Source organism: Abramis brama, assembly GCF_963993115.1.
Source record: "Abramis brama genome assembly, chromosome: 8".
Classification (NCBI taxonomy): domain Eukaryota; kingdom Metazoa; phylum Chordata; class Actinopteri; order Cypriniformes; family Leuciscidae; genus Abramis; species Abramis brama.
Genome location: NC_139970.1, coordinates 41,461,669 through 41,605,847, shown reverse-complemented (window position 1 = coordinate 41,605,847; position 144,179 = coordinate 41,461,669). Strand labels below are relative to the sequence as shown.

The following is a 144,179-nucleotide window of genomic DNA, read 5'->3' as shown; positions in this document are numbered from 1 at the left end:
ACTTTTTAATGGACTTTTTAAAGTATTTTCCACTGGGTGAATCATACGAACCCCTTTAGATTCAGACATGATTTTCACAACAATTAAGCACATTTTCACGCCAGTTCTCATTACCGTAATGCAAAAATTATTATTTCTTTTTAAATTTTTTGTTACAAATTTGTTGTGCTGTCTTTTATTTGTGCTTGTTTAAAAAAAAAAATATAATAATATATATATATAATCAAGTAATATTTTTTTTTACTTGATTGCATATATATATATATATATATATATATATATATATATATATATATATATGCAATAAAGTAAAATATTAATGGAAACGGAAAGTGCAAGAAAATCTGAAGAAAAAATGCATTATAATAATAATTAGAATTTGAGCATGTTGGAGAGAATGTGTGATGAAGCTGTAATGAAATTAATGTCACAATAGAAAAGTCTTAATGATCTTAAAAATATTATTTCTATTATTATTATTTTTTTTTTTATTCATCCAGCTGAGGTCTATAGTTTTCAGTATAGCTTGTTCATGCATTTAGAGAAAAAATTGTGAAATATGTTTGTGATATTTTTGAATGCGCAAATACTTTACACACTGTAGCCATGACTTTCACAACAATTAAGCACATTTTCACGGCAGTTCTCATTACCGTAATGCAAAAAATATATATATATATTTTTTTTTTATTGTTACAAATTCGTTGTGCAGCCTTTTATTTGTGCTTGTTAAAAAAAAAAAATAATAAAAAAAAAAAAAAAAAAAAATATATATATATATATATATATATATATATTATGCAATAAAGTAAAATATTAATGGAAACGGAAAGTGCAAGAAAATCAGAAGAAAAATGCATTATTATAATAATGAGAATTTGAGCATGTTGGAGAGAATGTGTGATGAAGCGGTAATTAAATTAATGTCACAATAGAAAAGTCTTAATGATCTTAAAAATATTATTTCTATATAGTTTTCAGTACAGCTTGTTCATGCATTTAGAGAAGAAAATGTGAAATATGTTTGATTGTGCAAATACTGTACATAATGTAGCCATATTTTATATCTTCTGTTTGTTTTTGTGCAGATAAGCGAACCCACAGAGTATTCTGGGATGCTTCCCCATCCAATATCTCCTCCCGGCGAAATGAAGAGGTAGATGAATCATATCACTTTACAAAATATTTAAATTTTAATGAAGGATTTTGCACTTCAGTCCCTTAGGCACCCAGTCTAAAGGTTCAAACTTGAACTAAAACAACTGATTAACAACTCTGTTAAGTTTGTTTATTGGAGTTATCAGGTCAGTATTGTTCTTGCAGAATATATCTTGTGTAATATCTGAATAACATTCAAACTGATCCAAAAACAACACCCCTGATACACAGTGCTCATGAAATACTAATGCCGTTCAGTTGATGTGGCTTCAGTTTGGAACAAGGGGAGGTGAACATGTCTGTATATTCTTAAATATCATGTTGAATGACATTCAGAAGTGGGGCGGTTATACTTCATGGGTTAAGGCTTGTTTGGGTTAACTTAAAGTTAAGTCATATGTCTTATGCTTATGTCACCAAAAGTGAAAAGTGTGTCCCAGAAACTTAAAATATGGTGGTAAAACGCCTCCGTTATGAAAGTTTTAATACGTTTAATGTGGTCTCCAACATTGCAGTCATGTAGAAAATGCACTGAATTGCACGCAATATGCACATTATACACATAATGCACACATTATAAATCTAATGTTTCTTGTCTTGGATGCTGTTTGGTCAATACAGTGTTCCAGCTTTACACCACATAGAAATGGCTGCAATGTATAGAAACCAACAGTTAACTTTAAATTACATGTCAGGACTTGATATTCTAGCAGAAAGATGGCACTTTATGCTAAATAAAATGACTTTTTAATGATAAATTATTACAGTTTATGAGGAACTGCTATGTTGAAAGCAATAAGGCATATATTGCATGAATTTATATTATATTTTTTATATTTATATTATATTACAATATATTATATTGTATGAATTTTTTATATAGTTAGTTATTGAAGTTATTTACTTAGCTAGTTACTTAGTTTGGTTGTTTATTTACTTAGTTTAGTTATTTACATAGTTTGGTTATTTACTTAGTTTATTTATTTACTTAGTTTGGTTATTTACTTAGTTTAGTTATTTACATAGTTTGGTTATTTTCTTAATTTAGTTATTTACTTAGTTTGGTTATTTACTTAGTTTAGTTATTTACATAGTTTGGTTATTTTCTTAGTTTGGTTATTTACTTAGTTTGGTTGTTTATTTACTTAGTTTGGATTTTTATTTACTTAGTTTAGTTATTTATTTAGTTTAGTTATTTACATAGTTTGGTTGTTTATTTACTTAGTTTGGTTATTTACTTAGTTTGGTTGTTTATTTACTTAGTTTAGTTATTTATTTAGTTTGGTTATTTACTTAGTTTGGTTGTTTATTTACTTAGTATAGTTATTTATTTAGTTTGGTTATTTACTTAGTTTAGTTATTTACTTAGTTTGGATATTTACTTAGTTTAGTTATTTACATAGTTTGGTTATTTTCTTAGTTTAGTTATTTACTTAGTTTGGTTATTTACTTAGTTTGGTTGTTTATTTACTTAGTTTGGATTTTTATTTACTTAGTTTAGTTATTTATTTAGTTTAGTTATTTACATAGTTTGGTTGTTTATTTACTTAGTTTGGTTATTTACTTAGTTTGGTTGTTTATTTACTTAGTTTAGTTATTTATTTAGTTTGGTTATTTACTTAGTTTGGTTGTTTATTTACTTAGTATAGTTATTTATTTAGTTTGGTTATTTACATAGTTTAGTTATTTACATAGTTGAGTTAGTTAGGTTATTTACTTAGTTTTCTTATTTGCTTAATTAGTTATTTACTTAAATTAGTTATTTTGTTTAGTTATTTACATAGTTTGGATGTGTACTTAGTTTGGTTATTTATTTATTTAATTACTTAGTTTGGTTATTTACATTAGTTTGGTTATTTACTTAATTTAGTTAGGTTATTTACTTAGTTTACTTATTTAATTAGTTTAGTTATTAATTTAGTTATTTACTTAGTCCAGTTATTTACTTAGTTTAGTTATGTACTTAGTTATTTATTTATATTAAGTTTTATGCCATTCATATTTTAATATATTTAAATGAAGTAAAACAGTTTCCAAAAAGTTCCTTTTAAAGTTCCTTCCCAGTGAAGTGTGAGAAACTAGATATTCTGGCTAAAGTTATTTGTTTTTCGAATCTTAACACTGGTTTTGTTTTTTTATTAGCATTATTATTTTGAAAGAGCCCAGCCAGACATTTGACTTTTCTCTTTCTCTTTCGATTAGTGCGAATGTTCTGGACACTTGGCAGGAAATCCAGGGGACTTTCCAGAGGATTCAGACTCTAACCAGAAGGCAGAAAGATCACCTGAAGAGAATACACAAAGGAAATGACACCACTAATGGTAAAATAATGTTTTAGAACCTAATTTGAAATTTCTGGACTAATATCCTTTATTAAATTATAGCTGTTATACCACCTCACCCAAGTGCGTTTCTTCCCATTCTAATTAAATTAGGTCAAATGAAAATGGTGGAGTTACAATTACTTTAGAAATGTCACAACAAATTAGTAATTACATAGCTAGTAGTGTAATGCAGCATACTAGTAATTACACATTTCATTGTTTGTTCTTTCACACAATTAAAAGCAGAAATACTCCACTCAAAGCCATGGTGTAAGGGCTTTTTGCTCCGATGACCTCTGACCTCCATGCAGATGAGCGTGTTGAATTATCACTTTGATAAATGTTGTTTTGAAGCAGCACACTGTTACACAATTACTTGTCCTCTGTGAAATCACTTGGAAAACAATACGCCAGTGAGATGTATTTTTGGACGTGTTTGCATGACGGAAAGCATGCAGAAAGGACGGTGTGTTTTTGCCCCATGGAACGCCCATACGTATATTAAACGCAATTAGGAGTGTTTGCTAAGGCAAGCGTTACTAATAGCTAATACTATTGCTCATACTCATGGTTAGGGCTTCTGGAAAACCATACTGTAAATATATCAGTAAAAAAACAAACATTTAAGGACCAAATTAAATCTTGGCAACCATCTGCATTTTTAAAACCAGAATTATGCAACACCAAAGTCCGCTTGGTCACATCACAGACCAGAACAGTAGAAATTTATTGGCATCACTGTGGATATGTTGCCATGTTAATTGTTGAGGGATTATGGAAAACTTTTGAGGTCAAATAAACATTCTACTCAACTAGATCCTATTTAAAAATTAATAAATGCTTTTATTTCAAGATTATATAGTTCACCCAGAATTGAAATGTTATTATGATTTATTCACCCTAGTGTTGTTGACCTTTGCATTTTATTTGAAATCAAATGAGATGTTATGCTGAATGTATTGCTGCTGTTTTCTATTCAGTGATAGTGGGTGATTTACAAATTCAAGCTCCGTATGTATAGTCATTTTTAGACTTTGAATATATTGCTATATTTTATGTCTTCTGAAACCATATGATCTTTTCCTCTTTTATAGCTCTCAAATTAATTTGCGGTTGTGCACGTTTAAAATTAATGCATTCCCATGCGAGAATTCATTCTGTTTGTAGTCCAATCCAATCCAACTTTATTTAAGCACTTTAAAACAACCAAAGTGCTGTACAGGAAAATAAATAAGAAATCATAAAAAAACAAAAAACAAACATAACAGCTCACATGAGGCGCAAGATTACATATAAAATACAACAATAAAATGAAACGACATAAACATGAGTACAAATAATAGCCACGCAATAAAAGCAATCCAAATAAGAAATTAAATCAAGTAAATAAAGTCGACATCTTACTAGGTGACAAAGGCCACAGAGAAAAGATGGGTTTTAAAAACAGACAGAGAAGAGTCAATGATGTCAAATGATGCTTTTGAATTGAACACAAATGTGAGAGTTCAGCATGTCAGAGTTCATTAACTTTGGGTCTGTTCCTCACATAAAACTATCATATGACTTTAGAAGACATTGGGCCCTATTTTAACGAAAATAATCTTAATTTGAAGAGACATTATTAACATAAACATTATTATTTTTCTGACCCCATTGGCAGACATTTGTTCTTGTTTTGACACTTGAAAATGACACTTGATACGCAAGTATCAAGCGCGAAACGCAAGTAACTTTGTGGGCGGATATCGGGCGCTGTTGCTATTATACCGGCGGGATAAATGACTCTTGCGCCCGACGCAAATCTAAAATGGGTTGGTCTGAAGTAGCTTCATTATTCATAGGTGTGGTTTGGGCGTAACGTGAAATAAACCAATCAGAGCGACATCTCACATTCCCTTTAAGAGCAGGCGCGCTTGTTCCATGGCGGATTGCTATTATAACGGCGGATTTGCCAGGAGCGGTTCACAGCCGAGGAGACCGACGTTCTCGTCAGGGCCGTAAAACACAGAGAAGTGACATTGGGGATGGAGAAACACACCCAAATTAGCTTCGGTTAAACAGGCGTATAATAATTTGGGTAAATGTGTAAGCTAGATTTATGCCTATTTTTTCACATCTTCATGGACACCACAATGATTTCCCTCATGTGTTAATATTTTTCCTTGTAATAATGTATGGTTTTCTAAAAATGTGAACTGCTGCGTCTGTGTAGATGAGAGAAGCAAAGTGTATGGCGTTGTGCACACGCTACATTATGGCCAAGCATGCGCCCTTAAAATAGCATATGAGTAACATGCGCAAACGCTTGACTTTAGACTAGGTTTCTCCCGGTCTGTGGCGGAATTGTTTTCTGAAACTGCAAAATAGCACCAGGGAACGTTTGCGCCGGAACACGCCTCCTCTTTTCGCTGAACCGCCCCCGGGAGCGCAAGTTCATTCCCTAGTTTACCGACGTGCGTCTGTGGAGGGAAAAGTCCGCTGTGCGCGGGGGCACAATAGGAATGATACATGCGTCGGTGTACAAAGTCAATTGCGCTGGGTGCAAGATAGGGCCCTTAGAATATTGTGCACAAATCATATAATATACTGTTTTGATGCTTTAATGGTGCCCTTTTTGGGGCTTTACAGTGTAAATCTGCACTTTTGTTTATGGAAAAGAGCAGCTCAAACATTCTGCCTAACATCTTTAGTGTTTCACTGAAGAACGGAAAACAAAATTTCTAAATAGTAATCATAAATAATAATAATACTTTTTCTCACAATGATCTCAGACTTGCTGCCTTTTTAATAAAATGCCTCCATCGGTTTACGAGGAGGTTGAAAGCCATGCTTTGATGATCGTGATTTCATAATATGTCACATTACTATCTCCACGTGCCTTCTCAGTGTGATCACACGCTTTGATCAGGACGCATTGGAGGTGAATTTCGAGCTCTGAGTCTGTAGTTGATTTTAATTGCTCTTGCAGTGGCAGCGGCTGACGCAGTTGTTATGGTAGAGCAATTCTCACTGCATTGTTTGGTGCTAAAATTGACAGAGTTCCTCATTAATAGTCAGCGTTGCATGGTGTACATATCACTGCTGTGCTTTCTCTGCATCTGCATACTAATGCACTCGTATCTATATGAGCGAGAGAGAGATTGATGAGAGAAAAATGCTGTTCCTTGATGCTAAAGCACAATCAGTTTAATGTAATTACATGAGGCTTGTCCGTTTCCATTTGTGTTCCTCTTAATGCTTGATTAATAGATGTTTATGTTGTTCATTTAGCAAACACTTCTATACAAAGTGAGCTTAAAGCAATCATTTTTAATTGTAATTTGGACCAGAAACTTGTTTCTGATGCTGGAAATACATGATAACACATGTACCACAAGTACTGATTATTTCACAAGACTCTTTCAAAGATTTGATGCCACTCTCCTGGAAAACCTTTTCCTCTCAAGACATTTACATAATTGCATTTAGGAAACTATTTCATCCAGAGTGACTTTATGATGTGTAAATGTGGTAAATAGTCCCACTGTACATTTGATAATATTAATGCATTAGCTAACATGAACTAACAACAAGCAATATATATATTTTTACAGTGTTTTTTGAATCTTTGATAATGTTTGTTAAAGAGGACCTATTATGCCCTTTTTGATTTTGTTTCTGGGCTCTACTAGAATAGGTTTTCATGCTTGAATGTTCGAATGCCAACTATGGTCGCAAGTTCCATCGTTATTAGCGCAGTTCAACGAGTCAGTGTTTCCAGAACCCATAGTTCCAACAAACGTTCGCAAACAGCATCGCAAAATTGTGTGTTTGGAGCGACAGCTCTCGATCTGTGGTTAGAAGCAGAGTTTCTTGTTTGCATGACATGTGGACTCAATAAATCCTTATCTTGAGCCAAATAAGCAAGCTGACATCCAATACAATCTATATGTTTTTATTTTGAATATATATAAATGTCATTTATGTGTTTTAGTTTGTCAAGAGATTTAAAGCACCGTTTTTGAAGAGTGTGCCTGTGTGAACATGCTCTAGTACGTAAGAACGAGCCTATGAATGAATGAGGAAATAAAGCAAAATAACTGAGAAAAATGAGAATTGGTCATCAGATGTCATGTTCATGTCCATTATTGCAAATAATCTGGCATTAATTCGATCTCAAACAGATTCATTAAAAGAAGTTATAATTACTCCACCACCTGCGTGACATCATTAACCAACGTGGTTGAACGACAAATTTGCAACAATGCGGTTTCAGGAAAGAGTCGTGACTAGCTAGTTGATTTCTTCCACAATGCATCGTACTATGATAGTTAGGAAGCGAGTTACATTGTTGTACGGGATGAAACACACCCCTGTTTAGTTCCTGTCTCTATGAAGCCCCTCCTTCTGAAAAGCACACTGTGCTCTGATTGGTCAGCTGGATCAGTGTGTTGTGATTGGTCAACAGCTTCGAGTGTGTTTGGGAAATGTCCCGCCTCTTACCATAACCGCCAGTTTCAACACACTGCCAGAGCCCGTCTCGTACGGAGAGCCTGGCCACTCCCTATTAAGTCCTATTGTACCGAATTTTGGTTGTAGTTCCACCAGAGTTCCACTGGGGGCGATCGCCCATGAGTGCAAAGTGAATGGGAGTCTATGGAGCTAGACGGCTCCATAAATTTGTCTCTTTCACCCAATTGCCGTTGAGAAATCTCAGATTTGATTGTAGGTTTTGCAAGTTCAACATGGGTTATAGGTCGAAAGTTGAATGAACGAGTACTTATGTCCTTTCGATTTCTTACAGGTTGAGTTGTTGTTGCCCATAACACGCTAGCATTCTGCTAATGAACGCTGATTGGTCAGTGAAGGACTGATTATGACCAGAGATACTGCTTGATGGTCTTTTAAAACAACTAAACAAAAACTCTTCTAGCACGTGTGTTTACCTGTGTCAGCTGTGTTGTCGATGTCTCGAAAGAAAAGAAAGTGCAGAGCGCGAAAGCACCAAAGTGACTGAAGGATTGCCTTAAAGCAGTATCTCTGGTCGTACGATGTGTATGACGTCATTGACATTTTAAAAGACTTTTTAAAGCAAATAAGTGACTCTAAAAAATCTAACACCCAGCAATGTGTAATTTCTTTGCATCTCCTTTCGAATACAACATTCAAATTACTAGCCAAAAAATTACATCCTGAGAAAAGTGGATTTTGAGGGGTATAGCTCCATAGACCTCCATTCATTCTGCACTCGTCCTGTGAGCGCCCTCATGTGGAGCCAGAGTGGAACTGCAACCAGTTCAGAAGCCGGAAGTTTACTGAGAGTGAAACTTCTCCCCTTATTAGACATTCTCTGACACTACTAACTAACTCAACCAGGCCCCGCCCCTTTATTCTGCATGAATTATTGAAATGAGGGATATTTTGACGTGTTCGTTCCCGGAAGAAACTCATGACTACAATGGAGGTGTTTCAGGGAGTTCAGAAACACTGATATAGAGAATAACTCACGCTGGAGGGACTTTCAGAGCTTTTTCATGCTCAAAATGCAACATTACACACTGAAGAAAGATGAACAAAAAAAAAAGAAAAAAAAAAGCATCATAGGACCCCTTAAATAAAAATACAATTGTTCATGTTAGTTACTAATTTTAACAGATAGAACTTTTTTATTTTAATAATGCTAATGTTATTTTCAACATTTACTAATAATAATGAATACTGTAGAAGTATTGTTATTTGCTAGTTAACTAATGTTAAAAATGTTACCGTGTTTTTCATGATATGAGCATAACATAAATGTTTTGTTGATTTTGTTGATCTGATTCCAGTGCAGTTTTCCATGCCCATCCAGTGCACGGACGACACGGCAGAACAAGCCGAGGTGTCGTTTTCCTCACCGCTGAGGTCAGAGGTCGACGAACCCTCGAACTCCGCGTCCCTTGCGTCACGTGGCGCAGTTCCAGTCAACTCCTCTTTTGACCACCTTTCCCTAAGCGGCCTGAGTGTGAAGTTTCCCCCAAACACAGACGACGAGTACGACTTTCTCAACAGTACTCCGGATAAACGGGTGGACCTGCCTCTGCACAGACTGGACCTGGGAGACCAATTGCACACAATGAGGGAGGAGTCTTGTTCATCATACTCCGCCCCCTCTTCGTCAGCTCACACCTCTGCATCCGCATCTTCTGCCTCGCATGAAAATGTACGAGGACCCCAACAGGTAAGATGGACATTCACACCCAGGATGCCTTGAAAGTTTGCCGATATCGTTATTAAGAATTGCAACGTAGGACAGGTCGAATTGTACGAACAAAAAATCTTAAGGTGCGTCCCATTTCGCTTACTATGACGTTTTGCAGTATAAATAGAGCGAGGAGTGTTCACACTGTGAATTGTTAGTTCATGTTAGTAAATACATTAAATATAGTTAACTAATGAACCTTATTGTAAAGTGTTACCAAATAACCTTATAAAATTCGGTCGTGTACGTATTGCATAAGTACATCATGCAATACGACATAAGTATTGTACATTAGTACATAGGTATTGCATAGTGTTGTTTTAAGTATGTAGTGTATAGTGCGACATTTAGGACACATCTTAAGTGATGTGAGAGACATACTTAAGAAAACAACTATAACAGCAGTCGTTTTTTAATTTTATTCACAACCCTGTCAGGTTAAATTTGGAAACATTGCATTGTATTTGGCTAATATCACTCAAAAAATATGATTTTTATGTCATTATAGTGTTCTGTTCCAAAACCTAGTCATGTATACTGACCACAAAGGGAGAAACCAAACTGCAGTGCAGAGAAGTGATTCATTCAGAATCTCTTGATCTAAGAATTTGTTTCATTAGCATAGAAATACACAGCATTCTGAAACTGTAAGTTTGTCCATTTTTATTTAAAATGCATTTCATTCAATAGGTATTGTTTTTTACGACCTTTCTCTCGACTTAGAACCCTTGAAAAGGTTTTTAATCAAGTTAATCCAAATTAAGTTTTAGAATTCTTAGGAAAAAAATGGATCTAATAATAACTCAAGTATGGTTTTCACTATTAAAATAAGCAAAGAAGCAAAACAGGGTTATTATCATTAACTAAAACTAAAACCATACTTTTTTTTTTTTTTCTTGAAACAAAATAAATGTTAACTGAAATAAAATATTAAAAAGTTAACACTTTATTTTCGATGGTCAACTTTAGACATTCTACTAACTATAAGTGGACCATCGAAATAAAGTGTAACCTAACCTAACCTTTTTTTTGTTGCTTTTTACTTGTACTGAGCTCATCACAATGCATTTTGGGATTGCCTGCAAAGAATGCATGCAATGCTGCCACTAAATAGGATATTGTAGAAGGGATTAGATTCAAAATGTTTTTCATTTTGGTTCTCTCTGAGCAGAAATGCTAATTTTACATTTCTGGTCTTTCTAAATGGTAGAATGAAATAAAAGAGAGGTAAATAATGTTCTTTTTAAAATGCATGTACACTGTACATAGGTCAGCGACATCATTACACATGTTTTGCATGAATAAAGACGACTGATGTTTGATAGAGAACACATTTTACCACAGCATAGTCTTTGCGCGGCAGAATCACAGAAACCACTGCAGTCGGCACTGGACATGTGAAATCATTCCCTCATAACAGTGCGCGGGAAATTAACAGATTCATGCAACAGGAAGTGGTGTAAATCGGAAAGTTTACTTGGACAAAATTCTTTAGTCATTGGTTTTTAGGGAAAATTCCAGCTTTCCGTTACGTTCTGCAAAAACAAACAAAAAACTATTTGCTTTTAGTTTTTGTTCCTTGAATCATTTCTAATCTTTGCATAAAAAGTAGTATAATATGTCACCAATTATTCTGAGCAGCATTCATGTCAGTGGTGTGTCTATGATGCCTTTAAATGCCGCCTAGCTATGTCTATTAACATAAAGCATAATGTCTTTGCTTTGCATGTGCTAAACGCTTATTCTAAAGCCTGATGTCAAAAACATAATGTAAGCATGAGGTTGTTTTTTTATATTTTTGACATCTAGTGAATGATACCCATTCTTTTTGATACATTAACATTATGCTACACTTAATCTAAATAGGCAGCATTTTAAGGCATCATTTAAGGTGCTCTAAAAGCAAAGATTAAGGTACAGGTAAACAGCATGATTATGATGCCTGTTAGCATAAACCTATTTTCCAGCAATGCATGTATTCTTTGTAGAATGGGCATATCCCATAATGCATTGTGATGATGAGCATTGTGTTAATGCATTAAATGCATTTCAGTCCTGAAGTGTTCAGACTTCAGTCTACTTCTATTTTACCCAATATTTTTGTATGCTACTGTATTTATTTTTATGCTTATTCTGTGGCTAATAATATTGTGCTGTTAGCTTAGCAACATGCTAACAACAAACTATTGAAGTGAATTGAATTAAGTCTTCTGTGCTCTTCGTGTGAAATGCCTATATAGGCAGATACAACTCAGCAATACAACTCACTAGGTTTTATAACAACGTGTATATTATGTAAACTAGACAAATCTACACATTATATTTTAAAAAGCACGTTATACTACACAAAATTCATAAGCTAAATATTATATAGTTCTTCTCATAGGTTTACAAGGTTTACAGGTTTACATAATTTTTTTAGATTATAAAAATCTTAAGTATTTTAACATATGATATAATATGTAAACCAAATGATCATGTTCAAATTAAGTTTTTTTGTCTTGTGGAATATATGTAAATATCTGTTATACAGCTTGTGCAAAACGCTAAACATCTTACAGATTCTGGAAGGGCTGTGTAAAGTTGCATATTTACAACTGTATATATTTGCAGCTTGTGAAATTGCCAAGGAAATCTAATTAAACGCATATAAAGAAGAACCCTATTGCTTTTACCTGTCCATATGGAGAGCCGCGAAACTCGCACCTATTATGTAAGGCTCACATCTGCACAGGAATTGGGTGCTATTCCATTTAGGATGTCAATTAGGATGTGCTAAGACCACAGAGAGCTGTGAATCACATATTACCTCGTCTTCTGTGCTGTCGTACTATTACACTTGTTTCCGGACTGTTCTTTTTGCTCTCTTTGAGCTCAAAAGCATTGCAGATACCTGGACTCATCTGTTTTAAGAGCATGAAAAAAAAAATTGTGTTGTTGGCAAAACAGACATTTTGAACGGAATGGCTAAATTATGAAGTGTAAATCTGGTGTCATCCAAAAAAGAGCATATTTTTTCCCATCATGGCATAAAAAAAAAAAAAAACAGTGCTGTTTGCAAATGGGCGGATCTTAATATACGTGATAACAGATTGATTATGAAGTCAGTTGTTTTGGTTATCTTCATATGACTGCGTCCAGAATGTGAGACAAGTTAAAAAAATGCTTTTCTCACTAGCAGAGAATCTAAATGAAATGCAAAAGCTGTATTTTTATATATATATATTAGGGCTGTCAATCGATTACATTTTTTAAATCTAATTAATTACACGATTTGGCTGAGAAAATTGCCCCCAAAAGATGATTTCACTTTTCTAACTTTAGTTAGTGTGTAATGTTGCTGTTTGAGCATAAACAACATCTGCAAAGTTACAACGCTCAAAGTTCAAAGCAAAGGGAGATATTTGCATTTAAAGAAATTGCTTTTTAAGAACTACAACAAACGGCTGGTAGAGACTACACAACATTCATCCTGGGTTGGTGACATCACCAACCCTAAAATTTACATAACCCCGCCCCCTGAACACGCAGTCCATGTTGAGAAGAGGAAGAGTTATTGTAGTCGCACATTTGTGAGTCTGCTCAAGTTGTCGCATGTCTTTTTTCACATGCAATGCAGTACGCTCTGCGTCACTCTGTAAGCATCTTACAATAGTTCCCACACAAGCGATTTTATAGATTATCATGACAGAATATGCTAATCAAAGACTTGAAGATAGTTAACTCCATATCAGCAACATAAATTCATCAACTAACCATTCAGAAATGTCCTGTTGCTTCTACATGTTGTCACTTCTTCTTGAGTCTCTCCATCATTCTTCGACTTCAGTTTAAACATAAAAGTTTCTGATATTTTAGTGCGTGTCTGTGTGAGTGCAAGCTGTTGAAGCTCCGCCCCCTGTGCTGGGAGCAGCAGCTCATTTGCATTTAAAGAAACAGACACAAAACGGTGCGTTTTTACTGACCCTCAAAAAGGGACAATTTTAACATGCTATATAAAATATCTGTGGGGTATTTTGAGCTAAAACTTCACATACACACTCTGGGGACATCAGAGACTTATTTTACATATTGTTAAAAGGGGCATTATACCACCCCTTTAAAGTCATTACTGTGTTACATGAGCATCAAATAAGCATCACAAAAAGTAGCTTTAGAAGGAAATATAATATTTGATTCAACATCAGATTTATTACACAAACTTTTATGGTTCAACGGCCATGAGGGTGAATAAATAATGACGGAATAAAAATTTTTTGGGTGAACTATATCTTTAATGGGTTTTTTATTAATATTTAAATTTTTTATTTAAATTTGAATGAAATGATACTCTAAACAAGAAATGCAATCATTCAATTTGTTTAAATTGCTGATTCATTCAGGAATTAAGTAAATGTCTCTCTTTATGAATGGGCCATTGAATCATTGGTTCACCCGATATTATACAATATTAACTTATTTATTGAACTGTTGTATAAAATCAATATCACATTTACACTCGTACTATTCAGGACAAAAACAGCACTCGTTTGATATTGCGCTTGTTACTCGTGTGATGTCGCTTAACTATATCAGTATAAATATGTAATATTGTCTCTATATTAAATAAATATGAGACAAATATATATATATATATATACATATGTGTGTGAGTGTTATTATTTTTGTTAGTGTTATTATTACACAACCATGTCACATAAAGGCCTTAGCTTTTGCATTTCACTTGCATAATATTTCGTATTAATGAAGTAATGCAATACTTCAGTGCATTTTACCCTGCAGTATGAGCAGTTTGAGCTACAGATGCATGTTGAATAGTTTAATCTTGGCTTTTATTAACCCATCATTATCTGATGCCAGCTTAACAAATTAATAATTTGCCAGTATGATTGCCCTCATTGCTGTCTAATGTCCTTTGTCTATGTCCAGCTTTTTTGGACTCCAGACCTCCCGGACTTGTCGGCCCAGGCGTCGGGGACAGACGCTCAGCAGATGAACAGCCGAGAGAAGTGTGCCTTTTGTGAGGATGATGTACACCCAAATCACATGTATAGCCACCTCAATTCACACTTCAAGAACAAAGCTGGCGATTGACACACGCGGGCAAGGGGTCGCCCGCCGGACTGAAACGGCCTTTATTCATGGCTTTAAGTAGCACACTTCCCTTCTGAACACATTTGCTCACGTCCGTCAGCGACACGATGAAGAGAGCGGAACCTTTCCGCGGTCATTTATTTAATTAGGAGAACTTTAAATGGTGGTTATGTCTTAATTAATCTTTTTAGCTGCATTTTAGTTGGAGGCGTTCCGATGAATGGCAGTTTAACTGTAGAATAAAGGCAAAAAAGTCATTTAATTTGATATGGCAACATCAAAGATATCCGCATCTCGGAGGGCAAGTTGTCTCACCGTTGTACTTTTATTCAAATGCATCCCAACCTAAAGAACAAGCTCTTACCTGTGCTATGCATATATCAATTAAAACAAAATATCAGTTTCTAGGGATGGTCCCAAGCCTTTTATATGAATATATAACATTTGTGAATGTAAACCGTCATATCTTGGTAATTATGCGATTTTTTTTTTTAAAGTCATAAATCCAATTACACAAATGCTTGTTTTCTCTAGCAATGGTTTTGTTTGTTGGTTTCAAACGTACTTTCTTAAAGTAGAATTATTTTTGTGCATCCTTTCCTCCTAGCTAAATGTCAATATCATATTTTTGTAATATCTTTTTTTTTAAAGTGAACACAATAAAACCACACTGACATACATTAAGGCAAGAGTCACTAATTTAAAACAGGCAAATTTGAACCGTGTTCAAGAGCGTTTTTCTTAAGTGTCAGGTCGGGGTAAGTTGTAGTTTAGCTCTCTTGTTTTAACTTCAGCAACACGGCTGGTAAATTTACATTTTTTTCCATTGAAATGTTGTGGAAGTAATAACTCCTAATTGCTTTAATTTGATAACTTAATTTTAATGTGTACCACCTGTATGAGGGAATCTGTTCATAATGAGAAATAATTCCAGGATAATCATTTCATGATAAACACCATCTGGTTTACGAAAGCACTTCTGCACAGGTATATCAGGTTAATTAAAACTGTGTTTCTACACTGAGTATGCAATACAAGCTCAATTTGTGATTTCATGCACAATTATCTTATGAATTATACTGCATTATTTTGTGGCCTACTTGCTATTAGGCCTGTTTTAGATGTCTGGGGTTCATCCACATGAATGAACACGAGGAAAAAAGCACTGAGAAATATTAACCGAGTGTTTTCTAGACTGCATATCATGTGAATTATCTGCTCAAACACCAAAACAATCTTCCATTTGGTTTTCATACGATCACATTATACCTCTAAACTGCACTGTGCTCTCGTGTGTACTGAAGTGCTTGTGTTTTTATTGGAATATCTTAAACCATGTCCTTGATGCTGCATTGGACTGTGTGTGTGTGTGTGTGTGGATAATTAGCAGCGTCGTAAACAAACGTAATCATTTTCAGTAATTCAGTGACGACGCGTTGAGCAGATAGTCAGATGTGTGTAGTGGCACACGTGTGTGTGTGTGTGTGCAGCGAAGACCTCGCAGCGCCCCGGATTACAGCCTGCTAACACACACACACACACACTCCATAGATGAGCTGGTGTGAAGAAGAGGAGCTAGTTTTGTGGTTGTTTTTCACACTGGCAGACTGGCGCTGCACATTGGGATTTTTGCAGTGTTTCGCTGATTCGCTGAAGAAAAGATACCCTAAAATATTGATTTAAGGGATAATGTACAACCAGCCGGTCATTATCGCAAAATAAACACTGATAGGGTTATTCAACAGCACAAAGCGGGCGTTTGTTTTGACCAGCTTACTGTGTGTAATCCTGGTTGTTCAGTTTGTGGTTTTAAAACCTAAAAGAGAATCAGCATTTTCAAGTCATAGCTTCCCTCTGGAGATTCCTATCGGTTTGTTATGTGTTGGTAAATGAGGTCTGCAGTGCAACATAAATTATACACAGCTATATGTGAATTTTAAAGCTACTATGTAATGTAACTTGCTAACAAGTTTCTAAATGAGGACTAAAACACAAGAATGTGAGTTTGCATGCTTGGCGAATCTGAAAACTGTTGTAGTCCTTGTTTAGCCAAGTTTTATTCTGAAAACCCAATGGAAATTCCCTTGGGAGCCCATGATGACTGATCCGGGTCAACCTACAAACGGATGTAATGACTGAACAGCTCTATTTACTGTATACTTACCAAATAAATAAGTACATTTACTTGAAATATCAATTGATTTTTGAGTTGATCATGTCCAAACTGTTACTTTAGGGTGGTGTTTCTCAACTAAGGGGCAGACGCAGACTTCTGTATATACACACACATATATAATATATATAAATATAATAATATATATACACATATATTATATAAATGCAAACTTTTATGTTAGATGCAATTAATTGCGATTAATTGATTTGACAGCACTATTATATATGTATATGTGTGTGTACACACACATAGGCCTGTATATATGTATACACACACATATGTATAATATATATAAATAAAATAATATATATACACATATATCATATAAATGCAAACTTTTATGTTAGATGCAATTAATCGCGATTAGTTGATTTGATAGCACTATTATATATGTTTATGTGTGTGTACACACATATGTGTGTATGTATACACACACACACACATAGACCTATATATATATGTACACACACACACACACACACACATATACATTAGATAAACAAACGTCATATGTTAGATGCGATTAATCGATTTGATAGCACTAGTTTAATTACATAATTACTTGGCCTTGACCCATTTTTACTCTCATTAAAACATAATTTCATTAATAAAAGTCATGACGCGGCATTCTATTAGAATATCGCCTATCTGACGTAACAGAAGGTTGCTATGCAACAAAAATTATTATTGCTACTGGCAGCGCACAGCGATATGGTGAATTAGGAATAGCATGTTACCTTATATTACTGTTTTTCCACATCTTTATATTTAAAAAATAGTAAGAATATGCTACTCTGTGAACTTTTTGCTTGGAGTAGTTTGAACGCTTTACTGACCAATCAGAAGTCAGCATCGATCTTTTAAGTTGTGGGCTATAATATAGGAAGTCATGCTAAAAGACAACAGATTATTTTCACCCATATTCCCTCCCAAATCCTCGTGTTTTAATGAAGCATAATTTCGCAATGTCTCGCGCCACACATTGCTGTTTTGCTCCAGCAAAAACAACACAACAACTGAGGCACACGACATGCTTTTGCTCTATTTGCAATGCTGAATATTGCATGTCGAAAGCACACAATGTGTTGCGCATAATACACGACCCAACTTGGATAAACAGAGCGTTCAAATTCTCATCTCTCACATCAAAGCATGAATTTATTCTAAAAGGCAGCAAATATGAACTCTCTCCCTAATGATCTCTCTCTCTCTCTCTCTCTCTCTCTCTCTCTCTCTCTCTCTGGAGTCGTGGACAGATGCTTGTACATAATTACGTTGTCAGTGCTCGTTATTTGGAAGAGGAAAGCTGTACTGACAGTTTCTGGGTCCATGTGTTTTCTTTTTCTTTTTTGTCTTATTTTTTTTCTTTTTTTTTTCCTTGTCCTTGCTGTTGACTCAAATTTGACAGCATAATGCCGAAAGTGTAAGACAGAAATATGACTGATTAGATATTCTAAAGGTCTATAGACCTCCACTCCTCGGTAAAGCAGGCCTTCCATTCATTCATTCATCTGCGCACTTTCTTGCAATATATTTGGATTAAAGTCCCCCCAAAAAAGAGGAGGAGGAAGACGAGGGTTATAGATTGAGAAGGAGAAGCAGCAGGCTGATTACGAGGTGTCAAAATTGCCAGGAGCAAAAAGGTGAAAGCAATCAGGGGTGAGAAGAGTGCAGCATTCGTGAGGGGCAACTAATTATCCAATTCATTTGTGGAGAGCAGCATTTGAGTCTGAACGCTGACAGATTGGTGCGGAGGAGAGGGGAGGTGTTGGAACAATGGAACCCGGTTCACCCTCATTACTGCCGCATGCTAATCAGACGCTCCGCGCTGACGCTCCGCGCCGCACAGTTCAGCGGAAAACAGCTTCATTCCAACGCGAAGAAACCCGCTGGAGAGAGAGAGAGAGAGAATAATAAAAATAAAATAAATTACTTTATAATTAAAAATGTTTAACATTTAAATAAACATTTTATTTAAAATAAGAGAGAGATAGAGAGAGAGAGAGAGACCTGCACAGAACTGTGTTGGCTCAAGTTCCACCAACGCATAAACGAGCCAAAAGGTTCCCTCAAGCAAAAGGAGTTGCATTGCTTGAATTGCCTACTAATTTAAATTAGGCTATGTCTTATTTTAACAATCTGCCCTATAATAATCTATAGGTAACCTATACTGTAAAAATGGTAGGCGGTAATGTAATACAATAGCCATAGCCTATGCGGTCAAATCGATTAAACGCATCTAACATAAAAGTTTGTTTATTATATTATTATATTTTATTTATATGTTATATGTCTCTGTGTGTATTTATATAAATATAATATGTATACACACACACACACACACACACACACACACACATTCTCACTATAAAAAGTATATGATCAATAAGTTATGACAGCATGTTTTCTTTGGTTTAACTCATCAAAATAATTTCAATTTCAACTTTTTTATAAATGATAAAAGATTCAACAAATTTTTAAGTCAGTTTCAAGTAATTTATGTTGAAATTACTTAAAAATTCATTGTACTTAATTTAAGGCAGCAACTTCGTTTTACAGTAGGCTATACAAATAATAATAATACACACACACACACACACATTATGTAAACACAAACTTTTATGTTATGCACTTAATCGATTTGACAGCACTATACATTTTTACCTTATACCTTTTATATATATATATATATATATATTACATATACATAGCCTAATACATATACAGAGAGAGTCAACCTGCTCCTCTATATCTTTTTGTCGCCCTCTTGTAATGCGTTTATGTAGCCTATATACATTATTTTATTTAAATATATCAAGGCTATTTTCTATATTAATAATATAAACTACGAAGTCACGTTGGAAATTAAGCTTCCTAATTGAATTAATATACTTGCCGTCAAGAAATGGGACACGGATAATTACATTAAATTAGCATCATTTGAAACATCTGTTGCTATTTCATTTGTGTCTAATCTTTCCTCAATTAATGTTTCCTTATGTCCTATAACTGCACAACATCGTTCATGAGAGTTTTCCGCGAGATGTGGATTTTTAGGCCCATACCAGACCACATGAATTATAGCCTACTACTAATAAAAATTAGGCCAATTATTATAGCCTAATTATTAATATGTTTTGAGAATCATGAAGAATTATTTTTTCGGAAATAATTTCTACATTTATTTTACCTTGCTATATTCACTTCAATTTTTTCCCCAGAGGATTAATCTTGCAGTTTTATTTATTTATTTATTTAAATATAGGCTAACTTTTGAACTATTGAAATGTTTTTTACAAATTAAAAACGAAATTACAAATCAGATTATAAACATGTCTGGAAGAAAAACATTTAGGCTACTCGTTTCGTTTACAGCTGCAAATGAACTTGAGAGTCACTGGACGAATTATTATATTGCGGCATCATATTTTTTTTACTTTTATATTCTACCTGAAATGAATCGCAGTCATTATGACATCACAGAGAATGTACTGAATGTATCGAAATCTAATTAGCTATTGCTATGACGTGATTAATAAATGGGTAGTCTATCAAAAAAAAAAAAAAAATGTTTGTGCGTAAAGTGTTTTCTTAATTTCTTGACCAGTCCGTATAGCTAAAATAAATAAATAAATATATGAACATAATAATTATAATATTTAGTACATAAAATACTAAAACATCAGAAACTCCCTCTCGTTTACACATAGAAAAATAATAGGCTACTTATCAACATGATCTTATTTCTTTTTGTACAGCCAAATAAACCACAATCTGAGTAACCAAGCTGACTATTGCCAAATCACAGTCTGGGAGAGGAGAGGGGGGAAAAGATGGAGGAATTAATATGTAGTGTTAATTAACAGGAAGTCAGAGACAGTCTCAGCATCACTGAGAAAGTTTGATCAGAGGAAGTAGGCTATATTCCCACAGTATTATGTGCGGTGTTTATAACGACAGCTCAGTGCTGCCGAGTTTGTTAGCGAACACCTGAGATCTGAGGACACAATTGTAATCTCAAATTAAACAAATTATGTTTGTTGTGAAATCTAGAGTCAGGTTTGACTGTCATTCTCTTGTCACGTGTCTTTTCCCGCCCCTTACAATTATGTTATTTTATTTAGCAATTTGTCAAGCGTTTCTAGACCCAATATTAGATACATGCCCCCCATCTCAGCTTAGTATTTATTTAGGATATCTATTTTGAGAACTGTATATTATTTGTCCATGCACCTGTGAGAACTCGCGTTGTTCCCTCTAGCAGGTGTTTTAGGTCAGTTGGCCGGTATTTTCTCTCCTCCCGATGGCTCGATGGCCATCTCTCCATATCAAAGTCGTGCAGACAATCAACAACTTCCTACATAAACACATGCGAATATATGGGATGCAGACCAAATGTAAGGGCAAGAGAGGAGAGGGCCACCCCGCAGTTTACATGTTACCCAACAAGCAACGCGACGGTCCCTCTCGGTTCAGGATGCGACGCGATTCCTCCTCGTGTCAGGCGAAATGTGTTGAAGCGAAAGGCTCCTTCCGTAGGTCTCTGAGCAGTCCTGTCTGCTGTGTGTGTTTGTTTCGAGAACCCCGATTCTGGAGCACGGATTTGGCAGTCACAGCAAGTGATGACAGAGGCATTGGTGAGATCGCACCCGGAGCCCCAGAGGACGATACCGTTTCTGAGGAGAGGAAGGCCTCTTAGACCGGCACAGGCTTCGCTTCAAGATGCTTTAAGTCGTGCGTTTTGCTGGTTCTGTACACTCTTCGAAATAAATGTTCCAAAAGCGCGGTTTCGCAGCGATGCTATCATAGAAGAATTCCATTTTTGTTCCCCCAAAAGTTCCATTCAGTGAACCGTTCGTAAAATAAACATTTTTGTTAACGCTTTATTTTAAGGTGACTTTGTTACTGCATATGTATGCAAAATTACAATTAACCAACCCTAAACCAAGCCCTAACCCTAACTGTCACTTTCTATGGTTACACTTTATTTTAAGGTGTCGTTGTTACAGTGTAATTATATATTTAATTACTGAGTAATATTAAGCAACTATATGTATAGAGTTAGGGTAGGATTAGGGTTTGGTTGAGGGTTAGTTGCATGTAATTATGCATAATTTAGTGTTATTACTATGGTAAGTACATGTATATATGTAACAAAGACACTGTAAAATAAAGTGTTACCCTTTCTATTAATGTTGTTAATTAATAGTAATACTCAGTACTTATTTGAGTAAGTACAATGTAATAACGTCATCTTAAAATAAAGGGTTGCACTTTATTTTGAGGTTTCTTTGTTACACTGTATTTATTTAAGTACTGAGTCATGTTAAGTAATGTAGTATTTACTATAGGATATGGGTTTGGTTTAGTTGCATTATGCATAATTAGTTATTACTATAGTAACTACATATAACACATGTAACAATGACACTGTAAAATAAAGTGTAACCATATTTTGTTCTTAGTATGCTACAAAGAACATTTTAAAAAATAAATAATAATAATCTAAAGAACCTTTTTCTTTAAGGTTCTGTGGATTTTCCCAGCTCAGCTAACAAAAATTTGAACGTTGCTGAAATATTATTTCTGAATCTGAATATAATTTTTCAAACACACCTGAATGTTAATTTTGAATGTTCTATGAACGTTCTGAAACTAACATATAAACGCTCTCCAGGAACAATGTATAATAACATTTTTGTGCAAAACATTTTGAGTATTAAAAATCATATAATGCTGAACGAATGTTCACTTGTAGAACGTTGTCATGGACCCATAGGCTATGCCAATAAAGAATCTTTATTTTTAGGGTTCTGTTTTCATTAGGCCTATTTGTGCGCCCTAATCAAAGGCTTTGCCATGTATCCATCTTATCCATCTCAAAAAAATATTTTTTTCCCCATGCAAATTTATTCATAACACCCTTGCAAGCTACAATTGTAACACCGCTGACCTTTCAGAAGCAATAATGAAATAATGATGCACGGTGTTTCACGTTGCATTCATATCTACCTATATATATGTTTTTTCCCCTTTGCTTTAGATGGTTAAAAAAGAAGGAAGGGAGAGATGCAATGCGCCGCAAGGGTTAAGGCAGCATGAGAGAATCCATTCTCGGCTTAATGACCTCTCCTAGCTGGGCGAGGACGGCAGGGAACACGCTCTTGACTTGTACCGAATTTGCCAATTAACACCTCGGATAACAGGCAGCCTCGGAACATCAGGCGCGTTGGGAGGAGACGCTCACATGCACTTTGTTTTCCATTCTTGGCCTGCTTCCTATGGCTGGCATGCGTGCGTTTCAGCATCTTAAGGGCTTCGGGACGACGCTTCACTCATTCACATCGCGTTCAACACAAAGATCGCTCGAAGCAGCGATTAGCGTTTAGCGATTCAGGAAACGTGTTCGTTTTGTCCCTACAGCTGGAGAGAGAATTGGCTCCGAATGCATAGTCATATCTTAGATATTCTTCGACTTCTCTTTTTTCCCCCTCCCTTCGTATTTCTCCGTTACTGATAGCGTTTGCTATTTTCACACTAGCCCATATGGCCGCTTGCAGCCTCAATTAGATCCACAACTCTGGTTTCCAAGACACTCTCGTCTCTCTCTCTTTCTCGTTCTCTCTTTCTCTCTCGCTCATGCCTGGCTCACTCTCCCTCTTCCTCTCTATTGTTGCTCCTATTGAACAAATGAAGACTAACAGACTGATATCGTCTTGATCACAAAGTTAATTATTCAAAAATCTCGATCTTGACTCTGGTCTCCTTGGTTGAAGCACCCACTCCTCTCCAGCCTATTATTTTCTCACATGTTTATCAGACGCCTAAACAACACCTTGGGCGGGTGTGAATTTTCAAGCCCCCAGTGAAATTCTCACCGGGCTCCGTCACTGTTTTTCCTCCGAGTCCATTTACAGGTAGGAGAGAGAGAAACACCGCTGCCAGGTCCTAATGACTGGAAGCCCGCATGAAACACCTTTCGGCCCGTGTCGCGCGCTCGTCCTCACATCAAGCTGCGGAAATTGAATACGTTTACGCGCGATGTTTTCACCGTTCCACACGTCGCTTCGCAATTCATTAGCAGCTATTCTAACGGAATGCGATCATCAAAGGAAAGATACATAATTGATAGAGGTTCACACCGCAGACAAAGGTGATGCAATCTGTCTAACAATGTTCGCAAATGTGTGCCTTATACATCTAGGAGGATAACACTTCCTTTAAGCGGCCGCGGGCCTTCCCGCGCGGCGCGTCACAGCGCGCGTTCCGCTCACCTCCGAGGTTGCGAGATCGTAACTCGCCTCGTCTTAAAGACGAGAAGGGAGAATGTGATCCGTGCTATGGAGGTCCACACACCCGCATTCATTTATTTATGCAGTGTGAAGAAACCATCTGGCCGTGGAGAAATTGAAAGTGGATGTAATCTGGCAGGCGCAGAGTGTATGACTGACACCTCATGCGGTATTAGTGGGAGGACAAAATCATTAATGCTCCTTCTGAACCGGCACAAGACATTAAATGACTGACTAGTAGAAACCTTATATTCCTTGAAAGTCTCCCAGACAATGATGATTCACGTATACATTCACAAAATAGTAGCCCTGGTTAAATTTACTCTCAGTGAGTCATTAGTTTTTTGTTTTGTTTTTTGTATATTGAATTTTCTACCATTTTATTTGAATCCCCACAGCTGTTGTTTTTTGGCCCAATTTTTCATTATTCACTGGGTTTACATGGAGAAAAAAAGCTGCATCACATTGTAAAATATTCTTAAAACCTGCTCAATTGTGGCCAAATTGTTCAGATCAGATTAAATGATCAGGAAGTAAACTTTAGCTGCTCACTTTTATTGTAAGTTCTTCAGGAATAATAGTATCTTTCGACTTATGGTGATCACATGTGCTAATGTATTCACCTGTCTGATGTCAGTGACACGCACAATGTTCAGAATGGCTCATTTTTGCAGTTTCTTTGCAGCAAATTCTCCTTTTTTTCAGTGGGGAGGAACTACAGTTCGTTTACAATGAAGTATATCTGAACAGATAAAGGAGATTTTTATTCCTCATGATATGAGCCCTTTACTTTGTATTCTTTTATTATATTTATATAAAGGGATTGTATTGGTGAACTTTAGTGCTAAACACCCTAAATGTGGCAAGTGACACTTTTACCTCAGAAGTGTTTAAAAACAAAAACAACTGAAAAGCAAATAATTAGCTTGGTTATGTTGGGGTCACTCAATAAAGCAATATGGCAAGAAAGTCTGCGTTAATGTGTCACAAGTGTATTTCATACAATACAGTCTCAAGTGCTTTCATATAGCAATTACTACAACAAAAAAAAAATATATATATATATAATATTGACTTTTATTTTTATTAAGCAAATTAAACGCCATATGTCTACAAGAACATTTAGTCTTTACATAAAGTAACACTGTTTTGAGTGCTGTGCTAAATCAAAATTTAATGAGTGTTGATTTGTGCTTATGCAAATTCTACATGGTAAGTTGATGCATCTAAAATATTTTCATGGCAAAGTAAAATAGTTTAAGCAACATATACACTGATTATATAGACTGAATTCATTTGACTTTTTCTTTTTCTAAGGTCTTTTAATTTAGTGCAAAACAAATGTGTTGCCTACACTGCTCACACACTCCTCCATCTGGGGATGAGCTAGTGCAATTCTCCGCTGGCTTTTCTGCGACAACAACCTGCAAAGTGCTCCCAAAACCCTAATCTGCACGTCAGGGACCCCACACCTCCTGAGCACCGACGGCTTCTGTTGTTGTCCTGCGAGTCCTGCTTTTCTTCTATTGTCTTTGCATCCTGTAGGTCATGTCAAATTCATTGGATGCATTCACAATAGAGCGAATGGAAATGAGAGTTGTGTTCATTTCACTAGTTGTGGTGATGAAACAACTCCAGACATAAATGCCAAGTTTGGATTTAAAGCTGAGAAGCAGTAATGAGAAAATCCATTATTTCTCTCTCTTCTTTTTAAGGACCTTTGATTTCTGTAAATGTAAATTAGCACTTTTCCTAAAGCACAGAGCTGGCAGTGCCAAGCTTGTGGGTTCAATTTCCAGGCAACAAAAATACTGTGAAAATATACATTAAAGGGATAGTTTACCCAAAAATTTAAATTCTGTCATCATTTACTCACCCTCATGTCATTCCAAACGTGTAAGACTTTATTCACATATAAACATTGATCAGCAAACAAGCTCAACTGAACTTGCTTTGACGCTTGTGAAACAAACCTCTAACAGAAGCACAAATGTGCTGCGTAACATAAGAATGAATCTCATTGGTTCTTGCTGAAGCTCAAACGTGCTGCGTAACACGAGAATGAACCTCATTGGTTCTTGCAGAAGCTCAAACGTGCTGCGTAACACGAGAATGAACCTCATTGGTTCTTGTTGAAGTTCAAACGTGCTGCGTAACACGAGAATGAACCTCATTGGTTCTTGCTGAAGCTCAAACGTGCTGCGTAACACGAGAATGAACCTCATTGGTTCTTGCTGAAGCTCAAACGTAGTGCGTAACACGAGAATGAACCTCATTGGTTCTTACTGAAGCTCAAACGTGCTGCGTAACATGAGAATGAACCTCATTGGTTCTTGCAGAAGCTCAAACGTGCTGCGTAACACAAGAATGAACCTCATTGGTTCTTGCAGAAGCTCAAACGTGCTGCGTAACACAAGAATGAACCTCATTGGTTCTTACTGAAGCTCAAACGTGCTGCGTAACACGAGAATGAACCTCATTGGTTCTTGCAGAAGCTCAAACGTGCTGCGTAACACGAGAATGAACCTCATTGGTTCTTGTTGAAGTTCAAACGTGCTGCGTAACACGAGAATGAACCTCATTGGTTCTTGCTGAAGCTCAAACGTGCTGCGTAACACGAGAATGAACCTCATTGGTTCTTGCTGAAGCTCAAACGTAGTGCGTAACACGAGAATGAACCTCATTGGTTCTTACTGAAGCTCAAACGTGCTGCGTAACATGAGAATGAACCTCATTGGTTCTTGCAGAAGCTCAAACGTGCTGCGTAACATGAGAATGAACCTCATTGGTTCTTGCAGAAGCTCAAACGTGCTGCGTAACACAAGAATGAACCTCATTGGTTCTTACTGAAGCTCAAACGTGCTGCGTAACACGAGAATGAACCTCATTGGTTCTTGCAGAAGCTCAAACGTGCTGCGTAACACGAGAATTAACCTCATTGGTTCTTGCAGAAGCTCAAACGTGCTGCGTAACACGAGAATGAACCTCATTGGTTCTTACTGAAGCTCAAACGTGCTGCATAACACGAGAATGAACCTCATTGGTTCTTGCTGAAGTTCAAACGTGCTGCGTAACACGAGAATGAACCTCATTGGTTCTTGCAGAAGTTCAAACGTGCTGCGTAACACGAGAATGAACCTCATTGGTTCTTGCAGAAGCTCAAACGTGCTGCGTAACACGAGAATGAACCTCATTGGTTCTTGCAGAAGCTCAAACGTGCTGCGTAACACGAGAATGAACCTCATTGGTTCTTACTGAAGCTCAAACGTGCTGCGTAACATGAGAATGAACCTCATTGGTTCTTGCAGAAGCTCAAACGTGCTGCGTAACATGAGAATGAACCTCATTGGTTCTTGCAGAAGCTCAAACGTGCTGCGTAACACAAGAATGAACCTCATTGGTTCTTACTGAAGCTCAAACGTGCTGCGTAACACGAGAATGAACCTCATTGGTTCTTGCAGAAGCTCAAACGTGCTGCGTAACATGAGAATGAACCTCATTGGTTCTTGCAGAAGCTCAAACGTGCTGCGTAACACGAGAATGAACCTCATTGGTTCTTGCTGAAGCTCAAACGTGCTGCGTAACATGAGAATGAACCTCATTGGTTCTCACTGAAGCTCAAACGTGCTGCGTAACACGAGAATGAACCTCATTGGTTCTTACAGAAGCTCAAACGTGCTGCGTAACACGAGAATGAACCTCATTGGTTCTTGCAGAAGCTCAAACGTGCTGCGTAACACGAGAATGAACCTCATTGGTTCTTGCAGAAGCTCAAACGTGCTGCGTAACATGAGAATGAACCTCATTGGTTCTTACTGAAGCTCAAACGTGCTGCGTAACATGAGAATGAACCTCATTGGTTCTTGCAGAAGCTCAAACGTGCTGCGTAACACAAGAATGAACCTCATTGGTTCTTGCAGAAGCTCAAACGTGCTGCGTAACACGAGAATGAACCTCATTGGTTCTTACTGAAGCTCAAACGTGCTGCGTAACATGAGAATGAACCTCATTGGTTCTTGCAGAAGCTCAAACGTGCTGCGTAACACGAGAATGAACCTCATTGGTTCTTGCAGAAGCTCAAACGTGCTGCGTAACATGAGAATGAACCTCATTGGTTCTTGCAGAAGCTCAAACGAGCTGCGTAACACGAGAATGAACCTCATTGGCTCTTGCAGAAGCTCAAACGTGCTGCGTAACACGAGAATGAACCTCATTGGTTCTTGCAGAAGCTCAAACGTGCTGCGTAACACAAGAATGAACCTCATTGGTTCTTGCAGAAGCTCAAACGTGCTGCGTAACACGAGAATGAACCTCATTGGCTCTTGCAGAAGCTCAAACGTGCTGCGTAACACGAGAATGAACCTCATTGGTTCTTGTTGAAGTTCAAACGTGCTGCGTAACATGAGAATGAACCTCATTGGTTCTTGCAGAAGCTCAAACGTGCTGCGTAACACGAGAATGAACCTCATTGGTTCTTGCAGAAGCTCAAACGTGCTGCGTAACACGAGAATGAACCTCATTGGTTCTTACTGAAGCTCAAACGTGCTGCGTAACATGAGAATGAACCTCATTGGTTCTTGCAGAAGCTCAAACGTGCTGCGTAACACAAGAATGAACCTCATTGGTTCTTGCAGAAGCTCAAACGTGCTGCGTAACACAAGAATGAACCTCATTGGTTCTTGCAGAAGCTCAAACGTGCTGCGTAACACGAGAATGAACCTCATTGGTTCTTGCAGAAGCTCAAACGTGCTGCGTAACATGAGAATGAACCTCATTGGTTCTTGCAGAAGCTCAAACGTGCTGCGTAACACAAGAATGAACCTCATTGGTTCTTACAGAAGCTCAAATGTGCTGCGTAACATGAGAATGAACCTCATTGGTTCACGTCAAGTAAGCATGCTTGAGCTTCCCTTTCCCAAATCTGATTTGTGTGTTGATGAATGTTTAAATGTGAATAAAAGCCTAAATTCAATATGTTCATCATATAAAGCGATCAAGTCTCTACAGAAAATTAAAATGGATTCGTTTTACGATTTCTTTATGTACATTTTGAAGAGTTAAAGTAGTAGTAGTTGTGTAGCTGTCATCGGAGGGACAGAAATTTCTCAGATTTCATTAAAAAGATCTTCATTTGTGTTCCGAAGATGAACGAAATTCTTATGGGTTTGGAACAACATGAGGGAGAGTAATTACTGACAGAATTTTGTTTTTTTGTGGGAAAATAAGCCTTTAAATAAATATTCTAATAAGGTTGTACACATTCACTATTGAATTGAGTTTGCTGAAATAATACAGTTTATGCGTAACACACTTCCATATTCTGTAAAACAGGTCGCATCACTTCCAATCCAGGTCTTTTGTATGTGCTTCATAAATATAGATCTGTTTTACTCAAGATGCCTTAAAAGGAGCTACTGAAGATGAGCATAACCGATGTCCATCGCATATGAGGATATTAGTATAGGTATATGTTTTTTATTTTTCCTCTTTTCACTAACTTTGGGATATTGGAAAAAAAAGGACAACGATAAAAATGACTAGACAGGTAACCTATTATGCAAAATTCACTTTTACATGGTGTTTGAACATAAATGTGTGTCGGCAGTGTGTGTACACAACCACCCTATAATGGTACAAAATCCACCATATTTTAATCACCATAAATCATAAGGATTTGAAGTGTCTCAGAATAAGTCCTTTGCAGTTTCTATGCATTGTGATGTCAATTGCACAGGCTCCGCCCATAACTCCTGACAGACTCCGCCCTATTAGCATAGACCCCGCCCCTCAGTGAGCTGTTTACAGTCTGTCATGTTTATCTCTTGGCAAGAGCATTTAACAGCAGCATTCAAGTAAGACATGTATTCTTAAAGCAGTTATCAAGTCAATCAAGTGCAGTGAGTGACTTTCTGTTTTTCTTTTGTTGTTTGATTCATATTAACAGCATAAATAAGTAACTGTATATTACACTGCTTTCACTTTAATACACAGATCTAATAAACACATGCAATTTCTTTGCCTGCTGTTTACGTTCACAAACATAACTGACTGTGTTTATGTGAACTTTGTGTGTTTTTGACAAAACCTTGTGTGTATTTGACAGTTTAAGGCAAGTCAAGGCAAGGCAAGTTTATTTATATACACTATGGCAATTCAAAGTGCTTTACATAGAGAGGAATAAAAATAATCACAAAATAAAAGCAGTTTAAAGGTGCCTTATGTAAAAATAAATAAATTCATACTCCACATTCCATACCAGATGGGGGCAGTATACCTCCAGAAAGTGAGTTGGTCTACTCTAGAGTATGAATATCTTCAAGCTACTCCCCTTCACCTTTACCAGTGAATATGTTCATATTCGTTTTGTTCATATTACATTTTTATTGTTAGTTTGAATTACATTAATTTGACAGACAGCATTCGCTGATGTTGACCAAGCTAGCGCCAACGTAACCAGAGCTGCCAACTCTCACGCATTCACCATGAGACACACGCAATTGACACTTTTCACACGCTCTCACGCCACACATCAATTTTCTCACGCACAGAAAAATCGCGAAGCAAAGAGGACACGGAGACCGACAGACTAGACAGAGCAGGTTAGTTATGATATAAAAAAATCTCAGCTCTCAGATTCTGTCAATTAAATACCGTTTTGGCGCTTGTAAATGTTACACGACAGATCCCTAGCGCACGTGAACCGATCATCTCTACTAGCTAATAGTAAAAAAATCACGAACACTGAAAGATACAGTAACGTTAGGCTACAACTTACCAAAATGTATTCCTCATACATAATATCGACCAATCAGTGTTTTTTATCATCGTGAAGAGGTCAATAACACAGCTGGAGAACAATTATGTCAGATTTACCACAGGAAAGCCATTTAATATACATAATATAGGTCACGTAGTTGGCAAGAAAAAAAGAGCAATAGAGATTGTGCTATGTGTACTATATTACAATACTGTATTTATGAACGTTATATACGTTTATCGAACAGCCTTCGATACATTTCTATGTTATAACTTCCCGAAAATCTACACAAACATATAAAACAAACTTCTAACGAAATACTAACAGCATCTTACTTACCAATCCAAACGAAATGTTGCAAGTTCGAAGTCAAACCTCATTTTTTTCATGTCCATTAGTTGTCTCCAGCGATGGAAAGCAGTGCCAATGTTTACTCTGGTTCTGTTCCTTTTTTATCATATTTTATTTGAATGTAGTAGTGGGCAGTAGGCTACTTTCCACACGATTGACATCAGGTTCAAGTACGCCCACAAGCCGTGCGAGTTATTCGTGTATTGCATGTTTGGCTGGTGGTTATGTTGCCGGCATACCGCCTCCCATGGCCGAAACTGGTATTACGACACCTGTCGGGCCGTGGCTATTAATGCTAATGCTAATTCAGGTTGATATCTCTGCAGCACTATAACTTGACATTTTTTTAATGACATCATCGCCCTTATTTCTTCTCATTCTTTTGATGCATGTAGCTCATTTTTTGGATATTTTTACCTCAATTTTTACATAAGGCACCTTTAAGCGCAATAAGATGTGAAAGAGAACTTAGTTGAATACTCACGGGATGCGCTGTCTGATATCCAGCTTTCTGTGCGCATGCTTCGGGTGTGTGCGCTCAGAAAACCATAATATCAGAAGTTTAGACTGATATGGCTAAAAATATGGTTTTAAAATGCATGCAGATAATAAACTTTCATGATGATGAAGAACTGCAACGTCACGTAAGCGAGGCAGTGATGGAGATTATAATCAAAACCAAACAGATGTTTTAGTTTTTGGCAGAGTATCAGAGCAGGAGCTGTAAAGGCTCCGCCCTCTCCTGGATAGGAGGCAGAGCAGCAACTCATTTGCATTTAAAGACACATGCATAAAAAAGGTTTTTCCTTGCTTTCAAAAATGGGCATTTACAACATGGTATAATAAATGATCTGTGAGGTATTCTGAGCTGAAACTTCACAGACACATTCTGGGGACACGTGAGACTTATCTTATATTACAACTAAAAAGGTGCACAATAAGTCACCTTTAAAAGTCAATAGATATCTGCGTCAGTTCGTGATGCCGTTAACACTTTCTCCGACAAGCGGATGTGATGAGACCCGTTTTTTGTTAATGTGATGTTCAGCATAAATGCTGCATTCATGCTTTGTCATAATTACATAAAAACACATGACGTTCTACTCGTAGCTGTTTAAAGGGGTGGTTGAATATGATTTCACTTTTCTAACTTTTAGTGTGTAATGTTGCTGTTTGAGCATAAACAACATCTGCAAAGTTACAACGCTCAAAGTTCAAAATAAAGGGAGATATTTGCTTTTAAAGAAATCGCTTTTTAAGGACTACAACAAACGGCTGGTAGAGACTACACGACATTCCTCCCGGGTTAGTGACATCAACAACCCTAAAATTTACATAAACCCCACCCCCTGAACATGATTTATAGATTATCAAGACAGAATATGCTAATCAATGACTAGAAGATAACTACACATAAGCTACATAAATTCATCAACTAAACATTCAGAAATGTCCTGTTGCTTCTACATGTTGTCACTTCTTCTTGAGTCTCTCCATCATTGTCTGACTCCAGTTTGAACATAAAAGGCTAAAAGTTTTTGAAATGTTCAGTGCATGTGTGTGTGAGGTAAAATGACACAAGCTGTTGAAGCTCCGCCCCCTGTGCCGGGAACAGCAGCTCATTTGCATTTAAAGGAACAGACACAAAAACGGTGCGTTTTTGCTCATCCACAAAAAGTGACAATTTTAACATGCTATATAAAAATATCTGTGGGGTATTTTGAGCTAAAACTTCACATACACACTCTGGGGACATCAGAGACTTATTTTACATCTTGTGAAAAGGGCATTATACCACCCCTTTAAGTCCTCGGACTGGGAATTAGACATTTCTATCAATACCTAAATGAATCTGCAGCAGTCAGTCAGTCATCATGTGGTACAAGTAGGAGCTCTCAGAAAATCCCCAGATAACAAGTTGTAATCACGAGCTCTGAGGACGTGAACGCTCTTTGAGATCTTGAAATTACGAAGGTAACTGAATGCAGAATTGCATTTTGAATTTGAATGCAAGGAATTAAAATGAACTTAAATTCAAAGAAATTCATTTAACTCTAATTTCCGGTTCAAATTCCTGTGTGTTGTGGCCAGCTTATTTCATATTTACACTCATTAACTGAAAGGGAGCAAATTCTTTAATTCAGAATTTTGTGTCAATTCCATTCATCGTGTGCATATTGTGTCAGACTGCAATGCAATGCAAGTCTTTCAGTTCTTCTACAACTACTGTTGTGGGAGAGCAACAGTTTGAAGAGTGTCTTGCTGAGCAGGTGTGTTAAAGTCACATTTTCTATAACAACTTATAATGATCTTACTGTATTTAATGGCACAGACATTTAGAAGAAACTCTTTCTGATGCCTGAATGTACAACAGGACCTTGTTTTTTCTTGGCGAACATTCACGTATGCATTAATGCACTTGAATGAAGTTTATGATCCAAGTCACTTTAGATAAAAGCATCTGCCAAATGCATTAATGTTAAATACAGTATATGGTATATAACTATTCCACACTTTAACTTAATAATGTAGCATGCATACTAGTGGCATTCAAGTGCAACTGACATAAAATATATACAAGCAAAACAAACGCAATAGAGTTGATCTTAAAATGTTTGTGCCTGCTTTATATTTTTAGGTTCGCATGATTGCAGATATCTGAACGGCACACAGGCGCTGGACAGCTATCAAACACGGCTTATGTTAGTGCCATCCAGAAATCTCAGCTCCTCAGCCATGATGGCAGAGAGAGAGAGAGAGAGAGAGAGAGAGAGAGAGAGAGAGAGAGAGAGAGATGTGTGCTGGCAGCCTCTTCCATCTGCATTACTAAATCATACACTGTCTCTCTGCAGGGACAAATAAAAACCTCAGTGCTGAATATTTCAGCAACGGCTTGGATTTCATCATGGTAGGCCTGACAATATTGATAGAGGAGCCAAAAAGATGCTAAACCTAAAGCCAGTGACATGAGACTTGTTTAGTAGCATCAGTATTAGGAATGCAAGAGCAGTTTTTAATCATTCATTTATTTTTACTCTTGCGTGGAAGCACTGAATTGATATTTCTCAAAACAATTCAGCCAAAATTGCTTGATTCAAACTTGATTTTGATACGAACATAATGGTAAACTTGATAATTTCCGAAAAAATCTAAGATTAAAGTTTGAAAGTCTCCTGTTGACTCACACAATGTGCCCCATTCAAAATGAAAATGCTTGTGATTGGAAATGTGATTAGTCTACTTTAAAATGTTTACAATGTGGTTAAATTATAATATGGTTACATATGGTTAAACAGATGAGATCGGGTTGGGTAAAAAAAAAAGTCAAGATCAATCAAAATTAGATAGGATGAAAATGTTATGTCCTTAATATGACATTTCTTATATGACACCTTTTTTCCAAATCAGTAAAAATGTCATAATAAAGTATACGTATAATGAGTATAGGTCATAGGTATTCAAATAAGTCATTTGAACTGAAATTGTATTACATTGATTAAAAATGTTGAGTTGAATCTCATATAACTTTTTAAATAAAAAATTATTTTGATGAGTTAAAGTGATGTTAGAATATAAGTTTCAATGACTTCCTGATCATATAATGTTTCACTGATATTTTTTTAAATGAAAAATACATATTTTCAAAATGGTGCAGAAACATTTGTCACATTCATCTTTAAAAGTAAAGTATTACCAATAACATAAAATGAACATAAATGAGAAAAAGAGAGAGGAATGAAGATTATATGGTGTCTTTTTGTATTTCTTCATAACTAATTTGCCATTCACACTGATAGGCTGACTTTTGGAGAGAAATAAAAAGACTGGCATAAATCAGATTAGCATACTGTTAATAATTGTAATTTCAGTTCTCTGTTTTCTCTCTCAGAGCACCGTTCAGCACTGACATCTGCCAGACTCGGATCTCGCTGAGACGGAAAGTGTACGAGCTGTGGAGGTTATTGATCGATCCGCCTCTGAAGGCCCTGTCATGTCACCTCTGCGTTCTGGTGATAACTCGTTGTGGTGAGATTTGGCTCCTGTAAGATGAATGTTGTCTCTATGACATATATGTCACCTGAACCCGTGTCTGCTCCTGCAGGTGGCCTCATGCTGAAATGCAAGTCTTTGGGGCTGTTTTCACACTTTGTTCGATTGCTTGGTCCGGACCTGAGTTCGATTCCACCCCTGCCCAAGCGCACACTGGATTTTTGGGGGGATATTTTGTTAAAGTTAAAAATGTAACCTGTAGTGATATCTACATTTATTATTTTATTTTCTTTCTTACATAACCATAAACTGCATTGTAAAAACTAGTTGTGGCATTGCATGCTGAGGTCATGGGTTTGATTCACAGGGATGCATGAACTGGTAAAGCATTTAGCTTGAATTCAATGCAAGTCGCTTTAGATACTGTAAAAGTGTCTTGAAAATGCATCAATGGAAATGCATGCATACATGCATGTGCTTTTAAGTGCATATATGCATGCATATATGTGCTCGCCTCACGTGGTTTTTGGGCTTGTACGTGCTTGTGCACCATCGATTATCTGCGTTTTAGCATGTCTAGCGTGTTAGCACGTCTGTATGCGTGTGCTCGTGCATATACGAGCTTAAGAACAGGAACAGAGCGAACTCTAATCTGTTCAAGCACCTCAACAGTTCAACTGTGCCCTTCAACAGTTGTCATTTGCTTCTTCAAATACCTTTGTCATCGAAGAGAGATAAAAAAAAAGCCTCAAATGAATGCGAACAAAGGCACAGCAGAGGAGCAACGCAGTGCAAATTGCCTGATGATGAGGTGGCTAATCCCACTGCTAGTTTAATTGATACTTAAAGGCCTGCTATCCGCTCTGAAGTGCTGAGAGGCTACAAACCGCCTCGACCAAGGTGTGGTAACAGGGTGAGGAACTGCAAGCGACTTCTCTGTCTCTCTCTCTTGCCTTCCTCTGCAGTCTCAACTCGCTCTTGCACGTTTGCACTCGTGCATTTTAGGTGCCACTTTAATCACTGTCTATTGTTTTGGGCTTTGTTTTCGCACCCCTGTGATACCTCAGACCTTGTCTGCCCGCTTTATACCAGTTGTCTCAGTCGGTGTCTTCTCATTCGCAGGGTGGCATGAGTCCAGAGTGTTGTTGTGTGTTGACAGGCAGAGCTGGGCACTGTTACCTGTGGAAATGTGCATGCACAAATGAGCACAACGCTTTCGGACACTGACAAAATCATTCTGGAAGCAATGCAGTTTGATCAAGGTAAGTTTTGTGGTTCTTATACCGTGCTTAAAGATATTTCATCTGCAATTGTAATGCCACTTGCAGCACCAAACTGAATGACTGTTGAATTTTTCAGATTTTCAAGCCATTTTGCAATATTTGGCTAATGTCAGATTGCTCAAATAAACCCAAAGAGACTGTAATTCCGCTTGGTGCCACTAGTGGCACAATAATTGCATGCTCGCTAAAATAAATGAATAATGTGGACAAAATGCATCATCAGAGCAATTATATTCTTTTGGCTGCAAAATAATCATCACGACTCCTCATATGGCGTTTGTTCGCCAGAGCGGAAGTTGCATCCAATTTGACAAGTGTTTGTTTGTATTTGAACTTGTTACAATGCATTCTTCAGTATTTGATCGAGTTGCAAGGTTACACAGCATGCCAAGCTCATGGGTTCGATTAGCAGGAAAAGTATGAAATGATCAAGTATACACCCTGAATGCAATGCATTCTTGCAAATGCATACATGTAAATGTGCGTAAACATGCATGTGTGCATTTGCTCCATATGTGCATGTAGTATAAACAATCATACTGTAATAATGTTCGGCTAATGTCAGATTGCTCAAATAAACCTAAACAGACTGCAATTCCGCTTGGTGCCACTAGTTGAGCAATAATTGCATGCTTGTTCAACTTACTGAAGCTATTTGTCTTTGTGCATAACGTGGACAAAATGCATCACCAAAGCAATTATATACTTTTGGCTGCAAAATAATCATCACGACGTCCTCGTATGGCGTTCGGTGGCCGGAGCGGAAGTGGCATCCAATTTGACAAGTGTTTGTTTGAAGGTAAGTCTCTGAAAGAAGCACTCGATTCTTCCTTCCCCTTCCCCCACTCTCTCAACTTCAAGAAGACTTTCTCCCACTAGAATTCTGGAATGATCATTAACCTTTCCTTCTGCCCCCCTCCCTCCCCTCCCTCCTCCTTGCCAGGCTGTATCTCCTGTTCTGTTTGGTTCCTGGCCCCATATGCCACTTTCCTATTTCCTGGCTGTAGACAGCAGGGAGTAGCTCTATTATCACCTCCACTGAGCTGTCTTTGAATGTGAGAGGCAATTCCATTTCACTTTGCCACGGGGAGGAGGAGGCAGGCGTACTACCCAGCTCACAGAAATTGGCTAAGGGTTCATTTTTATAGACCGAGCGCAAGGACACAGCTTTTCCTCTGGTGTTATAGAGGATTTCAAATGTACTACACTAATGCCATGATTGCTATTGTGAAAATTGCTCAATATGGGTTTTGACAGGTGCACAGATCGAGACTGTTTGTTTGTTTCAGAGAGGTGTCGTTGCATTTGAATATTGCACATCCAGACGTTTACTCATATATTTATGTTATATATATGTATTTGATTGATGCACGAACCGTTTTTTAATTTTAGCTTTGGTTTGTTTGAATCTAAACATGCTTTATGCTTTATTTAAACTCGTTACACAGACTTGATTTTGTGCATTGCAGAGGATTTCGAATGTCCTATACACTAATCCCATGATTGCGAAAACTGCTCAAGATTAGTTTTGACAGGTGCACGGATCATGACTATTTGTTTGCTTCAGAGAGGTGTCATTGCATTTAAACATTGCACATCGAGCCATGATTGATCTATATGATTAATGCATGCACCATTTTTGAATTTTCACTTTGGTTTGTTTTATTATTCCATTGTTTTCTTTACATCAAAACATGCTTTAAGCAAGTATTTGAAGTAGATACGCAGTCTTGATTTTGTGCATTGTTGCATTTCTGAAATGTCAGACCAACTGAAGTACACGTTGCATTCTCGCCATTGCCATTAGCCCAAGTTGTCTTCTTGTACTGTCAATTTTCTCTTTCAGAGCAACAGTTTGAATTTTAATCTAGTTCGTTAATCTGTCAATATGTTTATATTATATTATAGCATGCTTAAATAATAACACAGACATTTAAAGGATTATGCATCATGCATTTGAGCACTGAAGCTTGGTGCAAACTACAGTAATGCAAGAATGCACGTGAAGCTTGTACAACAAAGATTGCATGCTTGTAATGCTTTGGCTAAACATTTGCGTCTACATTTGCGTACTTATGTTTTTGGCCCAAGTGTCTAAGATTCTTTCAACTTGGTGCTTTCCAATGGGGTTTTCAGTGTGTTTTTTTGTGATGCGACAATGCTATTGTATGCATAATGGAACTGGAATTGTGCAAATGTATAATCTTTGCCAGCCATTTATTGTTAAGTTTCGTTAACATGTTTAACCACAGATTTTTTATATTATGTGCAGTTCTGACAACTGAAAATCAAACCTGCACTGCTCAGGACAGCTAAAACTATATATATATATATATATATATATATATAGGGATCTGTTTCTTGCTGGGAAAAATCAGCACATCACAGAGGCTAGAAAGGTTTTTCTATCGTTTAGGGTCCGGGCAAATATGTTGAAATCCTCTAAGGAGGCTGATGAAAAATGCACCCGCTTCGAGCCATCGCTAGTCTTAAGCTAAAATTGATGTTTTATAAATAATTTCGACCCCACAAACATCAAAGGCCACAATCACAGCGACTCAGTGATATTCATTTGGCATAAGTCAGTTTCATTTTTCCGAGCTTTTCATCAGAAATGGCTTAAAAAGTATCCTTGCTCTGAATCTTTCATGACTTGGGGCTTGCAGAGGACAGTGGCTGATGTTCTTCACTTGTAGACGTCTGACAGCGCTCGGCAGCATCAACAACAAAATGCTCACAAACCTCGTTGCACTTCCTGGGTCATACGGCCTAATAAATATTTCAAGGGACTAGCGACACACTGAGCGGCTGATAACAGGTCAGTTGCAGGTGATAAAAGTCGGTTTTAGTTGGGACATTAGGCCTTTTCTTCAGTGTGTGATATTATATCTTCACCTTCGTTTAGCCCTGCATTACACATCAGTGATTTAGCTTCGCATCGCCTGAACAGTGATATCAAACCGCTGATCTGGCCAACAGCAGTCACGTTTCAGTTTCATACAACAGTGTCATCATGCTAAAATGGCGAATCACTTCATTGTAAAAATGAAATTAACATTTATGAAATTTTACAGTAGTGAGTTGTTGCAACTCTTCACATGAAGCACATTAGAGACTCCAATAGCAATTTATTTCAGTAGATTGGCATTACCATGATGCTAAGCTAATGACGTAATAATCGAATAAACAGTACACTCTTATGAAAAGCCTGTGAAAATATGGTTATATGCAGAAATATTGATATGGAATATAAATATTGCAGTATTTATTATTAATGATTTATCCTGCTCATTATTATTATTATTTTTTCAAAATCATGTGTCCTCGTAATCTTTAATCAAAATAACTTCCCCTCCCTCTTTCAGCAAAGTGTCTTCTTTTCTCTGATGATGAGGGCGGGTCAACCTGTCACTCACATGAGATCCACCATTAGCAAACCACACCGATCCAATTAATTCCCCTCAGGTAAAATCAAGCCCCGCCCTACATTTGTTCTTGTTTGAGAAGCCATTTTACTCTGATATACTTCACAATAGGGAAGAAAATAAGACTATCACAACTTTACAACTTTAAAGGAAATGTCTGTAAACTTAACAGAAAATGTTCTTGCAGAAAAATACCATATGCATTATTAATCTCTCTACAGATACAGTGTAAAATACATAACACAAAAGTTGAAAAAGACACTATTGTCAGGGTTATGTTTGTTTTTGATCTGTTTCCCTGTTTTGTTCATGTCTGAGTTTCACATGTTCCTTTGTTCAGTTTCCCGCCTTTGTTCAGTTTCCATGGTTACGTCATTATTAGTTCATTAGTTTCAGCTGTGTCATTTATTAGCTCGTTTCAGTTTCCTTTCCTTCACTCTTAGTCCAGTGTCTGTTATGTTGAGATGGGTTTGCACTGCCTGTATGCTTGTTTTTTGAGTAAGAATTAAACTTATGTTTTGTGAAAACTTGAGTCTTCTGTCTTCAGCTTCCCTGCATGCATCGTTACAATAAATATATAGCATTTTATACACTGTCAGAAATAGGGGTACAGTAGGAGTGCATTTCTGTCCCCCAAAGTACAATCTACACTAACGTACCCCATAGGGTTTATTATTGGACCTCAAGGTACATATATGTACCTTTTTGAGGGTCAAAAAGCATTAAAAAGTACATATATCCGGTGTGTACGTTTAAAGGTTAAGGTACAATATTGTACCCTTGAGGGTACAGTCCCAGTGACAAGCCATTGTACCCCTAAAGGTACAATTATGTACTTTATTTTCTGAGAGTGTATATCAGAGTACAGTGCTTTTAATTTGACTTTTTAATTCTCTAGAAGTGAGAGGACAGACCTGATAGAAACCAATCCGCTGTTTGGTTTTAAAAATCTTTTAATCAGTATTTTTGAATTAGTTTTTTTGTGTGATATTTTTGTCTTGTTTTTACGTAAGAAACTAACAACATTTAAATTGAGGTTTATGTTTAAAAAAAAAAAAACATTGCCAATGGAACATGAAGATATTTAAGAGAACAAGTCAAAATATTTAGCAATTTTATACAAAGTAAATTTTTCTTGTTTAAACAAGTAAAAGAGTAAAACAAGACAAAAATACAGATTAAACAAAATATTTATTGGCATGTGCTGGAAGCTTGATGCCTTAAAATGCTGCCTATTTAGGTGCTCACTATAGAACAGAGCCAGTTTTATTCACTATTAAAATAGAGTAAATGCATACAGAAGATTATTAATGTAAAAATGTCATTACCTGAGATGTTGCAGCTGGGAAAAGTCAGGGAGATCATTGTTCTGTTCTTCTTTAGTGCATCACCTCCGGAGCAATTGCCACAGGGAAGCTAAAAGTAGAACAAGCCAATGCTGGAAGTAACAGATATTTCTTTATAGGTGTATTTTATTAGAATTCTTAATTAAAATGGTAATTAATTGGGTGTCGATTGGTCTGTTATTGCTGATTATACAGACACCATAATTAGACCAGGTTCAAGTTCAACAAAGCTATACTGTCGCAAAGTGAACCAAACAGACCCTTTCCTACCTGAAAGGCCAGCGTCCTCATTAGCCTTGCTTTTGTGGTGTCAGGTGTGGAAAATAAAGCCAATAAATTGCTCTAATTTACTCTCTCCAATGCACCTTTGCATAAAATAACTTTTATTGGTTTACTTTTATTAGGTGCATATCTTCAATTAACACCTCTTAAAAACTTAAGCAACTTAATGCATGGCAAAACTCGTAAAATAATATAATAATAATAATATCGTAGACTGACTTGAGTCAACCATGAAACGAGGGCACAGATAATTGGTCCATACGCCGATGTGGGCACCTGAAATATCAGGCATCATTTCAAGAGAGAAGGCGTATTTAGAGGGTCAGCGCGTATATGCAGGTAAATCTGGCTCCTTTACTAGGCTGACAAGGAGAACATCGGTGACACCTGAGCAGGAGAGACCTAAAAGGACATCAATAATGAGAGGTGTGGGAGTGCATCTCAGGGGACGACATGGGCCCGGAGTCGTCTGCACAGAGGCTAATAAGGGTTTAAAAGCCACAACTGTCCACAGCCCACGCCAGCACACCAGCCGTCTTTCTTTTCCAAAGAGCTGCCTGATGCTTTGTGACAGGCCTCAGCTGCAACCGCGGGGGACCGGGGCGGTCAGTGGTTATGTCAGCATCAAACAATACAGCCCGCCCCTATTAGAGAGCCGAGGCGTTGATTAGAGCGAGCTCTCTCTGAATACTCTCCCAATTCGACAAAGAAAGACGTCATATTTCGGCTTGACTTCTTCGTATGAATTTCATCTGGCATCTGGCAAACAACTTATAAATAACTCAAGGGCCATCTTAAATGCATTCCCATGAAATTTTTAGTGACACTGTAATGTAAGCCACTACCTGTCATGAATCGCAAATAACCTCGGCCTCTCGCCGTGTTTACTCTGTTGTCCATCAGCTCGCGCGCCTTCCTCATATATTCACCACAGAAAGCAATCTCTTCTGACTGTAGTGGGACGGCCTTCCCTTGTCCCCGTATCCAGGCTGGCAATAATTTCGTTGTCATTTGCTGTGCGGTGACCACATCATTGATGTGACAGTGCCGGGCATTAGGTAAAGTCCCCAGACTAGTGCTCACTTACAGAAGCTGCCTCGATCTGTCATTGACAGTGATTAGATTAGACCTGGCTGGCAAACACGTTCCTTGGCGACAGGACTTCTTGATGTGTGCGGTCCTTAACCAACCTCTGAAAATTGTAATGTGCAATTTTTTAATTTATTTTGTAACATTTATATATTTGAGACTTTAATCCAAATCGACTTTGCATTTAAAGTGTAACGTTTATCAGTTCATGCATGCCCTGGGATTCGAACCCATGACCTTGGTGCTGCTCTACCGTTTCAGATACAGGAATGCCTTAATTTGTCGAATTAATTGTTAGGTAATAATATTTCACCCATGACATTGATTTGATTTAGATCACATCGGATGCATTGCGTTTCAATCTACTGTTTGGCTTCTTCATCTAGGCAGTTGTTGGCTTTGCACGACTAATGAAGAATCAGCGGTCCGACCTCCAGGTTGATGTCATTTATACAAGCTGTTTTCGCAGGTGTTCCTTGGCGACAGGGCTTCTTGATTTTGTGTGGACCTTAACCAACCTCTGACAACTTTAATATGCAATTTTTGGTTACACTTTATTTGAAGGTGTCATTGTTACAGTGTAATTATATATTTAAGTACTGAGTAATATTAAGCAACTACATGTACTTACTATAGGGTTAGGGTAGGATTAGAATTTGGTTGAGGTTTAGTTGCATGTAATTATGCATAATTTACTGTTATTACTTTGGGAAGTAGATGTAACATATGTAACAAGGACACTGTAAAATAAAGTGTAACCCAATTTTACATTTATATATTTGAGACACTTTTATCCGAATCGACTTGCATTTAAGGTGTAAAGTTTATCAGTTCATGCATGCCCTGGGAATCAGACCCATGACCTTGGTGCCGCTCTACCGTTTCAGATACAGAAATTCATTTTTAGATAATAATATATCATCCATAGGTCACATCGGATGCACTGCTGTTTGGCTTCTTCATCTAGGCAGTTGCTGGCTTTGCACGACTAATGAAGAATCAGCGGTCCGACCTCCAGGTTGATGTCATTCCTACAAGCTGTTTTCGCAGGTGTTCTTTAACGACAGGACTTCTTGATTTGTGTGGTCCTTAACCAACCTTCAAAAACTTTCATGTGATTTTCAGGTAGTAATATTTCGTCCTTGGGTTGCATCTGATGCATTGTCTTTCAATCTGATGTTTGGCTTGCACATCTAGGTGGTTGTTGGCTTTGCATAACTAATGAATGCCGTAGAATCTGCAAGAACTTTAAAATGTGATTTTTCGGGTAATAATGTTCCGTCCTTGGCGTTGTCTTGATTGCGTTTCAATCTGATGTTTGTCTTGTTCATCTAGGCTGTTGTTGGCATTGCACGACTAATGAAGAATCTGCGGTCTGACCTCCAGGTTGATGTCGTCTACACAAGCTGTTTCACATGCAGGTGAGGCTTTATTAGAAGTTCTTTCAATATCATCACCTTCATTTATACAGCGCTTTATACAATACAGAGAGTTTCAAACAGTAATCAATGATGCAAATTTCTGATGTAAAGTGTCATTGTTCAGCTAAAGTCAGTTCAGTGTAAAATTCATTATAATGGGAAAGCATTTAGTGGAATTAGTTAGAGAGGCGACGCAAACACCAGCTGCTGGCGTGGGTCAGCGCAGTGTGTTTGTACCCACCTGATGATGGAAAAGCTCTCCATCCAACACAATGACTCCCTGAGGGAGCGGCTGGTCTTACCGTTCCTAATCACGGCGGCCCCTCGGCGATTGTGGCCACTGACTGCGCTAATAAGTGCAAAGTACAGGGGGCTAATACACAACAAAAGGAGAGCAGAAAAAACAAGTAGGGGGAGAAAAACAAACTCTTCGGGTTGGCGCACACACGGTTAATTCAACAATAAGGCCTCGGAGCAAAGCCTGTCGGCAGCCTATTAAAGAGAGGAGAGAGGGAGGAAAGGCAAATAATCCGGTAATGAGGATGAGAAGATGGCCGCTCGCCCTGCTGGTAGGCTTCAGGCAAGCCCGTGCATGCATGTTTCAGGAGAATAGATTACTGGACCTCATTGCCCTGTTATAATGACCCTTCTTGTTAGCCTCAGAGATGGAAGCCTCTTCATTAGGACTCACAACAACTCACCTCTGCCTGCATCCCTTTCCAGAACACAGGAGCTGTTTGCACCCATAAACACACGTTTTCTTTGGCTTGCAAATCAGTTGGGACATTATGAGGTGTGCTGAGGTCTCAACCGTGTGGCTAAATATCATATGCAAGCTAAGATTATTGCAATATCTAAAATACACACTCTCTCTATAAATCATGTTTTATGTATGTACTGTACATGCAGATATGCTAGAGAAAAAAACTATATATATATATATATGCACCCACACACCCACACTTCATCATATTTAATACTTAATCATTGAATATTTCTAGACCCCTAAACAGAAGAAGGTAGTGGGTTGCAACAGCAGGGAAAAAACATGCTTAATGCAAACAATAACTAAGCATAGAATTGTGGGTTGCACTTTATTTAACAGTATGTGTACTTACAGTGTACTTACCTAAGAAAGTACTGGGGCCAGTTGCATAAACATAGCCATTATGTTAAGACTGTGTCTTAAGAACTAGTATGATCAACTAGAAGTTAGTTAGGGGTAATCAGTCTTACTGTTTGGTGTCAAATTAGACCAATCTACGTTTTTATGTTACTGACTTTAAAAAGTTATTAACAGTCTTAAAGAATAAAATTGGATGACTAACCTGTAAGACTAGTCTTAACAGTTTATGCAACTGGCCACAGGTTAATATAAGGTAGGCTAATTACATGGGTTATGGTTAGGTTTAAGGGTAGGTTCAGATTTAGTTATTACCAAGTTATTGTATAATCAGTACTATAATTTATTATTATTATTATTATTTATTATTACTATAAGTATAGTATGTACATGGGGAACACAACTGTGAATAAAGTGCTAGTTAGGATGGCAAAATGAATAGTCTTATCAGCCTTTCTAAGAGAGAAGAAAATATTTCCCATTTCTTTTGTTGTTTATGTCACCCAATCAAACTGGTATTGTGGCGCAAATTCATCTGTCACTTGGTAATATGGCTAATACTAAAACAATATTTGGCCCAGTGTTTGATTCTATGTGTTATGCTGTTAAATCACACTTATAGTGTTATGCATTCACAAAATAGTCAGTTTTCTTATTCAGTCTATGTCAGATTGTTGGGCTAGTGCAGTTCAAGGTAGTATTAATCAATTTCAGTGTTTGATTTATTATTATTATTATTTTTGTAAATCAAACTTAGTTGAGAACCACTAATTATTTTTGTGGTTGCGTGTGTGTGTATATATATATATATATATACATATACATATATAATTTATAATCCGTTCTAATAAAGTTTTGAACATGATACCGCAATGTTAAGTGTGTTTCCCCCTTATTTAAAGGGCCAGAACATGCGAGAGTTTCTCAGACACTCATCAAAGACTTCAGCGGTGTTTTCTAATCGGTCGTGTGGATGGGCAGTTGTGGCAGTGAGACAGGTGAGATGAACTGATAAGAAGAGCCTATTGCAGGCTGGTGATGGAGAGGTCGATGTGACTCTTATTTCAGATGTTGACATGCGGCGTGTTACTCTAGAACAGGCACGAGCGAGGAAAAACTTCGAAAACTAACTGTAATATGCTATTTGATTTATGATAATAACAAATACACGCGAGTAGGCGTCGCTTGTTTGAAAAACGTGCAATGACTAAAATACAATAAAAAAAATCGCAAAATCATTTCCCCTACTAACACTGCAATGCACTTTATTTCATTAGAATGCATTGGATAATTGTAATATTATCCAGATTCAAATTGCATGCCTTTTAGTGTTATTTATAAGATGCGAATTAGACCTTGCCTGTTTGAAAATATTTGATTTATTTATTATTATTATTAAAATAACAAATCCTTTCAAGATATAGCCTATTATTAAAAACACATTTCGACAAACACAATGCATTTTTTTTTGTTTTCAAAAAGTGGTTGGTTGGATTGACTCATGCCTGATTTGATTGTTTCAGGCATGTTTTGAAGCGTTGAATGCATAACTTGGAGTAGTCCACTCATATAAAATATTTATATGCCTTGGGACCAGTAAACAGATCTTCAAGAGAAGCCAATATTTCACGCTATAACGCAAACATTTTAGGTAGGGCGCGAGGCGTGTCATTTCAAGCGTTTTAAATAATAAATAATGAAGTTTTCGTGGTAAACCGAGTGACTTCTGCCGCATAGAAATATATTCAGCAGCACACAATGACCTCGAATGGAAGACAATAGGGTTTATTTGCACTACTTAGTGGTCTACTGAAGATTCACACGAGCCTCAATTTTCACAGACTACAGTATACAAACATGGATGACCAGCAGAAGTGAATACACTGTGGCGTGTAAGCCTCCTTGATTACACTAATTAAGTTCTGTCTAATTAAATTACCGTCACGTGTTAACCAATAGCAAAAGTTGATTCATTAAGCATGCAGACCGAGGACTGAAAAGCAAAGCCTTTCCTGATTGCAGGCTAGTGTCAATTGGCTAATTTGCTGTCTTGCACAAAGTAGCTCGAGCCGCAGGAAGGCGTTAGTTTTCTCTCGCGCTCGCGTTAATTGCTATTTGTCATCGAGCGATGCAGCTCGAGCGTTGCATCTCGCCAGCTCTCGCGCGCTCCAAGAAATGTATGATTGTGGGCAGTGGCTACCCAAACTCACACGCATCTGAGTTCGCCTTGCAGGACTACCCTATTATATCTGTCGGCGACAACCTGGAGAGAAGTTCACCTCTGAAAAAAAACTCCGCTGGGATGACGAATCAGTCAGAGGCAGACAATTTCTCCGACTCGAAGGACTCATCGGGGGACGTCCAGCGAGGCAAACTCTCTCCTGATCTTGACGGAGTCGCCGACAGTCGTCACACTTTCGATGGATCTGCAGGAGAAAGGTATCTCCTGTCTCAGTCCAGTCAAGTTCAGCCGAGTCCCACCAGCATGTTTCCCTACCCGAGTCAGCATGGACCGACGCACCCGGCGTTTTCCATCGGCAGCCCGAGCCGCTACATGGCGCACCACCCGGTCATCACGAACGGAGCCTACAACAGTCTCTTGAGCAACTCTTCTCCGCAAGGCTACCCGACCGCGGGCTACCCGTACGCGCAACAGTACGGACACGCGTACCAAGGCACGGCTTTCTACCAGTTTTCCTCCGCTCAGGCCGGGCTTGTGCCCGGTAAAGCGCAGGTTTACCTCTGCAACAGGGCCCTGTGGCTTAAATTTCACAGGCATCAAACGGAGATGATTATTACCAAGCAGGGGCGGTAGGTGTTTTGCAATTACGGGGATTACTGTCCGTTCTAGACGCTATATTTTCCGCACACTGATGTTTTCGTTTTCGCAAATATCTATAGAACAAATTAAGGTAACGAGTCGTGGGAAAAATACATGGATCACAGCATTTGTTTTGTTTTTTTCATTCCGAAAAATCTTTAATCTATTTTCTTTAATTTTAGTCTGCATTATCCAAAAACAAAAATCTATTGATTTAGGTCAACCTATTCTTTATTTTCAGCCTATTGCTAAGCATTATTTGTATATCTTCATATTCTTTGGATTTGTTTTCCAAACATTTAAACCCATTTATTATTCAGGCTATATCCTTTGCCTTTATTTATCGAAAGCATTTGTTTTTCGATTTGGTTTTCAAAGATATTTACATTTGTTTTGTACCGATCCTTTTCGATTTTTTTTCTTTAATCCAAAGTTTATATATATATATATATATATATATATATATATATATATATATATATATATATATATATATAGAATATTTTTTTTAAAGATTGCAAACGTTGGTTTGGCTACATGTAGGCTACTACCGAATTATGCATTGAAACTTGAAATTGTATATACCCCCAGGCGTATGTTCCCGTTTTTGAGTTTCAATATATCTGGTCTTGATCCAACGGCGCATTACAACATCTTTGTGGACGTGATTCTTGCGGATCCGAATCACTGGCGCTTTCAAGGAGGAAAATGGGTCCCGTGCGGCAAAGCGGACACGAATGTAACAGGTAAACAAAATATGCCTCCCCCCAATTTATTTAGTTTAATTTATAATAACAAAGCAATAATGTTTGCATTATTATTTTTTATTATTATGATTATTATTATTAGCCTATTATATAGGCTAACTGTTTAAATACCGTCGATTTGAATAAGATGCAGAGGAGTTTATATATTATTTATTATTATTATTATTATTTATGTTGTGCTACCTCAGCACTGACATTCCAATCATGATATTTGTGAACAGGAAACAGAGTGTACATGCACCCGGATTCGCCAAACACCGGTGCGCACTGGATGCGTCAAGAGATATCCTTTGGAAAACTCAAACTAACCAACAATAAAGGAGCAACTAACAACACGGGACAGGTCAGTTATTGATCGTTAGATTTGTTTATTTCATTATTTTTAATTCCACTACTGTGTCATGCATTCAGACTGCTTTATGAATATAAAGAATGTTGTGCATTTCTGTGTGTAGAGAATATTAAATTATATTGGATAGCAATTTTATATTGGATAATATATTTTTACAAGCAGCTCCTCAAAATATGAGTTTCGTTAGGTTTATTAATATTTTTGTAAATTTAAAATTACACTATCTTTTGTGGTAAGATCATTTTACTGAACATTTTTGAAATTATGAAAATATGCTACATTAACATATACGTTCGTTGTTGTAACCATGCCCATTTTTCCTAGCCATAACAAAACTGTATTTAAAAAATAAATAAATAAACCAGATAATTTACAAATGAGCTGAATTTAGCTAAATTAGTTCAATGTTGGAACTACGCGTGCGTAAAGACGCGTGAGGAGATGCTCTCTGACTGTCGTTTTTTCGCTTGAATTCCTGCAGATGGTGGTCCTGCAGTCTCTGCATAAATACCAGCCTCGACTGCATGTGGTGCAGGTGAACGAGGACGGAACCGAGGACACGAGCCAACCCGGCCGGGTGCAGACCTTCACTTTCCCGGAGACGCAGTTTATCGCCGTCACCGCGTATCAAAATACTGATGTAAGAAAAAAAAATGGATTTCTAAAAAAAAAATCGATGGACTTATGGGAGAGTTTTAAAGTGTGTAATTTTGTTGTTGTTGTTGATTGCAGATCACGCAGCTAAAAATCGACCACAATCCATTTGCAAAAGGATTCCGTGACAATTATGACACGTAAGTTTTATTTTATTTTTCTTGTGTAAATGCATGGTCTGACACTTTCTATGTAGTCAGGGTTAATTATATTAAATATTATTGATTGAAACAAATTAATTTAGATGCACATGAAGTAAAACAAATTTTTTCTTTTGCTTTAGCCTGAGCTTAACCAAACCATATCCTGTATTTGTGCGTGCGCATTTCTATTTCTCAGACTTAAAAACGACAGAACAATAACAAGTGCTCAAATGTGGCACGTGAATATTATAGCAAAATTAGGAGGAGTCTTGTGTGCACTTGTTTTATTTTAATCTGTGCATGTGGATAAGAGTACTTTTTTATTTATTTAAAGTGTCAGTCAAATCACAAAGAAAGGTTTTATTGACTCTGAATTCCCATTGGCCGATGTATTAATCAAATGTGTGCGTTTCTTATTTGGCCTGGCTAATCTCAAGACAAATGTATCTTAATTTCCATTCACAGCATGCAAACAGAAACACATTTAAGTTATTTTACTACTTGTATTATTTATAAACTATCACTCTAAAAAATGCTGGGTTGTTTCAACCCATATTTGGGTCAAATAAGGACAAATCCAACTGTTTAAAAAAAGAATGATTGAAACTTTAAACCCAACGGTTGGTTTTCTTCCATATTTGACCCAAAAAATAAAATAAAATAACAAATATAATAATAAATCAACAAATTTCAATTTCTAACCCTTGGTAACCATTTTAAATGAACTTTAAACCCAACGGTTGGTTTTGTCCATTTGAGACAAACACGGGTTGAAACAACCCAGCATTTTAAAAGTGTATTAGTGCAATGTGCATTTTGATTGTCCGTGAGCAGTGCTTATTTGTTAATTTGCGCAATTACGCACAGAATGGAAAATTGATATGTGAGCAGCATCGTTTGCACATTCGCAACGCTTTATTTACGGTTAGCTACGCATCTCATATGCAACATTAACGTGTTTGTCCATCATCTTTCTCCAGTGTCTACACAGGGTGCGACATCGATCGGTTGACGCCGTCCCCGGGTGACTCTCCACGCTCTCAGATCATGCCTGGCGCAAGATATGCCATGACTGGTTCTTTCCTGCAGGACCAATTTGTCAGCTCGTATGCCAAGTCCCGCTTTCACCCTGGCGTCGGAGGCGCTCCTGGCACAGACCGCAGCGTCCCACTTAGTAACAGCTTGCTCTCCCCGCAACAAACCGAGGACACCACGGTGGCCTCCCCGCAGCGATGGTTTGTCACCCCTGCCAACAACCGACTGGACTTTGCCGCCTCGGCATACGATGCTGCCGCGGCTGCTGATTTCGCCGGTAACGCGGCCACCCTTCTGTCGTACGCAGCTGCCGGAGTTAAAGCGCTGCCCCTGCCCGGGGCCGGGTGCTCCAACAGACCCCTGGGGTATTACGGCGAGCCGCCGGGGTGGGGCACCCGCACACCACCGCAATATTGCAGCAAGTCCAGCTCTGTCCTGTCGTGCTGGCCGTCCAACTCCGTAGGGAGCAGAACGAGCTCCTCCAGTTACCTGGTCCCTGGCCTCGACGACGGAGACGCCATCGCGCCCGAGAGGTCACCGCTAGGCGGGGCGGATGAGTCCAAACCCAAAGACCTGTCCGAATCCAGCTGGATAGAAACCCCGTCCTCAATTAAGTCGATCGATTCGAGTGATTCTGGGATTTTTGAGCAAGCCAAGCGGAGGAGGATTTCGCCATCTGCCACGCCGGTTTCAGAGACATCGTCTCCATTAAAATCTGAAATGTTGACGCCGAGGGAATGCGAGAAAAACTGCTCCAAGGACATCGGCTACTACAGCTTTTACCCCCACAGTTAGAATCTCGGAACAACTAATGCATGGCTCGTGTGTTCATAAGGATTCACAAGTGACTTACAATCTATTTATGTGCTTATTTATTTATTTGTTTATTTATTTATTCATATATCCGGCCGATCTCGGTCGCCTTGTTCCAATGACGTCATCAATCTCGTCGCGTTTTTAACGGAAAAAACTTTGACACGAAAGCTTGAGATGTTTTCGTTTCCAAATGACATTTTAAGGTTCTAACTGTCAAACCTATTGTAAGTATGAAAGTAATGTACATAACTGTATTTATCCATTTGTGATTTTTCTCGTTGAACGTTGATGTACAATATAGAAAACCGGATTAGGTTTAGCCTATATGTTTAATGTACTTAGAACTGTTCGTTCCTTCGAATAGCTACATATATTAAATATTTTGATGTTTGAAAAAAATAAGAATACAACTTATGTAGGTTCCCGGTTATGACAGAAACGATGGTTCTGACTGAATTGGAAGTATAGCTGCTTACCAGTTGAAGAGCCCGCCAAAAAGAGTTCCTCTGACAGGAAATAAAAATGGCGGACACGTGTCTTTCAGAGGTCGTTTTTTTATGTGAGCTTATATTGATGTTGCTTTTTAGAGTCGCGTCGTCTGTTCGTAAATATCATAGTCCGTAGTTTCATTTTGTGAATGTTGTTGTAAAGTTATCAGAACGTATGTTTTTAACTGCACCAGCGTAAATCCCATTACCTTTTTTGTAGAGTCAAAAATATAGACTATCACTTCACGTATTACAACTGAACTAACCCAGACATTTTCATTTGTATTTCATGGGCTGTTTTCTCATGAGAAAATACGCGAGTTAGGCCTGCTAATGTGTAAAGGTAATGTAATTGTGGTGTGCTTAATTGCAATAAATATGACAGAATGTGAAACCCGGGTGAAATACACAGGATTCCAACTAAGCTGATTTCAAAACCAAATATTTCTGTTCTATTTTCCTCTACCTGTCTTAGAGCAGTATATATAATGATAATGCCATAATGTGAATTTTGTTGCCTGTGCGATGCATTTTCATAATAAAATGTAGTCGTGCAATGCGACAAATCAGCAAATCGCCCAGAACAACCTTTTTGGTAGTTTTCTATTGGTTTCTTGTTTAATTCGACTGTCATTTTAGATGGGGGAAAAATGCTGTTGGCTACTATTTACAGTAAAAGCCCTAAAGGTAAACACATCAGAGCTTAATGTAGCCCATCAATCAATCAATATCAAGTGGCATGCATACCGAAAAATACCACAAAAATGATTTCAGGTTATATAAGACATTCAAAGTTAAGATGGTAATATTTGGACACTTTGTCAGATCAGATGTTAGTAGTCAAGTACACCTCTCAAGGATGTCAGGGCCAGAAATTAATCAGTTCTCATGAAATTTGGATTTCTCATGGATTTTATTTAAAAATGGGGGTTGTAAATTTTTTATTCTCTTGTAGACACTTTAGTGACTTTTTCAGTTAACTGATTCATTTGAAGTATTTGATTTAAATGGACAGCACACCCTCATAAAGCTATAAACTGCCCCTAAAATTAATGTTGACATCCATGATCAACCTTGGCACCATTTAGGTAAAAATTCATTGCAAAAAAGCCCCAGGAAATTGAAGTTAGTTCAGTTGATGTTGATAGAGTTATTTTATATATTTTATTATTTTATATAATGCAACTTACATTCAGATGTTTTTGTGCGACTTGCATCCAAATACCATTTACATTTACATTTATGCATTTGGCAGACGCTTTTATCCAAAGCGACTTACATTGCATTTCAAGGTAGGGCCTACACATTTACATTCTTATCAGTTCTTGCTTTCCCTGGGAATCGAACCCATGACCTTTTGGGGCTACTGTAGTATATGCTGCACAAAATCTAAGACATGACAACATTAACAGATAATAAAGGTCTTATACAAATCTTTAATCCATTTCGGCTCATTTACGTCCATATAAATATGCATATCTATGAATGTAAATAGGCACTGGACTATTGCCAAAAGCAGACTTTGTACACTTTTCTGGGACATACATTTCAGACCATTTTACAATTTCAGCTTAGATTAAGATCTATCAAATGTCCATGTTATAAAACACTACACCATTGGCTCTTAATCCTGGTCCTCAAGTTGCCCGGTATTCTGCACATTTATTTATTTACATGTGAATAAATCATCAACTGATTAGTGGACTATACAAGACTTGGACTGAATGGTCCAGAAAAGGGAGACGTTCAAAATGTGCTGTACTCGGGGGTATTGCACATTTGTATATCTCCTTTATTTAATTTAATAAACTTTCGATTATTGTCAGAGACAAGGGAGTAATGTAAAATGTGCAGTGTTGTGGGCTGACCCTAACGAATCATTTGGCTGAATTCAGAATTGCTTATCAATTTCATACTACTCTTACTTTTCCCCTGCCTTACAAAAACAGAAACACAGTAGTGTTTTATCCTATTCTAAATTCATATATCCAGTATGCTTTTTGATAGTTTGCTGCCTCCCTGTGGTTCAGTGATAGGCTGCCTAGTAAATAAAGCAACCTTTTAAATTAGTTATTTTAGAGTTCCAATATATAATTGTGAGATTAACGTAATATTAATTATTTGTTTCAAAAATCTGATGTCCGAGGAGAAAGCCAGTATATTTTACTACTAATCAAATCAGTCGCTGTAAACCCTGAAACCTGTATCACACAATTGCGAACACCAGATGGCGACAACGTCGTAAAGATGAAACAATAGACACTTGCATTGTTATTTAGTATATAATTATATAATTATATTATAGCGTGATGTGATTAAACATTATGCTACGATATAATTATATGCCTTTGTAGGCTATACAATACATTATTATTAAATATAAGAATAGAATATAAAAGTTTAACAAAGATGTAAAAAGCAGCTTAAACATGGTCCAGGAAGTTTTATTTATTTATTTTTATAATGTCAGCTTCATCCAAATAAATAAGTTCACCCGGACTGCAGTCCTGGTACAGATGGCAGGTTTAAAAGGGCAGCTGGACCTTTTTGGCTCTTAATATACAGTAAAACCACTGCACTGATCATGATTAGACTGTTTCCGAGCAAATCAGACCGAGTCACCTTAACGAAGAAAGCATTAGGTGCATTAGCCACATAAATGTAAAAATATGACAGAACTTGTTATTATATATTATGAAGAGAAAGCCTCTAAGTGCCATCTGATTTCTTCTAGAATTATAATTTTAATCAAGCTCATATATTTACATTCAGTAATTTCACTTAAATGGCAATGAAAATTACGTATTAATTGTCATTTAAGTGAAATTACTGAACTTAAATATACAGGCTTGATAAAAATGATCATTCTAGAAGAAAATTTCAGATGGCACTTAAAGGCTTTTGCATCTGAACTCTTCATATATATATATATATATATATATATATATATATATGGGCTAGTTGAGACACTTTCAGACACAAACCTATCAAGAAAGATTATTTTCACCATTACAGGAAAATGGGATCTTGCCATTAAATAGGCTACTAAATGTTGACCTTCATATAGGCCAAGTTGACCTTTGCATGAATATCACAAGTAAAAAGACAAAAGACATTTCTCAGAACAAGGGTTACCATCTGGCCACCCACCAAACTATAGATGCAAACCAAATATTTTACTGAAAACTGTCATCATTTGCCAAACCTGTATTTCTTTCTTTCCTCTGTGAAACACGAAAAATATTCAAATACTTTCAAATAGACAAAAACCCAGGCATTTTACAAAATATCATAATCTTTTGTGTTCCACTGTTGAAAAAAGTGAGCAAATTATTTATGACAAAATGTTTAGTTTTGGGTGAACTAGCGTATTCCAACAAAGCGTTCAAATAAGCATTTGTGTAACTGGACTTTTAAGACAAAAACCTCCTAGTTATGGCCCATTCCTGACAAATGTGACCACTAAGTCAAGTCACCTTCAATTATACAGTGCTTTATGCAATACAGATCGTTTCAAAGCAGCTTTACAGTGATGACAGGAATATGATGCATTTCAGCTAAAGTCAGTTCAGTGTTGATTCAGTTCTGTTTCATCTATAAAGCAGTTCTGCAAAAAATGATGTCAGTTCAGTTCTCATACAGTAGCATCAGTACAGTCAGATCAATACTGTTGAATATTAAATGTCCCCAAGCCAGAGGCGACAGGGGCAAAGAACCCAAACTCCATCAGGTGACTAGGCTACTGTAAGTCCTGTGGTCTCCCACACTTTCCCTAGTTATTTGTTCCAAACGTCTAATCTGTGTTTTAAGGCCCAGCAGTGAGGCACTTTAACATAATGCCCCCTCCCCTGTGGAGTTAAAGTCCTACTACCCACAACTGCGTCACACAGCAGCAACATGCGCCCTTATGAGTGAGCTCGTGGTAATAGCACTGCACTAATATGTGAGCACATCATCTGCCGCTACACGCAGTACGCACTACACACTACACACACGCACTAGATCTGTTCCACAGGTACAGAAGATGGACGTGAAGGATCAAGGCGCACAAATGGAGCCTCTGCTGCCCGCGGTAAGACCAGCGAATCTGTCCGATCACTGATCGTATGTTGTGATTGAGTGGATGTGTGACATGGACGGAATAGATGACTTGCGTTTGCTCGTGAGAGTTTTGCGCATCTGCAGTCTGAAGGCGTCACGCGTGTTTCTCTGCATTGCATGTTGCAGATCAGGACGGATTTTTATTAACGCGCGAGGGTCTGTTCGCCACAGGTTCTCATCGTAGATCATATTAACATAAATGTGTATTTTTTCCAAGACGTCTGGACAGGATGATTATCTTGATAAGAAAGTTGATTTGTACCAGGAGTGAATTTGAGCAAACTCGCATATGGGAAAAAATATATAACATCTGCAGAAAGACATGATATTGTAGCCTATAAAGAAAATTAAGCCTAAGTGCATTTTTTTTCTCTCATGACAATTAAGAATACTTTAATACTTGAGAAATTAATTAGCCTTATATTTAAACTGCAAAGTATCTATACATCACACTCATTTGTTAATTTGGTAACACTTTATTTTACAGTGTCCTTGTTACATATGTTACATGTACTTACCATAGTAATAACAGTAAATTATGCATAATTACATGCAACTAACCCTCAACCAAATCCTAATCCTACCCTAACCCTATAGTAACTACATGTAGTTAATTATTATTACTCACTCAGTACTTAAATATATAATTACACTGTAACAATGACACCTTAAAATAAAGTGTAACCGTTAATTTTGGTTACTGCAGTAACTTTGTCATACAGTAGAACTATTGCTGTTTTACAGTAATGATAATCTATGAAATCATCATAATGTCATGCAATTTTTAATGGTCCTAAAATAGGATTAATTATCCAAAATATTATTTCTTTATTCAGTAATACTTTATTTTATAGCGTCCTTGTTAGATGTGTTACATGTAGTTACTATAGTAATAACTATAAATTGTGCATATTTACATGCAACTAACCCTAAAACAAACCTAACCCTATAGTTAATTATTATTACTCAGTACTTAAATGTATAATTACACTAACACGGACACCTTAAAATAAAGAGTAACCCTTGATTCTTTCTTTCTTTTTGGAGTGGAACAAGGGGTCATACAAGTCAAGTCACCTTTATTTCGACTGCGCTTTATACAATACAGATTCAAAGCAGCTTTACATCAATAAACAGAATCAAGGATGTAAAAATCAAATATGAGACGAATTCAAATTCTGCTGTAAAGCTCTAAACAGACAATAGTGTCATTATTCAGCTTAATTCAGTTCAGTGTTGATTCAGTTCAGTTCAATAACTGTAAAACTATTATGAAACAAGTTCAATCCTGCTGTAAAGCAGCTCTACTGAAGACAATAGTGTCATTATGTTGATTCAGTTTAGTTCAATAACTGTGTAAAGTTCATCAATTAAAGTGCTATAAGCAGCTAGTGTCTTTATTTAGCTCGTTTCATGTCTTCTCAGTATATATTGCAGTAGAAGATAGTCTGTGTTTAATCCAGGCTCTAAAGATTTCATCAGAGAGCAGTTTCGACAGCTGTCAGCGGCATTTTAAATCACAAATCAGATGAGAGCCACTGACTGGAGATTATCTGTGACACTGGGGCAATAGATCAGACGAGGGATCACATGATCTATAGGGTTTTAATAAACATTCAGTTACATATCAAATATTTGAGAAAAACAGCTCAAGGGCAATGACGTCATAAAGGCATTTAACAGATGCTTTGTAATGATTCTCAACTGGTTTTGCTTCAGGACTCAGTTGGACATCTAGTGGTGACCCAAAATGTTCTTAAGATCAAACGTTGATATTTATATTCATTTAAAGGGATAGTTCACCCAAAATGTACTTACTCACCCCCAAGTTGTTCCAAACCTGTATGAGTTTCTTTCTTCTGTTGAACACAAAAGATGATATTTTAAATAATGTTGGTAATCAAACAGTTGACGGTAACCATTGACTTCCATAGTAGGGGAATAAAATACTAAGTCAATGGCTACCATCAACTGTCTGGTTACCAGCATTCTTCAAAATATCTTCTTTTGTGTTCAACATGAGAAAGTGAGTAAGTAATAACAATTTTTATTTTTGGGTGAACTATCCCTTTAATATAGAGACCCACCAGTCGAGGACCACTGATCTAGATTGTAAGATCACCGCTTTTCAGGTATAAATGGGGCAGATGTGCATATCTAAATGTAGAACATCAAAACATTATTCCTCTCTTGTTTGTGTGTTGACAAACCCTGCAAGCTTGACATTAACAGCTCAGATCTTTGCTCATAAAGCTGTGCTGTACCTCATGCTGGCTGAAGTCTCAGACAGGCCTAGTTTGATCGAGCGTGGAGCTCATTTGCACTTGTCCAGCTGCAGAGGACTCTATTTTTGTTTGACGTGACGAATAGCAGTCCAAGCTTGGCTGTGGTTCATTTCTAGGAAGGGTTGGCGACTGAGTGAGCCTGATAAGTTTATGAAGATATATTTCAGGAAATATCATTTAAAGGGCTTAAATTACATAATGCAATGTAAATGTGATAAAAATCAGACCATTAAAGTGCAAGAATACATGGAAGAGAATACACTAAGGCCTTTAAATGATCAACATGATTATAGCTTTGCTGAAAAAAAAACTGTTGCACACAATCTACTACATGCCTTCTGTCGTCTGATTGATAGTTCATGCTTTTTAGCAAGTAAAAGGCTTTTAGTATAATTGTAAAATCTTCCATCTTCAGCGCGTGGTTCACGTGTTTTTGCGTTGTGAAATCTTTAATGATTTTTATAAAGTAAACAGAAGAATAACTTTAGATTTCAGTAATATCTCAATCATTGTTGTATTGCATTGCATTATATGTTTTAAAAGTACTTAGCTATATAGATTGTGACCGCTGATATTTATATGCATTTTGCTTTACTGTTATAAAGATCTTATTGATTTAAATTACATGCTATAGGAATTTCATCTCACTTTTTGTAAATTTAAATTTTAGCTTATGCACTAAATATAATGTTTTTGCTCAGTTTGGGCCTCTGAATAAAATTGAGGTGTTTTTTTCTGTTTGAGTATGAGCTCCATATTCTCACTATATCATCCTAAATGAGACATAAAAGCCTCAGCAAAAACTCATATGCAAACTTTTTATTTTTAGAGTTCATCCAAAGGTGTATGCCAGGCTTTACAGGGTCAAAGTTAGTATACTATTATATATTGCTAAAGATTTAGAAAATGTTGAAATTGGAATCAAAGTCCCTTTTAGACCAAACCCTGAGCCGCTGAGTGTATTTGTGTGTGCTGGAGACTTGTACATGCTGTACAAGTGAAATGTAGAAAGTGTATGTTTAATCATTCATGCAAGCAACTCTAATCACTTTGGAACAAATCACATTATTCATCCAGTGTTGGCAGAAAAGGAGCTTTTGAATGACCCTTAAAACAGTTCTGAGCAGGTTAGTGGTTTAAAGCACTTCAGCACATGTTTAATTAGGGATATCTGAGGTATCAGAGTTGTTTGTTGGATGCTTTGTCACCTCATTCTCAGCACAAATGATTAAGGGTCAGTGATGTGATGCTAAGCCTGTCTAGAGCTATTTCTGTCATGACAACTCTCTGAGTGTTTGGGTAGTGGATATGACAATGTTGCTACTGCCAATACATACGTGACATATTGCATACATGAATTACCTGTAGTAGATCTATACAGGTGGAGCTGGGGAAGGTGGAGGGTTTCTACGGCAAATGCTGACCAAGTATTTGAAGGTTGAGCGGGCCGTAGTTCAATTAGGATATTTAAGTAGCTTCTATAAACGTGCCTTAGAAAAAAAACTTAACTGCTGTGCATCTTGAGACAAAACAATGGCATATATTAGTGCAATTTGCTTTTAGTTAAAACAGCTTAAACATGCATTTTAGTCTGGGACTGGGGGATAGTGACATTTATCCAATTACTAGTACATCTTCTTTAACTAGCACATCTCTAAATGTTAGATTTCATGTTTTAGATTGCCATAGATGATAGTCTGTGTTTAATACAGGATCTAATGATTTCATCAGAGAGCAGTTTCGACAGCTGTTAGTGGCATTTTAATTCACAAATTAGATGAGAGCCACTGTGACTGGAGATTATCTGTGACACTGGGGCAATAGATCAGGCGAGGGATCACATGATCTATAGGGTTTTAATAAACATTCAGTTACATATCAAATATTTGATAAAAACAGCTCAAGGGCAATGGTGTCAAATGTTTTTAACAGATGCTTTGTAATGATTCTCAACTGGTTTTGCTTCAGGACTCAGTTGGACATCTAATGGTGACCCAAAATGTTCTTGAAGTCCCCCTGTAGTCAATAATTTTATCTCTAAAAACTCATCTTTTATCACCAAAATTACATATTTAAGCGTTTTTACTTTGAAAAAAAATGTTGTCATGCCTTAAAATAGCTTGAATGTAACTCTACACCCTTGCCTCATTTAGTATGTACGCGGTTCTATGAATATGCAAATGAGCCCCGCCTCCACTCACTCACTCAGCTCAGAGATCCACTCGTTGACAATCACGCGCTGACCTGATTGGTTACAAGGTAGTTTGTGATGTCAGAAACACCAGTGTTTTTGAAACATACCCTGCGTCTCAATGTTCATACCATCCATCCTAAACAGTATGTGAGATTAAAATAAGTGTGTCCCAAAGCATAGTATGTTGAAAAGAGTATGTCAAAAGTCCCCAGATGGTCTACTATTTCCGTTGGATTGTCGAAGTGTGGCTCACTATAACAGCTAAAATTGCCCACAACCCATTGCGGTTTGGAGGAGGAACTACAAACACAAGTAAAAAGTGTTACAAAAACTACAAAACATGGTGGAAATGCGCGACCGACGGTGAGAGGTTTAGATAAAGGGGTTTGAGTGACTAATCAAAGTTTAACCTGATGAAAAATATATTTATTTAATGTCATCCGTGTTATATTTCATCTGCAATAACAATGTGGACTTGTCCTTTTGGCCATTCACTTTTAAATGCATCATTATGCATTTAATATAAGGAGAGTTCTCCACATGAAAGACCCGCGACTGCAGCTTGTGTACTCTTTTGCTACACACTCAAAAGTATCTACTTTTTCTTCACAAAAAGAGTACTTACTTTTAGGGCGTAGTATAAGTCGGTGAATTGAGATGCAGACTGTCTTTGGTTCACTGCAGTGTTAAGGAGAAAATATTTAGCAATGGTGCTGACTAATGAATTTACACATGGTTTGTCTTAAAGCATATTAAAAACACCACATAGACATATAAACAACATTAAAAGCTGGATTTTCACCACAGAGGGGCGAAACATCAAACATTGATATTTAAATTCATTTAAAGGGACATTTCACCCAAAAATGAAAATTGTCATCATTTACTCACCCTCAAGTTGTTCCAAACCAGTTTCAGAGTTTCTTTCTTCTGATGAACACGAAAGAAGATGTTTTGAAGAATGTTGGTAACCGGACAGTGGACGTAACCATTCAAAATACTTCCATAGTCATTTTATTTCCCTACTATGGAAGTCAGTGTTTACATCAACCGTCTGGTTACCAACATTCTTCAAAACATCTTCTTTTGTGTTCAACAGAAGAATGAAACTCATACAGGGTTAGCTACTGATACAGCATCAGCTGTGCCCAAAAATATATTAAAACATATATATATATACAGACAATGAATTACACCTTAAAGATTAAAATTAATTATGGTATATGTTTTATATATTGTTTTGTGGAGCTTCAACAAAGGTTTTAGGTGGTGTAATGGTCCAGAGAGATTATATTAAAGAAAAAAAGGTCTCACTAAAAGACTGAAATTCTGTGAAGTAGTTTGGTGTAATTATTTATTTGGGGGAAAATAGCAGTAAAACAATTTTATATAATTTATAATTATTAATATTCAAACCTTTGTCTGCTAAATCGAAGTCAGTGGTGTAACCACTATGCGGGGTCACATTTTGGAGTCATGTGACAACCACAATAAAACAGGAAATGACATCATAAAAAGGACCCCTGAATACTCTCATAATTGTGTGTTAAGGTCAGCGACTTTCTTTAAAATACTATATATTTTGACCTTTTTCTGTCGTGGCAAGGTTAGTTCTGATAATACATTAGAGTAATGATATTCATCATTGATTCATGATTTAAAAAGGACATGATATTTGTACAAAAAAGAAAAAAAACTTTTGATAAAGATGTGTAGACATCTATCTATATTTTATTATTGAATGGTTACACTAAATATATGACGCTTGCATTTTGAAGTAGACATGTCAAACTCAGCACACATGATGTTGTCTGGTATCACAGGACAATATAATGATGGCTTTTTCAAAGCTCTCTGCTAAGACAAAGCTAAGCTTTATTATTCAGATTACACTGAAAAACATTTTCCGCTCAGCGTGAGTCAAAGCTGCTTATTATTGCTTAATGGAAAATAAACAGTGAGCTGTGCAGAGACTTACATCTGTTGATAGCGATTGTCAATGAACCAGGTAAATGTGCTTTCAAGACGGTGATAGATGAGAGACAATTATGTGTATTGTTTGGACTAATCTGTCTAGAGCTTGTAATCTCGATATGAATTCAGTAAATGTACTGATATGTATCATATATGTAAGTCTTCTCCCTCTGTTTTTGGATAATCCACTAGAGATGCTCATGTAATGGCCTTTAGCAGAGATTAAGCATGTACGGAAGGCTTCTGAGATTGTTTTAAAACTAATTGGTGCTTTTTGGATATCCAGGATTATTGTGTTTGAGAGGCAAGATCCTGGTACCTCCTCCTTTTCTGGTGTAAAATTAGACCCAGAAGAAATCCGCTCAATGCCGTCTAAAACACCAGATGTGTGCAGCTTTAGTGCCTGTAAAGGTACAACAGTAGCTATGTTTACATGCACTAATTTCCGTCAGTCAGAATGAATCCAATACGATTTCATAGTTATTGTGTTTATATGAACCCTAAACGATTCACATTATCGCTTATTTATGTGTTACACGCATTCCGAACAAAAAACTGCCTTGATGACATGTACACTGTAAAAAAAAATCTGTTAAATTTACAGTAAAATACCGGCAGCTGTGGTTGGCAGAAATTTACCGTAAAAAATACGGTAGCAACATTTTAGATTTTACAGATTTTACTTAAATTTACAGTAATAAACCGTATTTAATTATTATAATAAAATGTAACATAAAACCCTAATGTCATAACTGATTAGAAAAAACTAAGAAAACTATGAAGAAACAGTTATTTCAACAAAAATACATCAAATGTGAAGTGTCACGCAGGGAATTATGGGAATGTCAATTTACGTTTTTCAATGTAAATTATACAATGACTTGTTCTTTTTCACTACCAAAAACTGTAAATTTAACAGTTAAATTACATTAAATGTACCGTTAGATCTATCACAGTTGTTTACCGTATATAGTAAGGAAACTTTCTCTTAACCAATAAACAGTTTTTCACTGTAGCATTTTTACAGTCTTTGACCGTTAAAATCACGATAATTTTTTACAGTGTATAAAAAGAAAGCTGATATTTGTGTCAGAAAATGTTTTTTAGAAATGAAATGACATTCAGATCGAGCTCAGTCGGATCGATTGAGGGTTTTAAATGAAGGGTTTTCAGTCTAATTTAGCCATCAATCCAGCTATTTGAGTGCATGTAAATGTAGTTTGTGTGTGTCTTCAGTGATTGCTTTCAGTACACAGTTATCATATATATATGTTTGAATGCTCAATGGTGTCAAATTAATATGCTTTTGTTTAGCACAGTTTAGGTGCAATGAAAGCATGCAAGCTGAATTTATTTAAATGAATAATGTGAATCAGTGTGACTTGGAGTGAAACTCCAGCACTTTCAGATTTTGAAATGCCTTTGACAGATGTCAGCAGTGTTCGCCTCTCATTTGCATACAGTTCAGAATTATGCAACCTTTTGACTCTCACCACATGCTCTGCTGTCTTCTGAGCCTGTGACTAATGTCCCTTAAAGAACTGAGAACACCAGCTTAGCTCCACTCACCAGTTGACAAGAACGGTCAGATTCACAATAGTTTTAAGTGTACTGTAACTTAAAGGGGTGGTATAATGCCCTTTTCACAAGATGTAAAATAAGTCTCTGATGTTCCTATAGTGTGTATGTGAAGTTTTAGCTCAAAATACCGCACAGATATTTTTATATAGCATGTTAAAATTGACACTTTTTGAGGGTGAGCAAAAACACACCGTTTTGTGTCTGTCCCTTTAAATGCAAATGAGCTGCTGCTCCCGGCCAGTGTTGCCAGATGTACGATAATTATCGTATTTGTACAATAATTTGACCTCTGTACGATGTACGATCAATAATGGGAAAAATCCTATAATGTACGATAATTTCAGAACTGTGTGACACTTCAAATGATGGTCGTTGTAATCATAGGGTTTCTCATTGATCTAGCTGTTGATTCTACGTCTACCGGGATAAGAACGTATAGAGAGAGGGAGCGAGAGACCTTGCGTGTGTGTGCTAGTGTGCCTCACGAAGCGCATGTAAGGACCCAACCAATCAATTGTAAGAACCGAACCAACCCCCCCCCCCCCCCCCGTTGGAGATTTCTTGACTGTCTGTCATTTCTATGCTGTATTGTGTACAGGTTTGACTCGTGTACGATAATTTTCTTCCAAATACGATAATTTTGAGCTTCTGGTACGATACTTTGACATTTCCAATCTGGCAACACTGCTCCCGGCACAGGGGGCGGAGCTTCAAGAGCTTGTGGCCTTTTACCTCACACACACATGCACTGAAAATTTCAAAAACTTTTAGCCTTTTATGTTCAAACCGGAGTCAGACAATGATGGAGAGACTCAAGAAGAAGTGACAACATGTAGAAGCAACAGGACATTTCTGAATGGTTAGTTGATGAATTTATGTAGCTTATGTGTAGTTATCTTCTAGTCACTGATTAGCATATTCTGTTTTAATAATCTATAAATCGTGTTCAGGGGGCGGGGTTTATGTAAATTCTAGGGTTGGTGATGTCACTAACCCAGGAGGAATGTGGTGTAGTCTCTACCAGCCGTTTGTTGTAGTCCTTAAAAAGCGATTTCTTTAAAAGCAAATATCTCCCTTTGCTTTGAACTTTGAGTGTTGTAACTTTGCAGATGTTGTTTATGCTCAAACAGCAACATTACACACTAACTAAAGTTAGAAAAGTGAAATCATAATCAACCACCCCTTTAATGTTGATCAAGAATTTAATGGGTTATAACCACTGATCTATATAGAATGACATGTCATTATATAGATCAGTGGTTATAACCCAAAAACAAACCCTCAGACTAGCATATTACTGTGTTTCATGAAAATAATTAGAGGGAAAAAAATTATGCATAGTAGGACTATTAATTATTAATGATGATTAATCGAAACAAAAAAAAATCGTGAAATGGCTTAGTGTGATTCTCAATCCCAAAAGCTGTGATTTAAATGAATGAATATAAGCGCTGCATGTTTCAGATGTTCCCTGTGTTCTTACACTTGAGCAGTGTGTGTGTGTGTGTTTGAGTGTGTGTGTTTGAGTGAGTGTTTGTGTGTGTGTGTTTGAATGTGTGTTTGTGTGTGTGTTTGAGTGTGTGTGTGAGTGTGTGTGTTGTTGTGTGTGTGTGTGTGTGTGTGTGTGTGTGTTTGAGTGTGTGTGTGTGTGTGTGTGTGTGTTTGAGTGTGTGTTTGTGTGTGTGTGTGTGTGTGTGTGTGTGTGTTTGAGTGTGTGTGTGTTTGTGTGTGTGTTTGAGTGTGTGTGTGTGTGTGTGTGTGTGTTTGTTTGAGTGTGTGTTTGTATGTGTGTGTGTGTGTGTGTGTGTGTGTGTGTTTGTGTGTGTGTGTGTGTGTGTGTGTTTGAGTGTGTGTTTGAGTGTGTGTACAAACAAGCACAGCAAACCCGCATTTTTAATAAAAATCACATTTTAAAGGCACTGGAAATATCACGATATATTTATAGCACAAAGTAGAACATTATGAAGCAGTTGAGATGGTGTTCTAAATGTGTGTGAATGCTGAGTACTAATTCATGAAGAATTAGTAATTTGTGTATTTAATCTGTAAATATTTGTATTTTGCAGGCGGTCACCTCTCCTAGAAGACAAAGTGTGGTGAGTAGAAATGTTTAATAGACTTCATATTTTCAGATGGTTGATATAATGACATAATCGTGTCTCACACCGTATTGGATCATACATGGATGGATTGGATTGAATTGACTAAGAAACTGCCAATGTATTTTGATTTGATGGTCCTGGAATGCTTTTCTAAATTCTGTCAGCATAAATTATTTGTCAATTCTGGAAAAGACAGATGCATGATTGGGGAAAGACAATTCACTGCCATCAAAATATCAAAAAAAGAGTACGGTATGCTTGATCTCCTCGTACAGTTTCTGTGTTTTTCTGAGTATGTGGCTTATGCATTCAGGCGGCACTGTAGTGTCTATAGATACCAACAGGTCACAGATGTTATAAATCTGTCATCTTTCAAATGACACTGCTCACCACATGCTCATTTTAGTCAGAAAAGACCTTGAAACGTCAGCAGTGCCACAATGCGCAGTTACAGTAATCTAGCTGCGTATCAGAGATTTACATCACATAAACCGCAGCATTAAAGCATGTTTTCAAATCTTTCTCCTCTGATCTTACAATGCAGCATTATTAGATGAGCTGCACTGGCTTCTTCTGGGAGGATTGTCATTAAATTAATCATTTATGTATTGTTTGGGGAGATAACACATTTTTAGGAGAGAAAAATCCCTCTGAGCAGCAGCAAAAGATCGAGCCGAATCTGAGAGCTTTTGATCTGCTTCTATATTTGCTCTGAGTCTGTGTTACACAAGCTAACGCCTGCACTGATGTCAGACAGGAGCAGGAAAAGGCGAAGGATTGCTTTTTATGCAGGATAGTATGATCATTTTAAAAATTGTGTTTTCCAGACCTGTGACAGCCAATCGAAATACTCGATTTGTCGATTTGGATAAAAAAAAGCATCTGTCAAGTGCATAAAAATGTAAATATTTTCAGTAGTTCTGTTCATAAACCATGTTCTGTCTTCAGCTCCAAACCTAAACCCATCAGACTGTAGATATTTTCAATAAAATCTGAGAGATTTCTGTCCCTCCAATAAACATCTCTTAAACTTCAAAACTGACGTTTCAAAACCTTCACTTGTGTTCTGAAGATGAACAGACATGAGGGTTAGTAAATGATGACAGAAAACACTTCTGCACACTACTGTTAAAACAAAAAAGCGTATTGTAAAGAAATAATTTTCTTTAAAGTTTATTATCCCACACACACACACACACACACACACACACACACACACACACACACACACACACACACACACACACACACACACACACACACACACATGCATACACGCACACATGCATACACGCACACATTCTTGTACATCTATCTTTATGAGGACATTCATTGACACAATGCAATCTCTAGCCGCTTACCCTAACCTTACTTATCACAACTAAGTGCCTAACCCGACCCCTGACCCTAAACCGACCCTTAACCTCATTATAACCTTATCCCTAAAACCAAGTCTTGACCCTCAAACAGGCCTTTAAAGGCTCTCAGAAACTGATGACCGGCCTAAATGTCCTCACTTTACTCTCTTTGTCCTCACTCCAATGGTCTAAAACTCACACTGGTCCTCACAAAGATAGTTGTACAAGTACACACACACACGCGTAATGGTTTTTAACCTGTACAAACTGTACATCCTTCTCCCTTACAATAACCCTACCCCTAAACCTACCCATCACACAAAACTTTCTGCATTTTTACATTTTTAAAATACTTTAATTACTTTATTTTTACACCAGATTTAGAAATGAGGACGTCCCTAAAGAGAGGTGTTTGGAGATTTTGTCAGGTTTTGGTCACTTCTGGGTACAAATCTGTCCCCAAAATATAGTTAAGTAGGTACACACACACACACACACACACACACACACACACACACACACACACACACACACACACACACACACGCATATATTGTGAAATAGACTCATATTTCTCCTCTCTGTTGTCCGTGACGTCACAGCTCAGGATAGACAGTGAAGGTATCACTATTTTCATGATGTTGTGTTTCTCTGGCTCTAGACTGATTAGTCTCACTCTGATTAGTCATATCTTCGGCTGAAGTGATTGGCTCAACTAGTTGGCCACACGCCAGCCAAGAACTGCCACTGAGGAGAATGGAAACGCCAACAGATAGTTTTCTCCTGGTCTGTTAGACCTCCTTGGTGAGAACCGTGAGTGTAAAGAAAGAGAGATAGAGAGAGAGAGCAAGGTCAGGCTTCTTCTGACAGGTCAGCAGTTTATTCCCAGCATGCCTCTGGGGAGGAGGCGGGCAGTGGATGAGAAGCAGTTCCTCCCTGTGAGAGAGAGACAGAGCAAGATAACCACAGTGTAAGTTTGCATGCGAGAGACGGTGCTGCTGATGTCCCTGCTGTAATCGCTGGAGTAAGCTGTGCGTGTGTGTGTGTGTGTGTGTGTGTGTGTGTGTGTGCATGCACTGAAGTTGGAGATCAGTTGCAGTGCATGCTGCATGAGGAAAAGAAAGACCAGGGATATGCAGAATTTGGACCTTTACAGCCGACTGGACTCTCAGGTATGACCGGGATGCTTGTTTTACTGTAGTTCAGCATCTTCTGCATGCAAAAGTTAAGTAAATTAGTGGCCTTGGTTCTGTTATTGAAGTGATATTGTCAGGTAATATGCATTAAGCATACACTTTAGAGTGTTAAAACTGCTTTATTTATTGTGTGCATCTGCACTGTTAACAGTGTGCAGTAGTGCACTAGAGAGTTGTGTGTGTGTAATGCAGTGTTTTCTGCAGGCTGAATTTCATTGATCAGAGGGTTAGTGGTGTGTAAAGGAGGGGCGCTGAAAGCCTGTCGTTACAGTAAGAAGCAGATTAGCGTTCTGCAGATGACCTCGCATGAATCCAGCATCTCTGACACTTCATCCCTCGCTTTCTTTCTAGGACTAGTTTAATGGATGTGATTATTAGTTGCTTCACATTCTCAATTGTAAAGACACTCTAGATCCTACCTAGACAACATTATAATGCATTATAGGTGTGTTCTGGACGTGCTCCAAAATGTCCTAAACCTAAAAAGCCTACTGAATCATATTTGATACACTAAGCCAAGGCCTCTAAATGATCAACATGATCATAACTTTGCTGGTAAAAACTGTTGCACACAATCTACTGCATGCTTTCTGTCGTCTGATCGATAGTTTATACTTTTTTAGCAAGTAAAAGGCTTTTAGTATAAGTGTAAAATCTTCCATCTTCAGCTCGTGGTTCACGTGTCTTTATGCTGTGAAATCTTTAGTGATTTTTATAAAGAAAATGTAAGAATAGCTTTTATATTGTTAGTAATATTTCAAGATGAACACTCACTGGACTGAAGCAACGTAGGTTTACTTGATTTTCCATACATAGAAAAATCACGTTAAAAATGTGAGTGTCAAATATGATCCATCAGGCTTTTGAGGAAGGTTTATTTATTCATCTGTCAATCATTATTATATTGCATTGCAGTATATGTTTTAAAACGACAGAGCTTTGATAATAAAACTAAGCATTTAAATATCATCTTACTTAGACATTATTGGCAGATGATGACAACTGATATTTATATGAATTTTGTGAATGTATCTGCTATACTGTTATGAAGATCTCATTGATTTACATTACAAGCAGCAATCAGAATTTCATCTCACTTTTTGGCCATATAAGTATCAGCAAGTGCACCAAATTGCACATTTTTGCTCAGTTTGGGCCTCTGAAACAAACTGAGGAGTTTTTTCCTCAGAGTATGAGCTCCATATTCTCACTATATCATACTATATGAGCCATAAAAGCCTAATGTATCAAATATGATACTCAACAAAAAACACATATGCATGTTTTTTCTGCCTTTATTTTATATGTCAGGCTTTACAAGGTTAAGAAACCTTCTTTTGGCTAATTTCTAAGGCAGCATCACATGCTTTGATGAGACAATCCCATAATGCACTGCAAAATAAAAAAGTCCTTCTTAGATGGCAAACTGTAAGCGGAAGAAATGCTAACTAAAATATATGTAATTAAATACTGAAAAATATTGGTTAAAAAGGGTTCCATAATCCATTGAACTTAAATTACAATATTAAAATATAATTATAAAATATAATACAAATATTAAATTATAATTATTATTTTTTTACTTTACCTTCAGATATCTTTGCCATTAAATCAGATGTGTTATTTATTCAGCCAGCTATAAACATATTTAACAGCAGTTTAACTAACATGCTCTAGCAAGTTTCTGTTCAACTTTATTTTTGGCTTGACATTAGTATAGATCTGTCTGAAGAAAATAGTTCAAATTCAGTATAGCGCCCCATTTTAGCAATGCTGATATTATTGCATACTTGCGCGTATTTTGGAATCAGACACACAACGGCTGCATCTGAAAGTGTCGGCATCCTCTTGTTGCGTCCTCTGAAGGCAGCATTTTAAGCTTTCGTACGCAGCAAAAATCAGTCTTGCATCTAAAAGTAGGGCTGCACGATATTGAAGAAAAATGCGATATTCGATATGTGATACGATAATGCTTAACCTGTTAAGCTGCAACCCCACTTTTGAAAAATCCCAAGAAATGACATACCCAAACTGAAACAGATACAGTTCATGAACCCTTTGTACTAAAAGCACAAGTATGATCTCATTTGAAAGCTGACACCTGGCAGTTTATTGTAAATGTAGAATTAATTATTGTCATAATGACAAAAATTGTTTTAAATAGCTTCAAAGTTTTGTAAAGTTATTAGAAATTATTTTTTATGAAACATCCTCATGAAAAAAAAATTGAAGTTGGCACTGGAGCAATCTAGAAATGCACTACAGCTAATGCCACATGTCTAAACATTTTATGTTTAAAATCTTAAGATAATAAGTCCAAAACTCTGTATTTAGTGAAATGTTTTTCAAGACCATGTCATGTGACTTTATTTTGATTTGACGCTAAAATGCTACTGATGTTTATTGTCATCTTCTAACCATCTATCCAGTATATTGTCTTTATTGTTTTGTGGTGCAAACGAGCCCCATTCAGTCTCAATCTCCCCCTGCACACATTCACACCTCTCCAGCCCGGTTATGGCTCTAAATATGCATTTCTTTTGTCTGCATTATAGTTACTAACGACTGGCTATTCACAGGCTATTCATATGGTTTCAGTCACTAATTTATTTTCTTAAAGTTCACCCTTACATTTTAAACTGTATCAAATGCATTTCTTGAATAAAGAAACATTTCAGTAAGCATTCAAAAAAATAATAAAAATATAACTTCTAGGTGGCAGGTGCACCTAGGGCTAGCTAGCATGTTAGCTTAGCACACCATCAATACACGACAATTTATGAGATTAAAACCATGTTTGTGCTTATAAACTTACTTTATAAAGCAAATCGAGTATTTTAAATAATTTGTTTGTGATCTAATTTGGCTTCAGATAAAAAATCAGACAGAAAATATACTATTGGATAGTGTTCTGCACAACGATTCTATATAGATTAGCATTACATTATAAATATAATCTATTATTATGGAAATACCTGGCATGGATTGAAAAACACAGGTAACTCAAATATCATAGCAAACATGTTTATTGTCTTCAAAACTGCATGTTACAGCCATAGTTACAGCGCGATCTCGTTAGCTTTGTGTGTGTTCGAGGCTTCCTGGAATGTCACATGATCATGGCTCTTCTTCATGTTCTATATATGGACTAATACTGTGCACAGGGCGGCGAGGGCGCCCTCAGGCTATTGGTATGAATTGAAAACACAGTATCAGAGTTATGCAAACGCTCATAGTGATTACATCGACGCATTTGGGTATAAATTCAATAAATATTATTCCTGTCTATAGAAATCTGATGTAAACCTATGAGAATATATCAATATTTCTCCAAATCTGCACATTTTTGAGCTAAAGCCCTGAGGCACGTTGTTTTGTGTATCGCTGTCATGACGACGGCACGGGAGTTTTTTTATGAATGAAAGCGGCTGACGCGCATAATTCATATCAAAGGTATCGACTAATTTTTTCATTTCATAACTCCTGACACAAATTAAGAAATAACTGTCGCTATAAGTTTCTCAGAATACAATAGTGGTCAAATTCTGAAACTTGAGTCTTATATCTTTTTAATGATGTATAGTTTGTCAAGGTATAACATTAAATCTGATAGTAACTTTGAACTATATATAAATAAAACCGCTTCAGTGCGTCCGCGCTCTGGCAACGGTTAACAGGTTAACAAGTGTGTAAAGTAAACTTAAATTATCTTTAAAATATATTTTAAATTATATAACCTACATACTGTACGTGTTTCACATTTTTTTTGTGACAAGAAAACATCCCTACAACTTCTGAAAGTGAACATCAGTGTAAACCACGGGGTTTAGGGGTTCAGGTTATCCTACATTAGGGTTATTTAACAACAGAAACTGAATAATCAAATGTAAAAATAAAACACTTAGTTTTCACTGTATCAATTAAAATATATACTGATTCTTATTAAAGCTACAAAAGTTATTCAGCCAAGAGGAGTGAGTGATTTTCTCTCTGTCTTTTGTTCATGACCCCAGTTATTGCAAGCCGTTGCGATATGCATATCGCGATATATACATTTGCGATATTTCAATAATTTCGATATATTATCTCAAAGCTTGTCGCAATGCATTGTGGTTCCTGAAGAGCAGGATGGATGACGGTGATCAGTAGAAAGCATGGCAGCTTTTGGAACAGAAGGTTTTGTCTTGACTGTGTATCTCATGTCAAACAGCTATTTAAGTATTATATGCATATTCACCGAATGAATTAACAAATTAATAATTGATAACGAGTTATACAACTACTGCAAGTAAATCCAACCACTTGGATACATACAGTACACTCACGTTATGCATTATATATAGCAAATGTGATTGTTTATAACATCGCAAAATTGTAATTATATTATCTCACAGCTCTATCTATAAAGTACCATACATATAGTATACTCGCATTAAACAAAATATACTATAGCAAATCTCAAAGCATGGAGATATTAAGATATTATAAGCATCAACATTTCTGTAAAGCTGCTTTGAAACAATGTGTATTGTGAAAAGCGCAATAGAAATATAATTGATTTGACGTAGTAAAAGAGCTCATCTGTGTGCTGTTACAGCGTTTACTGCACTGAACGGCCCTGTATGGATTTGTTCTGCTGCAGCTGATGGTGATATTCCCCTCCATCTGCCACTTTCAGGATGCTCAATATGATTATCTGCTTCATCCAATTAAATCAATGCGAATCATCACGGGACGCTCGCTAATCTCTCGCCTCTCTGACTGACCTCATGCTGCTTTAAAGAGATACTTCACCCAGAAATGAAAAGTTTGTCATTTACTCAGTTATGCATTCTTATTTTGTGGAACATGTTTTGAAGAATGTTGGGGACTAAACAACATTGGACCCCAGTGACTTCCACTGAAAAACAGAATTTTTCCAAAATAGCTTTTATCAGGTTGGACTATATTTTTAACCCATGATGCATTGCAGTTGCAGGCACCTGTGTCCTTTACTCAGGGCATTTATTATGGATGTGTTCCTGATAGCTAAAGTGATAGTTCACCTAATAAATTGCAATGGCAAATCTGTATGAATTTCTGAACACAAAAGAAGATATTTTGAAGAATATGGGTAAAAAAACATGGAAAAAAAATACAATTGAAGTCAATGGAGTCCATCAACTGTTTGGTAACAAACATCCTGCAAAATATATTTTGTGTTCAGCAGAAGAAAGAAATTCATACTTGTTTGGGACAACCTGAGGGCGAGTAGATGATTACCGAATTTTAATTTTCGAGTGAACTATCTCTTTAGAGCATAGATCATCTAAGATTCAAAATGGAAGATTGTAACTCAACATTGTATGCATCTATTGTGGAGAAGGCGATTCGGATTCATTGCAGAAATCTTATTAAAATGGCGAACAAAATATGTTGATTATAGACATACTTTTTATTAATTCATTGCCAAAAAGCATCAATAGTACTTCAATCTATAGTTCAGTATAGTTAAAATTAGAATATTTATCCAATATTTTAAAAAAAAATCATATTCTTAGAGTATTGAGCCATTATCAAAATCTAAACTCCATTGAAATCATCTAAAATTTGGTTGCTGAGTACGTAGGGTGATTAAAATCAGTCATTAATGATGTTGTGTTTCTATAATATAATATAAACGTCCACCCTATAGAATGCCACTATAGGTATAGGCATCCCAGCATGCTTTGGGACAGTAATAAAGTCTGTGCTGTGTTTTGGCAGGTCAGTGTTGCATGTTACTCAAAACTAGCCTGTGAGTTTATCCTTGCGCAAAGTTTAAGTGCACAAAAGACTAAGAGGATTTCATGTCAATTTGTGTCCATTTTTTTGTAAACAAGCATTAAAATTAAGCTGATTGCTCTCTGTTATGTGGGGGGGAAAATCCAAAGTTCTTTTCTTTGGGCATTTCCACAGAAGCGAGATTATATTCAGGAATAATGGACCTGTATTCTGAGAAAACAGGAGCTGTAATTATTCAAGTGTTATTTTTCAGATTTGTCTGCTTGCTAAAATTATACCAAAGCAGTCTCTTTCAGCCAGCTGGAACCTCTCTGATCCACAGGAGAATAGTGATGAGGAATAAGATGGTGACTTATCTTATCCTTCTGTTGCCAGACTCTTGATTATCTGTGTTCATCTGGCCAAGAACTGAAACGTCTGTCTGACCGACATGCTAACTGGGCAATCACAGATTCTTTCGCTTTTTCATGCAGTTTAAACGCCTGGTCTCTTGTAAGCATGACTTTGCAGCGCATCGATCTGAATGTTCAGGCATCCTGAAGGATTGGGTCAGTTACATGGAGCCTGCACTGTTTATTGATCGGACAGGAAAGCACTTGGAACGGTCAGTCCATCTCAGGATGCAGAACATATAGAGCTGCTATATATAGCTGACACACACAGGCCAGCTTTGCGAAACACCCACATTTTATTGCTCTTTTAAAGCTCAGGGGTATTAAGAGTTTCTACTTTGTCTGAGACACACTTCCAATCAACAGTTTGGAATCAGTAGTTTTTCTTTTTTTTAAGAAAGTGCCCCATGTTATTTTAAAGGTTTCTTATTTTGTTGGGTCTAACAGGGTTACATCCAAGGTCAAAAAACACTTTTTTTCTCATAATGTGAGTGTGTGAGTGTGAGTGTGTGTGTGTGTGTGTGTGTGCGTGCGTGAGAGAGAGTGAGAGTGTGTGTGTGTGTGCGTGAGAGAGAGTGTGTGAGTGTATGTGTGTTTGTGTGTGTGTGTGTGTGTGTGCGTGCGTGAGAGAGAGTGAGAGTGTGTCTGTGTATGTGTGTGTGTGTGTGTGTGTGAGAGAGTGAGAGTGTGTGTGTGTGCGTGAGAGAGAGTGAGAGTGTGTGTGTGTGAGTGTATGTGTGTGTGTGTGTGTGTGTGTGTGTGCGTGAGGGAGAGTGACAGTAAGTGTGTGTGTCTGTGTGAGTGTGTGAGTGTGTGTGTGTGTGTGTGTGTGTCTGTGTGTGTGGCGTGAAAGCATGTGGTGGTTTGGTCATAAGAAGTGAGGATTCAGGATAAAGAGATTAGACCTGATCAGAATATCTGTTCCCTATCAGTCGGTCACTCTCGATGTACGTCGTGACCAACGAACAGCAATCTCGCCAGTGAGGCCAATCTACTTCGAGTGAAACTAAACGAGCCAATGCACATTGGCGTGCAATCATTTGCAACAGCTCTGCCACGCCGCGCGGGTATATAACAAGCAGCAGGTGCGATTGCACTTCAGCTTTTTGCTTCGGAGCCGAGCACTTCGATGCTGTGTACTCGACTGAAAGAAGAGTGTTACGAGAACGAGCAAGCTCTCAATGGGACCTCTCCAGTCTGGTGCGGGCGATACAGTGCGAATACAGTGGTCGAATTCCACACCCGCGTCCAGACCTCTGGAAACTCCATGTCTGGTCCCTGGACGGGACGCTGAGGTTCTAGGTGACTTACCCCCAGAGGTACTTAACACCATCACTTCAGCGCGGGTGCCGTCTACGAGACATGCGTACGCCTTGAAGTGGAACCTGTTCGTCGAGTGGACCGAGAGGACCCCCGAAGGTGTTCGATAGGGTCCGTGCTTTCCTTCTTTTCAAGGGCTGGAGCGAAGGCTGTCTCCCTCCACCCTCAAAGTACATGCTGCCACTATTTCAGCATATCACGACCACATAGATGGCAAAACAGTAGGAAAGCACGACCTGGTCATCAGGTTCCTTAGGGGGGTGAGACGGTTAAACCCTCCTCGACCCCCCTCCATACCCTCTTGGGACCTTTGCCTGGTGCTTCGAGCACTCCAGGATGCTCCCTTTAATCCTCTGCAGTCAGCAGACTTAAAGCTTCTGTCCATGAAGACTTTGCTGTTGCACTGGCCTTGATCAAGAGGGTAGGGGACCTGCAGGCATTTTCGGTCGACGAATCGTGCCTAGAGTTCGGGCCGGGTGACAACCATGTTGTACTGAGTCCCCGGCCTGGCTATGTGCCCAAGGTTCCTACCATTCCCTTCAGAGATCAGGTGGTGATCCTGCAAGCGCTCCCCCTGGAGGAGACAGACCCAGCCCTGGCTTTGCTCTGTCCCATCCACGCTCTGCGACGTGGACAGTACGTGGACAGAATTCAAAGCTTCAGGACCTCAGACCAGCTCTTCGTCTGTTACAGAGGCCAGCAGAAGGGAAAGGCTGTCTCCAAGCAGAGGATGGTCCACTGGATAGTGAATGCCATCGCCTTGGCTTACCAAGCTCAAGGCGTGCCCTACCCACTCAGGTTGCATGCTCACTCCACGAGCGGCGTTGCATCCTCCTGGGCGCTGGCACGTGGTGCCTCGCTGTGGGCTGGGCGACACCTAACACGTTTGCTAGATATTATAGCCTACATGTAGAGCCGGTCTCCTCCCGTGTTCTCACCCTAAACGGGTAGAAGCACTGAGAGACCCGGCTTGCTGCACCCTCCTTATTACTCCAGTGTGAAAAATCTGTTGAGTCCTCCAACACCCTCGGCCCGTCCGGCGCCAGGCCTTTATCCGTTGAATCCTTGAGAACCGGGTCTATGCTGGGTCCCATAAGTGTATTTCTTCCACGGCTGCTCCTAAACGGAAGCCCGTGTCTTTCCCTTGGGCTAAGTCACCCAGTATTTCATATGCAATACAACCTTCGGGTTAGTCCATATGTATATCTCCACATTTCGCAGCGTTCTCCTTCCTAACAGAAAGGGCACGCTTTCCCAGTGTTATCCAATAATCTCACTGTATGGGTTATCACGGAACAACAGTGACAGATACACTCTGTGTCAGCCTTCTCCTATCGTCCTTCCAGGCAAGAAGGGGCAATCGGCTCGCACGGGGCGCTGGATGGGGTCAGCAGCTGTGGCGCTTTGGTAGGGATACCTATTCGTCGGTCACGACGTACGTCGAGAGTGACCGACTGATAGGGAACGTCTCGGTTACATGTGGTAACCCTCGTTCCCTGAAGGATGTAACCGAGACGAAACTTATCCTATTTTAATGAAATCAAAACTTTGTATTTACAATCTTAGGGAATTATTTATAGTGTTTAATAAAGCAATAAGCTACAAGATGCCATTGCTATTCCACATCCACAATTTGTTTTTAAAGCACACAACAGTTTCAAAATTCATATTTGAAGAATCACTACACAAAGTTATTTAGGTCTGAATTTAATATCTATATTTTAGTTGTGTTTAACATGTCAATCCAAATGGATTACACAGTTTAAATATAAAATAATAAACTTAATGTGATGCATATATGTCATACATAAATGTGTTTTAAATACACAATAACCAGATATATGAATACATTATACTGTATATTATTATAAATAAATCTTAATACATTTTAACTAATTTAATCTGGCTTTTTGCTCATCTATTCATAGATGTATTTAACCATGTTCACACTTTTACACTGAATAAATGTAATTGTTTACACAATTAACAGATTAATGGTGATTCTAAGCATTTTCATTGCATTCATTTTGAAAATATGATTATTTAAATTAAATCAAACATATAGTTAATAATAAATAATGGCATGATAAATTTTTTGAGTTTATCTGTAATTTATGTTGAAGAAAAAACACACGAACGTCTCTTTAAATAATGTTGAACACAGTAAACCAATGTTTTGGCACAAACTGAATTCAATTCACAATACATATTGTTTCAAAGCAGCCTTACAGAAAATGCAATATCAAAGCAATATCCATATGGCAGTGGTTTATAGCTACAACATGTTATGCATACCTGTCAACACTCCCGTTTTTCCCGGGATTCTCCCGTATTTTACCTTGCTATCCCGCTATCATCCAGTTTCTTATTTCTCCCGTATTTTTAACAGCAGCATCCCGAGGATGGACGAACATGAGAGAGATGGCTTTGGAGACTATGTATGTAATGTATTATGTATGTAATACAGAGATTATGTATTTATTTATGTTAATATCTGCGCAATTAATGTGGATTTAGCCTGCCTCTTCCATCCAGATCAGATCTCCCGTATTTTGGTATCCAAATGTTGACAGGTTTGATGTTATGTGAACAGTTTACATCTGTATTCAGTTAAACCGACGTAGTGAATGTTTTAGGCAGCAGATAATATACAATATATGGATAATATGTGATATATATAGTTGTCGTCATCTGAAGTAACTGCCGGCATCGACTGATATCATCCCTAAGGCTGGATCCACACTGGAGCTGGTGAGATTTATAGTTATAGAGAAGCAAAAAGAGAAGAATTAGTGTAGCTGGAGTTCATAGTATTTTAAGCAGAGGATTATTATGTGATGATCGTACTACTTCATCATTGTAGTCAAACAGAAGAGCTTTTATATGTGAGTCTGAGTCTCTGTGCTCTACACACAGTTACACTCTCACACATGTGTGTTTCATACACTCATCGTCTCGAGAAGGTGCCCTTGGGTTTGTTTCCTTGAGTACGTCGGTGTGGGGGTGTGAAGCGTGAGCTGTCGTCTGTGTGAGCTACAGGATCTACCACACACACACTCGCACACACACGCACGCACGCACACACGCACACTCACTCACACACGCGCACACACTCACGCACTCACACTCACTCACTCACACACACACACGCACAGACACACACACTCACACGCACGCACGCACTCACTCACTCACTCACACACACGCGCACACACTCACGCACGCACACACACTCAGACACGCACGCACACACACTCACACACACTCACACACTCACTCACTCACACACACTCACTCACACACACACACACACACACGCACACACACACACTCACTCACACACTCACTCACACACGCACACACTTACTCACTCAGTCACACACACGCGCACACACACTCACACACACACAGACACACACTCAAGCACGCACGCACACACTATCACACACTCACTCACTCACGCACGCACACTCACTCACTCACACACTTACTCACACTCACTCACACTCACACACTCACGCACACACACTCACTCACACTTACTCATGCACGCACACTCACTCACACACTCACTCACGCACGCACACTCACTCACTCACACACTCACGCACGCACACTCACTCACACACTCACTCACACACTCACTCACTCACTCACTCACAAACTTACTCACTCACTCACACTCACTCACTCACACTCACTCACACACTCACTCACTCACGCACACACACTCACTCACACACTTACCGTACTCACTCACACACTCACTCACACTCACTCACTCACACGCTCACTCACTCACTTATACACTCACGCACACACTTACATTCACGCACGCACACTCACTCACGCACACACACTCACTCACACACTCACTCACACATTCACTCACACACTCAATCACACTCACTCACTCACACACTCACTCACTCACACATTTACTCACACACACACTCACTCACACTCACTCACTCACACACTCACTCACTCACTCACTCACACACACACTCACGCACACACTTAGTCACATTCACGCACGCACACTCACTCACTCACGCACACACACTCACTCACTCACTCACTCACTCACGCACACTCACACACACACTGTTGTGTTTAAAAATAAATATTGCTGTTTATTACTATTGATGCATATAAATGAAAATAATGAAACACTATTTTGTGCCTTCATTTTTTTAAATATTGTATTTTAGTTCTTACATTATTTTGAATCAAATCACAAATCGCTCCTAGTTCTTTCAGAGAAGATACACACACTACCGTTCAAAAGTCTGAGGTCAGTACGATTTTCTATTTAATTTCTGATTATTATCAATGTTGAGAACAGTTGTGCTGCTTCGTATTTTGCAGAAACCATGATACTTATTTTTCAGGATTCTGTGATGAATGAACAGTTCAATAGAGAACTTGAAACAGAAATATTTTGTAACAACGTTTTTTACTGTCACTTTAATGATCAATTTAATGCATCCTTTTTGAATAAAAGTTTTAATTTATTTCCAAAGAAAAAAAAAAAAAACGGACCCCAAACTTTTGAATGACAGTGTAAATATTGAGATAAATTCTGAATTTTGTTTTTCTCTCCCAGTAGCATGTAAATAGTTTTAAATGGTGTGTGTGTGAATGTGTGAAACACTAGTATTGTATGTGTTTTATTCCTCTTATGTAATGGCTCTGGGGTTAATCTTGGCTCTGCACCATCTGTTTTAATTCTGCATGTTTCTCAGTAATCTAGAAACTGCTTTAACCCCGTTTATTAGACTAGCTGTCATTCCTTGAAGAAACGCTAATTAAAGACTCGCTCAAGAGCTCATTATGTTTGTTTTGAGATGATTAATTGTATTCTAATTGTATTTTCCGCATGAAATATACCACAAAATAAAGCTTGCTATATTAAAATCCTGCATGCTTATTCACATCATAACTCATATACTGTACATAGACATCTTCTATCAAATGCACAACTGCTTTTTCATTAATAAATTATTTTAATTACAAGCAACAGTGGTTCTCAGATGTTCATATTGTTGAAGAAAAGCTATGAGGTATATAATGATGACATGAGGAGATGTGAGTGACTCTAATATGAGCAAATCTTGACATTTACTTGTATGCATTTGGCAGCCACTTTTAGTCAAAGCAACTTGCATATTGTCATTTATGCACTACTATTATAAAGTATGAGGTCATTTATTTTATTTAGAAAGGATGCATTAAATTGGTCGTTAAAGTGACAGTGAAGACGTTTTGTAATGCTGTTCTTTTGAATTTTATATTCATCACAGAATCCTGAAAAAACGTATTACGGTTTTCACAAAAATATGAAGCAGCACAACTGTTTTCAACATTGATAATAATCAGAAATGTTTCATATTAGAATGATTTCTGAAGGATCATGTGACACTGAAGACTGGAGTAATGATGCTGAAAATTCAGCTTTGATCACAGGTCACATTTTACTATATATTCACATAGAAAACAGTTATTTTAAATTGTAATAATACTTCACAATATTACTGTTTTTACTAAAGACTTTATTACTGTTTTTACTAAAGACTTACTAAAAATTGTGCCAACCCCAAACTTGTACATTTGATCAGTTCATGCATGTTGTGGTATTTGATTTGGGGAATTTAATAGAAGATTATTTATTAATCATTACTATTGATGCATGAATCAATTATGAATGAGCAGTTTTTGCCTGTTTAATGTTAATGTCTTTTGAATGTTAAAATAGCTACAATTTCCCTTTTTTAACATTTAATATAGATTTTTATTATTATTAATACTATTATTATTATTTACATATTAAAGCTGCAGTCCGTAGTTTTTCCTCTTTGTCGCCATCTCTGTTTGAAATCTGCAATTGCAGTTATTGGCGGAATTATCAACTTTACGTGGGTTGTGCCTCGGCACGGCACAGCGCGGATGAATCCAATGTTTTGAGGAGAATGTGCGGCTGTCAGTCGCCGTGCCAGTGTGGATACTGGCATTCGGAATCACAGATTCAACTTTTTGGAAGTATGACCAACATAAGAATTTTAACTGGAAAATGTCGTCTGAACAAGTAAGTAACATCCACTTTTGTTCGGACCAATTAAGGGGAAAAAAAGCATTGCAGTAAATCGTGCTGATTAAATCTAACGATTGCTTATCATATCACGTCAAACCATGCAAGTGATACTTTGTTCTCAAATTGTTAATGTTAACAACATCAGCATTGCGTGACTACATTTGTGTATTAGGGCTACCTGTAGTTCAGTTCTCCGTAACCGTTACATAATTGAACCATTGAAATGTCTTACCTGTCCAGCAGAACAGAAGCCGTCTCTGTGTTCGTTTTGAACCCTTTCAAAACACGAAGTTCACGCCACCTTTCAAAAGCCCTTCCAATATTATCCTTGTTTTCGCATGGGCCGGTTGCAGTCTCTTTTTTTCTGCCACTCCGAAGTCTTTTGCATTTTACGACGGGTGAATCTCCAGTTGTGACTGGTGATTGTCGCTTGAACCTTCCTGGATCCGCCATCAAATTGATAAGTTTAATTATATGAAGTGCTGTGAGAAAAGGCTATAAATCTCCACCTCCAACATCCTCACACTCATAGCCTACTAGCCGAGACTCTTCTTTATGTGTACAGATGAGACGTAATGACGCAAAGACATGCTCGAATTTCCCACGGAAATCCACCAGTACCACCGGAGTTAAAAACATTATCACAAGCTTACCGTTTTGAATCGAGCGATGGCAAGCAGAGAGTTTTGAACACTGGCTGGTTATGTACTTGCTCAAAATTTTATTTTGGATAATTTTTAACCCAAAAAACTTACGAACTGCAGCTTTAAAATGCATTTTATTGTGTATTTTATTGTCCCTGGTATTTGTCCTGTGGTAATTGAGACGTTACCCGTCCAGCACTGGGTCTTTTACACTGTAAGTAAAGGTAAATGTCAAAGGTCGCTGTCATGTTGTGGTGAAGCTTTCAATATGACACAAAACTAAACATTGTTTTCTTTGTTGAAGAACATGGGTCAGTTTGATTTCATGGAGAGGCTGCTGCTGTTGGCTAGATTAGTAACCATGGTAACCGTCTGGTGTTTGGACTGCACTTTCATTCCCATAAAAAGCAGGGAAATATACTGTTCCTAATATATATGTTCCTCAAGCAATGCATGTGAACTGTCTTTCGTTTTTGCGCATGATTATTCACTCGCTCTCATGTTATTTCAGACCTGTGTGGAGCTTAGCAAGTGTACAGCAGTGCCCTAGTTTCTCAGGAGGAAGCACTCGCAGTATTATTCAGAAAATCTTCAGGACTATAGTTCATTATCCACTCAGATTTGCAGTCTTTGGACAGCGAGCATCAGATTGTGTGTGTGTGTGTGGTGAGAATCTGTCTCTGTTTGACAGGCTGGGACAAATGTGTCTGTCAGTGAGAGACGCATCCATTACGCCCTGTCGCTCTGAGACAGACCTCCATACTGACACATACTCTCTCTCCCTCCCTCTCTCTCTCTCTCTCTCTCTCTCTCTCTCTCTCTCTCACACACACAGAGGAATGATGAGGAGGCTGTTGTGGACAGAGGAGGCACTCGTTCCATGCTTAAAGCCGGATTGGAGAAGGAGGAGCTAGAAGGTAAAAAAACAAACACAAACTAAAAACACACACACACACACGCACATGCACATGCACACACACACACACACACACACACACACACACACACACACACACACACACACACACACACGCATATAGTTACACACACACACACACACACACACACAGTTACACACACACACACACACACACACACACGCACATGCACATGCACACACGCACATGCACATGCACACACACACACACAGTTACGCACACACACACACACGCACACACGCATATAGTTACACACACACACACATACACACACACACACACTCTCTCTAGCACACATATTATTACTGTATTTTTGATCAAATAAATGCAGCCTTGGTAAACAGAAAAAAATAATAATAATCTAGTGAACCCAAACTTTTGAAAAGTTGTGTATCTGTTGTAGACAATCCCAGAATGCTTTGCAATAACCTCAGTGGAAGAATTATCTCATAGATGGTGGATAAAGTGAGAAATATTTGCATATTCATCAAGTTCACTTTATTTGTATAGCACATTTACAACAGCCACTAGACTGACCAAAGTGCTTTACAGAACAACCAGATTAAAATATAGTAAGACCTGCATAACAACACACAAAACACAAATAAGAGCAGCAAAGCTGCTGGAGTGACAAAACAGTATCAGACTCAGATATAAAATAGTAAAACACGAGTAAATCGTTTTTAGAGAGCTCTGATAACATATTCATGTATTGTTCAACCATGCCATAAAAATAGTTCAAATGTACCACTGTGTGCTACGTATTTTAGGCTAACATCAAAATCTATTGGAATCAATTGCGAATTGAAAGGATTTTATTTTCAAAAGATTCTTTCATAGTAGCAAACGAACTATGTGTAGAAACCGACAAGAACACGACAGAAGTAAAGCTCATCCTGGAGCCGCTGTCATACACACATACACACAATAATAAGCGCTCAGAGAAGTTAATGCTAGTCTGAGAGGAAAGTCTGTGGGTGGCAAACCAAGAGCACGTCGCACCAGAGAGACGTGTGTGTGTGTGTGTGTGTGTGTGTGTGCCTCTGAAGTGACATGAAGAGAAGAGAGCGGTGGGAGGATGGATGGCTGGTCTCTGAGAGCGTTTAACAGGGAAAAAGAACAGCTACTCGAAGCGTATTCTCTCAGGACTGCAGATGACGTCAGCCGCTCCTCTGCCCCTGGATCAGCTATTTTTACTTTCTGTCTGTGAAAAAGAGGCAGGAACGGAGAGAATAATTACAGTATCCAAATTATAATAATAAATGGGTCATCAGAATCTAAATAGAGGCTCTATATCCTACACAGCTCTGAAATGTAGCGCTAGAAAACGATTCATTAAAGTTTGTGTTTACATAATATATGTGTGTGTGCTGTGTATAATTATGTTGTATATATAAATACACACACATGCATTTATATATTTAAGAAATATTTGCATGTATATACTGTATATATATATATATATATATAAAGATATTTTATATATAAATAACAAATTTTTCTTAAATATATACATGCATATGTGTGTATTTATATATACAAAATAATTATACACAGCACACACATATATTATGTAAACACAAACTTTTATTTTGGATGCGATTAATCTTTTCACAGCCCTAATATATATATATATATATATATATATATATATATATATATATATATACATAATTTATATTATATATAAATATAAAAAATTTATATATAAATACATTTTTCTTAAATATATACATACATATGTGTGTATTTATATATACAAAATAATTATACACAGTACAACAAACTTTTATTTTGGATGCATTTCACTGAAAGGACAAGCTGGCATTATGTGGATATTACCCAGAATTCCATGCAATAATGAGCCGACTGGCAGTATACTGTATATATTACACTGAGCTGCATAAAACACTGCTTGTGACAGCAAAAATATGACATTTCCTCCACTCACTGCAGCTTGTAAATACATCTGCAGTTTCAGCTTTTGAATACATGTTATTTATTCATTTTCAGACACGTTTTATAACCCAGTGAACACTAGGCAGCTGTAAGATTCACTCTGGATTGGCCCAGAAGCTCACATTATGGGCACACTTTGCACATACTTTTATATTTGAGGATATTTTCTGCATAAAGCCCCATTCTCTGAAGAATGTGAGTGAATAACACTGTTCGGATATTTGGGTCTGGTGATTTTGATCACAGACGCTCCTCTGAATCTGGTGAGCATCATCTTGAGTTTTAAATATCATGACTTTGTAAACACAAGTGGTCAACCTTATAAAGTCTAAAGCTTTAGAAATCGATATATGAGCCTGTGTCATTGAGCCGTTTCCCATTGCTGGTCGATGCATTCAGTCCTTCTCATAATGTTATGTAATTCAAACACAACTTTATGATGTAATTTAAGCCTCATTTTATCCAGCTTTCAGCTCCCTTTTAGAGCCATATTTAACTGCCAGGAAGAGGAAGATCTGTCTGTAGGTTAGCATTAGTCTATATATGTCATGTGTGTGTGTGTGTGTGTGTGTGTGTAAGCACTAAGCAGACAGACAGATGTTACGTTTTCACAGCAATTAAAGTCATGCTGCTGTCTCGACCTCTCAATCATTCAAATGCAGTTACAGTGAGTGATTACCGTTGTTTAGCATTGTTCAGAAAAGAGAAGTAAATACGGGTTAAGTATGTTTGGTAAACTGAATTTTTCTATTGCAAGGTCTCTACTTTACATTCCACTTTAAAACCTAATAACAGCAATTTTAGGGATCATATGTTTAGCATCCGTGCCAAACGGTAGGCAGCCGTATAATTATTGTATAATTGTATTTTCATAATTACGTAGGATAATCATTCTAAATGAGCCACAGCATAATTACGCTGCCTTCTAAAACACCTTCGTTTGGCTGAATACTGAAGCAGACCTGCACGTATCTTTTATGGAAAAGACAAACCCATAATGCAATGCAACGGAGTAAGTGACGAGTAAAAAAGTAAAAAAAAAAAATCCATCTGATTATGAACATTTAAGTTAATAATAAAAGTAAGTTTTTTGGTACTTTTTTCACAAGTAAGGTGTACATTTTCACATGTTTACCCAGCTGGTCATTCTTTCAAAACCTGATCCCATGATTTCATTAGTGATACACATTTCAGTCGACATAATCATCGTTTCAAACACAAGATTATTGTAATATGTAATGAGAACATTTGGTTTAATCACCGAAACACAACAGTATGATCTTCTTTAATTTAGTACTTTTAACAATCAATTCATTTAACAGCAAACAATGCAAGATACATGTTTCAAATTCCCATTGTTGATGAAATAATTACAGTAATGCACATTAAAAATACACTTACATTACCTAACTTGTGTAATTGAATCCATAATGTTTGTAATGGTATCTATTTAATGTGTTATCAAAAGGTATGAAGTTATGAAACGGCCATGAGGTTTTGTGATAGAACAGAGTTTGCTGGAAATACAGTAAATGTTTTCACTGTGCATATGACTGAATACTGTAGTTGACTTTTACAGATGAAGGGTGAGTTACAGTAATGTGGCGGTCTCTACCATGGTAATCTGTTTACAGTATCACATGACATTCATACTCTAATGTAAAAATGCCGTATTTGATGCCATCTGTCTCCCTTCTTCTGATGTATCTCTGAACCCCCCACTCACACACACACACACACTCACACACACACACACAGTATGATTTATAAGCTGTTTTCCTTATGGGGACCAATAAAATGCCCCCACAAGGACAGGGATTTTGGATATTGCCATCTTTGTGGGGATATTTTGTGGGGCCATGAGTTTACCAGACCACACACACACACACACTTTGAACATAGTGGTTTTAATCTAAGATAAATCGTATGATGTAAAAAGAATTTGTTACAATTGGTTATCAGTATTGGAATTGCAAATATCAATATTCAATTATTGAATATTCAATTATTCAATTGCAAAAATTGCAAACAAAGTAGAAACTATATCTATAGAATCTGTATCTATAGAAATCTATAGATGAACCAAATGATTCATTGATTAACCATTAAGATCAGTTGGATTAAATAATAGACAAATGTATTAAACTGAGCGAGAACAGATGAAAATCAAACGTTTGACAGTAATGGCATTATGAAAGACATTTATTGTGAATGAAACATTTATATAGATGAAAGAGTTATTTGTGCTAACACAATTGAAAACATGCTGAAATGTTTGAAAAAAATGCACTTTTCTGTTGTGATATTAGTACTATAATTTTTGAAAATGTACACTTTACTTGTGAAAATAGTACCAAAGCACATAAAAAAACCCTGTAAAATATTGATTATAAGTGTACTTGCATTTCATTCGCTGCTGGAAAATATTGCAAAAAAAAAAAAAAAAAGTTTACCCAGTATTTTTTTTTTTAATGCTCAATATAAGACCATTTAGTATGTTCCAATTGTATGAAGTTTCATTTCAGTGAATGTTATCACTGTTGTTGAAAAAAATCCTAATTAACAAAGGGCCTCAGAACATTTTTTATTTAATATACAGGAGATTTTACATTCTCTGAGTCCCTGTCTGTTTGCTTTTGGTCAATAGGTCACAGGACTCTGTATATCGGTGTTCATGTTCCTCTGGGCAGAAGAACCCACCGACGCCATCGGCATCACGGACACCGGCACAGGAAGAGAAGCAAGGAGAGAGACTCAGGGGTCGAAGACGGGCGAGAATCACCTTCATACAGTAACACTCCATCCTTTCTTCAATGCATGCAATTATTATCTTAGTATGTTTGTCTTGTTTTTCAGTACAGATATCTAAACATTCTTAGATACATTTGTTTGAGATACAAAATGACTTAAGACATTCATTTTGTTTTCTAAAAAACTATCAATGGGGTAAGAACAAATATTTTTCTTTGCCAGATTTTTTTGTGTGCTTGTTTTCAGCAAAAGCTCAGTTAAATTTGATACATATTTAATTTCTTATTTCCTTTTGCATCTCAAGCAAATCTATCTTGAATTAAGCATGTTTAGATTGTCCTGTAAAACAAATCAAAGATACGGAAACACTTTACATTAAGGTCATTAATGCATTAAAGGGATAGTTCACCCTAAAATTAAAATAAAGTCATAATTTACTCACCCTGGTGTTGTTCTAATGCAGTATGTTGTTCTTTTTTGGATCATAAAAGGAAAAATGTACTGTAAAAAATGTTTTGGTCTCTCCACATAATGCCAGTGAATAGACCCCTTTTCAGTTGGAAAAAACATGGTGACTTTTTTTGTGGACGGGGCTTATGTGGCGGCAGAACGATCTCCCTGGCCACTTCACTAACGTTAGTTTGCAAGTTTTGTTAGCTTGTTTTTTAATAATGACTGGAGAAAATCCGATTTTGTCTTAATGTGCAACGTCACTCACTGTCCAGGACCACGATTGTTATTTGCAAAAGTTAATTTTAAGGGACATCCCAGATTGGCTGACCCGTACATGCTCAGGATTAATCTGACAGGATTAACGTTAACACTACCTCCGGTTGAGTGGCCTGACTTCTACACCTACCTGATAGAGAAACTGAGCGTAAAGAGAAACTGAGGGTATATAAATCTTTACATGCCTATAACTAAATGGTCATGTACAAGACTTGTGTGGTAGCCTACGATCCGCAGTTCTGCCTAGCCAGCGCCATGGCCAGACAGAAGACAACAATGTAAAGAGTGACATTACGGGGCAATTTTAACGATGTGAATATTTTCTAGAAATAAAAATTCCAGATACAGCATATTCACTATGTATTTGATTACCCTTTCTTACCAGGTTCTTCAAAAAGTCTAGTCACAATCAATCACAACAATGTATACAATCATAGATGATTCACAAATAATCACAATCATTTAGAAAACATTATGCGATAAATTTTCTTGCGTCGATTCTTGCACCCAACAACACAACAAGATGACATTTAATAACAATAATAATAATTTAAGCTCCTTATTATGTAGCCGAATCTGTGCTGGTTTGTATTGGCCGCCTCCAGTTTTCCTTTTGTTTTGCCACTAGTAACTGTGACGTCGGCTCGAAATTGGTCTATAGCGACCAGCATCAAGCTTTAAAAAAACACTTAAAAGTATCAGGCAATGGTCTCATGAAACCGTGTCGTATATTCCAAGTGTTCTGAGGGTGTACAATAGGGTTTGGTGAAAAACAAACAGAAATATAATGCATTGTTAAACAAAGATCCTAATCTTGGCCGTTGGTCTTCTGTGCTCGTCTGTGTGTTCGTGAGACTCTGTTAGCGCCGCAGTTCACTCCGAGTCGCCCACAAAAACACACAAGTTGTGAGAAATCAAGATGAATATAAATGCGACATGTAATACAACTCCTAGAAATCCCAATAAAAGTATCCGTGTACTGTCTTCACTGAGTTGAATATATCCGGAAATATGAGAATGACAGTTGGCAGATGTGAACGCAATGACTTCTTGTTACGACGAACACAGCTCAAATATTCACCTCAGAGAAGAAGTTACATGGTTTGTGTTTCATGTGGTGTTTTTATCCATCTTGATTTCTCATAACTTGTGTGTTTTTGTGGGTGAGTCGGAGTGAACTGCAGCACTGATAGAGTTTCACGAACACGCAGACACACACAGAAGACCAACGGCCAAGATCAGGATTTTCGTTAAATTATACATACAATTTATTTTTGTTTTTCACCAAACCCTATTATAAACCCCCAGAACAACTGGGAATATAACAGGGGAGATTCTAGGATTTCAATATTGGGGGGCTCAGTCACCTGTGGGTAAAATGTTTTTTTTGTAATGTTTTGAAGTTTGTTTGTTTTTACTACATTTGTGCAGTAAAATTAACTTTAAGGAAGATCTACATTTATCATTTTCATTCATGGAGATAACATGGAAAATGTGCCAGGCTTTATTGGAGGATTTCTGTCACCTGGTGGAAAACAAACACTTTTAACATGAAAATGACATGAAATTACCACTATAACCAGTAGGTGGCTGCAGAGGATCACTCATTAGCTCATTCGCCATTTCCACTCTCTTTTATAGCTCTTTTAGCATGTTTTGCTTTTGGATTTATTTTAAAAGGAATATAATAACAAATTTTAACAATTTTATTGGATTGAAGTATGAAGTAGCAAGAGTAGGAAAAGCCACAAAGTCTCATGCCATTTAGATGAAAGGAATTTTAATAAAAAACGAAACAAAAATAAGCCCAGATTTTACAGTGGAATATGTGTTTCATGGGATCATTCTTTGATACTTTTGCATCTGTTTTAAAAAAAACATTTTTTACATTTCTCCTTTTGTGGTCCGAAAAAGAAAGAAGGGCCATTAGAACAACACCAGGGTGAGTAAATGAGACTTTATTTCCCATTTTAGGGTGAACCATTCCTTTAACTAACATTAACTAACAATGGCCAACACATTTGAGCTGTAAATGTCAGTATTTTCTAAAATCAAATATCCTTCTTTATTTTTTCTGTTTGATGTCGTCTTCTGTTCTTTCTGATTCCCTTTCATCGTTTCTTCTTCTCTTTGACGGTCTGTCCTATTTGATTGCTTCTTTGATGTGCGCTGTCTTTCTGTTGTGGTCTCTGATCCGGACAGGCTCACAGTCGAATGTGTGTCGCTCGTTTAGCAGCTCATCATGACGACTCAACAGTGACGAGTCCAGATTATTCCCTGTGGTGTATTGTTGTCAACATAACTTGTGTTGTTTTGGCTCTCTGATGCTTTTTTAGCTGATGTTGTATGACTATTTTAGCCATGTGACCTTTACGACTGAGCTTAGTGGTTTATTAAAAAAAACCTGAAATAATGTGTCACAGATACTCCCTCTCAGAGGGTTCAGTTCCTGCTGGGCACTGAGGATGATGATGAAGAGCACATACCACATGACCTCTTCACTGAGCTGGATGAGATCTGCCTCCGTGATGGAGAGGATGCTGAGTGGAGAGAAACCGCCAGGTACTGACCCATGTGACTTGATCATGTGATATCACCTCAACCAGTCATATCTGGATTCATGCTGCATTCACCGCATAATTATGAGATGACAAGCCATGACGTTCTACTCAGAGCTGTTCACGTCTTATGCATTTCTATTAATTAATCTTTATTAATTAAATAAATTAATCTGCAGTGGTCAGGTGGTACGAGTTAGAGCTCTTTGAAAATTCCCAGCTTCCAAGTTGTAATTACGAGGACGTGAATGCTCGTTACATGTTAGAATCTCTCAATTATGGTAAATCTGACATGGAGTGAATGCACATTTAGTCGTTTAATGCGCATTTATGGGTTAACGACAAATCAGGATGTCTGAGAAAATGAAAAGTATTTTAAAAATCTAGTTTAGAGTGCATGTGGCAAGTTTTTAAAATATAATTTTTATAATCCTGATTTTATTCAATGATTTTATTACGCAAAAAAGTGGCGTAATCATAGTAAAAAGTAAAAATGTATTAATATTTATGTCATAAAAGCATAAAAGTATTTTTTGTGAAATCTGATTTTATTACTGATTTTTTTAAAGCTTGATAATCAAGACATCCCAGAAGTTTTCCAGGTGTTAAGGAAAATATTTTATGACTTTTTACTTAATTATTACATAGATCTAGAATAATTTATTCTTTTTTTTTTTTTGGTCAAAAATGATATAGATGTTTTTCAAAAATGCATGAAACCAACATAATGAATGCAAAGATTACATTTCAAAGAACTTGACTTGCTTGTGCTTTCACCATCTACTACATCTTTATCTGTTTTTAGCCCACGAATAATTAATCAGTATTTTTGGGGGGCTTTTGACATGATGTGTTAATGTTCAGCGTTTCTCAGAGATTGATTCTTGGCTGCTCTGATATGTTTTGAAAGCATGAGTGATGCATTAAATCTGTTGAGAGCGGCATTAGTCTAAGAGAGCTGAGGTTATATAAAGAACCATTGTTGTGTAATGTGTGTGTGTGTGTGTGTGTGTGTGATAAAACAGAAAGGCTAAATACAGCACTTAAAATGATGATGATGGTTTCTACATTGTCATATGGCATCACTTCTAAATGCAAGTGCACTCAGCACGGGAATTATTTTTATTTTGTCTTCATGAAGTAAAGACAACATGTAAATTGTAGTCCTTTATATCCAAAAAATATGACATATTCACATGAAACAACACAAATCTATTCACATTTACTTATTCAGTTAGGGTTACAAAGAAGGGCAAAAATACCATAAAAAAAAAAAAGGATTAATTAATTTTTCTCCTGCTTGTCATTGCAAACACTGAATGACAGTTCATAGTGCTCTCAAGTTGTAAACGGGCATATTTGACACATGAAATAAAGGACGGATGGCTTGTGCACAATATTTTGATTCTTCTGGATTAGAACGAGAGCTTCATGTGAAGGTTCAGCTCTGACATGCATTGGTCATCTGGCTGCAGGTGTGATTGTTTTAACTGTGTCCAGGTGGCTGAAGTTTGAAGAGGACGTGGAGGACGGTGGTGAGCGCTGGAGTAAACCGTACGTGGCCACGCTCTCTCTGCACAGTCTCTTCGAGCTGCGCAGCTGCATCATCAACGGCACCGTCATGCTGGACATGAGGGCCAGCTCTCTGGAGGAGGTCGCAGGTACAGCTTTCTGTGCTTGTGCATTTATGCATTTTACACAAAGCGACTTACAAGAGAGGAACAAAGCAATTCGTCAAGGAGCCAACAATTGTCATAATATATAATGCCATGTTTATTTTACAACTAGGTTAGGAAGCAAGCTGGAAAAGAGGAGGAATGTAGATACGATTTTTTTTGTGTTTTATTTAAAAGAAATGCAAAAAAAAAATATATATATATATCATAGAACTGATTCCATTAGGCTATAAAAACATGGTGAAATCTGTCACTTCTATGTCACATTTAATCCAAATATCCATAACAAAAATGGAAATGATAAAGAAAAAATCGAGACTTTTTTGGATAATGTTTGCATTGAATTACATTTCCCCAAATAATCCATAATAATTCCCTTTAATGCAACAAAGGGAATCCAATTCTGAGTCGGATAAAACTAATTGTGAACTATTTATACAACATTTGTTGAACTTTTCTTTAATATACACTGATTAAAAGTTAGTTTAAATTCATTGTAGTACAACATTTTTACTTTAATACAGTAAAAATTACAGTAATGTAGAGTAAAGTGATTCTCATTATTGAGATTAATTATAATTCTAGGAAAACGTAAAAGCAAAACATACGGATGCATTATGTAATGAGAGTTTGGAGAAAACGTAAAGGGATAAAAAGTGATCTTAAAAATAGGTGTGCTGCCAATTGATTAAAAAAGCAAACACTTTTCTGTAATTAATCGTGATGAATCGCATTTACCTAAAATTTTGGTAACACTTTATTTAGATAGTCCTCTTTAGACATTCAAATAACTATAAGTAACTTTGTAACTACATGTCAACTAACTCTCATTATAGTATTAGTAGGATATAGTGCTGATTAGTACTGACTATAAGTAACTTTGCAAGTACATGTAAACATATTCTGCTAACCCAAAACTAATACTCTAATGAGAGTTAGTTGACATGTAGTTGCAAAGTTACTTATAGTTAGTAGAATGTCTAAAGTGGACTATCGTAACCTAAATTTTTAATATTTTTTGTATTGCATTGTTTTTATTATTGCTTTCATTGTTTTTGACCCATGTAACCTTGTATTTTACATGCAACATTTTACATACCACAACAAAAAAAAGCTTTATTTTCTTTTTGTAAAATTTAATTGGTTGTTTTTCTCTTTTGATTGTGAGTCGAACTGTGACCTGAACATGTTTCCGTGAGATTCACTCTTTTATTCTTTCCGGTGAAATGTTTACCATCTTTGGTCAAATGAGCTTCCCTTGTCAAATTATCACATTGTAATAGGCTGTGGATGTGCCAGCGCTCGTATGCCTCCGAGGAACACCTTAAACTGAGTTCAACACTTTAATCTCTGTGGGATTGGTGTAAGACGTGTGTACAGATTCTCAGTGTTTACAGCTCAGGTAATTGACATGTACCTGTATGTACAAAGATTTAGTGTTTAGCTTCTCAGCATCAATATTTCATGAGTTGAGCCTGAGAAAGTGTTGCATATTTAGTTGGATATAGAAGAAGATCAGTAGCAAAAATACTGACATTATATTGGAGACTTATTTCTCTGAATATTTCTTAAAGGGATATTCCACCGCTGGAAAGATGAATGTGTATTTAAATTGGGTCATTTATGTAGTAGAAATGTGAAATTATTTTAGAAGTTGGTGCCTTCTAGACTGAGAAAAGCCAGAAAATGTAATTTTGGCTCATGTGGATGAAAGACAACAACTCCCAGAATGCACTTGCTTCGCTGCCCTACGAGGACACTCCCAAGCCACGCCTACCGGTTACAGAGGGCAGTATCGGAAGAAATGATACAGCTAGGCTACTAGTCGACTGGAAACTGAAAAGACGGCGTTTTATCGTGAGATCCCCCTATGGGCGGGTTGAAGACATGCGGGACGAGCTCCTCCTACTGGCTGGAGTCTCTCGCCTCTGGACAGAAAAGCCTCTGATGACGATAAATGATGATTTTTGCGTCATCTGAGTTTTTTTTACAGACACACAATACAGAAATCTCTCGTCTCAGGGTGACATGAGGGAGGGAAGCACGGCCATTCCAAAATCTACCGGGTTTCTACTAATACAAAGCTTAATGCTAATCGGTGAAGTATCCCTTTAAGTAAATTTCCTTGATATTTTGACATGTAAGAGGTCATTGTACTATAAAAAATACCCTGTAAGTTTCAGAACTGAAAACTTCCTTCTTTGTCCCAAAATGGCTTTTATTGAAAACCAAGCTTCCAAAATGACGGATTTTGTCTCAGTATGACATCATAGTGCAACAAAAGGCCGCCTCTGCAGAATCAGATCAACGCCCACTTCTACATCACTGCCTCTTAAGCCCCGCCCACTGATTCATGCAAAAACAGGATTTCTCCAAAAACCATAGAGATGTTAAACTATGTAACAAGATAAACACTTTCTGTAGCGTCTGCATTTCAACACTAATAAAATACAATACTACCTCACAAAAATGCATAAGGAATAAATATGAATAAAAGATGATTAATTTCCACGCTGTCGTAGACTGGAGTATTTTTGAAATTTTTTTTGGGGTATTTGAGGTGTAGGTTTGCTTTCTTCTGATTCAGAATCAGACTCTGGCTCAAACATGTATGGCTGAATTTCACCGGTTACCATTTTTTCAGCATCGTAAGTTTTCAAAACAATTCCACACGTGTAGCGCGGACGTTGAAAATTATTTTAATATGAAAAACTGTTACCCAACTTAGCAGTGCCCGTTTACTGTGTCAAAGAGAGGGTCAAAAAAGGATAGAAAATAGGATGATTTTTGATGTAAATATCTTGATTACATTACAAGTGGACCTCAAAGAACATTATATATATTTCATGTACTGTGGGTTCAATGCGATAGAACAAGCATCAAGAGGTGACTGTGCTGTGGAAATGCATTGTCTTTATTGTTTAGTGTCAGTCATGAATTATACAGCGTTTGCACCTTCTCACTCTCTTAAGCATGTGAATTTTTGCATTTCTCAAAGCTGTTCTGCATCTTCAGAAACATGAGACGGGTCTCTGAGCAGCTGCTCCATCGCTTGTCATCAGCATCAGTGTCAGTTTCTGATGCAGAGTTCAAGGAACATCTGCAAAATGGGCACAGATGAGCTTTTTGCCAAACATTTAGCATAGATTAGCCATTTAAAGAGCACATTAGCTCCGTATATCAAGACAGCACTGGCCAGACACATGCCTTGCGGGGAATTCATGCCTTTAGAAATTCATCACTCTATTTATTATTCAGGTTTGAAATGAATAATTAACACTTTGGTGGAGCATAAGAAGTTGAATATACCATTTGACAGCTCTATAACACTGCAGATCACAATGACAATAAACATGTGAAAAGAAGATTATGACATCAGATGATTGCAAAACTACTAATTTCATTGTGATGTTAAGTTTGATATATATATATAAATATATATGTATATGTAAACATATATATGGAGAGAGAGGGATTAATGATAGATAGATAGATAGATAGATAGATAGATAGATAGATAGATAGATAGATAGATAGATAGATAGATAGATAGATAGATTTAAATCGTTTTTGTATGTATATATATATATTTAATTTTTTTAATTTATTAATAAAAGGGAAAATAATAAGACTAATGCGTTTTTAGTTCAATATTGCAATATTATCTTCTTATCTGCTGCTGATCATTTGTAATGTTGTGTGTTGAATTTCTTAGATATGGTTCTGGACCAACAGGAAGTGGCTGGGCATCTTGAAGACGATGTCAGGAGGAAGGTCAGAGAGGCTCTTTTGAAGCAGCATCATCATCAGAACCAGAAGAAACTGGCCAATCGGATTCCCATCGTCCGCTCCTTCGCTGATATCGGCAAGAGGCAGTCCGAGTCCAACTGCACCGACAAAAACGGTATTCATTTGTCTGATTCTGCGGATGACACTCAAATGATACACACTACAGCTCAAAAGTTTGGGGTCAGATAATACGAAATGAGTGTGTTTCTTCAGCAAGGATACATTACATTGATCAAAAGTGACATTAAAGGTGGGGTATGTGATTTGCAAAACGGCCAGCAGATTTTGAAAATACACAACTCAAATGGTCCTACCTTCTTTCCTTTGACTCCACCCATTCAAAGAACATGAGGGGGATGGGGGGAGGGGGGTATGGTACGACCGTTTGATTGACGCACTTACTGTCCAATGATTCTAGGTGGTCTTGGAAATGATTGGCTGGAGTTTTTCTAGTCCTGCCCGTTCCACAGATGATTAAATTGCTTAATTTTCATTTCAGTGCTTCTAACTCAGTGGCTGTAAGTGGGTTAGGAATAGGATTTCAAGTGATTTTGAAAAATGGCCAAAAAAGAGAATTACATACCCCACCTTTAAACAGTGACAGATTTCTATTTCAAGTAAATGCTGTTCTTTTGAACTTTCTATTTGTCAAGAATACTGAAAAAAAAAATACATCAAAGTTTCCACTAAAAGCAGCACAACTTTTTTCAACATTGATGATAACAATAAATGTTTCTTGAGCAGCAAATCATCATATTAGAATGATTTCTGAAGGATCATGATGCTGAAAATAAATTTTTTGCATCACAGGAATAAATTACATTTTAAAACATATTACAATAGGAAACTATGCTAATTTAATAGTTATTAATAATAGTTTTTACTGTATTTTTGATCAAATAAATGCAGCCTTGGTAAGCATTTCAAAAGCATTAAAAAATCTTACCAGCCCCAAACTTTTTTAAACGATAGTGTATAACAATATGCAATGTTCAAACAACCTACAAATCTTCAAATGCAAAAACCCCAAAATACACACAATTTCTGTATTCTGTACACAAATGGAGAGATATTTTAGGCTATTTACTTGCATTTAATTCAGTAACTCTGGTGATTTGCTTAATTTGACTGTTTGTTGTCTCTGGTTTCATTAGAAATGTCAGATCCACCATCTCAGAGTTTCAGCGTCTGTGTTGTCGTGTGTGTGTGTGTGTGTGTGTGTGTGTGTCTGACAGGCGCTTCATCTCATCTCTTTAAGTCTTCTCTGTGGCGATCAGTTGTTTCAGATGGGAATGATGGGCAGGTCTCATCTTGTTCTCCATGTTGGCCTCTGTGCTGCTCGTCCAGTGTGTCCATCACTTCACCTCTCCCTCCTCCATCCTCCTCATCCACACACCCAAACAAGAACCCCACCGCCACCTTCAGCCCGGACCGAGAGGACGGCTTGGATCCAGGCAACTTTTAACTTCAGAGACTTTCCCTTCTGCTGTAGTGCTTCCTAAAACATAACATGTAAAGGTGGTTATCTCAGAGAATAGGTTGCACGTGGTAAAAAACGTCTTAAATGGTGGAGGACATGTGGAAAACGATGTGGCACACTTGATTATTGTCATTTGCAGTGTTTCGGGGGAGTGGGCGGCACAAAAGAGTTTTTTGGTGTGATTTGCTTGTTACGATTTTCTGGTGGAGATTTCTTTGCAGAATCATGGGGGATTTAGTTTTTCAACAGGAGTTTCGCTTTTAAACATGATTTTGCAAAAAATTAAGTTGAAATGCAGGCTGATGGCTTCAACGAAAGCAAATACCATCGATTAACAACCTCGCACCTGACATTAAGTGTGTCTCTGATGGTTTTTGTTATCATTCAAACCAATTCCCATATGGAGAAAATGAATAGGATTGTTGCATTCTATTGGGTGACAAAACAACATTTCCCATGATTCACTGTGCAACTCACAAGAAGGATAAAATGCGTTCCTTGTTGCACAAATGCTAAGAAAATCTTCAAAAAAGTATTCAAAACATCATAATTATATGATTGTAGTTGAGCAAGAGTTGAGCTACTTTTATGCGACTGGTAAAATATAGTTAATTTAGTAGCATTGCTTCTTTTAGTTGGTTGCGCCCAGGGCTAGACATTAACACCTGCCAAATGCGGGTGTACAGTATTTCAGCGGTGGCGTGTAACACAGTCACTCCTACAAGCCACTTCGGGGGGTTGAATTTTATATATATTAAATACATTTTTCAGTTGTAGTCTTTTAAAAGGCATCTGAAATAATTAACTAAGTGCAATATAGTGTTGTCAAAAGTATAGATTTTGATATATTCCAATACTCGTTTTCCACAGATACACGACACCAGCTGCTCTTTCTCACTCTTAAACAGCCGAATACACACAAAATAATGTCAAAACGCCGGTATTGGCAAGTATTCACGTAAACAGTCAGTTATGTTTTAAGTGAATTTAAACAGTTGAGAAAGAAAACGCATGTGTAATGGATCCGTGCGTCAAGTCTTAGAGCCCTTTCACACCTACCTTGTTTGGTCCGGATTTTCTGACTTTTCAGTCTGATCCGAATCAAAATTACAGGTGTGAAACCTCCCCCGGACCACGGTCCGGATCAAACAGACGAAATTTGGTCCGACGAAAAGAGGTAGTCTCGGTCCGGATCAAACTGAGCAAAGTTTTGGTTCGTTTCTAGTGTGAAAGCATTTTCTGTATGGTTCGGACTGGATCTATAATACCATAATAATAACAGTATAGTGGCAACGATATGCGTCTGTTCATTCATTCTTGTCAAAGTTACCTGCCGAATTGACAACATGCTAACGTCAGACGCACGTCCATTTACAAACCAATCAATGTCAAGATGCAGCCCACATACAGTACTGTGCAAAATTCTTCATGAAGAAACAGAAGAAACCTTCCTGCAAAGCTTCCTGAAAAACTATGAGTAAGTGTACCTGGACAAAAGCTGTTTTAAACGCAAAGGGTCGTTACACCATATATTGATTTGAATTAGTTAATAGAAGTTAAATCATAAATAAATTCAATTTGTGATTTTATTTTCGAAAGCATTCTCACTTTACAGCATTTTAACACGAGTGCCAGTGCTTTTCACAGAACTGTAGCTTTGCAGGAAGGTTTCTTCAAGCGTCTCGGAGACGTTCCCGCAGTTCTTCTGGATTTAGTCTGTCTCAGTTTCTTCTGTTTCTTCATGTAATCACAGACGGACTCGATGATGGTGAGATCAGATCATCCCGGCTGTTGTCAGACTCCTTGTGCATACACACATCTCACTGGATTATTACAATTAATGGCAAAAAGAATGTTTGGAAATGTAAACTGATATTTCCTACTGACACACTACAGCAAAAGATAGAAATAACTGACTTAAAACCATTTTTTTGGGGGGGGGGGTATTAACATGCCTAAGGCTTTTGCACAGTACTGTAGATGATGATGTCAGGACGCAAGTACGTCATGTAAAGTTCTTTAGTGCGCTCGCATAATTGCAATGAGAAACCAAACCAAAACTAACCGAATATATACAATGTATCAAAACATGAACTTTGGTTCGGACCTTGGTGCGGACTCTCAGGTGTGAAAACGCCCTTAAAGTGACAGCAGCTTAATATACCTGATGCCAAATTATGAGATAATATAAAAAAATATCTGTATGGCAGTTTTTCCCCATGGTATCGATGTCAAAATTGTGGCCAGAGAAAATGCAAAGTGCCTTGTAACTTTAGAAAACCACTATTCACAGTGGCTGGTGAGCAAACAAAACTGATGCCCAACACAGTAAGTGTGAATTTAGTATTGTACAATTCATACCAGTAGATAAGCAGTGTTTTTGCAGATAAATGACTGTGAGGAAGGTGAAGGCTATTCTGAATATTCATCACCTTTATACAGGGCTTATGTTTAGGAAGTTTGCCAGCTTCCCACACGCTAACGCTAACACATGAAGTGCACCAGACCCCTCTGTTCTCCTCTGTTCGCATCATTAATACTCTAATTCATGCAGCGCTGAGCCTGAGCATTAAAACAGCAGCGAGCATGACTAATAAACACAAATCTGTTCATGCCATGTAGCGATGCTCTCTTAACCGAGGGGTTTGGTGCGTCTTCATGCGCTGAACGCTGTAGAGATGTTTCGCTTGCTTTCACTGCCTTTAGAGTAGAGCTCAATTGATTTGTTCATCGAGTTTGGATAAAGCGATGAATGTTAGTGATTTATTTACATCCATTTTTGAAGGCTGCTGTAGTGAGCATACTAGTTAAATCATCTCTCGGCTCATTATGTCTCACTTTATGGATGTTTCATTCAATTTTGATGGTTAACACGTCTGAGATCATAACAGATCTTCATTAAAAATCATTTTCCCTCCTATCAATTCATAAACTTCATTACGGTTTGCTACATTATACAGCCGATGCTTATGCTGCGTTCCATTCATCGGTTGATTTGCACTGATTAGCATTGGCATTGTATTGATTGATTAGTAGCTTATGTGTCTGCAGGTCAGATGATTTTACCCCCGTCTCAACCCATGAGCACAGAGGGCAAGAATGACGTGAGCCGTGAAAACAGTGCTGTGGACTTCAGCAAGGTAATGACGAAGAATGGTTTGCCAAATATAACTATTTCAATAAAATACACTAGTCAGTAAGATTTTATTTTTTTAAAGAAATTAAAACTTTTATTCAGCAAGGATTCAATAAATTGATCAAAAGTGACAGTAAAAAAAAACTGTTCTTTTGAACTTTCTGTTCATCAAACAATCGTAAATATCAGTTTCCACACAAATATGAAGCAGCACAATCATATTAGAATGATTTCTGAAGGATCATCGGTTTCACTTTATTTTGATGGTCCCTTTAACACATTCTGTTGTCTAGAAGTAACATTGCACCTACATGTCTACTAACTCGCATTAGAGTGTTAGTAGAGTATTAGTAGACTGGTAGGGTTAGGGACAGGGTTAGAATAAGTTGACATGTAGTTGCAAAGTTACTTATAGTCAATAGAGTGTCTCTTGGAGGACCATCACAATAAAGAGTTATCAGATATTAAGCAGACAGTACACTAATACTCTAATGAGAGTTAGTTGACATGTAGTTGCAAAGTTACTTATAGTCAACAGAATGTTCAAAAGGGACCATCAAAATAAAGTGTTGCCGGATCATCAGCTTTGATCACAGGAATAAATTACATTTTAAAATATATTCAAATGGAAAACAGTTATTTTAAATTGTAACATTTCAAAATATTGCTGTTTTTACTGAATATTATGGTGAATGAATGCAGCCTTGGTGAACATAAGAGACATTAAAAAACCTTTCCGACCTCGAACTTTTGAATGTTATAGTGCATAACTAGATGTGTTGCATAATTTTTTAATGTACAAAACAAAACGTAAAAGTACAGATTTTCTAAAACATACATTTATTTTAATACATTTAAATGTATGTTTACCATAAACATACATTTATGGTAATTCTTACTTTTTCTTCCCCCAAACACAAATTTTACTATATTGTATAGTGAAATTACACAATGTCCTGGTAAATCTATTAACTCTTTCCTTGATGAAATTTTCCGGCTTTCAGTGTTTCCACTGTTATATGGTAGGGGGCGCTATCACGTATCTTCTGAAAGACTATGGATCAAATTCAAAACACAGGCAAAAAAGAAGCAAAAACCAGTTATAAAAGCATTACTTGTGCACGTTTTAGTCTTAGAAGAAAACATGATTTTCTCATCTTTTTATTCAAAATGATACATTTTTATTAAACTTACCCACATACAAGTGTTGATAAAAAAGAATGCTTGATGCTAGAATAAAACGTTGTTGTTTGATTAAAAGCAGAGGCTCTGTTCTTTCTGTTGATATATTGCATGTTCAGATATAAAAAAATATATATATTCTGGGGGCCATGACATTTTTGTGAAAATGATCAAAAACGCTGGCTGGTTACGTTTTTTTAAAAACACTGACAGGGAAAGAGTTAATATTATTTTTTCATCGTATATGGTGGAGTAAATTCAATTTTCTGTTAAAACAACTAAAATTTGTACAGAATGTAAAATGTCTTACAGTTCAGTACATAGACGTCTTTTCTCTGTTCTAGGAAAGGGATTATGGTTTAAACACATTGTGGCTGAAGCCCTCTTTACCTGACATTAAACTGTTCCGTTTCTTGCATTAAGTGGGTATTATGGTTGTGATTTCATGAACAGACGAACAGACGTGCTGTCTGGGATCACAAAGAGTCATGATAAAATACTGTAATAAAATAACATTATGAAATCTTACACAACACATGACCTTTTGCATTATGTTAGTATACATAATCTCTTTGGCTGTGAAAAAACTTTGACCCTAAACCAGTCTAAGAACACATTTCCGTAGTAACCTAAATTCTACAAAAAGCTTTATATATGTGCGCACGCACGGGATTTGTTTTTTCCGTGCTTTTTAATATTCCATGTCAAGATTTGAAGATCAAATCTCAGAATCCTGGATATGAATGGGTTGCAGAATTATGGTGGCTTGACAAAACCAGTATACTAGTAGAAAAACGGGTTAAGATTTTTATTACAACCAGTGATATTTTAGTATAATTGATATACTATTATAATTTTTGTTGATATTTTGAATTAGATTTTTTTATTTAAATTAATAGATATATATATATTTTTGTATCTATAGTAACTGAACAAACTTTTTCTTTTCCCATAGTTTTCTCACTATTAAACTTTTAAAGTCTCTTTAAAGTGTCCAATTATTTAAACAGCCTAAGGCCTGTATGACAAACCTGTTCAAAACATCCTTTGTTTTCAATATGCATGTGTATTTCTCACCTGGTGACTCCTGCATAATAATGTGTGTGTAGATAGACCTGCACTTCATGAAGAAGATCCCTGCAGGTGCAGAGGCCTCGAATATCTTGGTTGGAGAGCTGGAGTTTCTGGACAGGCCTGTCGTGGCGTTTGTCCGCCTCTCTCCTGCCGTACTGCTCAACGGCCTGGCAGAAGTTCCCATTACCACCAGGTGAACACCATGGGCCCTATCATACACACGGTGCAATACAGCGCCAGGTGTGACGCAAGTGTTTTTTGCTAGTTTCAGCCCGACGCAGTTATCATTTTCACGTCCTGCGCCACGTTGTTTAAATGCATTTGCGCCAATTTGTTCGCCCATGGGCTGCTGGTCTGAGGACGAAGTGTGTTCTAGCGTATTGTTGGCGCGTTACTATTTTGAGGAACTGAAATAAACTGAGCCATTGACCAACTGAAACCTGGTCTAAAGTCAATGGCGCAGTATTTTTTTTTGTTATTTAAAGAGAGCGTTAGTAATGTGCGCCAATAGGCGGGTCCACAACGCACGTACACTCTGCTTATTACACACACAGGGATGCACAGCAGCACACAAACATGCCAAATATTAAAAATAAAAGAATTACAATGTAAAAGATTATTATTGTGTTCATAAAGATATGGTGGAATCCGGCTTGAATCGCGTTCAGTCTTTCCACTATCAAATACCGTCATGTAAATAGCGAATCCGCCATGGCGTGAGCGCAACTGGCTTTTAAAGGGAATGGGAGATGAGACTCTGATTGCTTTTTTTGCACATAAAACTCATTACTCATTAAGAGAATAGGGACAACCCTTTTAGACCATGCGCCGGGAGCGTCGACCATTCGTTAAACTAGCAAAAGTGGATTCAGACACTAAGTGAACTTGCGCCGTGCGCTTTAGACCATAGGCTTACATCGTTAAAATAGGGCCCCAAGTTTGCTTTGTGAAACTCAACATAAGAACACCAGTTACACTGCTGTTTTGTGCTTGATCTGTCAGATTCCTGTTCATCCTGCTGGGGCCTCTGGGTAAAGGCCCACAATATCACGAGATTGGCAGATCAATTGCGACCTTGATGACAGATGAGGTAAGAGAGCATGGTATTGTTTTACAGAGATACTGCTTTTAACAAGGGACTGTTTGTGTTCACTTTGTATATTTGATCCAGATGCATTTTAGAATATTTCAAAATGAAATATAAATTCTGATTGGATGAGCTGCATTTGAAGCCTCTGTAAAAACAGTTTTTTTGCAGTTTTTAAAAATTCTATCATTCCGATTTCTGTAATTTAATCAAACACAAATTTTAGAGTTTTTAGAGTTAATCAGATCTATCAAAAATTAAGTCACTTTCCTGGAAGATGATGTCATTCAGGAATTGGCTTTTGTTGGTTTTACAAAAGACTAACAGGATGAAAAGGGGAAAACCTACAAAATGTAAAATTACTTAAAATGTACTTGTTTACTGAATGGTGATTAAAAGAAAACAAACTAATGTGATTTAAAAAAATGTTTTAAGTGTTTGATATTGCTTATTTGTGTTTGCGCTCTGGAGCGCGTCAAAGTGTTTCTATTTATTTAATGAAGCAATGAAGCCAATCACAGATATATCTGTTGATCTCTTGAACGCAGTGGCCAATCAGAGACATTTAAGTTAGTCAGAATCCACTCACCGCTCAAAACGCCAGAGTTTTTGTTCAGTTCAGAGTTCTGCTCTCTCGCGAATACTATAACAAATGAAGTGTAGACACGATGTAAATAAGATATTAATAAAGAGCTTTTTAGTGATTATAAATGGAGCGATACGATAACAAAGCTGACATCAACAACAACAACAAACTTATAGTTGACAACATGTTATATTGGACTAATTTAAACACTGCCTGCATCATGACGTGATTAATACATCACCATAACGCACTAATAATGCATGACAGCTCAGTTACTCAGTTTTGCCATTAGCTTTCGCCACTTAAACTGTGCTTCGGAAAAAATGAGTGAAATCACAAGTTAACGACTCTTCATGGCAGACACTGATGTTTGTGTTCTATTCTGAAATTGCTTTTCCATTGGCAGCACTAACACTTTGGGCCGTTTTTGCTTGATTTAAACTGCAAGTAAAGTACAGTGTTTAAAAAAATAAAATAAAAATTAAGCTTCTGTAATGTTGTTTTGTTTATTTCAGTTATGTTGCTGCTTGCTTTTACTTTACCAAAAAGTTTCTTTCTTTTAAAAGAGACCATAGGACTGTAGTCTAAAGCATTCATGTAAAGTGTAAGAATGTCATTTTCCAGTGTGTGCTCAAAAATGGCAAGGTAAGAGGCAAGAATGGCAAGGTACATTTTTGTTAATTTGTAGTTTGTTTAATTCTTGTGTGATTCTTTTTTTCTAGATTTGTTAGTTGTTTTATTATCAGCATTTATTTACTTCATATATGTGTTAATGTTTTCACTATTCTTGTTATAGTAAATTGCAGTTCATATGAAAGATAAGCATTCGCAGTAATTAGAATATATATATATTTTTTTTTATTATGGCCGCTATTTAAATCTCACCTAGGCCACTAACAGAGCCTGGGTCGACCCTGATTTTAAAATGCATGATGGAAACATTAAAATGTACCCATTAATATTAATAAATGTAAATCATGAATGTTGGTGTTTTTTATCATATCACTGTTGCTGTGCTTTGCATTGTATCCAGAACACCCCTACAAATTCACTACCTTGAGTGGATTATTATCGCTTTAATAAAGCGGGTTTCATGCAGACTGAAGTGTCTCGCAGAGAGGACAGGAAACTCCTGAGGTCTTTCACAGCTCAGCAGATTCTCTCTCACTTAGTCTTTGAGGTGCAGAGGAGACTTACAGAGCGGCCCTAATAACATGCAAATGACTGCTAATTAGACAGAAAACCACCCTTCGTGCCAAGCTGCTGGTTGATGTTGCTAAGGCAACATCTTAAGACATTATTAAAGAGCATGATAATGTGAAAATTTACTTTTTTCTAGGCTTCCTGTATATATTAGTCTTAAAGAAATGGTTTATAATTTATTCACCCTCGTTTTGTTTCAGATCCTCATTGTTGTTTTTTTCCTTTTTTAAGGAAACAAATGGAAAAACTAGGGAGAACTTTCAAAATGCAAAGAATGTGGATGTGTTTTATACTGCCAAGCTCTAAAATTAATAAAAATGTATCAAAAAAACTTTACTTTATTGTCCTTTTTGGAGCTTGATAAAACCTCCGTTGTTCTTTCGAACTCTAATATACAATCTCATTTTGTGTTTCACTAAATGATGAAAATCTTTTAGATTTTTGTACAAACTATTCCTTTAATTCAGATAATTGTTTCTTCTTTCATCACATCTTATTCATATTTTTTTTATCAAGAATGTTGTTTTTTGTTGTTGCAGGTTTTCCATGATGTGGCCTATAAAGCTAAAGACCGCAATGATCTGATTGCTGGAATTGACGAATTTCTTGACCAAGTTACTGTTCTGCCACCAGGAGAATGGGACCCTTCCATCAGGATAGAGCCGCCAAAAAACGTCCCGTCCCAGGTCAGTGAAACAAGATTACAGACAGGAACTATAAATCTGATAAACTTACAGTACGACAACACTCAGCTGATGTAGGATTGAAGTTTTGTACTAGCCAAAAGTCTGGAAACACTTTACTAAATTTATGTTGCTCACAGTCTTAAAAGGCATTTGATCTAAAGACTAATGCTTAAATGCTTCAGATGAGTTTTTGTGCATAAATATGCATTTCTGAACCAAATTAAACATTTAATTGCATTGAAAGGGATGAGTTGCAGTTCATAGTGAAGGTACGTCCTTATTCCTTATTTACTAGTTTAAAAGCACCCCATGATGCACCTCATGAATATCTAGAGTGAGCAGAGCTGGAACCAAGACAAAGAAAAAAGAGCCCATATTATGCCATTTTTCAAAGTCTTGATTTTGTTTTTGGGCTCTACTAGAACAGGGTTTCGTCCATAAATGTTCAAAAAACATTCATTTTTCCATATTTGACATTGTTGCAGCTCGTCTCTTCCCAGTCTGTCAGTAACGCTCTGTTTAGTTCCTGTCTCTATGAAGCCCCTCCTTCTGAAAAGCACACTGTGCTCTGATTGGTCGGCTGGAGCAGTGCGTTATGATTGGTCAAGCGCTTTGAGCGTGTTTGGGAAATGTCCCGCCCCTTTCCATAACCGCCAGTTTCAACACACTACTAACTAACTCAACCAGGCCCCGCCCCTTTATTCTGCATATTAATTATTTAAATGAGGAATATTGTGATGGGTTTTTTCCCGGAAGAAAACTCAAGACTACAATGGGAGTTGAAACAGTGACACTGATATATAGCTTTTCATGCTCAAACAGCAACATTACACACTAAAGAAAAATGAACATGGAAAAAAGCATAAAAGTATATTTCTCTTTAAATATACAAGAGTTTGTGTCACTACATCATTCCCAGACTTCCATTGTGTTATTTTAGAGTTTTCATCACCTTTAATAATTAGGTGTTTTCAAATCTTTGGCTGGTAATGTAGTTATACATAGATATTATTTTAGCTACCGTATTTTCCGGACTATAAGTCGCTCCGGAGTATAAGTCGCATCAGCCAAAAAATGCGTCATGAAGAGGAAAAAAACATATATAAGTCGCACTGGACTATAAGTCGCATTTATTTAGAAATTTATTTCACAAAATCCAAGACCAAGAACAGACATTTAATCTGGAAAGGCAAGTTATTCAACTACACAGTAGCACACAGAACAACAGGCTGAGTAGGTGTCCGGTGTGTTAACACAACACACTAACAGTTATTCAGCTACACAATAGCATAAAGAACATATACCTGGGAGGCTGAATAGGCTAAATTAACATAAGCCAGTGAGTCCAACAAGCAAGTTACCAGTAAAAAAGTTACCAGTGAAAAAAAGTGCGACTTATAGTCCGGAAAATACGGTAATATTGAATGAAAAACTGTTCTGTTAAGTAAAATCAAGTGTGTTATCTGCCATATGTGTATGTACAGTAAGTCGTGTGATGTAATGCACAATATTTATAAAGCACACAGCTGGCTATGTCTCCATCTCGTTATAAAGATTAAAACGGAGCGTTTACTGTAGAATCTCGATCTAGAAATATTGAAGAGAGGATTAACTGTAGCACTGCACTGTAAAACAAAAGAGCGAAAATAGACCCTTTTTCTTCAGTGCATTTAAGTGATGTAAGCACAGAACAACACACTGACATTAATCTGAGGATTAATGAGCATATTCACCTCAATTATATTATATATTATATTAATTCACATAAGCCAGCTAACACGGGTTCGAAAAAAGAGGCGAGAGTCTCCACAAAATCCGAACGCAAGTGGTCACGGAAGACGCATGATAATACCAGGTGTAACGGTAACAAAAACAAATTGATCTGATTGGTCATCTAGATCAGTGTGTTGTGATTGGTAAAGTCCTTTGAACGTGTTTGGGAAATGTCTCACTCCTTACCATAACCATGTATTTCAACAAACTTCTAACTCAACTCAACCAGGTTCCGCCCCTTTATTTTGTGTTTGCCTTTGGCGGAAATTATTTAAATGAGGAACATTGTGAAAACGCATCTTAATACCAGCTGGAAACAGGCTTTCTCTCTCACTCGCTCGATTTTCTGGATATTGTATATATTTTGCAGCTATTAATATGCGGGATGTTCACATTATTCACAAAATTGTTTGTTTGGGTGTTGATTTTCAACAGCATTTCTCAGAAATTGCTTACTGCACCTTTAAGCCGTTCAGGCTTAATTAATTGCAAGTCTATCAACTATATATCCAATAATTTGGTGAATTGGTATGTTTCGTCAGGGCGTGAAGAAATATAGAGCTGAGTATCATCAGCGTAACAGTGAAAACTAAAGCCATGCTTCCTAATGATATCTCCCAAGGGTAGCATGTACAGGGTGAAAAGCAACGGTCCTAGTACTGAGCCTTGCGGTACTCCATACTGAACTTGCGATCGATATGATACCTCTTCATTTACTGATACAAATTGGATTGCAGTAGTTCAACACTTCTGATTACAGATTTAGAACAAACACTAACCTGGGCTGCGTTTCTCAAAAGCATCTTAAGCCTAAGTAGATTGTGGAACCATTGGCACCAATGGTCTCTACGATCAACTTGGCTCACGATGCTTTTGAGAATATTTGAGGAATATCTCTGCAATCTCTTTCAACATCTCTAAGTCCTGTCAGAACTCCTCTCACAGTTTAATGCTAAGAGTTCTGCTGTATCCCTCTATCGTCTCTGTGTTTGATATGACAGGAGAAGAGAAAGATCCCTGCAGTGCCTAATGGAGAGCTGGCAGAGACAGAGGAACACGGTGGACATGGAGGCCCTGAGCTGCAGCGCACCGGGAGGTCAGTCTGGAGTGTGTGTGTGTGTGTGTGTAGACACATCAGAATCACGTTAGTGTGTGTGAAAGCCGTCGAAAATATAGATCTCTTTAGGGTTGTGCCGATAGACGATAGTATCGTGTATCGACAATAGACAGAGATATCGCCGATGGCAGATGCCTTTGCCGATATCAATACGATAATTGGCTCGTTTTTCCATTAATGTATTAAATCATTATTATTATTATGAAGCTAGTATAGTTATTAAATTAATTAGGAACTACAATTATATTTGCCTTGCCTAAATTCATAACGACATCACCACATAACCACACTTGCGCCATATCACGCGCGTATGAGGACTCCTCAAAGAAAATGTTTTTAAAACAGACAAAACAAAAACTACATCCCACAACGAAATTTCATTGCAAGGTGATCCATTCACAAATTGTCAAGAGTGCTTTAACAGACGCATAATTTTTATACAGAGCCTATGAAGACGCGGCATCGTTGTTCGTCAGTATTTTGTTTCCATAGCACATTAACAAAATATTTAATGACACGAATAACACTAAACACAATACAATTACAAAATATTAATTATAATAATAATATCAATAAAATTATATAGGCCGCCTAGGCCTAATAGAAGTCTTTAGTTCACGAAGCATCTGTGAAACTCTGCCATCTGTGAAAATCACAAGCAACTTCAAACTTGTTTAACAAGAAATATTCTTCTCATTTTTTCGCTGTCAATAATGTAAGTCCACAAGAGAAATATTCAGCCAGTAAATTAAGATAGTTGCTGTAGCCTACCGTTATCCACCGTCGACTCTGAGAGAACGTGCTGTTAATGCAGCGAAAGCTCAGTCCGTTTCTGCTTTCGTTTTCAGGGATTGAGCGCGTTTACATGCACGTTATTAACTCGATTATGCTGAATAAACTGACAATGCATGTGGTCATGTAAACGGATTAACCCGTTTTCCTTTATCAGAGTCAAGTCATAAGTTTAAGTCGGCGTATAACCGATCGACTTTTAGATTTTTGCCTCTGATTTCTCCTGGCATTTAAAACACCTGCGTTATTGAAGTGCGGTGCGCATGTGAAGTGCATCCAGACAGAGAGAGCACTGGTAGGAGGACATATATCGCAGACTCCGACTCTTTCTTGAATCAAGAAATTAAAACGTGTTCACATCTCGTCAAACAGTCAAAATGCTGCAGATCTGTAACGGCATGAGAGGATAATGTGTGTCCGTAAATTCCCCGCTGACATGTTGAAATACTCCGAGTCAGATACAAGAATGATTAGGATCTTTTTTTTACCTCACTATACCAGGAAATAACCTGATTTAGCCTATTAATAAACACTCCACCTTTGCTAGCAAAATAGAAAAAAGATTCTCATTTAAAACGAAGTAATAAAACAAGCAAATTGATGAGTAAATAAGCAAGTTAATAATCAAATAAGTAAGCCCCGCCCCCTCACGATAATATCGTGTATCGCCGATCTCACAGGCTGACGATAGGACGATATGAAAATGGAGCATATCGCGCAACCCTAGATCTCTTTAATATCTCCTGAAAGAATGGAGATGTTTGCAGAAGTGTCCTGCTTTTTTTGTCTATCTTTCAGAAGAGATGTTAATGTAATCTTGCACTGCACTGACATGTAATCGGATGAGAACAAAACTTGAACTGTATTAAGCTGGATAATGACCATATTGTCTTCTTCTAAAGAGGTTTTCCCCACTGTTCTTGCAGTTGACAATAGCAGTCTCTCCTTAGGTGTGGTCCCTGCAAATTTTAAACATGCAGTAGTGCAACCTCTGATTAAAAAACCTGGTCTGGATCCTGCAGACCTCTCGAATTTTAGGCCTATCACCAAACCAAAAATTCTTGAAAAGATAGTCTTGCAGTCAATTAATGCCATTTTTGAAAGACCACAATATTCTCTAAGTTTCCCAGTCCGGTTTTAAAACTCTACATGGCATCTTTTAAAAGTTTTTAATGATATATTTTTAGCTACTGACTCTGGTGATTGTGTTATTCTTGTGCTTCTTGATTTAATTGCTGATTAAATCAAGATCACTCGTTTAGAGCGGTGGGTGGACCTCATAGCACTAGAATGGTTCAAGTCCTACTTGAAAGGTCGGACTTTCTGTGTCAGCCATGGTGACTCTGAGTCCTCCTCTTCTCCTCTCTCTTGTGTTGTCCCTCAGGGTTCAGTTTTTAGGCCCTCTTCTCTTTTCTCTTTATTTGCTCCCGCTTGGTTCAATAATCAGGAAGCACAGCATGTCATTCCACTGTTACGCGGACGATAGCCAGATTTATGTGCCTCTTAAAAAGAATAACACTGTTAGACCGCTACTCGAGTGTCTTGAAGATATAAAGGCCTGGATGGCTCTTAACTTTTTAAGTTTCAATGCACAAAAGACAGAAGTGATGTTTTTTGTTGGCACCAATGCGACACCTCCTGCTGATTTGGGTGCCTTGGCCCAGTACTCCAAGCCAACCATCACTAATCTAGGGGTTCAAATTGATTCTGACCTTAAGCTCGACAGTCAAGTCAGGGCAGTTGTTAAATCAAGCTTTTTTCAATTGAGGCAGCTGGCCAAAACAAAGCCATATCTTCCGAGGCAACATTTTGAGACAGTAATCCACGCCTTTGTTACCACTCGGTTATGCACTGTATGTGGGGGTTTGTGGGTCTTCTGTAGCCCGTCTCCTGATGGTACAAAACGCTGCAGCGTGACTTTTAACTGGAACACGTAAACACGAGCACATTTCGCCCATGTTAGCCTCACTTCACTGCTGCCCATACATTTTAGGATCTAATTTAAAATTCTTTTATTTGCTTTTAAATCTTGCCCCACCCTACATTTTGGAGCTGCTACACCCTTAAACACCCACTCGTTCTCTCAGGTCAGCTGATCAACTACTCCTGAATGTGCCCAAAACAAAACATAAGCTCAGGGTGGACCGTGCTTTTGCAGCTCCTAAACTGTGCAATGATCTGCCTCTAACCATTAGACAAGCCTCTTCACTGTCTGTTTTTAAATCGCTTCTTAAAACCCACCTTTTCTCCTTGGCCTTTGACACCTGACGTTGACATTTAGTTTATTTATTTATTTCTTGCGTAGCTGTCAATAGACGGGACAGTAATCTCTCAGATTTCATTAAAAAGATCTTCATTCGTGTTCCGAAGATGAACGAAAGTCTTACGGGTTTGGAATGACATGAGGGCGAGTGAATGATGACAGAATTATCATTTTTGGGTGAACTATCCCTTTAACAATTGTGCTTAAATACCAAAGTCTGAGATATCAATCTGAACTCAATAATTTCTCATCAAATTCTTCCAAATGATCTGACCTGTTATTCACATTTTGTTGGTCTATACTCCTATTTCAAAGTTAATACTTAAACATAACACAGCTTAATTCAATTAAGTCTCATGAACCTTGAAAAAGATAAATGATCCTCTCAGAAACCAAAATAACGGAACAGGTCATGTTCATTATGACAGATAAAGAGCACATAATAATGCAGATCATTGAGGATGATGGTTTCATTGTCTACTTCGATGTAACCGAGAGCCGTGCCACTGAAGACCAGGTTTTCAACTCTCCAGTGAACTGGACAGATGCCATGTTTGACATTTGGTCACACTCTTCCTGTTGAGTGACAGTTTTCACAACTTTGAGTGACTTTCTCTCTTCTCACAACAATAATCCCCTTCTGTTCTCAGATGGCTCTTTTCTCCCAAATGGTCATATCTGATCAGCCCTAATTAATATTTATTTCTGGTTTTATAGTATGTCTGCCTTATATACTATCTATACTGTGCACAGTATGTGGATTTTCTGTATGCATGGAATACCTGGATGATCTGCTATATTTTCTAAATTGTGCAACGACAGATACTATGTACAATACTGAATGCTTTCGACTTGATTTCATTAACAGTGACAAATGCACTGGACATAATATCTGCTGTGATTTTATCATCTCTTTTTTTAACTGGACTGCCAAATATTAAGACTTTTTTTAAATACAAAATTGAATTAAAAGTGTTTTACCATATATGTACAGTATGTACTAAATTGATTTCAGTTTTATACATTTATACATAATTTTTGCCACACCAGTTAATGGCAGAGAACTGTGAAAATTCACTGTTGTATTTCTTACAAACTATGAATTGTATTTGGCATTTACTAAATTAAAATATATATGTAATGCAACTGTTTTTTCATATGCAAGACGCGCCAGACTTGCTGTGAAACAGCGCTGGTCATAAAACCCGTGACTTATTGAGAGGAATATTCCACATATGTGTCGGGAGCATGGAGAAAAACAATCCATCCTCCAGCCTTCCTATAGATAAAATTACTTTTCTGCTTGGGAAAATGTTAGTAGAAGATGTGTGGCTTGCAAGAAAAATTCTTTACACAGTAGAAAAAAGAAAAGAAAAGAAAAGAAATAATAGTTTGAAAATTAAGCCTGTTTTTTATGTGCATTATTTTCATGAGAATTAAGCACATTTCCCATTATTGAAATGCATTTTGATATTGTACAGTATATCTGAAAGAAATCTTTTTAATTCCCATTATTCTAATATAATACAGTACTGTAAAAAAACAAAATGCAAGGAATATTCCACATGTTTGTTGACAAATGGAGAAAAGACATCCCATAGATAAACTTTTTTTTTTTTACTTAGGAAAATGTTAGAAATGTGATTTGCAACAAATTCTCTGCACTCCAAAATAAAAAATAAATAGTTTGAAAATGAAGCCTATTTTTATTTATGTGCATTAAGATTGTTTTGCAATCAATAATTGTGACATTATTTTCATGAGAACTAAGCACTTTTCCCCTCCCAAATTCCCATTACTGTCATGCATCTTGATATTTTACATTTTAATTCCCATCATTACTGTAATATAATACATTACTGTAAAAATTAAAATTTAAGTAATATTAAAATATATATTTTTTTGCATAATAGTAATGACAATTTGGAAGGAAAACATTTAACTGTCATGAAAATACTGTTTATTTTTACTGTTTATTGTGCATATACTTCTCTACGGAATAAAACTCGGCTCTGAATGTGCGCTGAATTGAGTCGAAGCCAGTTTTCCAGCTCTTTCCGCGCCTCAGAAGGCAGTAATCTTGTGTGTCTGGTGTGTTTTGTCAGGTTTTTCGGTGGATTAATTCTGGATGTGAAGAGGAAGGCTCCTCACTTTCTGTCAGATTTCACCGATGCGCTCAGCCTGCAGTGTTTGGCCTCGTTCCTGTTCCTGTACTGCGCGTGCATGTCCCCGGTCATCACCTTCGGAGGACTGCTGGGAGAAGCTACCGAGGGACGCATAGTAAGATCACATCAACACCATGTGTTTGATTTGATTTGATTTGATTTATTACACTGTAAAAACTAATTTTCATGATTTGTTATCACAACTTTTTATATTTGGTCAAATCAACTTAAATAATGTAATTCAGATAGCATAATATTTTGAGTTTCTATTTATTAAACCAATCTCCTTTGTTGTATGAACTAAAAAATTTAATTTCAATGAACTTTAATTAAAAAGATTTAATTTCAAAATTTTAATGCAATCAGGTAACTTACTTTTTTCAGTTAATCCAACAATATTTTTTTTTACAGTGTAGGCAAAGAAAGTAGTGAAATACACTAATTTGTCAAGGATAACGCAATAAAGTTAAAAACGTATTTCCATTGCGGTCCTTGATGTAAAGCACAGACTTCACTCATAGTGACAGGTTACTTTTTTTTGTACACGCGTGTCTGGGTCTGCATCTATGTTGCATAGTCAGCAATAATTCCATTAATATGAATGGTGTATTTTTGAACATATTTTCCCCTCTTCTCAGAGTGCCATTGAGTCGCTGTTTGGAGCCTCGATGACTGGAATCGCGTACTCGCTGTTCGCCGGACAGCCTCTCACTATACTGGGCAGCACTGGACCCGTTCTGGTGTTTGAGAAAATACTGTTCAAATTCTGCAAGTATGTCTAATGCCATTGCTCTGATGTTTTATATTGCTTAGTGGAAAGACATGTTTAAATTGAATGAATTAAAGAACATTATTTATATTAATTGTTTTAGATAATGTAATTATCTGACGACATCGTTTTATCTATCTATCTATCTATCTATCTATCTATCTATCTATCTTCTTTTTATTGTTTTATCTCGTTCTATCCATCATTCTATCATTTTATCTATATATCATTCGGTCTTATTATCATTTATCTCTCATTCTATCTGTTTCTATTGTTTTATGTCTCATTCTATCTATCTATCATTCTATCTAATGTTTTATCTCTTATTCTTTCCATTCTATCATTTATCTCTCAATCTATCTACTGTTCTATCATTTGTTTTATCCCTCGTTCTATCTACTGTTCTATCATTTAATCTCTCATTCTATCTATCTATGTGTCTATCGATCTATCGTTTTATCTCTCGTTCTATCTACTGCTCTACCATTTATCTCACATTCTATCTGTCATTCTGTTGTTTATTTCTCTATCTATATATCGTTCTTTCATTTATCTCTAGTTCTGTCTCTAGTTCCATCCATCCCATCCATCCATCCATCCAGATAGATAGAATGTTAGATAGAATGATAGAACGAACGTTTGATAGAACGATAGATAGACAGAACGGTAGATAGATAGATAGACAGAACGGTAGATAGATATATAGATAGATAGATAGATAGATAGATAGATAGATAGATAGATAGATAAAAACCAACCAGAACACCCTAGAAACTCCTTAGCAACCACTCAGAATAAGAGTAAATCAGAGTAACTCCCAGTACACAAGGATGAGCTTCAGACTGTGTGTGTGTTTGCAGGGAATACGGGCTCACGGTGTGTGTGTTTGCAGGGAATACAGGCTCACGGTGTGTGTGTTTGCAGGGAATACGGGCTCACGTTGTGTGTGTGTGTTTGCAGGGAATACGGGCTCACGTTGTGTGTGTGTGTTTGCAGGGAATACAGGCTCACGGTGTGTGTGTTTGCAGGGAATACGGGCTCACGGTGTGTGTGTGTGTTTGCAGGGAATACAGGCTCACGGTGTGTGTGTTTGCAGGGAATACGGATTGTCGTACCTGTCCCTCAGGACGTGTATCGGGCTGTGGACGGCGTTCCTCTGTCTGCTACTGGTGGCCACGGATGCCAGTTCACTTGTCTGTTACATCACGCGCTTCACCGAGGAGGCCTTCGCCTCGCTCATCTGCATCATCTTCATCTATGAGGCCTTGGAGAAGCTCATTCATCTCGGGGAGACGTATCCCATTAATATGAACAACAATCTGCAGAAACTCACCACTTACAGGTGAACACACAACACAGAACAGAATGAAATGGACACCAAGATTATAGAAACTAATGCAATTTAAAGGGGTGGTATAATGCCCTTTTCACAAGATGTAAAATAAGTCTCTGATGTCCCCAGAGTGTGTATGTGAAGTTTTAGCTCAAAATACCCCACAGATATTTTTATATAGCATGTTAAAATTGTCACTTTTTGAGGGTGAGCAAAAACACACCGTTTTGTGTCTGTTCCTTTAAATGCAAATGAGCTGCTGCTCCCTGCACAGGGGGCGGAGCTTCAACAGCTTGTGTCATTTTACCTCACACACACATGCACTGAAAATTTCAAACACTTTTAGCCTTTAACTGGAGTCAGACAATGATGGAGAGACTCAAGAAGAAGTGACAACATGTAGAAGCAACAGGACATTTCTGAATGTTTAGTTGATGAATTTATGTATATGTGTAGTTATCTTCTAGTCATTGATTAGCATATTTTGTCTTGATAATCTATAAATCGTGTTCCGGGGGCGGGGTTTATGTAAATTCTAGGGTTGGTGATGTCACTAACCCGGGAGGAATGTTGTGTAGTCCCTACCAGCCGTTTGTTGTAGTCCTTAAAAAGCGATTTCTTTAAAAGCAAATATCTCCCTTTGCTTTGAACTTTGAGCGTTGTAACTTTGCAGATGTTGTTTATGCTCAAACAGCAACATTACACACTAACTAAAGTTAGAAAAGTGAAATCATAATCAACCACCTCTTTAACCTCTTTTTATAGCAAAGCACGTTAAAGGATGCTTCTGTTCTTTAGGTGTTCCTGTATTGAGCCTGCAAACCCCAGCAATGCCACCCTTCTGTACTGGGAGCAGAACAACATCTCGGCTCCGGAGATCTTCTGGGAGGCTCTGGAAGTTCAGGTTAGAACTGAGAATACAACTGATATTAACCCTATAATCATGGTTCGAATTACGTGGGAGCCAGTGGGAGCTGAGCTCCCATAGAGAGAGGATGAGCTCCCATGAAAGCAGTAAAATCATACACCTGTGGGGGTCTCTAAAAATCATCAGCACCGTTATTTTAAATGACAAATAAAGCACTTTTTCCTTCAGACTACTGTAGCATGACTTAAAAGATAGGACAAGATGCCAAACACATGGATCTCGCGGGATCTCGGATCGTCATCACACTACGGTACATCCTTATGCTTAAATCAAGTGATAAAAGTGCCGTTGCGATCATTGGCGCGGATACTGTGTTTGTTTGTGGCTCGCGCACAGTCTTCACTCGGGCGCGCTTCAATCCGTTGTGGAGACTCTCTATTCGTTCCAGTAAAATTACAAAACAAAATGCACACAAACGTGTCTCTGCCTGATATAGAACCACTTATAAACATAATCGGATTTGATAAAAAAAAAAAAAAAAAAACTGATATGAGTGCGGATTCGAACCCATAACCTCTGTCGCGTTTGGCAAATGTTCTACCACTGAACCACTTAAATACACGGTCAAATCTGTCGGATCTATTTCACTCACGTGAAAATTCTCAACAAATTAAACCAAATGCACTGAATTGTGTTACCAACGCTTTTTTATTAAATTTGTATTATATTTACAAATTGTTATATTTTTATATTACATTATTAAGCTACCGCGCCTGCTCATAGGCTACTTTTCTTTTTTTTTTTTTTAAGAGACCCCCACAAAGATGAAATCATAATTCGAACCCTGCCTATAATGCCTACTTTATCATATTTGATGCATCGGTTGCACTTTATTTTACAGTAAGTGTACTTACAGTTTACTTAGTTAGAAAGTTCTGGGTAATATAAAGTAACAACATGGGTTAAGATTAGATTTAGGTGAAAGTTCAGGTTTAGTACCTAGTTATTACCCAGTTATTGTAATTACTGTAATAAGTACATTGTATGTACATGGGGAACAGGAGTGCAAAATAAAGTGCTACACAAATTTCTAAGGTGTCTAAATGATCAACATGATCAGTTTGCTGAAAAACCTGATGCACACAATCTACTACATGCCTTCTGTCATCTGACTGATAATTCATGCTTTAGCACCGGGTTTCTGCGGGTCTTAAATAGTCTTAATTCACCCTTACACAAAATAATGGCCTTAAAAATGTCTTAAATCAGAGCAGAAAGTCTTAAATTCATAATGTTTTGGCATTAAATGTTGCATGCACTGCAAAAAATCTTCCTTTGTTTTTTTTGTTTCCAATAATAATATCTAAACATCCTTAAATCAAAATGCATTTACTGAGATGCAATTGTAAAATGAGGTTAAAAATGTTTTTAATTAAGTTTATGTCTAAAACAAGAGCGTATATCTGTCAGTGAGTTAAAAACTTATATTTTAATTAGGTTGATCTTGTTTTAATCATAAACTCATTTCATTTTGATCAGTTTCACAGAAAACAAGACTTCGTATGTTATGTCATTTTGCATTTTAAGTAAATGTACCTTGATTTAAGAATATTGTGTTCCTTTCAATTTATCCCTTAATTCTTTAGTTGGTCTTAAAAATGTCTTAAAATTACCTTTATAAAACCTGCAGAAACTCTGTAGCGAAGTGAAAGGGTTTTAGAATAATTGTAAAAATGTCCATCTTCAGCTTTATTCCTTTTCTATTCATTTGAGTGACATGAAAGAGAGACTGTTAAGGAAATGTGAGCTGTATTAGACTGGATTGCATCTGTTAAATCATCATAAAAGCTAAAAAGATCATTGCTTCTGCTCGTCTTTTAACGGGCAAGAGTTGCAATAGCAGCATGTTGAGCAGATGTCTGTGTGTGTGTTTGTGTTTTGGAACATTTAAAGGAACAGCTCATCCAAAAATGAATCACTTGTTACCATTTACTCATCCTTGTGTTGTTGTGAGTGAACTATTCCTTTAAGTAATAAAAAACCTGACCCGTTGTTTATCTTTCTAATTTCAGGATTGCATTGAGAAGAAAGGAGAGTTTGTCGGGTCAGCTTGCGGGCCTCATGGTCCGTACGTTCCTGATGTTCTCTTCTGGTCTGTAGTTCTCTTCTTCTCTACAGTGGCCATGTCAGCGTTCCTCAAAGAGTTCAAGACCAGCCGCTACTTCCCCACTAAGGTACTGCAGATCTGTCACCACGAGGAGTTATTTGCAGCCTGGCGCCCTCTAGTGTCGCTGTGGAAAAGTGGAGAAAGAGGGAATAACATTTCTGATGGATGTTTCAGGTCAGATCCATCATCAGTGACTTCGCCGTGTTCATCACTATTGCCACAATGGTTCTGGTGGATTACGCTCTAGGGGTGCCTTCAACCAAACTACAGGTCCCGAATGAGTTTAAGGTCTGTTTCTATCTATCTATCTATCTATCTATCTATCTATCTATCTATCTATCTATCTATCTATCTATCTATCTATCTATCTATCTATCTATCGTTCTTTCGTTCTATCTATCTATCTATCTATCTATCTATCTATCTATCTATCGTTCTATCGTTCTTTCGTTCTATCTATCTGTCTATCTATCTATCTATCTATCTATCTATCGTTCTATCTATCTATCTATCTATCTATCTATCTATCTATCGTTCTATCTATCTATCTATCTATCTATCTATCGTTCTATCGTTCTTTCGTTCTATCTATCTGTCTGTCTGTCAGTCTGTCTGTCTGTCTGTCTGTCTGTCTGTCTGTCTGTCTGTCTGTCTATCTATCTATCTATCTATCTATCTATCTATCTATCTATCTATCTATCTATCTATCTATCTACCTGCAGAGTTTAGCTCCAACCCCAATTAAACACACCTGAACCAGCTAATCAAGGTCTCACTAGGCATACTAGAAACTTTCAAACAGGTGTGTTGGAGCTGGTTGGAGCTAAACTCTGCAGGACAGCGGCCCTACAGGACCGAGATTGGTGAACCCTGATCTATCTATCTATCTATCTATCTATCTATCTATCTATCTATCTATCTATCTATCTATCTATCTATCTATCTATCTATCTATCTATCTATCTATCTATCTATCTATCTATCTATCTATCGTTCTATCTATCTATCTATCTATCTATCTATTTATTGTTTATCATTCTATCTATCACTCTATCTAACATCTAATCTCCTTTAAACTTCAAGCTTTTAAAACTATTTCAATCAAACTTACAACTTGTAAAACTATTTTAACTTTTAGACTAATCTTTCTCAAGTCAACATCAAAGATAAACAAACTTTATTATCTTGTTTTTTTATTACATTTAATTTTAAATAAATTACATTAATTGTTTTATTTAATTATATGTATTTTTAATTTTAAGATATGTGGGCTGTAAAAGAACAATGATGTGCTAAAAAATGTGATGTGAAAAATATTTTTTTTTAAATATAATAAATATACAATGAAATGCACTGTGGTATATACAGCTAATTATATAATTCAAAGTACTAACTTCACACACACACACACACACACACACACACACACACACACACACACACACACACACACACAACAATGTTCAAAGTTTATTATGTTAGCTTTATGTTAACTGTAACATAGGATATATTAATAGACTTGATAAGAATAGATGTTGCCAATTTAATTTAGTGTTGCAACATGTTTCCAGCCAACTCGTGACGACCGTGGGTGGTTCATAAACCCGCTGGGACCGAACCCGTGGTGGACGTGTGTGATCACCATCCTCCCCGCTCTCCTCTGCACAATCCTCATCTTCATGGACCAGCAGATCACAGCTGTCATCATCAACCGGAAGGAGCACAAGCTCAAGGTGCTCACACACACTCACACTCACACTCACACATACACACACACACACACAAACAAACACACTCTCACACACACACTCTCTCTCTCACACACACACACTCTCTCTCTCTCACACACACACTCTCACACACACTCTTTCTCACACACACACTCTCTCTCTCTCTCACACACACTCACACACACACACTCTCTCACACACACACACTCTCTCTCTCTCTCACACACACTCACACACACACACTCTCTCACACACACTCTCTAACACACACACACACACACACACTCTCACACAAATGCTAATACATACAAAATGGACAGTGCAATAAACCGCTGGTAAGTCTTGAGCCTGAGTGAACCCCCTGTGTTCCGTCCTGTGCCCACAGAAAGGCTGTGGTTATCACCTGGACCTGTTCATGGTGGGTGTGATGCTGGGCGTTTGCTCTCTGATGGGTCTGCCGTGGTTCGTGGCGGCGACGGTTCTGTCCATCACTCACGTGAACAGCCTGAAGCTGGAGTCCGAGTGTTCGGCTCCCGGAGAGCAGCCCAAGTTCCTCGGGATCAGAGAGCAGCGTGTCACCGGCCTCATGATCTTCCTCCTCATGGGCTGCTCTGTGTTCATGACCTCAGTGCTGAAGGTCTGCGCTCAATGATCAACATACTCACATTTACATTTATGGGTTCTTCTGTACCAAGTCGATACTGAAGTTTACATTTTTTTTAGTGCTGTTAAGCGGAATCGTAAACACCTCTGATTGGCCATTGTACTCACGCGCTTATCAAATATGTCTGTGATTGGCTACAATGATCAGCGCTTCAAAAACATGTTGTAAATATACATCAATGACGCTCTTCAGCGAGCGCTTACACAGATACACACAGGAGCGTTTGAAAGCAGGCGTCTATCAGTGGACCGGTCCTGCTTGTGCTTTCAAACGCTCCTACTTTCAAAACACTTCCGTGTACTCTCAAATGCTTTTGTGTGTATCTGTGTAAGCGCTCGCTGAAGAGCGTCATTGATGTATATTGCTGATCATTTTAGCCAATCACAGACATATCCGATAAGTGTGTGAACACAATGGCCAATCAGAGGTGTTTATGATTATGCTCAACAGCGCTCAAAGCGTCACATTTCTTAAATTTCAGTACCGACTTGGTACCGAAGTTGGTACTTTTGTCAACACTAGTACTGTCATTTACTGTTGCTCCATGAAATCTAGTCACTCCGATAAGAATCTGCGTGATCGGGGGTTTCACGTTAGGGCGAAAAAGTTCCCCGCACAGATTTCGCTCGTGTTTAAGTTGCAAATGACACACAGTCGGTCGCCGCGCTCGCGCTGACCAAGCTTGGTTTGAAAGTGACTTAAGTGTGAGCTGTGCTTTATACATCTATGGCCCTGTTTACAGCTGGTATTACAATTGCTAACACACAATTTTGCAAACTAGGCTGGTTTTATCAAAATACTTAACACAATTCACAAAACCACACACCCAAACTGCAAAATACCTGCAACCAAAACTACATATAGCATTATCAAAATCAAACTTTTGCACGAAATGGCACACACTTCAAATATTACCGGATTTTTGTCTAAGCAACTACACACTGTTGGGCATAATGAAAAGCACTCTCATCTTTAGGATGCTTTGCCATAATACTAAAATAGTTCAATTGTAGAAAATTCTTCAGATTGTTCACATGCGCAGAAATATTTGCGGATACACACACATGCTGTTGAAACATATATTTTTTTTTTTTCATCAAACAAGTCATATATTTACATTGAACTGAACAAAAATATGCTCACAAAAACCAGTAAACTGAAAAAGATTGAAGTGTTAACAATTAAGCATTGAGGTGTTTGGCACACACAAATGGCAGTGTTTTGAAATGGCAAACATGTGACTTTATGTCAGATTGTTGTGTGTTATGCAGAGAACCGTGTTCAGTGTGTTTAAAAAGTGCCATTTTGAATTGCAAAATGTGTGTAAAGCAGAAAATGTGTTTAGACTTTTGGAGACTTGAGAGGAGGTTTTGCTCTCTGTGTGTCAGTTTAAATAATTGTGCTGTGCATGTCATTTTAGTGTGTTAGCAATTGGAAAAAACTGTAAGATACGTTTCGGTCGATCGGATCACAAGTGGACGACTCTAAATACAGGTGTAAACGGGGTCTAAACGTTTTGAGCTTGTCCACTTTCAGCCACTTCCAGAAGGAGTTGAAAACACATTTGACCGGATTGTTTTCATAGTATAAACACTCATGTGGTCGAATGTGTTCAAACAGCCACGATAGACGCTACTCTTCGCCTACTGACTTAACGCTAGCCAGACGGGATTTAAACTGTGCCGGCTGAAGACCCAAGTTTGGTTTGAAGATGAAAAACACACCAAGCACAATGTTCTCTCACCATTCCTGATTTCTAACACACATACTCACAGTGTCCGTGATCTTGCGGCTGTCAAAGAAACTAAAGCTGATGCTTTTTCTGTGTCTCCAGTCATTGTCCATATGTAAATTACACGAGCTTAGTTTGTTCATCAGATTGAAAGGTCTGGAAAAGAAAACATACATTTACCCGCCCTCGAAGAAATCAGGACAAAAGAGACGGATTAAAACACCAGGTGTAAACGGCAATGTCTCGCTGAAGTGCCCTGATTCAATCAGTGTGTGGAGTAATTTCCTCTGAAACAAGAAGGCAGGGCGGGATATATTGATCAGCTCCGCCCCTTTTTTTAAATAGCCAATAGCGTTTAGTTTATATCACAGCTCAGCAAGAGCTGTTGAGCTCAGTAAAGCCGCATTTTCCTTCCTAATCTCTAACCGTTTCTCCTCCTAATCTCCTCTATATCGCTTTAAAAAATAGCTTTCTGTGCAGAATTCAAACGGGTCCGATACGATTTCTGGTCTGCGGCGACTCGATCACATGATCCTCTCTGTGCTGTCGTGTCTCTGGACCGGAGCTGATGCGATTCACGTGACACTAACCAACCACACTTCATTCGCCCCAATGGAAAGCATATTTACACTGTCTGAATCGTTCCCTATCCCCTATATAGTGCACTATGTGCCATTCACCATGTAGAAAATAGTAAATGTGTGAACAAGTGATCAATTTCAGCCGCAACTTCAGCATCAATAATGTAGGGGGCGGAGCTTCAGATTCTCAAGAGCATTTGATTGTTTTTTGCACAAAAATCTGCACTGAGATTTCTCTCTCTCTCTCTCTCTCTCTCTCTCTCTCTCTCTCTCTGCATACTTATCATTGCTGGACCTCAAAGAGAAAAACTAATAGTAACAAACATTTTTTAATATTGTCTCCTTAGTTCATTCCAATGCCAGTGCTGTATGGAGTTTTCCTTTACATGGGTGCATCTTCACTGAGAGGAATACAGGTAAAGACACCACCTGTTTATCTAACACTGTGTCTTAACCAGACGTGAAGTGATGCTGCGACGTGATAAAAGCCAACTTTTACATGTTAATCAGAGTTTTAGTCATAACCGGCTGCAATGGCGATATACACAACGATTCTATTTTCTATTTCTATTACATGCAAAGAATGACAGTGATAATCTCAGGTGCTGTTTATGTGCTTTGTTTAATGTTAGAAGCATCTACTGTGAATATGAAAATAATTGTGTGTGCCCTCAGTTAATCATTTCGTTGCGAGTGCACCCACACACTCTTCTGATTGGCTGTGATTTTGGACTGATTTTGTCATGTAGTGTCGTCGCACACAAATTGCTTTTCGCTGGAATCTTATCACATCTCGTCTGGTTAGAAAACAGTGAAGCATTTCCAACTTTTCAAACATGAATTGAAATTTTACTTTTTAGTTGTTAATAGCTCCACAACAATATTCAAAACAGTGCTATTTTAGTATCATTGAGATACTATTATAGTTTTTATTCATATTTCCGTTTTTATTTTTTAGACTGAAGATTTTAATTTTAGTTAACGTTTTAGTGATTTTGTGTGTTTTTGTAATTTGTAGTAGTAATTAAAAAAAAAAACAATATGCCAATATAATTTTTTACTCATTTATATTTCAGTTTAGGTTATTTTAGCACATCAAGTAAAATTTAATTAAAATTAAAAATGTATAGTTTTTAAATTTTATTTCAGTTTCCGTTTATTTAAAAAAAAACCATTTTTAGGATTTAAAAAATATATTTTTACATAACTAGAATAGTATAAATTCATTATAAAAATGAATGTGAAAGTGTCAGGCTAATTCATATATTCAGTTTTTCCAAAACTGAGGCAACCTTGACAAACAGTTTTGAACTAAAATAAGAAATATCTAGATTTTTGTTGTTGTTTTAGATTATTTTAATCATTGTCATCTTGTTTTCTGAGGCCTCCTGGTTGAAAACCACTGCTCTAATTTACTTATTTGTCGTCCTCTTAGTTTTTTGATCGTGTGCGATTGTTCGGGATGCCGGCTAAACACCAGCCAGACTTCATTTACCTGAGACACGTTCCTCTGCGAAAGGTTCACCTGTTCACCATCGTCCAGCTCAGCTGTCTGGTTCTCCTCTGGGTCATCAAAACCTCCAAGGCTGCCATCGTCTTCCCAATGATGGTATATGTTTAACATATATTTAAAGGAGTGGTATAATGCCCTTTTCACAAGATGTAAAATAAGTCTCTGATGTCCCCAGAGTGTGTATGTGAAGTTTTAGCTCAAAATACCCCACAGATATTTTTATATAGCATGTTAAAATTGTCTCTTTTTGAGGGAGAGCAAAAACACACCGTTGTGTGTCTGTTCCTTTAAATGCAAATGAGCTGCTGCTCCCGGCACAGGGGGCGGAGCTTCAACAGCTTGCACTCACACAGACATGCACTGAAAATTTCAAAAACTTTTAGCCTTTTTTGTTCAAACCGAAGTCAGACAATGATGGAGAGACTCAAGAAGAACAACATGTAGAAGCAACAGGACATTTCTGAATTGTTAGTTGATGAATTTATGCAGCTTATGTGTAGTTATCTTCTAGTCATTGATTAGCATATTCTGTCTTGATAATCTATAAATCGTGTTCAGGGGGCGGGGTTTATGTAAATTTTAGGGTTGGTGATGTCACTAACCCGGGAGGAATGTCGTGTAGTCTCTACCAGCCGTTTGTTGTAGTCCTTAAAAAGCAATTTCTTTAAAAGCAAATATCTCCCTTTGCTTTGAACTTTGAGCGTTGTAACTTTGCAGATGTTGTTTATGCTCAAACAGCAACATTACACACTAACTAAAGTTAGAAAAGTGAAATCATAATCAACCACCCCTTTAACATATTATACTTATATTGCTAATACTTACCACAGTATGCAACTGATTTCATCCATCGTACAGTAGATTTCTGAAAAGCTTTCCTGTTTAAAAAACAGAGAATTCTTGCAACCAACCAAGTTTATTTGCAACACCAGTCAAAGGTTTATATACTAAATCTCCTCTCAATCCATTAAATGTGACATGTATAGTTTTAATTTAGTGAAGAAATTTGCAGGCACAAAACTAATCATAAGGTTTTAAGATAGTCAGTCAGACGTTTCTCTGCTAGTGTAATTGCCTCTCTTAACTGTTTTGATGAATGTTTCTGGTGAAATATGTGATAATTGAATTAGAGATGTGCTCCTGGCAGGTGTTAGCGCTGGTGTTCATAAGGAAGCTGCTGGATGTTTTCTTCACGAAGAGAGAGCTCAGCTGGCTCGATGACCTCATGCCCGAGAGCAAGAAGAAGAAACTGGAGGACGCTGAGCGAGAGGTGAGCTTTACCATTTGTTATCTAAATTGTAACATTCACTGTGAACAAGCACTTGCAATTTGGATGCAAGCGGCAATTTACAAGGTCCACGCAGAACAGAAAGAGTTAATGAAATGCACAGACGTGCCTGACATCGAAGAAGGGTTTAAAAGGCTTCTAATCAAATCATGAAAATCATTAACAGTACTGTTCAAAAGTTTTGTTATTGTTTAAGAGAGAAGTATCTAATGCATTTATTTGATCAAATACTCTAATATGATGATTTGCTGCCCAAGCACAATTTCTTATTATAATCAATGTTGAAACCGTGATGCATTTTTCTTCGGATTCTTTGATGAAAAGAAGGTTCAAATGAACAGCATTTCATTGAAATAGAATATTTTGAAACATTTTAAAGATTTTTACTGTCACTTTTGATCACTTTAATGTGTAATAATGCTGAATAAATATTAATTTCTGTTATAAAAGAAATACATTTTGATCCCAAACTTTTGAATGCAATGCCCTCTGTTGGATTTGAGCAGTATGACATTCACTCATGCTTTTATTGATATTGAGCCTTATTTATTAAACATGAGCAGAATACATTTCATAAATCCAAATGTACATAATTCATTGGATAAATAAATCACGTAATCACTCAAGCGGTTTGGCAAAGCCAGGCTTTCAGATTTCAAAATATTACAACATAAACTGTACATTTGAATTACTGTAAGTCGTGCATTTGCTGTTTTTACAATATAAATCAAAGTTTATAATATTTTGATTTATCTGGGAGCTGGCTGGCTTCAATGCATTTATCAAATCCCTATGAAGAAAAACAATGGGAAAAACACATTTCTCTGTTGCACAGAAGCAATTTAGTGAGTTTGCTACTTTTAACTAATGCATTCATGTCAAATAGACTTTATGTGCAGAATATTTCCCTCTGAATTCATTGCACATGATGATCTTAATAAGAATAATAATTAATAATAATAAGCAGACCGGACATAAATTCATATTCATGCTTGACATTTTTCTTTCTTGTCCAAGTAGTTAAAACAACAATTACTAAATACAACAATTATAATTAAATAATCTGCAAGTATTTGTCAGCTATTCCTTCACATTTAGTTAGTTATATATCCAGATAGTATCCATGCCCAGTTTTATGCAAATCCGTTGCATGGTTACATGTTTTAAATGCACACAAAATGTCTCAAACCGGCCAGCAGGACTGAGCACTTATATTTCATATTGTTGTACTTTTGTTGCTAGGCAGCTCTAATCCATCACATAATTGAGATTATTACATTTTGCCACTGAAATAACCCCCATGCAGAATTTGGTGACTTTTTGCCACAGAGCGACAAAGCTGTTTTGAAGAAGAAAAATAGATAATAGGAGGGATAATAACCTGCTACATAAACTTGACTGTTTGGACCCATAACACCACAAGTAATTAGTATTTGGAAGATGATTTCTATATAACTGAATGATTCCACATGAGTTTATTTATATAAGCTGAATGAGAGGAAAATGGATGAGATTTTGAGGACTCACGGAGGTCCTGCTTTAATGAGGAGATCTGATTTGTGCTCCAGTTTTACAGTTTGTTTTTCCTGCATTCAGAGACTTTCTGACCCCCTGGCAAATAATCTCATGCTTTACTCTTGCTAAAATTGCCATGATTCGTTTCTTATAGAGGGACCCCGATTCACCCACCTCAGTGTCTCAATGCATTCGTTTCATGCCAAACAAATGGAACAGGAATTGATCTGCCAAAATGTCCTTCAGCAAAGTTATTTAATCTCAAAGGGTCTCTGAAGTTCTCTTTGGCTGGATGGGAATAAGACTCTCTCCCTCTCTCTCTCTCTCTCTCTCTCTCTCTGTTTACTGCCAGGAGGAGCAGAGTATTTTGGCAGAGGAAGAAGGAATCGTACAAGTGCCATTGGAGGGACATTACAAGTATGGACCAGATTTTCCTAACTTATCCTCACAATAGCAAGCAATACTAGTTTTTGTTGGCTTATTAAAACAGTAAGGCCATAGTTTCAGTGATATCCATGGGTTCCGTAAAACACGACTTTGTGCACAAAACACACACTCTTCAATGGGGTTCTATATAGAACTCGTGTTCTTGACTCAATTTTAAAGAATCCTTTTTGGCAAAATGAGAAATGTCTTAAATTAATGCGTACTTGCATATTTAATGGGTTATTTAAATGTTTTCTAGTGATAAAGGTTGCTTATAATTCATAAAATTTTAATTCAATAATTCAAACTAAATTCATAAAATGATCCAGTGCGAGGTTCTACTGTACATTATATATGAAGTGCCTGACAGAACTAAATCATAATTAAAAAAATTGCATTTTTCAGGCTGGACCAGCCAATGCACATGTGCAGTCTCAGCGATTGGCTCTTTTATTTAGAAGGCGGGGCTTATTCCGCCATGTTGCGTTTTGCACTTTCTCCCATTCATAGTAAAATGAGTGCATCATCTTTGCATATCTAAAGTCTTTGGTATGGATACTTACAGTACATACGTACATACTTTACATATACACAAGAGAATAGAGAGAACTAATTCAAGAAGAAGAGAGTTATATAAATTCAAGAGAAGTAATATAAATCTAGAAATATTAGAGTTACAAATCTTCCAGTAATACGTTTAAAAAAAAAAGCTATAAATGATAAATATTAACATTTATTAATTTGCGATTGTCAAGCATTCACCGTTATATTACAATTTTGAGTCTGAATTTCGTATTTTATGATTGTTTTCATGCACACACCTGAATATTAATGTCAGATTTCATGTTATATTTATATGACATTTTTTTCAGAGATGATCCTTCTATTGTCAACATTACTGATGAAATGTCCCGAGGCTCCTTTGGAAGTACTTGGAACACCGTCAACTCCAAAAATGATCCAAAAAGGTTCGTATTCATTTTCATATTAAATGTTTTTGGTGTCTTTCTGCAACCAGCAGCCACATGATTTGAAGAATCGTTCATGTTTATGGCACTTGGCTGTAAACGGTGTGGAACGAGTTACTTGCTGAAGTTTAAAAGTCACACTGTACGATTTATAATGTTTCTTGTCAGACTGTAAGAATATGATCCCCACTGTAAGCCATGTCACACTGTGGGATCTCAGTTTGTCTTGAAAGGAAAATTGGAAATCAAAAGTGTCGTCAGGTTCTGCATTCCTATTGGTTTTTGGTATTTGATGCCGTCTTATGAGAAGGTGATTAATCGGCTGTCGGTGAACATGTCAAACTAGTGATCAAAGACTTCAGATTTTGGCCTAGGATCAGAGGAATCTTTTAGGATTCTCGAAATTTGTCTCAGACAGCCAAATCGTATCGTGTGTATCCGGCTTTACTCAAATCAGGGATGCTTGCAGAGTTCAAATTGAAAGGTCCAGATTAATTCATCATTGTTTTACTGTAGTATTTACAGGGATTGTAGACAAAATATCTGTCACTTGTGGTGCGGGTCGCTTGGTTAATTTGGTCCGGACCAAAAAATATATATATTTAGTTCTGGTCCTCTTAGCATTCACATTGGCATTTTACTACTGAACCTAAAGATACTGAACCTAAAGGCATAAGGATGTGTTCACATTCACAACCTGATTGTCCGGCTTTTTATTGCATATATTTTGCAACAGAACTTACCGAACATCCAAAACAATGCTGTGTTCTGGGCTAAATGCGCTCATTGTATGTGCGTAGTCGACATAAGATGGTATTTTGACCAGCTGAGAACTTATAAAATGTGTAAAGGAGTCAAAACAGCGTCAGGAATCCCTCCGTCACACACACACACACACACACACACCAAGATCTGCTGTGAGGAGACGCGGTTCTGATGCCTGTAATGAACTGTGACAACATCACGACTATGACGAGAACAACTTGAGCATTCTGTCCTGTTTAGAGTCTCATCTTCCTGTTTTTGGTTCGTTTACATGTCTTTGGTCCGTGTTGCGTTCATATTTCAGTCGAACCGCACCAGAGTTTGTTTGGAAGCGGATCGAGACCCATTTTTTCAGGGTGTGCTCACACTTGGCATGTTTGGTTGGATTAAAACGAACCCTGGTGCGATTGCTCTGTTAGTGCACTTCATGTGAATAAGTGTGAATGCTGCCATCCGAACCCTGGTGAAAAGATGGGTCTCGATCAGCTTCCAAACCAACTCTGGTGCGGTTCGACTGAAATATGAACGCAATATGGACCAAAAACAGGAAGATGAGACTCTAAACAGGACAGAATGCTCAAGCATAAAGTTTTTTTTCTCGTCATAGTCGTGATGTTGTCACAGTTCATTTCAGGAATCAGAACCGCGTCTCCTCACAGCAGATCTCGCTGTGTGTGTGTGTGTGTGTGTGTGTGTGACGGAGGGATTCCTGACACTGTTTTGACTCCTTTACACATTTTATAAGCTCTTCACGAGTTCTCAGCTGGTCAAAATACCATCTTAAGTCGGCTATGCGCATACAACAAGCGCATTGTTTTGGACGTTTGGTAAGTTCTGTTGCAAAATATATGTAATAAAAAGCCAGCCAATCAGGTCGTGAACACATCCTTATGCCTTTAGGTTCAGTATCTTTAGGTTCGGTAGTTATGCTCAAGCATATATGTTTTTCTCGTCATAGTCGTGATGTTATCACAGTTCAGTACAGGCATCAGAACCGCGTCTCCTCACAGCAAATCTTGGTGTGTGTGTGAGACGGAGGGATTCCTGACACTGTTTTGACTCCTTTACACATTTTATAAGTTCTCAGCTGGTCAAAATACCATCTTATGTCGACTACGCACATACATCGAGTGCATTTAGCCCAGAACACAGCATTGTTTGGATTTTCGGTAAGTTCCGTCTCAAAATAGGCAATACGTCATAAAAGCCGACCAATCAGGCTGTGAACATCCCAATGCCTTTAGGTTCGGTATCTTTAGGTTTATGTGATGAAAATGCCAATGTGAACACTAAGTGGACCAGGACTTTTTTTTTTGGTCCGGACCAAACGAACCAAGCGAACCGAACTACAAGTGTGAACAGACCCTCAGAGTCTCGGACCGCGTGTTTGGTTCGGATGGCAACGTTCACACTTATTCAAATGAACAGAGCGATCGTTTTAATCCAACCAAACATGCCAAGCGTGAACACACCCTTAGTTTTCTGTGCATTAGTGTTTACTACACCTTTAAATGTCATTGTTTGGAAACACGTGTGTACATATTGGACTTTTTTAATCCAATTATTTTGCATGATAACCCATTTAGATTTAATTATTAATTCTTTCTTTTTTCTCTTTCTCCTTTCCTAAGCATGTAGAGGCTGAGCCCCCAAAGGTGAGTGTTCTCATAGCAACATCCCACGTCACGTAAGGATCTCATCTCGTCTTTCTTCGCATGGCAACAAGTATTTTGACCAAATTGGCGGCGTTGATTGTAATCCATCTGGAACAGACATTTACCATTATGTGTCTCTCCAAGAATGTTTGAATTCACCCCAATTTTCCAACCCAGTTAGTCAGTCGAAAACAATAAATCATTCACATCTCTCTGGAAGTGTCAGACAAAGATAGACAGCATGTGATCGTCTTTTGTTGTTGTTGTTGTTTTTTACTACTTGGACAAGAATAATGTCTAATCAGCCGTGAACACGAATGCGTGTCCGGTCTGCTCATTATTATTATTATTATTATTATTATTAATTACTATTATTAAGATCATCATGCACAATGAATTCAGAGAGAAATATTCTGCACATAAAGTCTATTTGACATAAATGCATTAGATAAATCTAGCAAACTCACTAAATGGCATGTGCAACAGAGAAATGTGTTTTTCCCGTTTTTTTTCTTCATAGGCATTTCATAATTTACTTCAATAAAAAGTTCTGATGCATCAACAAAACCAGCCAGCTCCAAGATAAACCAAAATATTATAAACTTTGATTTGAAGTATTTGGAAAAACAACAAATGCACAAGACTTTTTATGAGGAAAAAAACTACATCCAATGATGCACTGCATATGAATATCAAATTAGCAATGATGGAACAATATAAAATACCACATATTTGAAGTGCATTGCACAATATCATTGGCAATGCTTCATGGGAGCCTGTTTTTATTAATTAGTTTACTTTATTAGTCAATTTGTGGCTATCTACAGGAAGACTCTGAGCTAATAATTGAAAGGATATTATAGTATAATTAAAAATCAGTTTTGGAAAAAAAATTAATTGGATTTGCCAAACTGATTAACATTCAATAAAAACACTCATTACACACTGAACTGTTGCCATTAAGGTTAATTCAAGTGAACTAATTATCTTTTTAATGTTATTTTGCAGCCTGTCTAATAAGAGAGCGCACAAGAAGCGTCGATGGAATGAAGAGATATGAGAATCTGACTTATCTGATACACTGTGTTCACACACGCACGCACACACACACACACACACACACACACACACACACACACACACACACTTAACTAGCTATCCAAATAGACTTCTATTGGTTTTTAAAGGAATAGATCATAAAAATGAAGAAAATAAAAGAGATTTTCATTTTTAGGTCAGTTGCATAAACATAGCGCCTACATTAAGACTGTGTCTTGAGAAATAGTCTGATCAGCTAGCAATTAGTTAGTGCTAATCAGTCTTACTTTTCTGATTCAAAGCTTAGCTGACTAATTTGTAAGACTAGTCTAAGCAGTTTATGCAACCGGCCAAAGGTATTAATAATGCGAATTTAAATCAGAATAACCCGTACACAAACTCTCCCCCTAACCCAACTCCTGAATGAAAACCTTTCACAGGTGTGTTATGCTTAAAACATTATTTGCTTTATGAACAACTTATCAATGAGTTTTTACAGATTTAACTAACTTACGGACACATTATCCAGCATTTTTGTCCTTAAAGTATGGGTAGTTTACAAGTAAACGCACATATAAAGCTCCCAGTCTCGTCTTGTGTTTCTGTATTTTTAAAGTATATCACAATGCTAAGCTTTTTAGCTTCTAGGTATAAAGCCTGTACATACATAATAGTAATACCAGCAAATAAAGCGGAGACGTGTGTGTAAGATGAGCAGAAAAGTGTGGCAGGATTTTCAACTTTTATTTTAAATGCTCTCTGAAGTATTTTATATGTTTTGTATTTTTGAAAAAGTGTTCCTGCACAACTTTCACATCCCTGAAGATGCAGTTTTAAACAAACACGTAGACAATATCTACAGTAGGTGAGCTAAACAAAGGATATTTTTCAGCTTTTTGACGATATATTCAATATTGCCACCAGAAAGACACTTTCCTGCACTCACTGTACTTGCTGTAAGACACTTGGATAAAAAGCATAAAAACGTATTGTAAGTTATTGATAGACCTGCAAATATTTAAAAAAATATATATTATTTTGCTGAACGCTTTGCATTTATGCAACAGAGAATTACTTCTTAATCATAGACTATACATTTTTAGCTATTAATATTTTTTTTTGCAATATTTGTACTAAGAATGCTGCTTGTGTAAATATTATTTCTATCTGACTTGCCAAGAGTTCATAGCTCTATTTTGAAGGCTGTATGTTGATACTCACAATGCCAAAGCGTATATGTGTTTTCATGCTAATAATGATGATGGAAGGACGTCTGAAATCATATCAGCTGCACATCAGTAATCTGTCCCCTCAAAATGATTGTCTGTATTATCTCTTAAGCAATTGAATGCATTATCTGGATACTGTACTGTAAATGCATCTTCAGACACAGAATGCATTCCCTTTTCATAAAAAAAAAAAAGCAATAGTGTTTTAGAAGTACGGGTCCATCAAATAATGATTTTAGAATTTTGTTGCATGTTGAGTTCCTCATACAATTAATTATTTCCATTTAAAAACCTGTAACTTCAGCCATTTATATTTGCTATACATATTTATAACAAGAAAATCATTTAAAAATCATAGATACTGTAATATTATATTATTACCATAAATTGATGCATATGTTTTGCTCTTATGTTTGTTTTGTATGGATTATAGCTTCACACTCCGATGGTTTGATTTTGAAAGACGAGATTGATTGCTATCATGCTAATATTTTCAGTTTATTCTGACTTGAGCTTATGTCCTATTATATTTCTGGAGTAACACGTCTAGTTCTTTTGACTGTGTGTTGATGTTTATGTAAATTATCTGGAATATCACTATATCCTCTGTGTGTCTGTGTGGTGTGACTTTGGGATCTTTTAACTGTGTGCATTAATTGTTTTTTGGGGGGATATCGCATACGTATCCTTCATTTGCACTTGTATTTCATATTTGAAGTTTTTGTTCCTGCTATTTCTTCTACGGTGAAATAAAAAGCTCTGCCATATGAATATGGATGTGTCCCTGTTTGAAGTATTTCTCATACCATGTTTCTGATGACTGAAAGAAAAAACTGCATAACGGTACAGCTGAAATCATATATCAGTCTGACATAATCTATTACATTTTCTCCACTTCTGACATGTTGAGATGGCTGGAAATTACAGTTTTACTATTTCTCGAACACTGAGATGAATCTTTAATAAACTGCACCTTCTCAAATACACAAAGACAGACCTCTCTCTCTCTCTCTCTCTCTCTCTCTCTCTCTCTTTCACTCTCTAAAAAACATACCTTTATTTTTTTAAATGCCTTAAACATACCATGACATAAAATGACTGATTTTGCTCATTTATTCAGAAAATAAAATAAATAAATTTTACTTTTAACTTATTTGACACATCAGAAGGCATTACCTGTATGAATAAAAATCAACATAAATTTGGATATAATTAAACCAGAGCATGAATGCTGATGTTATTCACACACAGTATAGGCTGAATAAATGATGATTTCAACAGTGAAAGATAAAGCTCTATATTGTGGATATACAGTGACAGTTCATTACTTTGATAAGCCTATTTGATGTGATCCAACAATATACGTGTGTGGCTTAATGTACAAATATGTTTTGGGGCCACCCTTACTGTATTTTTTAATATTATATACTATCAATGCAAAACATCCTCAGATTTGTGAATAATAAATGTTGAGTTGATGTACAAGCCCACAGGGTTTCATAAAAACTATTGGGATTTATTTGGGATTAGAGGGATTTGAATTTTTTGATTTCCAAAGTAAGAAAATGGTTTATGAAATTGGGATTTTCTTTTACAAAATACCCTTTTTATTTTTGGTTGCAATTTTTTAATGGGACAAGCCAAGTTGAAAACACATTGATGTAAAAATGCGGGTCAATATTAAATTTCAATTAAATTTCAATTTTAAATCATTGGTAGAATTTAGGGTTGCTTTTGAATTACCATATAACAAACAAATTGATAATGTATCTTTAGGTGGTGTGAGAGAGGCTTTAGTGACAATGAGCGAGGTTAGGAATATGGTTTTTAATAGGTAAAATTGTTTTGTGTGTGTGTTTTGTATAGCCTATTAGCTCTCTAATGTTGTAAAATGGTGTAAATTAAAAGGGTTTTAAAAGTCAAAAAAGTCATAGAAACTAATATTTATATAAGAATAGTTTGATAAGTCAGTAGAAGAATAGGTAGAAACAATAGGTAGTAAAAAAGTATAATAGTATAAGGAGAAATTAAATAGTAAGTGCAAATTTTAGGCGTGTGCAAATCTTTAATAATTCAATTGTATAGTAGCCTAAGTCACTGGATAAAATGAATGCCAAAATGAATATAAAGTGTAGACTAAATGAATAAATGTAAATTTCCATATGAATATAGTTGCAATAAGTAAAAGACTATAAAACTATAAAACTATAATGATATGTCCCTTATAATGAGAAGTATATATTAGCCTGTTCAAATTTTCTGTTAAAGGACTATACCGCGCTTTTTACCCAATCAGAAACGCCCACTGCCTGTCAATTACTTTGCAATCTTGTGTTTGCTGGCCGCTGGTTTGCTGGCATGTGTATTTGTGGGCGTGGTTTGGGGAAAGCAGAAGTTACAGCACCTGTTACTTACTTGCTCGTTACTGAGCGCCATTTGCCATCAAGACGAACCTGTTTACTTTAAATTACGAGGGTGAGTTGCAAGTTGTTTCACAAAGGCAATATATTGTTATTGGACAAAATGTGTTTGGCTTGTATCAAAATCTATAACATAAAAACGACATTTCTGAATGTCCCATAGAGCTGTCAAGCTACATTCACGACTGAACTGCAAATGTAAACACAAGCTCTTTAACTGCTTTAAAGGGTTAGTTCACCCAAAAATGTAAATTCTGTCATCATTTACTCACAGTCATGTTGTTCCAAACCCGTAAGACTTTCGTTAATCTTCAGAACACAAATAAAGATATTTTTGATGAAATCTGAGAGCTTTCTGTTCCTCCATTGATAGCTACGCAACTGACACTTTGACGCTTCAAAAAGATGATAAAGAGATTGTAAAACGAATCCTTATGAATTGAGTGGTTTAGTCCACATTTTCTGAAGAGACTCGATTGCTTTATATGATGAACAGATTTAATTTAGGCTTTTATTCACATATAAACATTCATTAACTCGCACATCAGTTGTGGTAAATGGAAGCTCAAGCATTGAGGTTCATTCTCGTGTTACGCATCAAGTTTGAGCTTCTGCAAGAACCAATGAGGTTTGTTCTCATCTAACGCATCACGTTTGAGCTTCAGCAAGAGGTTTGTTCTAACGCGTCAAGCAGGGTCAGTTGAGCTTCTGTTTATGTTCGCTGATCAATGTTTTTTTATAACCCTAAACCTACCCATTACAAAAAAAAAAAAACTTTCTGCATTGTTACATTTTCAAAAAACATCATGTAGTATGATTATAAGCTGTTTTTCTCATGGGGACTAAAGAAGTGTCACCACAAGGATTTTGAATATTGCCATCTTTATGGGGATATTTTGTCCTCATAACATGGGATTTACCAGGACCACACACGTGCAAACACATAGGTTTATGTAGAAAGATTTCATAAAATTTTTTAAAGAAAGAAATACTTTATTCAGCAAGGATGCATTAAATTTGTTAATGGTGACAATAAAGACATTTATTTATGTTACAAAAGATTTGTATTTCAAATAAATGCATTTTTTTTATATAGGAAGCTGTCAAGCTCAAAATTGATGAATAATGGACCATATAATAATCATAAAAGTAGTTCCAAGTGCATCAGTCTTATGTAGCTTGAGGAGTTTGCAATATTTTGTCTTGACAAATAACCACTGTTATATGTATTAAGTATATTTAGGTTCTCCTTTAAAAAGGAGTGAACGTGCTGGCATGATATTAGTGTTTTTTTGGCAAACAGATGGTTTGTAGCATCAGCTGACGGCTCAGAGAGAGAGACCTGCTCCCAGGACGGACTGCATCTCTGGCATCAGTGCTGAAGGACCGGAGACGTGCGGCCCCAGGATGCCTGACAGTGCTGGATAATTGACACATTTCCACAAGGCTTTGGCGACTCCCATCTTCTGTCAGTGCCATGTCAGATACGCTAAGGTAAGCAGAAGTGACACATCGGGCCAGCTTACAGCGCTGAAGTAAGTTCTCCTCAGGGATTATGGAGGAAGATCATTTGAAAAGGTACCTGAGTGGAGTTGAACTCTGAATTCTGTTTGTTATCCTGACAGAACGATTGAAGCCATTTGACACATGGTTATTCTGTTTGATTGCAGTTGCTTTCCCACATGGATTGTGTTTGATTTGCAGCATTTGCTTGCGTGTCATCTTGACAAATAGCGTTATAACTGCTTATGAAGTCTGAATGTTGTATGTTTTCTCAAAGGGACGGTGAGGTAAATGTGTCAGATTATTTTCGTACGTTAAACGAACTGAAGGTTATCCTCTTAAACTGCTACTCAATGGGTTTTGCATTCAGACTCAGATTTTACATTGGGCAAGTGACAGTAGCAAAATAATGTAAACTAAAGTAAATGTCCAAACACAGACCAAACAATATGCAAGAATATTAACATAACATAGACTGAAACAGAAAAATGACCATTTTTGGTTTTTAAATGCCTTGATTTTTAAATGCGTCTACAAATTCAGGTATTAATTAACTGTCAAAAAGCCAACAATTGAATGCACAAAACACAATGTATGTGCAATCCATTTTGAACCACTTTTATACTCAACTGAACTTTTTTTTTCTTTTCTTTTTTAACATAGTCTAGGTTGTATTTAAAAAAAAAAAAATTTACAGAGTCGCTCAAAAACCAAAAGACCAAGTGCTTCATTTGAAGAAAGATTTATTTGCATGATTCGATGTAACTGACAGCACTAGTCATTATAAAACAGAGTATCGTAGAATATCACAGTTATGCAGGGTAATGTGTGGAGAATCCTCACTCGCGTCGCCCTCTCCCTGTTTTCAGCCAGGACACGAACTCTTTTGCCGCCTGGTCCTGCAGGTAGGAGCTGACATCACTGGTGTACGTGCCGTCTGCGTGGCGTCGTGTGGGGACTCTGGGGGAGAATGCATGTTTAGTTAGAAAGGCTGATATTCTTTGTAATAAACTATATACATGTATACTTCCGGTTTTTTTTTTTTAGAGTAAAGACATTTATAATGTTACAAAATATTTCAATTTCAAATAAATGCTGAAAAAACGTTCTATTCATCAAATAATCCTTTAAAAAATGTATCACTGCATAAAAATATGAAGCAGCACAACTGTTTTCAACATTGATTTCTGAAGGATCATGTGACACTGAAGACTGGAGTAATGATACTGAAAATTCAGCTTTGATCACAGGAATAAATTACATTTTGCAATATATTCAAATAAAAATCAGTTATTTTAAATTGGAATAATATTTCACAATTTTACTGTATTTTTGATCATATAAATGCAGCCTTGGTGAGCATAAGGGACTTCTTTCAAAAACATACTTTTTTTACCAAGTCAAAACTTTTGAATGATAATGTGTAAATTTACTTAGTTAAATGATCACCATTTGGTAATTTTATTTTAAGTTCAAATTTATTTATTTTTAATCTGTATTCACGTCATGTGGGAATTACTTGAAATTAATTTCCAATGAGTGAAAAACATTTTTCTATTTTCATAATTACATTTCATAATTTTTTTCATGCAACTTCCCTTACACGACGATTGACATGTCATGTAAAAAAAAAATATATATATTATAATAGTTCAAGATGGATATGGTTGTATATGTCTTTTTTTTTTTTTTCTTAAATTTTTTTAAAGAATTTCCAGACCTTCTAAACTTACCCGCTCCTTTTGGAGTTCATTAACCACTGAACGAAGTCTTGTGCTCTCCTGGTCTCCAGGTATTTACTGTAATCGTTTGAGAACGTGCCTTCTGAATGTCTCTTCATGTTGTTTACTTCTCTTGGGTCATTAAATAGTGCTTCCTCAGACATAAAGCTGAAAAATCAACGTCATATATGTCATTCTCCAAAAAGAAAAACCCATCAAGAGCACGCCTGGCTCACATTTCACCCCAAAATCAAAAAGAAAGGAATAATGCATTCATTTTGACATAGAAATGTTTTGCATTATGAAATTATTAAACAGTTAAACACATTTCACATAAAATATTTGCTGGATGTTGAATCTGGATCTGCCATGTAATAGTCTGTGAAGCTAAAGTTGCACATTTCACAGTAAAATTTGAAATAATTTGACATTTAATTGTCATTAAAAGAAAAGAAAATAACCTAAAAAGATGCTTGATTTTCTTAAAGCACCATTGAGTTCCTTTTTTATTTTGAGGTTAAATGTGTCCCAGGTTGTGTTTGATTGTAAATGGAACAATCAATTTTTTAGAGGCCATTAAAAAATGAAATAATACATAATAATTCAGTTGCTCGTACCTGGTGTTTTCTTCCGTGTCTTGTATGGGAATCTGCAGGCTGCTCTGGATCAAGATGAGAAGTAAAAGTCCAATGAAGGCGTAGTAGATCCTTACCATCATCTTACCTGAGGATGCAGACCGTACAGCGACTCAGTAAAGCGTTCATGCATTCTACCTGTAAAGATATAGTACAGTGCCAAAGAGTTCTCAGACTCACCTTGATTTGTGTTGGGTCGTCACGGAGAAATATACTCAACGATTTTGATGTTGTCTCGCTGATTTCACCTTCCTGGCTCCCAGTGCGATTTCACAGTCCCAGCCTGATGTTCTGAGTCTTATATAGTGATGCCCAGGTGGCATGACACACACACACACACAGACACACACACACACACAGACACAGACACACACACAGACACACACACACACACACACACACACACACACTTATTAGTTTCAATCCATTAATCTCAATGCATCAGTGTATTTGCACTGTGAACCTGTTTTAAAAAGAGACGGGGGAAATGGTCAAAAAGTCACTTTAGGGGAAAATCAAACATGATTTTGTCCTGTTAAAGCAAATAATTGCACAAGTACTTTCAGGATGAGAAACATTGTCAGATTTCCAGGAAGTGATGTTTGTGCTCTGCAAAGCTTGCTTTCTTTTTGTGAGAAATCAATTGATATATTCTGTCAGGATTTCAGGGAGTTTTACTCTGTATTCTTTTTTTATTTTTATTTTTAGGAAGGAAATAGGTATCCTAAAATAAGTATCCTATTTGATACTTCCAAACAGGAAGTATTTGGACATTTAAGTCATACTTAAAAAAAAGGTCTGCATTGCATTAGATATAAATATTAAATTTAAACTTTTCCCAGTAACCTCACTTTTCTTAATAGTTTTTGTCTATAAACTTTCATGTTTTAAAAATTATATATCATGAACTTTAACTATGTAGAATATATGTCAGTTCTGTTCCGTTGTCATTTGCATCATATTTATATTTATTTATGCATTGATTATAGAAATGTTCATCGTAAACTGAGGCTGCATGTCTTTATTTTTAAATGCTTCCTAAATTCTTTAGATTGGATCAAGTGTTAGTTACCGTAATGCCTCAGTCTCACAGAGATCAATGTAATTACATTTAACTCTATTTATTTTATTTTATTTATATTATTTATACTGTTAATTTCCCTGAGGATTCTTAACAGAACGAATAGTAACACTGATGCTTTTGTAGTAGTTACAACAACTCTGATCATGCTTTGGTCTGTTTGAAAGCATAATCGGTGGTGCAAAAAAGTAGTTGGACACACAAGAGTGGTTTAGGTGCAAAA

At 37.0% G+C, this 144,179-nt stretch overlaps 4 protein-coding genes across 7 annotated transcripts in view; 3 read left to right on the top strand and 1 right to left on the bottom strand.

The window, feature by feature from the left end:
- The window catches only part of tank (TRAF family member-associated NFKB activator), a 19,555-nt gene extending 4,075 nt beyond the window's left edge, over positions 1-15,480 (top strand). The window contains exons 5-8 of the mRNA XM_084122359.1: positions 1,089-1,156; positions 3,361-3,479; positions 9,290-9,681; positions 14,632-15,480. Coding sequence (XP_083978485.1) covers positions 1,089-1,156; positions 3,361-3,479; positions 9,290-9,681; positions 14,632-14,796 — 744 coding nt within the window. The 3' untranslated portion in view covers positions 14,797-15,480. The remainder of the gene's footprint in view (positions 1-1,088; positions 1,157-3,360; positions 3,480-9,289; positions 9,682-14,631) is intronic.
- A 30,832-nt stretch (positions 15,481-46,312) lies between these two features.
- Positions 46,313-53,007, top strand: tbr1b (T-box brain transcription factor 1b; the record flags this gene model as incomplete). 2 transcript variants are annotated; one of them, XM_084123000.1, is made up of 7 exons in its annotated part: positions 46,313-46,329; positions 47,565-48,142; positions 48,744-48,898; positions 49,141-49,262; positions 49,753-49,911; positions 50,004-50,065; positions 51,049-53,007. In XM_084123000.1, 6 exons carry the CDS (start codon positions 47,634-47,636, stop codon positions 51,896-51,898), a joined length of 1,857 nt encoding a protein of 618 aa, XP_083979126.1. In that variant the 3' UTR covers positions 51,899-53,007. The 2 variants fall into 2 exon arrangements, with proteins under 2 accessions (XP_083979126.1, XP_083979125.1); XM_084122999.1 differs by lacking the exon at positions 46,313-46,329 and having other exon boundaries at positions 47,460-48,142.
- Positions 53,008-56,290: 3,283 nt separating this feature from the next.
- Positions 56,291-137,371, top strand: slc4a10b (solute carrier family 4 member 10b). Of its 3 annotated transcripts, XM_084121361.1 has the most exons (27): positions 56,291-56,479; positions 66,609-66,638; positions 84,247-84,328; positions 88,956-89,099; positions 92,212-92,350; positions 93,847-94,007; positions 97,738-97,926; positions 102,343-102,431; positions 104,719-104,876; positions 105,686-105,773; positions 108,099-108,245; positions 111,020-111,114; positions 116,296-116,470; positions 116,994-117,127; positions 118,221-118,466; positions 119,256-119,361; positions 121,398-121,559; positions 121,667-121,780; positions 123,064-123,225; positions 123,608-123,859; positions 126,547-126,615; positions 127,635-127,808; positions 128,860-128,982; positions 130,868-130,932; positions 131,814-131,909; positions 134,306-134,329; positions 135,338-137,371. In XM_084121361.1, the coding sequence occupies exons 1-26, from the start codon at positions 56,432-56,434 to the stop codon at positions 134,310-134,312; spliced, it is 3,255 nt and encodes a 1,084-aa protein (XP_083977487.1). In that variant the 5' UTR covers positions 56,291-56,431; the 3' UTR covers positions 134,313-134,329; positions 135,338-137,371. The 3 variants fall into 3 exon arrangements, with proteins under 3 accessions (XP_083977487.1, XP_083977489.1, XP_083977488.1); XM_084121363.1 differs by lacking the exon at positions 66,609-66,638 and having other exon boundaries at positions 56,329-56,479; XM_084121362.1 differs by lacking the exons at positions 56,291-56,479; positions 66,609-66,638 and adding an exon at positions 68,954-69,174.
- Positions 137,372-141,245: 3,874 nt separating this feature from the next.
- gcgb (glucagon b) lies at positions 141,246-143,158 on the bottom strand. Its single transcript, XM_084122756.1, has 4 exons — positions 143,056-143,158; positions 142,858-142,963; positions 142,253-142,408; positions 141,246-141,479 (listed from the first exon to the last, which is right to left on the bottom strand). Exons 2-4 carry the CDS (start codon positions 142,956-142,958, stop codon positions 141,359-141,361), a joined length of 378 nt encoding a protein of 125 aa, XP_083978882.1. The 5' UTR covers positions 142,959-142,963; positions 143,056-143,158; the 3' UTR covers positions 141,246-141,358.
- Positions 143,159-144,179: the final 1,021 nt, after the last annotated feature.

What these genes read in the sequence shown, in the direction of transcription:
- gcgb (XM_084122756.1), bottom strand. Translation starts at nt 142,958, where the DNA reads ATGATGGTAAGGATCTACTACGCCTTCATTGGACTTTTACTTCTCATC. An exon ending in GACACGGAAGAAAACACCAG is followed by an intron (nt 142,409 to 142,857) that starts GTACGAGCAACT and finishes TTGATTTTTCAG; the next exon opens with CTTTATGTCTGAGGAAGCAC. An exon ending in ATGAACTCCAAAAGGAGCGG is followed by an intron (nt 141,480 to 142,252) that starts GTAAGTTTAGAA and finishes ATTCTCCCCCAG; the next exon opens with AGTCCCCACACGACGCCACG.
- slc4a10b (XM_084121361.1), top strand. Translation starts at nt 56,432, where the DNA reads ATGGACGTGAAGGATCAAGGCGCACAAATGGAGCCTCTGCTGCCCGCG. An exon ending in GGAGAAGGAGGAGCTAGAAG is followed by an intron (nt 84,329 to 88,955) that starts GTAAAAAAACAA and finishes TTTGGTCAATAG; the next exon opens with GTCACAGGACTCTGTATATC. An exon ending in TGGAGGACGCTGAGCGAGAG is followed by an intron (nt 128,983 to 130,867) that starts GTGAGCTTTACC and finishes GTTTACTGCCAG; the next exon opens with GAGGAGCAGAGTATTTTGGC.